Raw genomic sequence first — 144,179 nt, forward strand, 5'->3', positions numbered from 1 at the left:
GGCTGAGGCTTGGAGCATCTTCTTGATCAGGTGACCGACCAGTATCTGAGGACGTTGTTGGTAGCTGTGGAGAACTTCATGAGAGCTGTTCAGCTGGTCACCTTTCTGACGGTCCAATAGCGTCGCACACACCACGGCCCCTTCAGAGGGACACAGAGACAGAGGACAGAGATTGATTATTTACTAGTCCTGAGTGCCAGTCTGCTACAGTATCATGCCAACTCCTCAAACATGAGACAGGGAGTTGGCATGACAACACAACTATTTATTTACCAGCAACACAATAGTGAACTTTGATCCTACCAAAAGGTTCAACATTAGGACCTTCAAGTGAATGAATATGATGTAAAACACATATATTTAATACATCTATTCAAATACATATGCATTTTTATTACATCTTTAACGCATACAAAGTCAAAGGTTTTGTTTCTTTATTTAAAAAAGCTTTATGTCTGTGAATAACACTGTTAATATGGCTTGTACAGTCATCATGGATAGCTACAACTACACCAGTGGTGTACCTTTCAGACCGCTGAGTTGACACATGGCAGCAAACACAGAAGACTCCATCTCGATGTTACGAACCCCAGACTCATAGGCCTTGGTCAGGTAGTCCTGCTTATCCTTCTCTGTGTAGGAGCAGAAGGCCCCATCCAGGCGCGCTTGTCCTGGACACACAAAATACCAGCTAGCTACACACAGTAACTCTAGTAGGGCACATCAATATAACCTGAGTGACAGTCTGTTTGTGCCATCATGCCAACTCACTCATTGTCATGCCTAACATGTTGGGCTTTACAATGACAGCAATGGAGTTGACAGGAGCATAGATAGACCAGGTATCATGTTAACACAGCATTTTTTTTATTTTTAAAGACAGATTGGCAGACAACAAGCAGAAAAGTGAAGTAGCGTATAAAAACCGACACCTTCATAGAAATCCATTGTGCACATAGTGTTTCCGATGACCGTCTCAAATTGACCCAGGTCCTTGCTACACTGGAGCAGCTCTTCAGCCAGACCTTGGTGCAGGTCCGTGCTGCGCACCACAGTATTCCCCAGGATGACCTGCTCCAGCCTGGGCAGGAAGGTGGCGTCTACTGACTGCTTGGTGACAACAACCGTGCCAGGCTCGAGGCCTGGAGAGAGAAAGGGGAACAGAGTGGATGGACAATGTACAGCAAATATGGCTTGTTTTAGGCCTGTGTCCCAAATGGCACCCTATTCCCACTACTTTTGTGCCATATTTTTGGGTTCCCGAGTGGCGGAGCGGTCTAAGGAACTGCATCTCAATGCAAGAGGCATCACTGCAGTCCCTGGTTCGAATCCAGGCTGCATCATATCTGGCTGTGATTGGGAGTCCCATAGAGCCGGGGTAGGCCGTGATTGTGAATAAGAATTAGCTGACTTGCCTGGTTAAATAAATAAATAAATATATAGAGAATAGGGTGCCGTTTGGGATACATATTTAGATGAATCAAAGGACTTTAATTGATTGATTGATTTAAACACCCCATATTAGTGTTATTACTAGTTTGACTACAGTGGGATTCAGATGTGCTGTGGTTAATCAGAAAGGAATTCAATCATATCCAAAGCACTTGAGAAGTACAACCAGACAGAAAACGTCTAAATAAACTCTCTAGGCCTACCTAATCCACCGGAGGTCCCAATGCGAACGATGGTAACATCAGTGCAGCGAGCATGGTAGAGGAGCTTGATGAGCTCGTGTAACATGATGGCGATGGAGGGGATACCTATGCCATGCTGAAAAACAAAGAGAGAGAGACACGTGATGTCATAGATGTACCACATTACACCACCACAGTCTCACGTCAGACAGCGTGGCGACCTTGTCTGCACTAGTTCATGGCAACGCGGTTGCGTTAGAAGGACGACACTGATTAAGCCACTCAATTCAGACTGTTCAGCAGAACACACTGTTACACTAACATGTCCATTTATTTGACAAAGAAACCTTCTCTATTACTTTATATTACCTTTCAAACCCAGGACATCGATTACAATTCCACCCAAAGGTGCAACATCGTGAGTGCGTCCCAAATAGCAGCATATTACCTCGTGACGGCCTTTGTCCAGAGCCCTTGTCCAAAGTAGTGAGTACCATTTGAGACGCAATCCGTGTTAAACTTACTAACATCTAGTGACACTATAATAAACTACAAGTGATTGAAACCCGTGTTAAACCTACTAACATCTAGTGTCTCTATAATAAACTACAAGTGATTGAAACCCGTGTTAAACCTACTAACATCTAGTGACACTATAATAAACTACAAGTGATTGAAACCCGTGTTAAACCTACTAACATCTAGTGACACTATAATAAACTACAAGTGATTGAAACCCGTGTTAAACCTACTAACATCTAGTGACACTATAATAAACTACAAGTGATTGAAACCCGTGTTAAACCTACTAACATCTAGTGACTCTATAATAAACTACAAGTGATTGAAACCCGTGTTAAACCTACTAACATCTAGTGACACTATAATAAACTACAAGTGATTGAAACCCGTGTTAAACCTACTAACATCTAGTGACACTATAATAAACTACAAGTGGTTGAAACCTGTGTTAAACTTACTAACATCTAGTGACTCTATAATAAACTACAAGTGGTTGAAACCCGTGTTAAACCTACTAATATCTAGTGACACTATAATAAACTACAAGTGATTGAAACCCGTGTTAAACCTACTAACATCTAGTGACACTATAATTGTCACGTCCTGACCATAGTTCTTATGTGTTTTGCTTGTTTAGTGTTGGTCAGGACGTGAGCTGGGTGGGAATTCTATGTTGTGTGTCTAGTTTGTCTGTTTCTGTGTCCAGCCTAATATGGTTCTCAATCAGAGACAGCTGTCAATCGTTGTCCCTGATTGAGAATCATATATAGGTGGCTTGTTTTGTGTTGGGGATTGTGGGTGGTTGTTTCCTGTCTTTGTGTTTTGTCTGCACCAGCTAGGACTGTGACGGTTAGTTTGTTTGTTATTTTGTATAGTGTCTATGTCTAAGTTTAGTAGCTTGTGTATTGCACTTTTGTTTGTAGCTTCACGGTCGTTTGTTGTTTTGTATTAGTTTGTCAGTATCTTGTCTTTGTGTTAATTAAATTCATGGAAAATTACCATGCTGCACATTGGTCCTCCGATCCTTCTCTCCTCTCCTCGTCCGAGGAGGAGGAAGAGCTAGACTGCCGTTACAGAACCACCCACCAAACTCGGACCAAGCAGCGTGAGTACGAGCAGCAGCGGCCCACTACACAGGAATCCTGGACATGGGAGGAAATTCTGGAGGGTAAAGGACACTGGGCTCACATTGGAGAATATCGCCGCTCTCGGGAAGAGATGGAGGCAGCTAAAGCCCAGGAGCGGTGGTATGAGGAGGCAGCACGGAAGCGTGGCTGGAAGCCCGTGAAGAAACCCCAAACATTTCTTGGGGGGGGCTAAAGGGTAGTGTGGTGAAGGTAGGTAGGAAAGCTGCGCCCACTTCCCATGCTTACCGTGGAGAGCGGGAGTACGGGCAGACACCGTGTTATGCGGAAGAGCGCACGGTGTCTCCTGTACGTGTGCATAGCCCGGTGCGGGTTATTCCACCTCCCCGCACTGGCCGGGCTAGATTGAGCATTGAGCCAAGTGCCAGGAAGCCGGCTCTACATATCTGGCCTCCAGTACGTCTCCTCGGGCCGGTGTACATGGCACCAACCTTACGCATGGTGTCCCCGGTTCGCCAACACAGCCCAGTGCGGGTTATTCCACCTCCCCGCACTGGACGGGCTACGGGGAGCATTCAACCAGGTAAGGTTGGGCAGGCTCAGTGCTCAAGGGAGCCAGTACGCCTGCACGGTCCGGTATATCCGGCGCCACCTTCCCGCCCCAGCCCAGTACCTCCAGTTCCAGCACCCCGCACTCGCCTTATGGTGCGTGGCCCCAGCCCAGTACCACCAGTGCCTACTCCACGCACCAGGCTTCCAGTGCGTCTCCAGAGGCCTGTTCCTCCTCCACGCACTCTCCCTATGGTGCGTGTCTCCAGCCCAGTGCCTCCAGTTCCGGCACCACGCACCAAGCCTCCTGTGCGTCTCCAGAGCCCTGTACGCACTGTTCCTTCTCCCTGCACTCGCCCTGAGGTGCGTGCCCTCAGCCCGGTACCTCCAGTTCCGGTACCACGCACCAGGCCTATAGTGCGCCTCGAGAGTCCAGTGTGCCCTGTTCCTGTTCCCCGCACTAGCCTTGAGGTGCGTGTCTCCAGTCCGGTACCACCAGTTCCGGCACCACGCACCAGGCCTACTGTGCGCCTCAGCAGGTCAGAGTCGGCCGTCTGCCCAACGCCGCCTGCACTGCTCGTCTGCCCAGCGCCGTCTGAGCTGCCTGCCTGCCCAGCACCATCTGAGCCATCTGTCTGCCCAGCGCCATCTGAGCCATCCGTCTGCCCAAAGCCATCTGAGCCATCCGTCTGCCCAGCGCCATCTGAGCCATCCGTCTGCCCAGCGCCATCTGAGCCATCTGTCTGCCACGAGCCTTCAGAGCCGCCTGTCTGTCCCGAGCCATTAGAGCCGTCCGCCAGTCAGGAGCCGCTAGAGCCGTCCGTCAGTCAGGAGCCGCCAGAGCCGCCAGCCAGTCAGGAGCCGTCAGAGCCACCAGCCAGTCAGGAGCCGCCAGAGCCGCCAGCCAGTCAGGAGCCGCCAGAGCCGCCAGCCAGTCAGGAGCTGCCAGAGCCGCCAGCCAGTCAGGAGCTGCCAGAGCCGCCAGCCAGTCAGGAGCTGCCAGAGCCGCCAGCCAGTCAGGAGCTGCCAGAGCCGCCAGCCAGTCATGAGCTGCCCTCCAGTCATGAGCTGCCCTCCAGTCATGAGCTGCCCTACAGTCATGAGCTGCCCTACAGTCATGAGCTGCCCTCCACTCATGAGCTGCCTTCCAGTCATGAGCTGCCTTCCAGTCATGAGCTGCCTTCCAGTCATGAGCTGCCCTCCAGTCATGAGCTGCCCTCCAGTCATGAGCTGCCTTCCAGTCAGGAGCTGCCTTCCAGTCAGGAGCTGCCTTTCAGTCAGGAGCTGCCTTTCAGTCATGAGCTGCCTTTCAGTCATGAGCTGCCTTCCAGTCATGAGCTGCCTTCCAGTCATGAGCTGCATCTAGTCCGGAGCAACCATTCAGTCCAGAGCTGCCTCTCTGTCCGGAGCTGTCCTTCAGTCCGGAGTTGCCCCTCTGTCCTGAGCTACCTCTCTGTCCTGAGCTACCTCTCTGTCCTGAGCTACCTCTCTGTCCTGAGCTACCCCTCTGTCCTGAGCTACCTCTCTGTCCTGAGTTGTCTATATTTAGGAGGGGCCTTGGTGAAGGTTCCTGGACCATGGTCGGGGGCGAGGGTCGCCACTCAAAGGACGCTAAAGAGGGGAACAAAGACAGTGGTGGAGTGGTGTCCTCGTCCACCGCCGGAGCCGCCACCGCGGACAGATGCCCACCCAGACCCTCCCCTTGAGTTTTAGGGGTGCGTTCGGAGTCCGCACCTCAGGGGGGGGGGGGGGGGGGGGGGTGGTACTGTCACGTCCTGACCATAGTTCTTATGTGTTTTGCTTGTTTAGTGTTGGTCAGGACGTGAGCTGGGTGGGAATTCTATGTTGTGTGTCTAGTTTGTCTGTTTCTGTGTCCAGCCTAATATGGTTCTCAATCAGAGACAGCTGTCAATCGTTGTCCCTGATTGAGAATCATATATAGGTGGCTTGTTTTGTGTTGGGGATTGTGGGTGGTTGTTTCCTGTCTTTGTGTTTTGTCTGCACCAGCTAGGACTGTGACGGTTAGTTTGTTTGTTATTTTGTATAGTGTCTATGTCTAAGTTTAGTAGCTTGTGTATTGCACTTTTGTTTGTAGCTTCACGGTCGTTTGTTGTTTTGTATTAGTTTGTCAGTATCTTGTCTTTGTGTTAATTAAATTCATGGAAAATTACCATGCTGCACATTGGTCCTCCGATCCTTCTCTCCTCTCCTCGTCCGAGGAGGAGGAAGAGCTAGACTGCCGTTACAGAACCACCCACCAAACTCGGACCAAGCAGCGTGAGTACGAGCAGCAGCGGCCCACTACACAGGAATCCTGGACATGGGAGGAAATTCTGGAGGGTAAAGGACACTGGGCTCACATTGGAGAATATCGCCGCTCTCGGGAAGAGATGGAGGCAGCTAAAGCCCAGGAGCGGTGGTATGAGGAGGCAGCACGGAAGCGTGGCTGGAAGCCCGTGAAGAAACCCCAAAAATTTCTTGGGGGGGGGGGGGGGCTAAAGGGTAGTGTGGCGAAGGTAGGTAGGAAAGCTGCGCCCACTTCCCATGCTTACCGTGGAGAGCGGGAGTACGGGCAGACACCGTGTTATGCGGAAGAGCGCACGGTGTCTCCTGTACGTGTGCATAGCCCGGTGCGGGTTATTCCACCTCCCCGCACTGGCCGGGCTAGATTGAGCATTGAGCCAAGTGCCAGGAAGCCGGCTCTACATATCTGGCCTCCAGTACGTCTCCTCGGGCCGGTGTACATGGCACCAACCTTACGCATGGTGTCCCCGGTTCGCCAACACAGCCCAGTGCGGGTTATTCCACCTCCCCGCACTGGACGGGCTACGGGGAGCATTCAACCAGGTAAGGTTGGGCAGGCTCAGTGCTCAAGGGAGCCAGTACGCCTGCACGGTCCGGTATATCCGGCGCCACCTTCCCGCCCCAGCCCAGTACCTCCAGTTCCAGCACCCCGCACTCGCCTTATGGTGCGTGGCCCCAGCCCAGTACCACCAGTGCCTACTCCACGCACCAGGCTTCCAGTGCGTCTCCAGAGGCCTGTTCCTCCTCCACGCACTCTCCCTATGGTGCGTGTCTCCAGCCCAGTGCCTCCAGTTCCGGCACCACGCACCAAGCCTCCTGTGCGTCTCCAGAGCCCTGTACGCACTGTTCCTTCTCCCTGCACTCGCCCTGAGGTGCGTGCCCTCAGCCCGGTACCTCCAGTTCCGGTACCACGCACCAGGCCTATAGTGCGCCTCGAGAGTCCAGTGTGCCCTGTTCCTGTTCCCCGCACTAGCCTTGAGGTGCGTGTCTCCAGTCCGGTACCACCAGTTCCGGCACCACGCACCAGGCCTACTGTGCGCCTCAGCAGGTCAGAGTCGGCCGTCTGCCCAACGCCGCCTGCACTGCTCGTCTGCCCAGCGCCGTCTGAGCTGCCTGCCTGCCCAGCACCATCTGAGCCATCTGTCTGCCCAGCGCCATCTGAGCCATCCGTCTGCCCAAAGCCATCTGAGCCATCCGTCTGCCCAGCGCCATCTGAGCCATCCGTCTGCCCAGCGCCATCTGAGCCATCCGTCTGCCCAGCGCCATCTGAGCCATCCGTCTGCCCAGCACCATCTGAGCCATCCGTCTGCCCAGCGCCATCTGAGCCATCCGTCTGCCCAGCGCCATCTGAGCCATCCGTCTGCCCAGCGCCATCTGAGCCATCTGTCTGCCACGAGCCTTCAGAGCCGCCTGTCTGTCCCGAGCCATTAGAGCCGTCCGCCAGTCAGGAGCCGCTAGAGCCGTCCGTCAGTCAGGAGCCGCCAGAGCCGCCAGCCAGTCAGGAGCCGCCAGAGCCGCCAGCCAGTCAGGAGCCGCCAGAGCCACCAGCCAGTCAGGAGCCGCCAGAGCCGCCAGCCAGTCAGGAGCCGCCAGAGCCGCCAGCCAGTCAGGAGCCGCCAGAGCCGCCAGCCAGTCAGGAGCTGCCAGAGCCGCCAGCCAGTCAGGAGCTGCCAGAGCCGCCAGCCAGTCAGGAGCTGCCAGAGCCGCCAGCCAGTCAGGAGCTGCCAGAGCCGCCAGCCAGTCATGAGCTGCCCTCCAGTCATGAGCTGCCCTCCAGTCATGAGCTGCCCTACAGTCATGAGCTGCCCTACAGTCATGAGCTGCCCTCCACTCATGAGCTGCCTTCCAGTCATGAGCTGCCTTCCAGTCATGAGCTGCCTTCCAGTCATGAGCTGCCCTCCAGTCATGAGCTGCCCTCCAGTCATGAGCTGCCTTCCAGTCAGGAGCTGCCTTTCAGTCATGAGCTGCCTTTCAGTCATGAGCTGCCTTCCAGTCATGAGCTGCCTTCCAGTCATGAGCTGCATCTAGTCCGGAGCAACCATTCAGTCCAGAGCTGCCTCTCTGTCCGGAGCTGTCCTTCAGTCCGGAGTTGCCCCTCTGTCCTGAGCTACCCCTCTGTCCTGAGCTACCTCTCTGTCCTGAGCTACCTCTCTGTCCTGAGCTACCTCTCTGTCCTGAGCTACCCCTCTGTCCTGAGCTACCTCTCTGTCCTGAGTTGTCTATATTTAGGAGGGGCCTTGGTGAAGGTTCCTGGACCATGGTCGGGGGCGAGGGTCGCCACTCAAAGGACGCTAAGGAGGGGAACAAAGACAGTGGTGGAGTGGTGTCCTCGTCCACCGCCGGAGCCGCCACCGCGGACAGATGCCCACCCAGACCCTCCCCTTGAGTTTTAGGGGTGCGTTCGGAGTCCGCACCTCAGGGGGGGGGGGGGGGTACTGTCACGTCCTGACCATAGTTCTTATGTGTTTTGCTTGTTTAGTGTTGGTCAGGACGTGAGCTGGGTGGGAATTCTATGTTGTGTGTCTAGTTTGTCTGTTTCTGTGTCCAGCCTAATATGGTTCTCAATCAGAGACAGCTGTCAATCGTTGTCCCTGATTGAGAATCATATATAGGTGGCTTGTTTTGTGTTGGGGATTGTGGGTGGTTGTTTCCTGTCTTTGTGTTTTGTCTGCACCAGCTAGGACTGTGACGGTTAGTTTGTTTGTTATTTTGTATAGTGTCTATGTCTAAGTTTAGTAGCTTGTGTATTGCACTTTTGTTTGTAGCTTCACGGTCGTTTGTTGTTTTGTATTAGTTTGTCAGTATCTTGTCTTTGTGTTAATTAAATTCATGGAAAATTACCATGCTGCACATTGGTCCTCCGATCCTTCTCTCCTCTCCTCGTCCGAGGAGGAGGAAGAGCTAGACTGCCGTTACAGAACCACCCACCAAACTCGGACCAAGCAGCGTGAGTACGAGCAGCAGCGGCCCACTACACAGGAATCCTGGACATGGGAGGAATTTCTGGAGGGTAAAGGACACTGGGCTCACATTGGAGAATATCGCCGCTCTCGGGAAGAGATGGAGGCAGCTAAAGCCCAGGAGCGGTGGTATGAGGAGGCAGCACGGAAGCGTGGCTGGAAGCCCGTGAAGAAACCCAAAAAATTTCTTGGGGGGGGGGCTAAAGGGTAGTGTGGCGAAGGTAGGTAGGAAAGCTGCGCCCACTTCCCATGCTTACCGTGGAGAGCGGGAGTACGGGCAGACACCGTGTTATGCGGAAGAGCGCACGGTGTCTCCTGTACGTGTGCATAGCCCGGTGCGGGTTATTCCACCTCCCCGCACTGGCCGGGCTAGATTGAGCATTGAGCCAAGTGCCAGGAAGCCGGCTCTACATATCTGGCCTCCAGTACGTCTCCTCGGGCCGGTGTACATGGCACCAACCTTACGCATGGTGTCCCCGGTTCGCCAACACAGCCCAGTGCGGGTTATTCCACCTCCCCGCACTGGACGGGCTACGGGGAGCATTCAACCAGGTAAGGTTGGGCAGGCTCAGTGCTCAAGGGAGCCAGTACGCCTGCACGGTCCGGTATATCCGGCGCCACCTTCCCGCCCCAGCCCAGTACCTCCAGTTCCAGCACCCCGCACTCGCCTTATGGTGCGTGGCCCCAGCCCAGTACCACCAGTGCCTACTCCACGCACCAGGCTTCCAGTGCGTCTCCAGAGGCCTGTTCCTCCTCCACGCACTCTCCCTATGGTGCGTGTCTCCAGCCCAGTGCCTCCAGTTCCGGCACCACGCACCAAGCCTCCTGTGCGTCTCCAGAGCCCTGTACGCACTGTTCCTTCTCCCTGCACTCGCCCTGAGGTGCGTGCCCTCAGCCCGGTACCTCCAGTTCCGGTACCACGCACCAGGCCTATAGTGCGCCTCGAGAGTCCAGTGTGCCCTGTTCCTGTTCCCCGCACTAGCCTTGAGGTGCGTGTCTCCAGTCCGGTACCACCAGTTCCGGCACCACGCACCAGGCCTACTGTGCGCCTCAGCAGGTCAGAGTCGGCCGTCTGCCCAACGCCGCCTGCACTGCTCGTCTGCCCAGCACCGTCTGAGCTGCCTGCCTGCCCAGCACCATCTGAGCCATCTGTCTGCCCAGCGCCATCTGAGCCATCCGTCTGCCCAAAGCCATCTGAGCCATCCGTCTGCCCAGCGCCATCTGAGCCATCCGTCTGCCCAGCGCCATCTGAGCCATCCGTCTGCCCAGCGCCATCTGAGCCATCCGTCTGCCCAGCGCCATCTGAGCCATCCGTCTGCCCAGCGCCATCTGAGCCATCCGTCTGCCCAGCGCCATCTGAGCCATCCGTCTGCCCAGCGCCATCTGAGCCATCTGTCTGCCACGAGCCTTCAGAGCCGCCTGTCTGTCCCGAGCCATTAGAGCCGTCCGCCAGTCAGGAGCCGCTAGAGCCGTCCGTCAGTCAGGAGCCGCCAGAGCCGCCAGCCAGTCAGGAGCCGCCAGAGCCACCAGCCAGTCAGGAGCCGCCAGAGCCGCCAGCCAGTCAGGAGCCGCCAGAGCCGCCAGCCAGTCAGGAGCCGCCAGAGCCGCCAGCCAGTCAGGAGCTGCCAGAGCCGCCAGCCAGTCAGGAGCTGCCAGAGCCGCCAGCCAGTCAGGAGCTGCCAGAGCCGCCAGCCAGTCAGGAGCTGCCAGAGCCGCCAGCCAGTCATGAGCTGCCCTCCAGTCATGAGCTGCCCTCCAGTCATGAGCTGCCCTACAGTCATGAGCTGCCCTACAGTCATGAGCTGCCCTCCACTCATGAGCTGCCTTCCAGTCATGAGCTGCCTTCCAGTCATGAGCTGCCTTCCAGTCATGAGCTGCCTTCCAGTCATGAGCTGCCCTCCAGTCATGAGCTGCCCTCCAGTCATGAGCTGCCTTCCAGTCAGGAGCTGCCTTCCAGTCAGGAGCTGCCTTCCAGTCAGGAGCTGCCTTTCAGTCATGAGCTGCCTTTCAGTCATGAGCTGCCTTCCAGTCATGAGCTGCCTTCCAGTCATGAGCTGCATCTAGTCCGGAGCAACCATTCAGTCCAGAGCTGCCTCTCTGTCCGGAGCTGTCCTTCAGTCCGGAGTTGCCCCTCTGTCCTGAGCTACCTCTCTGTCCTGAGCTACCTCTCTGTCCTGAGCTACCTCTCTGTCCTGAGCTACCCCTCTGTCCTGAGCTACCTCTCTGTCCTGAGTTGTCTATATTTAGGAGGGGCCTTGGTGAAGGTTCCTGGACCATGGTCGGGGGCGAGGGTCGCCACTCAAAGGACGCTAAGGAGGGGAACAAAGACAGTGGTGGAGTGGTGTCCTCGTCCACCGCCGGAGCCGCCACCGCGGACAGATGCCCACCCAGACCCTCCCCTTGAGTTTTAGGGGTGCGTTCGGAGTCCGCACCTCAGGGGGGGGGGGGGGTACTGTCACGTCCTGACCATAGTTCTTATGTGTTTTGCTTGTTTAGTGTTGGTCAGGACGTGAGCTGGGTGGGAATTCTATGTTGTGTGTCTAGTTTGTCTGTTTCTGTGTCCAGCCTAATATGGTTCTCAATCAGAGACAGCTGTCAATCGTTGTCCCTGATTGAGAATCATATATAGGTGGCTTGTTTTGTGTTGGGGATTGTGGGTGGTTGTTTCCTGTCTTTGTGTTTTGTCTGCACCAGCTAGGACTGTGACGGTTAGTTTGTTTGTTATTTTGTATAGTGTCTATGTCTAAGTTTAGTAGCTTGTGTATTGCACTTTTGTTTGTAGCTTCACGGTCGTTTGTTGTTTTGTATTAGTTTGTCAGTATCTTGTCTTTGTGTTAATTAAATTCATGGAAAATTACCATGCTGCACATTGGTCCTCCGATCCTTCTCTCCTCTCCTCGTCCGAGGAGGAGGAAGAGCTAGACTGCCGTTACAGAACCACCCACCAAACTCGGACCAAGCAGCGTGAGTACGAGCAGCAGCGGCCCACTACACAGGAATCCTGGACATGGGAGGAATTTCTGGAGGGTAAAGGACACTGGGCTCACATTGGAGAATATCGCCGCTCTCGGGAAGAGATGGAGGCAGCTAAAGCCCAGGAGCGGTGGTATGAGGAGGCAGCACGGAAGCGTGGCTGGAAGCCCGTGAAGAAACCCCAAAAATTTCTTGGGGGGGGGGCTAAAGGGTAGTGTGGCGAAGGTAGGTAGGAAACCTGCGCCCACTTCCCATGCTTACCGTGGAGAGCGGGAGTACGGGCAGACACCGTGTTATGCGGAAGAGCGCACGGTGTCTCCTGTACGTGTGCATAGCCCGGTGCGGGTTATTCCACCTCCCCGCACTGGCCGGGCTAGATTGAGCATTGAGCCAAGTGCCAGGAAGCCGGCTCTACATATCTGGCCTCCAGTACGTCTCCTCGGGCCGGTGTACATGGCACCAACCTTACGCATGGTGTCCCCGGTTCGCCAACACAGCCCAGTGCGGGTTATTCCACCTCCCCGCACTGGACGGGCTACGGGGAGCATTCAACCAGGTAAGGTTGGGCAGGCTCAGTGCTCAAGGGAGCCAGTACGCCTGCACGGTCCGGTATATCCGGCGCCACCTTCCCGCCCCAGCCCAGTACCTCCAGTTCCAGCACCCCGCACTCGCCTTATGGTGCGTGGCCCCAGCCCAGTACCACCAGTGCCTACTCCACGCACCAGGCTTCCAGTGCGTCTCCAGAGGCCTGTTCCTCCTCCACGCACTCTCCCTATGGTGCGTGTCTCCAGCCCAGTGCCTCCAGTTCCGGCACCACGCACCAAGCCTCCTGTGCGTCTCCAGAGCCCTGTACGCACTGTTCCTTCTCCCTGCACTCGCCCTGAGGTGCGTGCCCTCAGCCCGGTACCTCCAGTTCCGGTACCACGCACCAGGCCTATAGTGCGCCTCGAGAGTCCAGTGTGCCCTGTTCCTGTTCCCCGCACTAGCCTTGAGGTGCGTGTCTCCAGTCCGGTACCACCAGTTCCGGCACCACGCACCAGGCCTACTGTGCGCCTCAGCAGGTCAGAGTCGGCCGTCTGCCCAACGCCGCCTGCACTGCTCGTCTGCCCAGCACCGTCTGAGCTGCCTGCCTGCCCAGCACCATCTGAGCCATCTGTCTGCCCAGCGCCATCTGAGCCATCCGTCTGCCCAAAGCCATCTGAGCCATCCGTCTGCCCAGCGCCATCTGAGCCATCCGTCTGCCCAGCGCCATCTGAGCCATCCGTCTGCCCAGCGCCATCTGAGCCATCCGTCTGCCCAGCGCCATCTGAGCCATCCGTCTGCCCAGCGCCATCTGAGCCATCCGTCTGCCCAGCGCCATCTGAGCCATCCGTCTGCCCAGCGCCATCTGAGCCATCTGTCTGCCACGAGCCTTCAGAGCCGCCTGTCTGTCCCGAGCCATTAGAGCCGTCCGCCAGTCAGGAGCCGCTAGAGCCGTCCGTCAGTCAGGAGCCGCCAGAGCCGCCAGCCAGTCAGGAGCCGCCAGAGCCACCAGCCAGTCAGGAGCCGCCAGAGCCGCCAGCCAGTCAGGAGCCGCCAGAGCCGCCAGCCAGTCAGGAGCCGCCAGAGCCGCCAGCCAGTCAGGAGCCGCCAGAGCCGCCAGCCAGTCAGGAGCTGCCAGAGCCGCCAGCCAGTCAGGAGCTGCCAGAGCCGCCAGCCAGTCAGGAGCTGCCAGAGCCGCCAGCCAGTCATGAGCTGCCCTCCAGTCATGAGCTGCCCTCCAGTCATGAGCTGCCCTCCAGTCATGAGCTGCCCTACAGTCATGAGCTGCCCTACAGTCATGAGCTGCCCTCCACTCATGAGCTGCCTTCCAGTCATGAGCTGCCTTCCAGTCATGAGCTGCCTTCCAGTCATGAGCTGCCTTCCAGTCATGAGCTGCCCTCCAGTCATGAGCTGCCCTCCAGTCATGAGCTGCCTTCCAGTCAGGAGCTGCCTTCCAGTCAGGAGCTGCCTTCCAGTCAGGAGCTGCCTTTCAGTCATGAGCTGCCTTCCAGTCATGAGCTGCCTTCCAGTCATGAGCTGCATCTAGTCCGGAGCAACCATTCAGTCCAGAGCTGCCTCTCTGTCCGGAGCTGTCCTTCAGTCCGGAGTTGCCCCTCTGTCCTGAGCTACCTCTCTGTCCTGAGCTACCTCTCTGTCCTGAGCTACCTCTCTGTCCTGAGCTACCCCTCTGTCCTGAGCTACCTCTCTGTCCTGAGTTGTCTATATTTAGGAGGGGCCTTGGTGAAGGTTCCTGGACCATGGTCGGGGGCGAGGGTCGCCACTCAAAGGACGCTAAGGAGGGGAACAAAGACAGTGGTGGAGTGGTGTCCTCGTCCACCGCCGGAGCCGCCACCGCGGACAGATGCCCACCCAGACCCTCCCCTTGAGTTTTAGGGGTGCGTTCGGAGTCCGCACCTCAGGGGGGGGGGGGTACTGTCACGTCCTGACCATAGTTCTTATGTGTTTTGCTTGTTTAGTGTTGGTCAGGACATGAGCTGGGTGGGAATTCTATGTTCTGTGTCTAGTTTGTCTGTTTCTGTGTCCAGCCTAATATGGTTCTCAATCAGAGACAGCTGTCAATCGTTGTCCCTGATTGAGAATCATATATAGGTGGCTTGTTTTGTGTTGGGGATTGTGGGTGGTTGTTTCCTGTCTTTGTGTTTTGTCTGCACCAGCTAGGACTGTGACGGTTAGTTTGTTTGTTATTTTGTATAGTGTCTATGTCTAAGTTTAGTAGCTTGTGTATTGCACTTTTGTTTGTAGCTTCACGGTCGTTTGTTGTTTTGTATTAGTTTGTCAGTATCTTGTCTTTGTGTTAATTAAATTCATGGAAAATTACCATGCTGCACATTGGTCCTCCGATCCTTCTCTCCTCTCCTCGTCCGAGGAGGAGGAAGAGCTAGACTGCCGTTACAATAATAAACTACAAGTGATTGAAACCTGTGTTAAACCTACTAACATCTAGTGACACTATAATAAACTACAAGTGGTTGAAACCTGTGTTAAACCTACTAACATCTAGTGACACTATAATAAACTACAAGTGATTGAAACCCGTGTTAAACTTACTAACATCTAGTGACACTATAGTAAACTACAAGTGATTGAAACCCGTGTTAAACCTACTAACATCTAGTGACACTATAATAAACTACAAGTGATTAAAACCTGTGTTAAACTTACTAACATCTAGTGACTCTAGTGACTCTATAATAAACTACAAGTGGTTGAAACCTGTGTTAAACCTACTAACATCTAGTGACACTATAATAAACTACAAGTGATTGAAACCCGTGTTAAACCTACTAACATCTAGTGACTCTATAATAAACTAAAAGTGATTGAAACCCGTGTTAAACCTACTAACATCTAGTGACTCTATAATAAACTACAAGTGATTGAAACCCGTGTTAAACCTACTAACATCTAGTGACTCTATAATAAACTACAAGTGATTGAAACCCGTGTTAAACCTACTAACATCTAGTGACACTATAATAAACTACAAGTGATTGAAACCCGTGTTAAACCTACTAACATCTAGTGACACTATAGTAAACTACAAGTGATTGAAACCTGTGTTAAACTTACTAACATCTAGTGACACTATAATAAACTACAAGTGATTGAAACCCGTGTTAAACCTACTAACATCTAGTGACTCCATAATAAACTACAAGTGGTTGAAACCCGTGTTAAACTTACTAACATCTAGTGACTCTAGTGACTCTATAATAAACTACAAGTGATTGAAACCCGTGTTAAACCTACTAACATCTAGTGACTCCATAATAAACTACAAGTGGTTGAAACCCGTGTTAAACTTACTAACATCTAGTGACTCTAGTGACTCTATAATAAACTACAAGTGATTGAAACCCGTGTTAAACTTACTAACATCTAGTGACTCCATAATAAACTACAAGTGGTTGAAACCCGTGTTAAACCTACTAACATCTAGTGACACTATAATAAACTACAAGTGATTGAAACCTGTGTTAAACCTACTAACATCTAGTGACTCTATAATAAACTACAAGTGATTGAAACCCGTGTTAAACCTACTAACATCTAGTGACTCTAATAAACTACAAGTGATTGAAACCTGTGTTAAACTTACTAACATCTAGTGACTCTATAATAAACTACAAGTGATTGAAACCCGTGTTAAACTTACTAACATCTAGTGACTCTATAATAAACTACAAGTGATTGAAACCTGTGTTAAACTTACTAACATCTAGTGACACTATAATAAACTACAAGTGATTGAAACCCGTGTTAAACTTACTAACATCTAGTGACTCTATAATAAACTACAAGTGATTGAAACCTGTGTTAAACTTACTAACATCTAGTGACTCTATAATAAACTACAAGTGGTTGAAACCCGTGTTAAACCTACTAACTTCTAGTGACTCTAGTGACTCTATTATAAACTACAAGTGATTGAAACCCGTGTTAAACCTACTAACATCTAGTGACACTATAATAAATCAGAAGTGATTGAAATGGTTAGTGGTATTATATTTCTTCACATAAGCTGACGGACAGCACGGGGCCAATCTTGTACATGGCATAGCGGTCAGTTCCTGCACAGATGTTGGGGTACTCAGCCTTGGGGTCCTCCAGACTCAGCTCTCCAGCAATGTACTCTATGAAGGACTTCATTCTCCAGGGACTGCCCCCAACACACACAAACTGAGACATGAACATAAGAACAGACCATGTAAATGTTAACGTCCTGGGAATGAATACAAAAAGTTAAAAGAAATACAGGGCTGCTTTCCTGAACCCAGATGCTTTCCTGAACCCAGCAACACAACATGACAACAACATGGTAGCAACATGATAGCAGCACAAAACATGGTACAAACAATTATTGGGCACAGACAACAGCACAAAGGGCAAGAAGGTAGAGACAACAATACTTTAAACCTAGTCCTGGATTAAAACACATGTTCTATGGTGAATGTCCATTGAAAGGTTTTTTTTTAGTCCAGGACTAGGCTTAATCTGTATCTGGGAAATAAGACCAATGTGTGATGAATACAGAAAAGCTGACCATATTGAATGCAGGAAATAAGATGTTATGAATGTCCATTTACTGATGCAATCTAGCTAGTAGCCTAATGAATCAATCAGTAATCTTACTTTGACATCCCCAAACATGGCAGGCAGGTTGTGTGTGGAGGTCCCCAGGTTAAAGTGGTAGAGAAAGTCATCTTTCATCCCATCCAGGTGTGGGTTATGTACATAGACAGTGCCATCACTAAGAAAATCAATCATACAAGAACATTTAGGGAAGACCAGTCTTTTATTTGACTACCTCCTAAACTTCTGGGCCCGTGTTCATAAAGCAGATTTGCTTTTGGTTCAACATGTCCTCACTGTCTTCGTATTACTGTATGTCAATAGAATATAATCGCCTGGTTGTGAGTCATTTCCCTTCATCCTTGTATGGTGTAATGTAATGCTCAATGATACGTGCTTCTGTGCAGGGAGTCAATTTCTCTGGATGACACATCTCTCTGTGTAACGGCTTTCGTTGGTGGAAAGAGAGGAGGACCAAAATGCAGCGTGGTAAGTGTTCGTCATAATTTTAATCAAAAAACAACAAGGAGAAAACGAAACAGTTCTGCAAGGTGAACAGACACTACACAGAAAATAAACACCCACAACCAACATGGGGAAAACAGGCTACCTAAGTATGATTCTCAATCAGAGACAACGAACGATACCTGTCTCTGATTGAGAACCATGCCAGGCCAAACACATAGAAATAAAACAACATAGAGAAAAGAACATAGACTACCCACCCCAACTCACGCCCTGACCAACCTAACACAAAGACATTAAAAAGGAACTAAGGTCAGAACGTGCCACTCTGCCATTTCCTGGTTTTATGAATAAACTCAAATATAGTCCACTGAGGGAGTGGTTAGCCCACTGTCAAAAGTCAATGTAAAATGTACAGTACAAAAGTCAAAGCTTTATTAGGGTGTTATTTCTCATGTTGACGTTGAATTAATTTAATTTTCAGATGACAACACTAATCAAATCACTTTGATGATATAGTTATAGACAATGACGTGTCCAACCATTACTTATTAGATGTTACTGTACCTCTCGCACAATGTATCATTCTTTTCATCACTGAAACCTGGTCCCGATGCCATATTCCTGAAAAAAGTAAGAAGCCCAACCACCGGAGCAAACACATGAAATTAACTACATTTCCAAATGTTGGATTAGTCAAATTCAGACATAGATATCTTCACTACTGGTCCAGTTAGCGATACGAACATCGGTTTCTGCGAGGATGTGATGTATCCCATATCCGTAGTCTGTAGGCTAACATCGACCACTACCAAAATATGCCGGCTGGTATATGTCAGAGAAACAGCGATTGAATATATGTAGATTACCTGTAGCAGGTAGATGATTCGCATATGCACGATGCTGCGTTAGATGCTCCCCGTTTCCTAAATATCTATCTGCAGTGTGTAAAGGGTTGCGTCAATCAAATCTGGTATCAGGATAAAATGTGATTCAGAGTCACCGAATATACTTTAAGAGTTTTTATTTAACATAAGCAATAAATGGTAAATGCAATTTTCGTATATACGGGTTCACTGTATCACCACGCAGGGTAAAGCAGAGAACTGACTGAAATAGTACAGACATCTTCTTTTATACTGTGACAGAGATAGTCCCAACTTTAGAGTTGGCCTGTAATTAGAGGCTTAGCGTGGTTTAAACTTGCTAGCCTATCGGTGGTGCCCAGACTGGTGCCAGCCCCACAGCACTCAGGATTCAGATGACCGGAATGGTGTTTGTGAAGATTGACCTGAGTTGTCGGTTTCTACACATTCCTCAGTTCCTGTTTTCTTGTTATTCAGAATTTCTCCTACACATTTCTCAACCTTGTGGTTTGCACAGTCGACACCCTAGATTAAATTAAGAACAGCTGTTCTGCAGTCACTCTATGTTTTGTGATTAACATGTCCTATTTCTATAAGGCATATATTTTTGTTAAAAAGAGAACAAAACCATCCTTCACAAATGTGGTAAATGTATAAGAGGCAGTAAATGAAAGCTGTGCTAAGGAACTTGTCACTGACGTTGGGTTGTCACTAGTTACCACAGCCACAAAGTCAAAATTGTGTACATCTTAAAAATTCATGAAAACTAAAATTAGTTTTTGGTCTTAATTTAAATGTTAGGCATTAAAAGGTTAGCAGTGGTGTTTAGATTTAACATCTGATTTTAAGAAGATAAATTGAAGAAATAGGCGGGGTTTAGCCATAACTATGACTTTGTGGCTGTGGCAACTAGTGATGACCCTGCCATTGTCTGTATATGAAGGTGTCACTAGTGAGTACGTTTACATGCGCACTAATAATTCGATATTAAACGGATTATGGCAGTTGGCCGAGTACGGCAATAGTCAAGTAAACACTTTAATCTGTTTCTCTTAATCGTCGTAAAGTCAAAATAGAAGCATACACCGATTAAACCCTGCTTTTTGTTTTTTTAGCAATCTTTCGAATTATCGTCACATCTGAACAGTTTAATCGGAGTATCTGGTCTGCGCATGTGCTAGCACCGGTGGCGCAACCCACTTCTTATGCGCGAGTGACTCTGGAATTATGCAATTTACAAATAGTTCACATACAAACTTTATGTCCCAACTCAGAGTCAAATAGACTTGGCAAAAATAACATGATCTCGGTGGTAGAACTTTTATTGGCAATTTTTGGAATTTATTGAAGTCCCATCAGGTAGCCTGATTTCAGATGCGTCCATGCAAACATGTTTAGGAAAATCGTTCTTGCAAAACATGTAAACGTTTTAAAACAAACTATTATATTAATCTGACTATTGTTGATGACACAAGTTTACTGGAGAACTGAGACGAAGTAGAGACTCTGGACAGGGTGGATATTCGTATAATAAAAAGCAGTTTTATTCAGAGGTAAAGATATCTGACACAAGCATGCTTGGACTCGTTCATTCAGCTCGTAAGGAACCTGCAGACAGAGCCCAGATAACAGAAATACATAGTCATTTTATACAGCACAGAAAGTAGGTAGAGTCTGGTAGATCTGGTTTTCTGGTTGGTCCTGATCAGGTTGTTGTCTTCTCAGATTGGTCCTGATGAGCTGTGCGTCATCCTTCTGAGTCCTGTAGCAAAAGTTCTTTGTTACCAAATGTTCAGCTAAAACAGGAGATTTAGGTGTGTGCGCAGATGTTCCTATTTAATCAGTGTTTATGAAAGGTTTATGTCAGCCCTCTGTCCTTGGTTATGTGTGTGTCTCATTATTTCGTGAAATGCAGACCCAAGCACTCTTTTCTTATCAGTGTTTATGGAAGGTCTGTGCCAGCCCTCTGTCCTTGGGTGTGTGTGGGTCTCAGGTTCTGCTTGTGAGAAACCCTGTTTTTTAGAAAGAAGTTAGTTATAACAATGTAATAGCAATATGCTTGTGTTATTTACAATGGTATTTCTTACAAATCCCCCTCTTCACGTCTCACAAGAGACGTGACAAAAGCTATAAATGGCAGAATAGGGCAAACTTTATCAGAAGATAAAGCTTTGATTCCCCCTCTTCACGTCTCACAAGAGACGTGACAAAAGCTATAAATGGCGTTGAATCAGTCATCAGTCAAATAGCCTGGCTCAGCATCCTCCAGGGCAAGCAGAGGAAACATCTGTCCCTTCTCTGTCTGGTTGGGATCAATAGCAGTAGTTATGATCCTAGTGGCCAGCGTTCGAATACATGGAATGCAACAGCATCCACAAAGCACCAGTATCGCAGCGAAGACAGATATAGATACCAGTATGGAAGAAACAAGCGTCTTATATTTACCAAACGCATCCATCCAAGAGTCCCACATTGAGGTATTCACTCCTGAGTGGCTCTTCATTTTCCCATTAAGAGTACGAAGACCTTCTAAAGCAACAGTAAGACTACCATCAGTTGCTGTGTTATTGGGAATGAAAGTACAACATTGCTCTCCGAACATGGCACAAACACCTCCGCGTTCAGCCAACAACATATCCACCGCGATTCTATTTTGGAAGGCCATCAGGGAAGTAGCTTCCAATTGGCCATGGACCGCCTCGAAGCCTTGTTGAGTCCAATTGCCTAGTTTCTGAACATTAAAATGAATGTAATTGATTCGGTCCACATTTTTATTAACTGTACACCACCAGCAAAATGATGATTCAAAACCCGCTGCAACCTGGTCTACTAGTTTATACTCATCTGGTACCCCCCTAGGGACTCCTATGGCGTCAATATAGGTGGGGTCTCCAGGATCCACTCCTGTTGATCTTTTGGACCGGGATAAATCCCCGTCCCTCTCTACACGGGCCATCAGGTCCTTTACTTCCATAGGATACACTGAAACAGGAAGAAGCAGAGAGACAAGAGCACAAAGACCAGTGGCATTCCCTGGCAGGCGGTCATATAGATGATTTCCTCCACACCACCACCAGACATCAGCTCTAGACACAGGTTGGAAAGGGGCATTAGGATTATGGGTGTTATTGCACCATTCATAAGGTAATGCTCCCAGCATTGGAGGGCCAAGGGACATATTTATACAAGTGAAATTAGCCCTGGCAACCCGAGAAGAAAACATCGGGGCCCTTTCTAGTACTTTTAACAATAGGGTAAAACTTGTCCCATACGGAGCAGTTGGCAGTTGGGCTGTCATGTTTCATAACAGGAAGAAGACATACGTCAGGTAGGGTAGCCGGTACAATGCGTAGGAGTGGACGGGCTCCCATACATACCACACAGCTCTGGTGGGTGGCCTTGCCCGCCTCCTCAGCCAATAATAGCCAATTATTCGTAAGTCCCGAGACCCCTGTAGCTGTAAGGATAGCATCGTCGAGAGTGGGCGGTGCTGCAAGTTTGCCCACGATAAGGATGAGCAAGGACCAAAAGGAGACCACTCCAAGAACTACTGAAAGGTTAAACCCTCAGGTCCATCCCTCTATACAACCTGTATCAGGTGGGCTCGTCGCCACCCGGGAACTTCAAACCTTCACAACAGGGAGGACAAACATCACTTTTTATTCATTCGACAACATCAACTACAGCAAACCAAGGGTCCTCCTCTTTCAGGCACACTCTCCTGCGAAAGCTTGATTCCGTATCAGCCTCTCCTACTGGAGCATCAAGCAGCGGCATCATACCAGAGGCCCTTGCCACATCTGTAACAGACTTCTTCAAACAAGGTATGATACAGGCAGCACAGAAATGAAAAACAACAACTAGTGTCAGAAATTCAGTAATCATCATTGCAGTGTACTTACCAAACCAACCACCCAGCCAAGGGACCAGTCCACTCTCCTCCACACCTGCAAGACATTTTACATACGCCTCCCTGGATGGCCAGAATCCTGTCCAGTGCTAGTCTATTTTGTCTACTGGTTTGAGAGGTAGCATCCAATTGTTCAGCCATTCCCGTAAGTGCTGTGTGGGTGTATTTAACAAATCATTATTAATTATAGTAGATATAATTGATCCAGGCATTATGCTTAGCATCAACAATAGCTGGGCCAATGATGGGCATCAGATGCCACAGGCCATCATTCCTGTTTAATGTCTGGAATTCGTGGGGGACCCCTATTGGGACCCCCAACAGGTTGGTGTGAATGTTATCTGTACCCTCGGACCAAGGAGCGTCACGTTTCTGCCGTCTCCTGGGTTGGTCCCAAGCCTCTGTCATGTGCAGCTCCCAAAAGTTGGTTAGCTGTAACCTCAATAATAGGCAATGGTGTTTATCAGACTGGCCAAAACACATGTTCCCTGATAATCTCCTTTCAAAATGGGGTCAACCGCCTGGCAGGTCCACACATCCACCATACATCAGCAACACCTCTATTTAATAGTGACATTAGTAATGCAGGCAGTAGCAGGGAACCTCCCATAGTCTATACCTCTACCTGTACCAGTGTTACAGCTGTAATATCCCCCATATGCCTTAACCCCCCATGGTGTCTTCTGGGGACGGACTTCTGGGAACACAAGACTCAGAGTTTTACACAGGGTTGAATTTGGCTTAAACTTTCCAATATGCACATCCAACCTTCCCCATTACTTAGGGCAAATGGGTGAGCAGCCAGAATAGGTCTGGCATGTCCACATACGACACAGTCCTTTCTATTAAGTGTTTTATAGGCCAACCACATATTCTCCCTTCCCTCATAACCAGAATCAGTCCCCAATTGGTCACTATCTGAGATGTCTTTTACATTTATTACCTATACCAGATTGTAGAGTTTAGGTGATGGCGTGGGACTTGGTCTTGAAGTGGTGGAGGAGGCCGGCTGAACCTGGTCTGTTGGAACTGGTGGTGGTTCTGGCAGTACTGTGATGGTAACATCCCCATCGTATCCTAAACAGACAACTCAGGACCACAAGCAGTCCTGTAAAGCCCCATCCTCTCCCAGAGAACACATCATCAGCCAGAGACCAAGCAACACTTTCACTTCTATGAACAAACACAGTGAGGAAAGGTCGGGGGCAGGGAATTCTTCATTAAGGAGTTGATCCCCGAACTCTATTAGCAACGGTTCTTCTCCTTAACTCTGTGATCATTCGACAGTGTCAGTGTGTCTCACCCTCCAAGTGCGATATGCCCCCAGATCTAGTGAATCACCTTCTCCTTTAATTCACCTGCAATGCATAAAATCTTGGACATACAGGTTTGTTTAACAAACAGTTTCTAATTTGTTCTATCTGATTATATATTTAACTTCTATGCCTATTTTTTAGCTAGAATTTTTAATTTTAAATTAGTTTATTATCCAATAGGCCCCATCCTATCCTAGACCACAATGTACCCCTCCCCCGTTTGATACCTGGCTCTGGCCAGGTATCAACCTTACCTATTATAAACTCTATTATATCAATTTACCTCAAAACTAGTATTCCCAAATGACCACAATTTCATTATTCTCACTACATCCCCCCGTGATTGATCCCCCCGTGATTGACAGGAAAATGCAACGAAAAGAGGTCAAAAAGGTTACACCTACATTCGTGTTCCATATCTAGACATACCAAAAGAACCCTTTATCTTAACAAAGTCCCTTGTCTAAATAAAACTCAGAAAGTAAAACACCTAATATTATCTTGTCTCTCGGAACACGGAAAACCCCTTAACCCAAAACGTTTACCACAAAAACAAAACCTAATAATTATGATAATACCCTTAAATCATTCGTTTTAAATTTCCCCGATGTTTCATGTACTAACCATACAACTGTGATAAACGTACACTGTCCCTTTAAAAACTCTCATGCCAGCCATACCAGGTTGCGAGTCGTTCTTTGTCCCCCATAATGAAAACAGATCACGTTTAGAATACGTTTACTTATTGTTCGAATTCTCTGGTGTTACCTAAACCAAAACCAATAACTTTCAGCAACTTTTGAAAAGTATCTCAAAGCTATAATGTACACATTTTCCCTCTAAATGACACAACCAATTTTCTCTAGCATAATTTAATACGGCCACACCCGGTAAATCATTATCAAATGTTAAATATACAGGTTTAGTACTTTTATCAAATAGATTAGTATAGTTCAAATAAAGATATGCGTTTACTAGCGCTCAACCTGTATTCAGAACGCAGCAACTAGCCAATATAATACCAAAAATGACTGTCTTATTCATGCCTCTAGGCAAAACATCTAGTTACTCCAACTAAGTTTAGCAGCAAAACTATCGTATAAGTAAAATCAACTTCTCAACTCTTTCCATTCCAAAGTGTAAACTTACCATATACTTCGCTAAATTTATATCGCATGTCAACCAATCCATAACAATAATATCATTAGTCTGTAAATTTAACCTAAATAAGTTATTAAATGTATTCTCTCTACTCCGAATTGGTTCTAAGTTTTTTCTGTCACCAGCATTCAAACAGGCTCTCCATTTTCTGGGAGACCGTTGAGTGCTGCAATACTGCCATCTTCTGTCCATTCTCTGTACAGCTCTAAGAGTTATGAGTGTTTTTTATTTATTTATTTATTTTATTTTACCGTTATTTTACCAGGTAAGTTGACTGAGAACACGTTCTCATTTGCAGCCTCTAACTGGGAGAGGTTCCTTCTTCAGGGGAGGCGAAGTTTGATGCCGCATCACCTGAATCAGGAGTGTCTTAATTTGGAATCGAATTTAGGCCGCTCAAATCGGCTCTGACTTCTGTAAGGAATTGGAGCTAGAGTACAATGTGTGAGGTGGTGCCAAGGTGCGCCTGATTTACCTTTGACCTGAACTGAGTGTGAAGTAACCTCCTTCACTTCGTACAGTTCAGTCCACCTGGGTTCCAGCCACTTTCTCTTGTGGACTTTTTAACCCCACCCAGTCACCATTTTACATTGTGGTGGCGTGCCTCCTGGCAGCTTCCCCTCTCGGACCTTGCGAACCTGGGTAGAGAGTGCTACAGAGAGTTCCGTCAGTTGTTTCACATAATTACATCAAGAGCGGGCATATGACCTCCCTCTCTTGGTGGACCAGTCATTATCTCATGAGGAGAGAGATGGGTGCCTGCCCCTGGAGAGGCTCTCATGGCCATCAACGCCAGAGGCAGGGCTTCAACCCATATCAACTTCGAACCTGCACATACCTTAGCTATCTTAGCCTTAAGGGTTTGATTGGCGCGTTACACGAGACCCTCTCTGTCTTATAAATTAAGTACTATGTGTGTGTAATCTATCCACTATCTTTGTATACTTAGCCCGTCTCTGAGTATAAAACCCGAGATGAATTCTCGGTGCAAGTGCAGACTTATCTCTTGCACTTCACCCTCGCACACAAAGAATTATTTACAGCAGTTATTACTGTTAATCAGTTTTTCGAGTTGTTGTATATTTTCCCAGAAGGTGTCGGAATCGCCCTTCCGGAACAATATACTACAAACCCAAGCGCTTCTGAACCAATTGTCAATTCAATTTTAAGAATTATTTTGCAATAGTTATTATCGCTTTTCAGTTTTTCGATCTGTTGAATATCTTCCCAGAAGGTGTCGGAATCGCCCTTCCGGAACAATACATCAACAAATCGAAGCGCTGCTGTACCAATTGTCAATTCAATTTTGAGAATTATTTTGCAATAGTTATTATCGCTTTTCAGTTTTTCGATCTGTTGAATATCTTCCCAGAAGGTGTCGGAATCGCCCTTCCGGAACAATACATTAACAAATCGAAGCGCTGCTGTACCAATTGTCAATTCAATTTTAGGAATTATGGAAACACCAACATCACAATAGAGGAAAAATACAAGTCAGTTTTCAGCTCGGCGGCTGTACCACGGGCCAAAAGAAGACTCAGCTGTCCTCCCGAAAGTTATCAACTTGTGAGTCTCGTGAAACGGCCAATCTTTCATAGCATTCAAATTAACATTTCCACATTTGTATTTTATTACATAACAACATTAATACATTGATCGCAAGTTAAGTTCTTCACAGTGCATCTAGTTAAGTGCCAAGTCAACCATTGCCCGCTATCTGAACTCGTATTTTTATTTTTATTTTGTTGATTCCCCCTAGGTAACTTCCAAGTGTTTTAACCAATCAAATGTTGTTAAGTCTGGGGAACCTTTTCTAGACTTGGATTCTCACGGAATTCTCACTCAACCCGACTATCTGAATCTTTTTATCAAGTCAGTTACAATTATACACAATTTCTTGGATTCTCACGGCTTCTACCCGACTATGTGAATCTTTTTACAACACAGTTACAATTATAACACAATTTCTTGGATTCTCACGGCTTCTACCCGACTATGTGAATCTTTTTACAACACACATTTACTTAGATTCTCACGGCTTCTACCCGACTATGTGAATCTCTTTTTAATTACTTTAGAGTCTCACGGCTTCTACCCGACTATGTGACTCTGAGTCTCACGGCTTCTACCCGACTATGTGACTCTCTATATCTCAGATATCTTTACATGTTTGCTTTTACATTTACAATAGACATTTATCATAAATTTAACAGTAATCCATACTCCACCTCAGTACTTCTGATCTTTAAATTTGGATTTTCCTATTATACAATATGCAGATTTTTGATTTAACAGGTACTGCTTACCTTCGTTTTGACGGCCGTCTAGATCAGTTTCCTGAGGCGAGCTGGATTCCCGGCTGCTCCGTCGGACCGGTCACCCTTCCTTTCTGATCCGTCTCTCACTTGTCTCTTTTCTCTGTCAACCTTTATGGATCGAATTCAGAGAAGAAAACCTTCCTCTGCTACCATTTTGTTGATGACACAAGTTTACTGGAGAACTGAGACGAAGTAGAGACTCTGGACAGGGTGGATATTCGTATAATAAAAAGCAGTTTTATTCAGAGGTAAAGATATCTGACACAAGCATGCTTGGACTCGTTCATTCAGCTCGTAAGGAACCTGCAGACAGAGCCCAGATAACAGAAATACATAGTCATTTTATACAGCACAGAAAGTAGGTAGAGTCTGGTAGATCTGGTTTTCTGGTTGGTCCTGATCAGGTTGTTGTCTTCTCAGATTGGTCCTGATGAGCTGTGCGTCATCCTTCTGAGTCTTGTAGCAAAAGTTCTTTGTTACCAAATGTTCAGCTAAAACAGGAGATTTAGGTGTGTGCGCAGATGTTCCTATTTAATCAGTGTTTATGAAAGGTTTATGTCAGCCCTCTGTCCTTGGTTATGTGTGTGTCTCATTATTTCGTGAAATGCAGACCCAAGCACTCTTTTCTTATCAGTGTTTATGGAAGGTCTGTGCCAGCCCTCTGTCCTTGGGTGTGTGTGGGTCTCAGGTTCTGCTTGTGAGAAACCCTGTTTTTTAGAAAGAAGTTAGTTATAACAATGTAATAGCAATATGCTTGTGTTATTTACAATGGTATTTCTTACAAATCCCCCTCTTCACGTCTCATAAGAGACGTGACAAAAGCTAGGACAAAAGCTATAAATGGCAAAATAGGGCAAACTTTATCAGAAGATAAAGCTTTGATTCCCCCTCTTCACGTCTCACAAGAGACGTGACAAAAGCTATAAATGGCAGAATAGGGCAAACTTTATCAGAAGATAAAGCTTTGATTCCCCCTCTTCACGTCTCACAAGAGACGTGACAAAAGCTATAAATGGCGTTGAATCAGTCATCAGTCAAATAGCCTGGCTCAGCATCCTCCAGGGCAAGCAGAGGAAACATCTGTCCCTTCTCTGTCTGGTTGGGATCAATAGCAGTAGTTATGATCCTAGTGGCCAGCGTTCGAATACATGGAATGCAACAGCATCCACAAAGCACCAGTATCGCAGCGAAGACAGATATAGATACCAGTATGGAAGAAACAAGCGTCTTATATTTACCAAACGCATCCATCCAAGAGTCCCACATTGAGGTATTCACTCCTGAGTGGCTCTTCATTTTCCCATTAAGAGTACGAAGACCTTCTAAAGCAACAGTAAGACTACCATCAGTTGCTGTGTTATTGGGAATGAAAGTACAACATTGCTCTCCGAACATGGCACAAACACCTCCGCGTTCAGCCAACAACATATCCACCGCGATTCTATTTTGGAAGGCCATCAGGGAAGTAGCTTCCAATTGGCCATGGACCGCCTCGAAGCCTTGTTGAGTCCAATTGCCTAGTTTCTGAACATTAAAATGAATGTAATTGATTCGGTCCACATTTTTATTAACTGTACACCACCAGCAAAATGATGATTCAAAACCCGCTGCAACCTGGTCTACTAGTTTATACTCATCTGGTACCCCCCTAGGGACTCCTATGGCGTCAATATAGGTGGGGTCTCCAGGATCCACTCCTGTTGATCTTTTGGACCGGGATAAATCCCCGTCCCTCTCTACACGGGCCATCAGGTCCTTTACTTCCATAGGATACACTGAAACAGGAAGAAGCAGAGAGACAAGAGCACAAAGACCAGTGGCATTCCCTGGCAGGCGGTCATATAGATGATTTCCTCCACACCACCACCAGACATCAGCTCTAGACACAGGTTGGAAAGGGGCATTAGGATTATGGGTGTTATTGCACCATTCATAAGGTAATGCTCCCAGCATTGGAGGGCCAAGGGACATATTTATACAAGTGAAATTAGCCCTGGCAACCCGAGAAGAAAACATCGGGGCCCTTTCTAGTACTTTTAACAATAGGGTAAAACTTGTCCCATACGGAGCAGTTGGCAGTTGGGCTGTCATGTTTCATAACAGGAAGAAGACATACGTCAGGTAGGGTAGCCGGTACAATGCGTAGGAGTGGACGGGCTCCCATACATACCACACAGCTCTGGTGGGTGGCCTTGCCCGCCTCCTCAGCCAATAATAGCCAATTATTCGTAAGTCCCGAGACCCCTGTAGCTGTAAGGATAGCATCGTCGAGAGTGGGCGGTGCTGCAAGTTTGCCCACGATAAGGATGAGCAAGGACCAAAAGGAGACCACTCCAAGAACTACTGAAAGGTTAAACCCTCAGGTCCATCCCTCTATACAACCTGTATCAGGTGGGCTCGTCGCCACCCGGGAACTTCAAACCTTCACAACAGGGAGGACAAACATCACTTTTTATTCATTCGACAACATCAACTACAGCAAACCAAGGGTCCTCCTCTTTCAGGCACACTCTCCTGCGAAAGCTTGATTCCGTATCAGCCTCTCCTACTGGAGCATCAAGCAGCGGCATCATACCAGAGGCCCTTGCCACATCTGTAACAGACTTCTTCAAACAAGGTATGATACAGGCAGCACAGAAATGAAAAACAACAACTAGTGTCAGAAATTCAGTAATCATCATTGCAGTGTACTTACCAAACCAACCACCCAGCCAAGGGACCAGTCCACTCTCCTCCACACCTGCAAGACATTTTACATACGCCTCCCTGGATGGCCAGAATCCTGTCCAGTGCTAGTCTATTTTGTCTACTGGTTTGAGAGGTAGCATCCAATTGTTCAGCCATTCCCGTAAGTGCTGTGTGGGTGTATTTAACAAATCATTATTAATTATAGTAGATATAATTGATCCAGGCATTATGCTTAGCATCAACAATAGCTGGGCCAATGATGGGCATCAGATGCCACAGGCCATCATTCCTGTTTAATGTCTGGAATTCGTGGGGGACCCCTATTGGGACCCCCAACAGGTTGGTGTGAATGTTATCTGTACCCTCGGACCAAGGAGCGTCACGTTTCTGCCGTCTCCTGGGTTGGTCCCAAGCCTCTGTCATGTGCAGCTCCCAAAAGTTGGTTAGCTGTAACCTCAATAATAGGCAATGGTGTTTATCAGACTGGCCAAAACACATGTTCCCTGATAATCTCCTTTCAAAATGGGGTCAACCGCCTGGCAGGTCCACACATCCACCATACATCAGCAACACCTCTATTTAATAGTGACATTAGTAATGCAGGCAGTAGCAGGGAACCTCCCATAGTCTATACCTCTACCTGTACCAGTGTTACAGCTGTAATATCCCCCATATGCCTTAACCCCCCATGGTGTCTTCTGGGGACGGACTTCTGGGAACACAAGACTCAGAGTTTTACACAGGGTTGAATTTGGCTTAAACTTTCCAATATGCACATCCAACCTTCCCCATTACTTAGGGCAAATGGGTGAGCAGCCAGAATAGGTCTGGCATGTCCACATACGACACAGTCCTTTCTATTAAGTGTTTTATAGGCCAACCACATATTCTCCCTTCCCTCATAACCAGAATCAGTCCCCAATTGGTCACTATCTGAGATGTCTTTTACATTTATTACCTATACCAGATTGTAGAGTTTAGGTGATGGCGTGGGACTTGGTCTTGAAGTGGTGGAGGAGGCTGGCTGAACCTGGTCTGTTGGAACTGGTGGTGGTTCTGGCAGTACTGTGATGGTAACATCCCCATCGTATCCTAAACAGACAACTCAGGACCACAAGCAGTCCTGTAAAGCCCCATCCTCTCCCAGAGAACACATCATCAGCCAGAGACCAAGCAACACTTTCACTTCTATGAACAAACACAGTGAGGAAAGGTCGGGGGCAGGGAATTCTTCATTAAGGAGTTGATCCCCGAACTCTATTAGCAACGGTTCTTCTCCTTAACTCTGTGATCATTCGACAGTGTCAGTGTGTCTCACCCTCCAAGTGCGATATGCCCCCAGATCTAGTGAATCACCTTCTCCTTTAATTCACCTGCAATGCATAAAATCTTGGACATACAGGTTTGTTTAACAAACAGTTTCTAATTTGTTCTATCTGATTATATATTTAACTTCTATGCCTATTTTTTAGCTAGAATTTTTAATTTTAAATTAGTTTATTATCCAATAGGCCCCATCCTATCCTAGACCACAATGTACCCCTCCCCCGTTTGATACCTGGCTCTGGCCAGGTATCAACCTTACCTATTATAAACTCTATTATATCAATTTACCTCAAAACTAGTATTCCCAAATGACCACAATTTCATTATTCTCACTACATCCCCCCGTGATTGATCCCCCCGTGATTGACAGGAAAATGCAACGAAAAGAGGTCAAAAAGGTTACACCTACATTCGTGTTCCATATCTAGACATACCAAAAGAACCCTTTATCTTAACAAAGTCCCTTGTCTAAATAAAACTCAGAAAGTAAAACACCTAATATTATCTTGTCTCTCGGAACACGGAAAACCCCTTAACCCAAAACGTTTACCACAAAAACAAAACCTAATAATTATGATAATACCCTTAAATCATTCGTTTTAAATTTCCCCGATGTTTCATGTACTAACCATACAACTGTGATAAACGTACACTGTCCCTTTAAAAACTCTCATGCCAGCCATACCAGGTTGCGAGTCATTCTTTGTCCCCCATAATGAAAACAGATCACGTTTAGAATACGTTTACTTATTGTTCGAATTCTCTGGTGTTACCTAAACCAAAACCAATAACTTTCAGCAACTTTTGAAAAGTATCTCAAAGCTATAATGTACACATTTTCCCTCTAAATGACACAACCAATTTTCTCTAGCATAATTTAATACGGCCACACCCGGTAAATCATTATCAAATGTTAAATATACAGGTTTAGTACTTTTATCAAATAGATTAGTATAGTTCAAATAAAGATATGCGTTTACTAGCGCTCAACCTGTATTCAGAACGCAGCAACTAGCCAATATAATACCAAAAATGACTGTCTTATTCATGCCTCTAGGCAAAACATCTAGTTACTCCAACTAAGTTTAGCAGCAAAACTATCGTATAAGTAAAATCAACTTCTCAACTCTTTCCATTCCAAAGTGTAAACTTACCATATACTTCGCTAAATTTATATCGCATGTCAACCAATCCATAACAATAATATCATTAGTCTGTAAATTTAACCTAAATAAGTTATTAAATGTATTCTCTCTACTCCGAATTGGTTCTAAGTTTTTTCTGTCACCAGCATTCAAACAGGCTCTCCATTTTCTGGGAGACCGTTGAGTGCTGCAATACTGCCATCTTCTGTCCATTCTCTGTACAGCTCTAAGAGTTATGAGTGTTTTTTATTTATTTATTTATTTTATTTTACCGTTATTTTACCAGGTAAGTTGACTGAGAACACGTTCTCATTTGCAGCCTCTAACTGGGAGAGGTTCCTTCTTCAGGGGAGGCGAAGTTTGATGCCGCATCACCTGAATCAGGAGTGTCTTAATTTGGAATCGAATTTAGGCCGCTCAAATCGGCTCTGACTTCTGTAAGGAATTGGAGCTAGAGTACAATGTGTGAGGTGGTGCCAAGGTGCGCCTGATTTACCTTTGACCTGAACTGAGTGTGAAGTAACCTCCTTCACTTCGTACAGTTCAGTCCACCTGGGTTCCAGCCACTTTCTCTTGTGGACTTTTTAACCCCACCCAGTCACCATTTTACATTGTGGTGGCGTGCCTCCTGGCAGCTTCCCCTCTCGGACCTTGCGAACCTGGGTAGAGAGTGCTACAGAGAGTTCCGTCAGTTGTTTCACATAATTACATCAAGAGCGGGCATATGACCTCCCTCTCTTGGTGGACCAGTCATTATCTCATGAGGAGAGAGATGGGTGCCTGCCCCTGGAGAGGCTCTCATGGCCATCAACGCCAGAGGCAGGGCTTCAACCCATATCAACTTCGAACCTGCACATACCTTAGCTATCTTAGCCTTAAGGGTTTGATTGGCGCGTTACACGAGACCCTCTCTGTCTTATAAATTAAGTACTATGTGTGTGTAATCTATCCACTATCTTTGTATACTTAGCCCGTCTCTGAGTATAAAACCCGAGATGAATTCTCGGTGCAAGTGCAGACTTATCTCTTGCACTTCACCCTCGCACACAAAGAATTATTTACAGCAGTTATTACTGTTAATCAGTTTTTCGAGTTGTTGTATATTTTCCCAGAAGGTGTCGGAATCGCCCTTCCGGAACAATATACTACAAACCCAAGCGCTTCTGAACCAATTGTCAATTCAATTTTAAGAATTATTTTGCAATAGTTATTATCGCTTTTCAGTTTTTCGATCTGTTGAATATCTTCCCAGAAGGTGTCGGAATCGCCCTTCCGGAACAATACATCAACAAATCGAAGCGCTGCTGTACCAATTGTCAATTCAATTTTGAGAATTATTTTGCAATAGTTATTATCGCTTTTCAGTTTTTCGATCTGTTGAATATCTTCCCAGAAGGTGTCGGAATCGCCCTTCCGGAACAATACATTAACAAATCGAAGCGCTGCTGTACCAATTGTCAATTCAATTTTAGGAATTATGGAAACACCAACATCACAATAGAGGAAAAATACAAGTCAGTTTTCAGCTCGGCGGCTGTACCACGGGCCAAAAGAAGACTCAGCTGTCTTCCCGAAAGTTATCAACTTGTGAGTCTCGTGAAACGGCCAATCTTTCATAGCATTCAAATTAACATTTCCACATTTGTATTTTATTACATAACAACATTAATACATTGATCGCAAGTTAAGTTCTTCACAGTGCATCTAGTTAAGTGCCAAGTCAACCATTGCCCGCTATCTGAACTCGTATTTTTATTTTTATTTTGTTGATTCCCCCTAGGTAACTTCCAAGTGTTTTAACCAATCAAATGTTGTTAAGTCTGGGGAACCTTTTCTAGACTTGGATTCTCACGGAATTCTCACTCAACCCGACTATCTGAATCTTTTTATCAAGTCAGTTACAATTATACACAATTTCTTGGATTCTCACGGCTTCTACCCGACTATGTGAATCTTTTTACAACACAGTTACAATTATAACACAATTTCTTGGATTCTCACGGCTTCTACCCGACTATGTGAATCTTTTTACAACACACATTTACTTAGATTCTCACGGCTTCTACCCGACTATGTGAATCTGAGTCTCACGGCTTCTACCCGACTATGTGACCCTCTATAAGTTATTTGGATTCTCACGGCTTCTACCCGACTATGTGAATCTCTTTTTAATTACTTTAGAGTCTCACGGCTTCTACCCGACTATGTGACTCTGAGTCTCACGGCTTCTACCCGACTATGTGACTCTCTATATCTCAGATATCTTTACATGTTTGCTTTTACATTTACAATAGACATTTATCATAAATTTAACAGTAATCCATACTCCACCTCAGTACTTCTGATCTTTAAATTTGGATTTTCCTATTATACAATATGCAGATTTTTGATTTAACAGGTACTGCTTACCTTCGTTTTGACGGCCGTCTAGATCAGTTTCCTGAGGCGAGCTGGATTCCCGGCTGCTCCGTCGGACCGGTCACCCTTCCTTTCTGATCCGTCTCTCACTTGTCTCTTTTCTCTGTCAACCTTTATGGATCGAATTCAGAGAAGAAAACCTTCCTCTGCTACCATTTTGTTGATGACACAAGTTTACTGGAGAACTGAGACGAAGTAGAGACTCTGGACAGGGTGGATATTCGTATAATAAAAAGCAGTTTTATTCAGAGGTAAAGATATCTGACACAAGCATGCTTGGACTCGTTCATTCAGCTCGTAAGGAACCTGCAGACAGAGCCCAGATAACAGAAATACATAGTCATTTTATACAGCACAGAAAGTAGGTAGAGTCTGGTAGATCTGGTTTTCTGGTTGGTCCTGATCAGGTTGTTGTCTTCTCAGATTGGTCCTGATGAGCTGTGCGTCATCCTTCTGAGTCTTGTAGCAAAAGTTCTTTGTTACCAAATGTTCAGCTAAAACAGGAGATTTAGGTGTGTGCGCAGATGTTCCTATTTAATCAGTGTTTATGAAAGGTTTATGTCAGCCCTCTGTCCTTGGTTATGTGTGTGTCTCATTATTTCGTGAAATGCAGACCCAAGCACTCTTTTCTTATCAGTGTTTATGGAAGGTCTGTGCCAGCCCTCTGTCCTTGGGTGTGTGTGGGTCTCAGGTTCTGCTTGTGAGAAACCCTGTTTTTTAGAAAGAAGTTAGTTATAACAATGTAATAGCAATATGCTTGTGTTATTTACAATGGTATTTCTTACACTATACACAATAATCGTATTGTGTGTATGTAACTGGACTCACTGTAGACGTAACTCATGAACATCAAAACGCCAGTAGGGAAGATGTTACACAGGATCTGTGCGCACCACTGGCGCAGTTTTCACACTAGTGAATGACCACTTGAATGGTTATTGTCTCTGGTTTCTCGTTTACGCAGTGTGACTCAAATTGCTGTTTTATTCTTACATGTAAACTGGATTACATGGTGAGGTTTCATTTTTACAGATTTTGATAATGCAAGGTTCGAATTTGAGGTATAGTCAGCATTTGAGCTGCTTTTGGTGTAAAATGACACTTCACAAGACAACATTTGTCATCCAAATATATATTTTTTTGTATAAGAGCAGAGAAATGTACAGGGCTATTAGGGCAGATCCCAGATCAGCTCATACGTCTTGGAGCAAGGAGAGGATGTGCACCATAGTACACTAAATTAAATAGGCTATCTTCACAATGTGCAACTTGAAAGTCAAAATCAATGGGGGGGGGGGGGGGGGCACTTATTTAACCTACTGCATCTCTGAAAATACATGGTTACACTTTGGCAGTCCCTTACGTTAGCATAGGAAAGTCCTCTCAGCCTTGTATCAACAAACAGCCAACATCTTGGAATGAAGCCCGCCATCATGACTAAGCCTCGATAGGCAAATAGCTTATAACAAAATAAGGATAACTCAAATAAATACACTTCAAAAATAAACAGCCACTCAATTTTCCCATTCCACACTACAACCACAACAGTCTCCGAACACAAGTTGCATAATAAAGTACCCCTTATGTGCACAGGCAAGTCAAGGCGGCGGGTTTCGCTAACTTTGTGCTAATTTAGACTGCCGTTATTCACGTTCATTAACTACTATAGAATAAACTGAGAAAATGTGCCCTACAGGGACGGCTTCTGTATCTGTATTTATTAAGGATCCCCACTAGCTGCTTCCTAATGTTGATGACATAAACCCATTTTAATCACACTGAAATATTTACAGTATTTGTGGTTTTATTACTCATTAGGTGACATTAAAAGCACTCAGTTACATATTTTCTCAGTAACAGGACAACACGCTGAATGTATGATGATGGTTTCAGAGCAACATTTGATAGTACAGTACAATGCAGTGTTCAAAGTAGCTAAAGATGTGCAGAGAAGTCTTATCTTTAATATTCATAACTTGCTCGTTACCATAGCTACAGCATATAAAACTAAAATATACATACTGGTGAATTCAAACAAAACATTTCATCTTAAAGGCTTGGGGTTAAAAAAAGATCAAGGAGTTTAAAAAACAAACTGTGTATAATATATTTTCTAATGTTTCTACACAAAGCAACAACTTATGGAACAAGTTACTTTACTTCACCCAGCATTGGTTTATTTGGTATAAAAACAGAGGTCGTGTCAAGTAAGAGGTGTGTTTGATGTTTCTCATGATTACTATACTAATTTGGTTACACTTAGCTACAATCCAGAAACAATAGACACGGTAGATATATATTGTCTTCTATATGGTCAATGATTGCTATTGAGAATGATTGCTATTGAGAATGATTGCTATTGAGAATGATTGCTATTGAGAATGATTGCGAAAATACATAGTGAAAGCAGCCAGGCTATATGGAATGAAGGACAGTGCTGCCCTCGACTACACTTACACCGAGTGTACAAAACATTAAGAACACCTGCTCTTTCCATGACAGACTGACCAGGTGAATCCAGGTGAAAGCTATGATCCCTTATTGATGTCACATGTTAAATCCACTTCAATCAGTGTAGATGAAGTGGAGGAGACGGGTTAAAGAAGGATTTTTAAACATTAAGACAATTGAGACATGGATTGTCTATGTGTGCCATTCAGATGGTGAATGGGCAAGACAAACGCGCCTTTGAACGGGTCATGGTAGTAGGTGCCTGGAGCACCGTTGTTTGTCAAGAACTGCAAAGTTGTGGGGGGGGTAACTCAATATTAGGAAAGTGATCTTCATGTTTTGTATACTCTGTGTACAAGAGGCCTTTCATAAGTCACATAACATCAGAATGCTAAAATGCAAGAGCCTAGCTTCTGCTAGAGGCTGAGGCTTGGAGCATCTTCTTGATCAGGTGACCGACCAGTATCTGAGGACGTTGTTGGTAGCTGTGGAGAACTTCATGAGAGCTGTTCAGCTGGTCACCTTTCTGACGGTCCAATAGCGTCACACACACCACGGCCGCTTCAGAGGGACACAGAGACAGAGGATAGAGATTGATTATTTACTAGTCCTGAGTGCCAGTCTGCTACAGTATCATGCCAACTCCTCAAACATGAGACAGGGAGTTGGCATGACAACACAACTATTTATTTACCAGCAACACAATACTGAACTTTGATCCTACCAAAAGGTTCAACATTAGGACCTTCAAGTGAATGAATATGATGTAAAACACATATATTTAATACATCTATTCAAATACATATGCATTTTTATTACATCTTTAACGCATACAAAGTCAAAGGTTTTGTTTCTTTATTTAAAAAAGCTTTATGTCTGTGAATAACACTCTTAATATGGCTTGTACAGTCATCATGGATAGCTACAACTACACCAGTGGTGTACCTTTCAGACCGCTGAGTTGACACATGGCAGCAAACACAGAAGACTCCATCTCGATGTTACGAACCCCAGACTCATAGGCCTTGGTCAGGTAGTCCTGCTTCTCCTTCTCTGTGTAGGAGCAGAAGGCCCCATCCAGACGCGCTTGTCCTGGACACACAAAATACCAGCTAGCTACACACAGTAACTCTAGTAGGGCACATCAATATAACCTGAGTGACAGTCTGTTTGTGCCATCATGCCAACTCACTCATTGTCATGCCTAACATGTTGGGCTTTACAATGACAGCAATGGAGTTGACAGGAGCACAGATAGACCAGGTATCATGTTAACACAGCATAATATTTTTTTTTTAAAGACAGATTGGCAGACAACAAGCAGAAAAGTGAAGCAGCGTATAAAAACCGACACCTTCATAGAAATCCATTGTACACATAGTGTTTCCGATGACCGTCTCAAATTGACCCAGGTCCTTGCTACACTGGAGCAGCTCTTCAGCCAGACCTTGGTGCAGGTCCGTGCTGCGCACCACAGTATTCCCCAGGATGACCTGCTCCAGCCTGGGCAGGAAGGTGGCGTCTACTGACTGCTTGGTGACAACAACCGTGCCAGGCTCGAGGCCTGGAGAGAGAAAGGGGAACAGAGTGGATGGACAATGTACGGCAAATATGGCTTGTTTTAGGCCTGTGTCCCAAATGGCACCCTATTCCCTATAAAGTACACTACTTTTTTTTCCCCGAGTGGTGCAGCGGTCTAAGGCACTGCATCTCAGTGCAAGAGGCATCACTGCAGTCCCTGGTTCGAATCCAGGCTGCATCATATCTGGCTGTGATTGGGAGTCCCATAGAGCCGGGGTAGGCCGTGATTGTAAATAAGAATTAGCTGACTTGCCTGGTTAAATGAAGGTCAAATAAATAAATAAATATATAGGGAATAGGGTGCCGTTTGGGACACATATTTAGATGAATCAAAGGACTTTAATTGATTGATTGATTTAAACACCCCATATTAGTGTTATTACTAGTTTGACTACAGTGGGATTCAGATGTGCTGTGGTTAATCAGAAAGGAATTCAATCATATCCAAAGCACTTGAGAAGTACAACCAGACAGAAAACGTCTAAATAAACTCTCTAGGCCTACCTAATCCACCGGAGGTCCCAATGCGAACGATGGTAACATCAGTGCAGCGAGCATGGTAGAGGAGCTTGATGAGCTCGTGTAACATGATAGCGATGGAGGGGATACCCATGCCATGCTGAAAAACAAAGAGAGAGACACGTGATGTCATAGATGTACCACATTACACCACCACAGTCTCACGTCAGATAGCGTGGCGACCTTGTCTGCACTAGTTCATGGCAACGCGGTTGCGTTAGAAGGACGACACTGATTAATCCACTCAATTCAGACTGTTCGGCAGAACACAGTGCTACACTAACACGTCCATTTATTTGACAAAGAAACCTTCTCTATTACTTTATATTACCTTTCAAACCCAGGACATCGATTACAATTCCACCCAAAGGTGCAACATCGTGAGTGCGTCCCAAATAGCAGCATATTACCTCGTGACGGCCTTTGTCCAGAGCCCTTGTCCAAAGTAGTGCAATATAGAGTACCATTTGAGACGCAACCCGTGTTAAACTTACTAACATCTAGTGACTCTATAATAAACTACAAGTGATTGAAACCCGTGTTAAACTTACTAACATCTAGTGACACTATAATAAACTACAAGCGATTGAAACCTGTGTTAAACCTACTAACATCTAGTGACTCTATAATAAACTACAAGTGATTGAAACCCGTGTTAAACTTACTAACATCTAGTGACACTATAATAAACTACAAGCGATTGAAACCTGTGTTAAACCTACTAACATCTAGTGACTCTATAATAAACTACAAGTGATTGAAACCCGTGTTAAACCTACTAACATCTAGTGACTCTAATAAACTACAAGTGATTGAAACCCGTGTTAAACTTACTAACATCTAGTGACTCTAGTGACACTATAATAAACTACAAGTGGTTGAAACCCGTGTTAAACCTACTAACATCTAGTGACTCTAATAAACTACAAGTGATTGAAACCCGTGTTAAACCTACTAACATCTAGTGACACTATAATAAACTACAAGTGGTTGAAACCCGTGTTAAACCTACTAACATCTAGTGACTCTATAATAAACTACAAGTGATTGAAACCCGTGTTAAACTTACTAACATCTAGTGACTCTAATAAACTACAAGTGATTGAAACCCGTGTTAAACCTACTAACATCTAGTGACTCTAGTGACACTATAATAAACTACAAGTGGTTGAAACCCGTGTTAAACTTACTACCATCTAGTGACTCTAATAAACTACAAGTGATTGAAACCTGTGTTAAACCTACTAACATCTAGTGACTCTAGTGACACTATAATAAACTACAAGTGGTTGAAACCCGTGTTAAACCTACTAACATCTAGTGACTCTAATAAACTACAAGTGATTGAAACCCGTGTTAAACCTACTAACATCTAGTGACACTATAATAAACTACAAGTGGTTGAAACCCGTGTTAAACTTACTAACATCTAGTGACTCTAATAAACTACAAGTGATTGAAACCTGTGTTAAACCTACTAACATCTAGTGACTCTAGTGACACTATAATAAACTACAAGTGGTTGAAACCCGTGTTAAACTTACTACCATCTAGTGACTCTATAATAAACTACAAGTGATTGAAACCCGTGTTAAACCTACTAACATCTAGTGACACTATAATAAAGCAGAAGTGATTGAAATGGCGAGTGGTATTTTATTTCTTCACGTACGCTGACGGACAGCACGGGGCCAATCTTGTACATGGCATAGCGGTCAGTTCCTGCACAGATGTTGGGGTACTCAGCCTTGGGGTCCTCCAGACTCAGCTCTCCAGCAATGTACTCTATGAAGGACTTCATTCTCCAGGGACTGCCCCCAACACACACAAACTGAGACATGAACATAAGAACAGACCATGTAAATGTTAACGTCCTTGGAATGAATACAAAAAGTCAAAAGAAATACAGGGCTGCTTTCCTGAACCCATATTAAACTTACTTTATTTTTTATTTTATTTAACCGTTATTTAACTAGGCAGGTCAGTTAAGAACAAATTCTTATTTAGAATGACGGCCTACCAAAAGGCAAAAGGCCTCCTGCGGGAAATGGGGCTGGGATTAAAAACAAAAATATAGGACAAAACACACATCACGACAAGAGAGACACTACAACACTACATAAAGAGAGACCTAAGACAACAACATAGCATGGCAGCAACACATGACAACACAGCATGGTAGCAACACAACATGACAACAACATGGAAGCAACACAACATGACAACAACATGGTAGCAACATGATAGCAGCACAAAACATGGTACAAACAATTATTGGGCACAGACAACAGCACAAAGGGCAAGAAGGTAGAGACAACAATACTTTAAACCTAGTCCTGGATTAAAACACATGTTCTATGGTGAATGTCCACTGAAAGGTTTTTTTTTAGTCCAGGACTAGGCTTAATCTGTATCTGGGAAATCAGCCCAATGTGTGATGCATACAGAAAAACTGACCATATTGAATGCAGGAAATAGGATGTTATGAATGTCCATTTACTGATGCAATCTAGCTAGTAGCCTAATGAATCAATCAGTAATCTTACTTTGACATCCCCAAACATGGCAGGCAGGTTGTGTGTGGAGGTCCCCAGGTTAAAGTGGTAGAGAAAGTCATCTTTCATCCCATCCAGGTGTGGGTTATGTACATAGACAGTGCTTTCACTAAGAAAATTAATCATACAAGAACATTTAGGGAAGACCAGTATTTTATTTGACTACCTCCTAAACTTCTGGGCCCGTGTTCATAAAGCAGATTTGCTTTTGGTTCAACATGTCCTCACTGTCTTCGTATTACTGTATGTCAATAGAATATAATCGCCTGGTTGGGAGTCATTTTCCTGTATCCTTGTATGGTGTAATGTAATGCTCAATGATACGTTCTTCTGTGCAGGAAGTCAATTTCTCTGGATGACACACCTCCCTGCCGTTTCCTGGTTTTACGAATGAACTCAAATATAGTGCACTGAGGGAGTGGTTAGCCCACTGTCAAAAGTCAATGTACAGTACAAAAGTCAAAGCTTTATTAGGGTGTTATTTCTCATGTTGACGTTGAATTAATTTAATTTTCAGACGACAACACTAATCAAATCACTTTGATGATATAGTTATAGACAATGACGTGTCCAACCATTACTTATAAGAAGTTACTGTACCTCTCGCACAATGTCTCATTCTTTTCATCACTGAAACCTGGTCCCGATGCCATATTCCTGAAAAAAGTAAGAAGCCCAACCACCGGAGCAAACACATGAAATTAACTACATTTCCAAATGTTGGATTTGTCAAATTCAGACAGATATCTTCACTACTGGTCCAGTTAGTGATACGAACATCGGTTTCTGCGAGGATGTGATGTATCCCATATCCGTAGTCTGTAGGCTAACATCGACTACTACCAAAAATATGCCGGCTGGTATATGTCAGAGAAACAGCGATTGAATATATGTAGATTACCTGTAGCAGGTAGATGATTCGCATATGCACGATGCTGCGTTAGATATTTAGGAAACGGGGCGCATCTATCTGCAATGTGGTAAATGTATAAGAGGCAGTAATTGAAAGCTGTGCTATGGAACTTGTCACTGACATTGGGTTGTCACTAGTTACCACAGCCACAAAGTCAAAATTGTGTACATCATAAAAATTCATGAAAACTAAAATTTGTTTTTGGTCTTAATTTGTTAGACATTAAAGGTTAGCAGTGGTGTTTAGGTTTAACATCTGATTTTAAGAAGATAAATTGAAGAAATAGTCGGGGTTTAGCCATAACTATGACTTTGTGACAACTAGTGATGACCCTGCCATTGTCTGTATATGAAGGTGTCACTAGTGAGTACGTTTACATGCGCACTAATAATTCGATATTAAACGGATTATGGCAGTTGACCGAGTACGGCAATAGTCAAGTAAACACTTTAATCTGTTTATCTTAATCGTCGTAAAGTCAAAATAGAAGCATACACCGATTAAACCCTGCTTTTTTGTTTTGTTGTTGCAATCTTTCGAAGTATCATCACATCTAACCAGTTTAATCGGAGTATCTGGTCTGCGCATGTGCTAGCACCGGTGGCGCAACCCACCTCTTTCTTATGCGCGAGTGACTCTGAAATTATGCAATTTACAAAGTATGCAATTTACAAATAGTTCACATACAAACTTTATGTCCCAACTCAGAATCAAATAGACTTGGCAAAAATAACATGATCTCGGTGGTAGAACTTTTATTGACAATTTTTGGAATTTATTGAAGTCCCATCAGGTAGCCTGATTTCAGATGCGTCCATGCAAACATGTTTAGGAAAATCGTTCTTGCAAAACATGTACACGTTTTAAAACGAACTATTATATTAATCTGACTATACACAATAATCGTATTGTGTGCATGTAACTGGACTCACTGTAGACGTAACTCATGAACATCAAAACGCCAGTAGGGAAGATGTTACACAGGATCTGTGCGCACCACTGGCGCAGTTTTCACACTAGTGAATGACCACTTGAATGGTTATTGTCTCTGGTTTCTCGTTTACGCAGTGTGACTAAAATTGCTGTTTTATTCTTACATGTAAACTGGATTACATGGCGAGGTTTCATTTTTACAAGATTTTGATAATGCAAGGTTCGAATTTGAGGTATAGTCAGCATTTTAAGCTGCTTTTGGTGTAAAATGACACTTCACAAGACAACATTTGTCATCCAAATATATATTTTTTGTATAAGAGCAGAGAAATGTACAGGGCTATTAGGGCAGATCCCTGATCAGCTCATACGTCTTGGAGCAAGGAGAGGATGTGCACCATAGTACACTAAATTAAATAGGCTATCTTCACAATGTGCAACTTGAAAGTCAAAATCAATGGGGGGGCACTTATTTAACCTACTGCATCTCTGAAAATACATGGTTACACTTTGGCAGTCCCTTTACATTAGCATAGGAAAGTCCTCTCAGCCTTGTATCAACAAACAGCCAACATCTTGGAATGAAGCCCGCCATCATGACTAAGCCTCGATAGGCAAATAGCTTATAACAAAATAAGGATAACTCAAATAAATACACTTCAAAAATAAACAGCCACTCAATTTTCCCATTCCACACTACAACCACAACAGTCTCCGAACACAAGTTGCATAATAAAGTACCCCTTATGTGCACAGGCAAGTCAAGGCGGCGGGTTTCGCTAACTTTGTGCTAATTTAGACTGCCGTTATTCACGTTCATCAACTACTATAGAATAAACTGAGAAAATGTGCAGTAGGGGAGAGATGTACTATTTGATGTGACTACAGGACTGACCCTCAGAAGGATAGTGTGCAAAGGCGGGCTTAGAAGCCTAATCATTTCAAGCAACAGTTTTCAATGGGGGAATACAGACAAGTTATGCAGCAGGCAGTAGCCTATACTTCAACATTCAATTCGTTGATATACGTCAATAATCAAGCTTCAGTGACAATATCAAAGCTAAAACACCCATACTCCAACATATCAAAAAGTGAAAGGGTTAAATGAATGTATTGTTTGTCTTGGAGGTCGTTGTAAGGTTATTCAGAGTCAATGGCCTCCACTGAGGCATTATTAGTATTATGCCATATGTAAACATCACACAGTGAAAGGGGCATTTGTTAGCATCAAGGCACATCATTCAACCATGCATTATTATTTTAGACTGAAGCACACAATTTAAAACGTAGGCTATGGTATATTTTCAGGTTTGTGTCCACCAAAGGAACCAACATTTGTCAAAGGAACTAAAAAATAATAATTATACCCCTCGCTTACAACTCTCATGGTCATGGCTGTTTATGATCTGAACCCTATCGGCCCTGGTCAAAAGTAGTGCACTAATTAGGACATAGGGCGCTATTTGGGACGCAACCCATGCCTGTGGTATTCTGGGCTCAACTGGGAATTTTTTGTTGTTGTTGTTGGAATATCACTCAATGGCAGAGCAAGTTGTAGTGGTGTGTGGGTTGAAAAGCAGCAGCAGCAGCAGCAGCAACCAGACTTCCTGGCTCCATGTTAGCCTAGGCAAGCCTAAACAAGAACATATTCACACAAACATGTAGGATTAATAAGTCATTCATGATTTCTAAAATTGTGTTAAAATAGATATTGCACCAAAAAAAAGCTTTATGACCTCTACAGAAGCTGTGGTAAAGGAAAACATTTTGGTCCAATTTCACAGAATCTCCAAAATCTTCATCTAATACTGAAGATATTCTTTACAAATGCATCTTCGCACCAGGCAAGATCATTGACACACTTGTATTTTTACTTACATTTCATTGTTTTCATCAAACCTCTTCTCCAACCTTGGCACACCAGGTTCTCTCTGTGGAAATGAATGAACATTGAATATCAGGAATTTGCAATAAGACATGTTAAGCTATGGCACTGAGAACAGGTTAAAGGTAAAAATACAGAGCAGGTTGGCAAGTGATTCGAAAGGTAAATCAAAAGGAGAGGCTTCTGAATTTACTCTGATTCAATAAAGGAACTACTAAACAAGCCATAATTGAGTATGAGACAAATGACAAGCTTACAGCCTTTTCCAAAACAACAGGATGTTCTGGTAAGAAGTCCGGTTTTCTTTTGGCAATGGGGGAATTGGCCAGTTGAATCAGGAAGTCTCTAGTGTAAGATATCCTCACTAGGAGAGAGAATCACTTGAATCAGTCAACATCCACACACGATAACATGTGGGTTGTATCCCAAATGGCACCCTATTCCCTATATAGTGCACTTCCTTTGAGCCTTGGTCAACAGTAGTGCACTATAGGGAACAGAGTGCCATTTGGGACACAACTATGGACTAAAGTAATTCAAACATTGCAACTCACACTTCTATAGATAGCTAGCTAGCTTACCTTTAGTTGGGGTGGAGTCTTTTTGTGGAGTCTGAGTTTGGAGATGGAGGATTTGAAAAAACTGTTCCACTCCAATACTGTTAATCTTTCCACAGGATAAAAACATGGTCAATGCAAGAAATAGATTAATCTTATAGACTAACTGCAGACTTACTACTTATCTGAGCAAGTAATTGTCAGTTCTCTGGGTAAAACTATGCATCACTCACTGTTTTTTCTCCTGCTTGTCCACACGCAGATGGCTCAGCATTTCTAAAGCAGGGGTCTGTATAAAGAGAAAGTGAGACACTAGCTGCAGTCTGATTCTTTACCCTTCTCTTTGAAGTGTGCACTCACTCACTCACTTCCCCTCAAGGACTAAAAATGAATTGACTTGAGTAAGAAATATCGTAGAAACTGACCTTTGCCTACACCAATCCTATGCTTTTAAATATAACAGGGAGGGAGCAAGAACACACTTTGGGTAAAAGGGTAGGTAGGGAATCGGATCTTGAATACTGCCCGTTAGCCGACACATTCATTAATTTTGTTCTTAGTCCACGACTGTTTGTGAGGATCACACTCCATAAAATTGGGTCAAGGAAGACTTAAAAAATAGCAAGATGTGTAGGTTGACAGTTGAACATGAGAGAGAGTGAACTAGTCCAGTTAGTTTACCCTGGTCAGTACTGCAGCGCCGCAGTGGTCTGGCTGGCTGCAGGTGCTTCTGTAAGATCCGCCTCCTTGACACCTCCATCCTGTAACAGCAAAGTGTTATGAAGCCATCTAACTTAGGATGTCATGGTCAAGTCTATTTAAAGTTAGTCTGGTCCCAGATCTGTTTGTGCTCTTGCCTGCTCTGATTGTCAAGCTACAATGAGAAACAATTGTATGATATGACAGCACAGATTGTCACTCTAGCTAATTCAAAGTGCTGCCTGTCACCCACCATATGTAATAAAAACACGACCTCAGGTCTTTCATCACTCACTCATCAGCACTGCAATAGCAAAAGCTCAAATGTTGACTTGATTGATTCGTTTTGCCTCCATAAAAAGGTGATAGAAGTTTATTATTCTAGGAAGTTTGATGTTTTGACCTGGGCTAGTTACATAAGATGTGAATGTTGTCTTTAATAAACCAGCAACAAATAATTTGACAGATTGAGATAAACTAGCCTAAAAACTCTCCCAGTCAGCTGATTTTGCCTAGCTAGCTAGCACCGGCAAACCCCTTAGAAATCCAACGGATAACGTTAGAAAAACTAGCTATGCTTTATCAACTTTGATTTATGGGTTTTATCCATTGAACTTAGCTAAGTTAGTTATTAAGTTGTGACAGTCATTTCGCGTGAAATAGCTACTAAATGGATGCAGTATCTCGGTGAAAACTTTTAGCACTAGTATCCCCATCACCGCTAGGCGGCTGGCTAAATAGCCATGGCTGCCACCTAACGTTAGCTAGCTAAGTTATCTCGTTGGCCATTTTTCGAATAATGCTGACCGTAACTTATTTATCATGGCAAAAAAAGTTACTCAAGTTCTGTTTACTATGAAAACCCTAGCAGTCTACCATTATTGTGTCTAGGTCATATTTACCTGACCCTGTATGTTCGGCGACACAGGAGTGCCTTCCCTTCCGAGAGATGCCACACTGATGAGGTGCTGCTTCTGCTGTGGTTACCCCCACAAAAGTTCAACACCAAACGCGCAGCAAAGTAATGTTTTCAACGAAATACACGAGAGCGGGGTACGGACGCAATCTTTCCCTATTGAAATCCGTGCAGAACAAATTCTTAGAATATCATACTGATATGAAACGGATGCTTTATCATCCAAGTATCGATATGTTCACGTTACAATACTTGTTTGATAAAATAACTTAAAAGTTCTGCTGCACATTTTCAAAGGCAAATCTGTCTGTTCAGTTATCTGGCCTTATTGCTTAAATATACATTTGTGTTACAGAAATATGATAATTGACAATAATTATTTCAATAAATGTAATTGGCGTGTCAGTATGTGTAAAGTTCATTTTTATGCCACAAGAGCGCGCTATGGTACAACTCCATGGGCCATTAGACTGGAAAGATGAAATGTACCTATCGATTAATTTGATAATAAATATATATAACATTTTTAAATATTGTCACATATACCGGATAGCTGCAGTGAAATGTGTTGTATTAGAGGGTCAGCCATAGTAGTACGGCGCCCTTGGAGCAAAAAAAAAAAAAATAATAATCAGGTAATGTGCAGGGGTACGAGGTAGTTGAGGTAATTTGTACATGTAGGTAGGGTAAAATAGAATGAATCAGGATAAAATAACAACAGCATGTGATGTGTGAGAAAGTGTCCGTATGAGTTTCTCAGCTGCCTTATGGCTTGGGGGTAGAAGCGGTTAAGGAGCCTTTTGGTTCCCGACCTGGCGTTTCCGGTAGAGCTTTTTATTATTTTTTATTTAACCTGGCAAGTCAGTTAAGAACAAATTCTTATTTACAATGACGGCCTACACCAGCCCTACCCGGACGATGCTGGGCCAATTGTGCGCTGCCCTATGGGACTCCAATCATGGCTGGGTGTGATACAGCCTGGATTCGAACCAGGGTGCCTGTAGTGACGCCTCAAGCACTGAGATATTGTGCCTTAGACCGCTGCACCACTCGGGAGGCCGAGATTGCTGTGCGGTAGCAGAATGAACAGTCTGTGACTTGGGTGGGCGGAGTTCTTGACAATTCTTAGGGACCTTCTCCAAGGTATTCGAAACAGTGAGCTTTTGATTACTGGCCCAATGCTCTAACCGCTAGGCTACCGGCCACCCAGTTATTACTTCAAGGTTGAAAGTGGAAAACCATAACTTCTGTGAGAATAGTGAACAACATTCTGTCCTTTGGTCACCGTAGTCCAACTCTAGGTTACTTCTGGAAATAATGTAGGTGCAATTCACGGATTCTCAGTAAAGCGTGAAAGTCTCCTGCATTCTAAACTCACGTTCTATTCTCACTGCTCCTGATGAACGAAATATATGCATCTGCATCAGAATATAAAGGGAGTTAATGCAGACAGTTGCGCCCTTTGCTTGTGTTAAATCTTGTATAACTTGGCGTATGATTTGGGGAATACCTAACGTATATAGATACTTAACCATGTCTACCCCAGCTAAAGTAAAATAACATTGCATTCATGGTCATTCTGAGTCCAAAGACCACCAGATTGACCACAGGAAAAAAATAGGACCATGGGCAATGCAGTATTTATCATACAACAAAACATCTTAGACAATCTTGGAAGACGACAACAGGAGAACATTATCAATTTTAATCAAAGAATTTCCACTAAGTTTAAATTGACAACTTTTACACTACATAATGCAATAAACATTTAAACACATAGGTGCAAAATTAAGTTCTACCTTCACCCAGCTGTTAAAGAAAATACAATTTCAGGCAAATTTCATAAAAGAAAAAGCTTCAGAAACAGGCTACATGGCAAGCAAGCGATGGGCAAAATACAAATAAATCATTTTGTTATTCTTTAAGGGGGGGGGGGGGGACTATGATGGACAAAAGGTTTGTCCGTTACACATTGAGTAGAAGGCTATATACACACACACAGTATTTTTTAAATCTAAAATTGTTCAGTCACCATCTGTTGGAATCCACCAAACTAACAAAATACTGTCTGAGTTGTTCTTCCTAAAACATCAAATTTTAAAGCCCAAAAAGGTTCTTTCATGTTCTATACAGAGGACAAATTTCACACAAAAACTAGTTTTACTTTTCTGTTGCCTATTGGTCTTTCACTCAATTCCTCAACTGCCGTTAACGCCTCCAAGCGAGATCCAAAAACAACTGTTGCTGAGCCTTTGGGAATCCCTTTGTTGTCATACTGCAATGAGACCGATCCAGGAATTACACTATATCCATAGCAAAAGTCATAGATTTCGTCAATTCTGATAGTCGAAGGCAGATTAACCAGTTTCAGGCATGTTGGACCATCAAACTGCTGCGGTGCAGAAGGTCCATAGCCTCCATGTCTATGAGCAGAGCCATTGCCCCAGTTGTCAAGCAGAACAGGGCTTTCCATCATTTGAGAATCGAGACGCAGACCGCTGCCTCCAGGAATATGAGCCTGCAGGTCGTTCATAGGAAGATGGCCTATATCAGGGTTGACCCTGTAATCAGTGTACAGATGGGACATCGCCTCACTGTTCCTGGCCAAGTACCTCTCTGAGCTTCTCTCCATCTTTTGCTCTTTCACTGCAGGTTCACCAACACCAAATTCATGCATCTGAGCCAGAGAAATGCATTTCAGGATGAGATTTGTTCCAAGAAACCCTTGCCCATTCAGAGACTGTGCCCTCATAGCCTCCTCCTCAGTCTGAAAGATCACCAAAGCCTCTCCAAGCCCATTGCCCCTATGGTCAAGCAGCAAAACAACAGCCTCCTCTGAGATCCTGAAGCCTAGGAAGAAGTCCACAATCTCAACTTTGCGCACGTCGAAAGGCAGGTTTCGCACATACAGGCAAATCTTCTCAGATTCATACACATCCTTCTCAGTCTCTCTTGGAAGCCTTTCCTGAGATCTGCTGTAAGACCTTTTAGAGGGTGGTGTGCCATCCACTGGATTTCCCCCAGATTCTAGCATGGCGACCATTTTCTCTTTCGAGATAGGAGAGATGTACACACATCGTTTGAAAAATGTCTTCTTGTGAAGAGTCAAGGCAGCACCGTAGTCCCTCAGGCTATTGAACAGCACAAATACGGACCTTGTCTCTGACCCATACTTGTCAAGAAGGTGAAGGATCTGATCATACTTGAGGTCTGCATGTTGGAAGATCTCCCTTATGTCCTTCTTCTCCACTAAGTAGGGAAGGTTTTCCACCAAGACACAGAACTCATCATTGGGAGGAGAAGAGGACTTTGTAGACCCGTAGGCCACTGGTGAGAAAGACCTAGCACGGCCTGGAGGAGACCTCTCAGTGTGAGCTGAGGAAGGCCCTCTTCTAAACTTACCACTGCTGTCTCTACCAGGTGCACGGTCTGGAGTAGACCTCTCAGTGTGAGCTGAGGAAGGCCCTCTTCTAAACTTACCACTGCTGTCTCTACCAGGTGCACGGTCTGGAGTAGATCTCTTAGTGTGAGCCGAGGAAGGCCCTCTTCTAAACGTACCACTGCTGTCTCTACCAGGTGTACGGCCTGGAGGAGACCTCTCAGTGTGAGCCGAGGAAGGCCCTCTTCTAAACTTACCACTGCTGTCTCTACCAGGTGCACGGCCAGGAGGAGACCTCTCACTGTGAGCCGAGGAAGGCCCTCTTCTAAACGTACCACTGCTGTCTTTACCAGGTTCCCTACCACCACCAGCCTTAAACCACTGCTCTTCTGAGCATGCATCGAGTTCCGCAAACATAGTTCCAAAGTAATCCCGATTTCTTTTCAGACCCTCTCTAGCATCCAGTCTGGATCCGAACTTGACAATTCCTTTCACATTTGGTTGGCCGCGGTCATTTCTCATCATAATAATGTCCTCCACCAATAATCCGTGAAAGAAATCTCTCACATTCTCTTCGGTCGTAGTAAAAGGCATGCCTTGCATAAGCAAATACAAGGCATCTTGTCTGCTTGGCTTCGAGGAAGGCTTTCGGGCCTGACTACGTACGTTACTGTAAGACACTGATCTACTGCCCATCTTCACAAGCTCTTTTCTCCCAGGTTCCTCATTCCTGCCTTCTCTTTCCGGTCTTCTGAAACCTTCCTTATATGGCCTCTTTTTGGTCACCTCAGGTTTTATACTTTGCTTGAGAACAGCCTGCATTTCTGACTTGCTGCTCAGCCGTAAGCGAACCGGAGAACCTTTGATGGATCCCTCCGAACGTGTCATCGCCCGCCTCGCGTCTTCATCGGAAGCAAAGATTATGAAAGCCTCCTCACGCTCCCCACCAATAATGTGCACCCCACCATCTGGGATTTTGAGGCCAGTGAAGAAATCGCGAACGTCATCAGAACCTGCAGTGATTCTAAGCCCCTGTAAATGGATGACCACCGCCATGCCGACAACAGCACAAACAACAGCACCTGTAGACAGAGGGGTACATAATAGCATTATTGCAGAACAGTCGTGTCCAGCTCACCAATGCTCTCCAGACCATTCCACTATAACATCCCCAAAACAGGTAACACCTTGAGAATGAAAACAGCAACTGAAAACGTTCTGAAAGGACTACGCTGTGCACAAACCTGAAGGTCCCAATACGACACTTACGCCACTACAAAATGGAAACACCATAAAAAAATGTACACGCAACAACAGTAGGTCGGAGATTCTAACATCTGAAAGATTAGTATGTTGTCTCCAGGAGTGACAAAGTTCAACCATTAAACTGGATGTCCCCTTCACAAATGGTTCCATCTCAATTCAGCTGTGCATACATTAAATGCATCACCACTTGTCCCTCACCATAGTATAATGACAGGCTTCCAATCTACAATTCCAGGCGTCACTTTACAACTATTCAATTCGATCAAGTGTTAAAAGGTTCACAAGTTTCATACAATATTCTCCTTCGTTAAGTCACATATACACTACATGACCAAAAGTATGTGGACACCTGCCCGTCGAACATGTCATTCCAAAACCACAGGCATTAATATGGAGTTGGTCCCCCCCTTTGCCGATATAACAGCCTCCACTCTTCTGGGAAGGATTTCCACTAGATGTTGGAACATTTCTGCGGGGACTTGCTTGCATTCAGCCACAAGAGCATTGGTGAGGTCGGGCAATTCGGGCAGTCTGCGTTTCAATTTATCCCAAAGGTGTTAAACGGTGTTGAGATCAGGGCTCTGTGCAGACCAGTCAAGTTCTTCCACACGACAAACCATTTCTGTTTGCACCTCACTTTGTGCACGGGGTCATTTTCATGCTGAAACAGGAAAGGGCCCTCCCCAAATTGTTTCCGCAAAGTTGGAAACACAGAATCATCTAGAATGAAATTGTATGCTATAGTGTTAAGATTTCCCTTCACTGGAACCAAGGGGCCTAGCCCGAACCATGAAAAACAGCCCCAGACCATTATTCCTCCTCCCCCAAACTTTACAGTTGGCACTATGCAATGAGGCAGGTAGGGTTCACGAGGCATCCGCCAAACCCAGATTTGTCCGTCGGACCGCCAGATGGTGAACCGCGATTCATCACGCCAGAGAACGCATTTCCACTGCTACAGAGTCCAATGACGGCGAGCTTTACACCACTCGAGCCGACACTTTGAATTGTGCATGGTGATCTTAGGTTCGTGTGCGGCTGCTCGGCCATGTGCTCAATTTTATACACCTGTCTGCAACGGGTGTGGCTGAAATGACAAAATCCACTAATTTGAAGGTGTGTCCACATACTTGTGTATATAGTGTATTTCTTCTCTGCGTCGCTGGCATGAAATCGTGTATTTGCCACAAACTCTCCAATCTATATGAGAAACAGACATTTATTCAGACTATCAGAATACCCAAACCACAAAAAACCGAAAGGCACAATTTCTGTAGATACTTAATATCTAGCAATAACCCATCAATCATTAGGCCTACATCTCGACATACCATACACCATAATTGATAAAGAGGGGAATGAAATTAGCCATGGACATAGTTAAGCACATTTCGGACAGCGGAATATCGCCTAGTACCCCTCGGAGTACACCACTTGTCCCTCAAATCAAAGCGACTAGTGTCTCCGGCAGCTGTTCCAAAGTCTGTGACCATAGCAACGAAATAAACAGTATCGACGTACGAACGAAGAAACGCTATAACGCCATAAGCATTCATAAAAAAGTATTTACACGTAACAGAAATGATAAATCCAAAAATGGATTAGGGTGGAACAAATGATATTGTTAAACGTGACTCTAAACTGACAAGTGTTTGCCAGCGGGCAAGTTAGCTGATCCTGCTGTTGGACGTAAGTGTTGATATATCACCACGCAGGCTACATGTTCTACTGTGATTGGTCAACAAATGCACCCCTTGAAAAAGAAGAGCAGAATCCTATTTTCTCTGGCTGATGGGCTTCCATGTGCACGAGAACCACCGACCGCTCCGCCTGGATAGAATTGTGCCACCCCGTGCTTTCTGTCCGTGCCTTTAATCCTTTCTTTGATATGTATCAATCCACAGAGTCAGATATGGGCTTTTCCAATACGGCAGTGTTGTTACTCCAGTCCATACACCCTGGTGTATTACTAATAAGGAAAGTGTTTCCATCACTACGGCTAAGGACTTGGAACAGTTGCTTTGTGAGGTGTGTTAACCATGCCCAGAAAAAAATAAGTCTTCCCAGGTCTGGCACCAAGTCTGAGTAGGGTCACGGCCCAAGACCTTTCAATTTTTTTGGGCCAGGCCTCAGAGGTGGAAAAAACAAGTCTTATGACTTCAGTCCAAACACCAGGGTAAAATCTATTGGAAATGCACCATGGGCATAAGAGTAATAACTGGCATACTTGAGCATGCTTGGTTGTTTTGCTGCACAAATCAAAAAGAAGCAGCCCACACCCAGCAGAGCTATAAATAAAAAAAGTACCCTACTGTGACTGCTACTAGTCAAAACGTCATTCCACATTTCATGTAGAGCACACACACGCCATTGGTCAATTTAACGCCAACATATACTGACAACTTTAAAAAATATAATTTGTATAAACTAGATAGATTACTTTTTACGGCACGCGAGATACAAAAATCTCCAGTCCAACTCGCACACTGTGATTCAGGGTTTCATAATCATCGTCCATGAACATAATTGGAGGCGACATTTAATTTAAACCAAGTTAAATGCGAGAGAAGAGAAGAAAACCGGCACAAAGCAACCGTATCCGGATTTGTTCTAGCCAGATGAAACTAGCTAGAAAAACCAAAAACTATGCCATCACTTGAGGAAGTTAGCACACTGTTCCTAGGCCGTATTTGAAAATAAGAATTTGTTCTTAATTAACTGACTTACCCAGTTAAATAAAAGGTAAAATAAAAAATAAACAGCCCACCATAGCACGGTTCCTAACGTTACCTAGCTAGCCACTGTGTATGCTAGCCGGTTAGTTCACAGTTGAACAGCCACATTGTCAGCGTTTTAGTCACCTAAGAAAATGCACAAGCAAAATACACCATACAACACTAAAAACTGAAGTAGTATAAAAACGTCGCAATTTAACGTTAGCTAGTTAAATATCAGCTAACGTAGCTAACGCTAGTTAGCAGGGCCTTGCAGCCTGGCTACTCGTAAAATAACGCTACGCTAGAATGATAATTCCATCCCAAGAGTCACACCGAAGAGAGAACTTACACAGGCAGCGAGAGAAAAAGTTATTTCTTAGAAAATTTGACAAAAATCAAAAGGATGGCTGGAAACAATAGATTTGGCCCTTCTCGAGTATAGAACACGTTTGGAAATACGGAAACCTGGAGGGAGAAGTTAGACGATCTCGCAATGTCAGTGTTCCCAACTCCTCAGTAAGGAACGTAGCTATTGGCTGTCCTAAAAGTCGCGAGAAGTCTATAAATGACGTCATATCTAATTTGCATAATTGGCGATGTGCATGTACGCTGTAGGAGAGAGGAATAACGTCGTGATAGAGACAAAACATGAGGGAAAAACACCATAAATATGTTTAGAACTACAAATGAACGTTCTTCTGTCGATTCTTGTTTTTTTTAATGTCACAATTCCAACCCTCCTCCTTTATCTGGGCTTGGGACCGGCAAAAGTGACCCAAAAGAGACACTCTGGCGGAGTTACTTAGTTTTCACATTTTTTATTTATTTTTATATATTTTTTTATTTTAGTTTTCTAAAATTGGTTTGGTTTTTAACCTTATGGTCCACTTAGGAGCCTACAACAAGTCAACATTTTTAACCATAACATTTTTTTGTATACAATCTACATTAACAATCTAAATGGACCAAAAAGAGACAATAGAAAAAACTGTCAATGGCAATGTGAGAAAATTATGTTAACTAGTCTGGCCCTAATTCAGGTACATTTTTATTTTTTATGTAAACCAGGGCGGAATCCGCCAGATGCGGCTTCCCGCATGCGCGATTCATTTGCAGTCTGGACGCGAAGGGGTGAACATCTCCTGTTCTGACTGCAGCTGGGAGGGACTGCTGCGTGAGGACTGAGCACTGTGAGTGCTTTGGGACGGGGGTGGGGCCAAGAGCAGCATCCGCTGCTCGTTGAGAAGAGTAAGAACGATAAGTGCTTTCACGTCAGAGTCTCCAAAAGTCTCCAATAACACCAGAAAAAGTCGCTAGTCGCTTTTTGAAAATGTGTCGCTAGAGGGGTTGGCAACACTGTCTCGCATGTCATTTCTTCTTGGGCATCATGGCGTTCACACATTTTGCTTGTGCATGCCGCCACCTACTTTGTGGTAGTGTGTGTTAAATCACGTTACATTTTGTGATACAAAAAAAATATATATATATACACTGCTCAAAAAAATAAAGGGAACACTTAAACAACACAATGTAACTCCAAGTCAATCACACTTCTGTGAAATCAAACTGTCCACTTAGGAAGCAACACTGATTGACAATACATTTCACATGCTGTTGTGCAAATGGAATAGACAAAAGGTGGAAATTATAGGCAATTAGCAAGACACCCCCAATAAAGGAGTGGTTCTGCAGGTGGTGACCACAGACCACTTCTCAGTTCCTATGCTTCCTGGCTGATGTTTTGGTCACTTTTGAATGCTGGCGGTGCTTTCACTCTAGTGGTAGCATGAGATAGAGTCTACAACCCACACAAGTGGCTCAGGTAGTGCAGCTCATCCAGGATGGCACATCAATGCGAGCTGTGGCAAGAAGGTTTGATGTGTCTGTCAGCGTAGTGTCCAGAGCATGGAGGCGCTACCAGGAGACAGGCCAGTACATCAGGAGACGTGGAGGAGGCTGTAGGAGGGCAACAACCCAGCAGCAGGACCGCTACCTCCGCCTTTGTGCAAGGAGGAGCACTGCCAGAGCCCTGCAAAATGACCTCCAGCAGGCCACAAATGTGCATGTGTCAGCATATGGTCTCACAAGGGGTCTGATCCCGCCCTGGTTTACATAAAAAATAAAAATGGGAATATTTGACTGTACAATGACCATTGAAGCAAAGCCATAACCTACTTCTATGGCTCTGAATTGAAGTCCATAGTGGTTCATCATGTCCACTTCACACAAGTGTTAAGTTGACCTTATGACTGTTTTCCATTCCAACACTGCCATCATTTTTTCAGACTTTTTATTAGCAGCCCTAACAGGATGCCACTGAGTGTCATATTCCTGCATGACAGCTGAGCATGCGTCCTGCTCCTCCACACCATAGTGCTGGTACCAGTGCAGGCAGGCCCTTGCTTACAGCATCTCCCCAGCACGCTGCACAACGTGGCCGAGCAGGCAGGAAACACTGCTGTGATTGGAGCAGACAGTGAGGAGGCGAGAAGAAGGGGTGTCTCCCACCTTGATCAAAGGGTCTGGAATCAAACACGGGAGAAAAAAAACCTCACTAATTGATTGGGGTTAAAACAGACAACTATTTTGGGATATACATTTTTAGTTAATTAAATACATTTCTTCTCTCAATTAATTAAATCAAAGGCTCATATTATCCAGAACTTTCTATTTTGATACAATAACCCCAAGGGATACCTAGTCAGTTGTACAACTGAATGCATTCAACTGAGGGGGGTGTTTGAATGTTAAATGTCGAGACAGAGACATTCATGCGAGTAACCAGCCTTGTTCTGTACATCACAACACATCCGGGTATCTCAAGCACCCCGGTATAAATACATGAGTTGCAGTAATGAACATTTACCAACAGATGGCATCACTGTGCCATCTTACACCCATAACATCTTCCCTTTAATAAAATAGGACAGGAGGTGTCAATTCACTAACAAAACAAACCTAATAATAATTTCCAACATGAACAGTTTAGTATTTTTATTTTTTTCCAGGTAACAACTTAACACATTTTGATAGTCTCTTTACTTTTTTATCTCTGTCTGTCAACAATCCCTGATGGGAAACCTACAGATTAAGTATTTTTTGTGGCTGAGACAAACGCCCGTAGCGTGAAAAGACAGGGGGCTTGTCTGCGAGGACTGCGGGTTCCCGCACAGGCATGTCACCTGACTGTCTAAGGGGAGTATTGATGGGCGAAGGAGCAGCCGACCTGTGATCACCTGGCTCTTCGCCCAGTGCCTCAGGCCCCATGTGACTTGACCTGTGATCACCTGGCTCTTCGCCCAGTGCCTCAGGCCCCATGTGACTTGACCTGTGATCACCTGGCTCTTCGCCCAGTGCCTCAGGCCCCATGTGACTTGCTGGGGTTCCGTCTTTTGTCATGCGACCCCTTTGACCATCAGGGTTCTGAGTAGGTGCTGGCTCAGCAATCCGAAGGTCAACCCTGTTGCGACGGTACAGTGATCCATTCACTTCGACCAAGTAGGAGCGTGGTGCCACTTTCTGTACACAGGATCCGAGTCTCCAGAGGCCCGGCCGGTCCCCTGGTAGTGGCTTCATTCGCACCGTTTCACCCACCCTGAGCTCAGGTAAGTATTTTGCTGATTTGTCGTAGATGAACTTGGAGACCTGTCTTCTGTGACGTAGTTTCACCAGCACGTCTGTCACCACACATGGCTCCAGGAGAGTGCTGGCTACTGGCAGAGCTGCTTTTAAGCGCCGTGCCATGAGGCGCTGGGCCGGGCTGCTATCCATGCCTATCCATGCCCATGCATTAGCTTTTGGGTGTCGTGGTGATGAAGTGATGTGCTAGAATTCCCATCCTGCAGCAAATTTTCGGAACTCAACTCTGGAGAATTGGGGTCCATTGTCTGAAATTACCCTATCTGGCTGGCCATAAGCGGGCAAACTGAGCCTTGCAGCGTTTGATCGTTGTCTCTGCTGAGAGGTCGGGGAGGAGGTCAATCTCCCAAAAGTCTGAGTAATGATCGACTACCAGCAGAAAGTCTTTGCCACTGTGCTGGAAGAGATCTAGACTTACTATCTGCCAGGGGCGCATCGGTAGCTAGTGGGACATCATCGTCTCTCTCTGTTGCTCAATGGCATATTCATTGCAGATTGTGCATTTACTGACATAGTCTTTGATTTCACTCTGCATTCCTGGCCAATACAGTGTGTCACGTGCTTGTCTGTAACAGGCCTCACCTCCTATGTGACTTGAGTGCACACGCGTCAACATCTCATGGCGCAGAGACCGGGGAATAACGACTCTGACACTTGAATATTACTCCGTTTTGAACACTGAGCTCCTCTTTGACTGGCCAATATTCTCTGACGGCTAAAGCAGTTTCTTCCTTGCAGTCGGGCCAGCCCATCATAATCACAGACCTCAATGCCTGGAGTTGTCTGTCCCTGTCTGTGTGCTGTCTGATTTGTATAAGGCGCTGGTCCGTAACATTGAGGTAGTCAGCCTGGTTGATGTGTTCAACATCCACTTGCTCTGTTTGTAAGCTGCACACTGCGTGTTGTTCATGCATGGAGCGTGTGTAAATGCCTGATGCAGTAGCCCTGCTGAGCGTGTCACTCGCATACATCTCTGGCCCTGGCTTATACACCACCTTGAGGTTGTAGTTTTGTAGGGCCAGTAGCATGCTCTGCAGTCGTTTTGGGGCATTCAGAAGAGGCTTGCTGAATATAGCAATAAGGGGCTTGTGATCTGTCTCTGCGGTAATATTGTCGCGCCCGTACAGGTAGTGGTGGAAGCGTTGGCATGCAAACACAATGCTGAGGCACTCCTTCTCTATCTGGGCATAGTTCTGCTCTGTTAGGGTGAGTGCCCTAGAGGCGAATGCCACAGGCTGGCCCTCCTGCATGAGGCAACAGCCAAGTCCATACTGGCTTGAGTCACTCTGAATCGTGACAGGTTTTGACACATTGTAGTATCGCAGTACAGGTGTCTGGGTGACCAGTTTTTTTATTTCCCTCACCGCTGCGTCATGTTTTGGGAGCCAATGCCAGATGGCGTCCTTGTCCATGAGCCTCCTTAGTGGCTCACACACTTCAGAGAGCCGTGGTAGGAATTTGGCCAGGTAAGTGACGAATCCGACGAAGCGCTGCACTCCCTTCATGTCAGATGGTTGGGGCATTTCCAAGACAGCCTTCACTTTTTCAGGATCCGCCTTCAATCCGGTGGAGGACAAGATGTGCCCATGAAAGCGGACCTCTGGCACTTTAAACTGAAGTTTTTTATGCTTAGCCTTAGCTTGACCTGTCTGCATCTGACCATCAGGGCCAGCAGCTTCATGGTCACATTCTGCCTCCTCATCACTGTCCCCACAGCCCCCTACGAGGATGTCATCTGCTATAGGTTCCACGCCAGTGAGTCCCATCAACAGCTCGTGCTGTTTCCGACGATACACCTCTGGAGCCACGGAGACACCAAACGGAAGCTTCAACCACCTCTTCCTGCCCCAGGGTGTCCAAAAGGTGGTCATATAGCTGCTGGGCTCGTCGAGCTTGCACTGCAGGAAGGCATCTCTGGCGTCCACGAGCGTGAAGACTCTGGCCTTTGGGAGCTTGTAAAGAACATCCTCCAACGTGGGCATAATGTAATGTGAACGTCGCAGAGCCCGGTTGAGGTGTTTAGGATCAATGCATATCCGTAGCTTGTCTGGTTTCTTGATGATAACCATATTACTTATCCAGTCTGTGGGCTCAGTGACGGATCTCATGTGGCCATCTGCTTCGTATTTGTCAAGCTGAGCCTTCGTAGCTGCTTTCATGGCCACTGGTACATTGCGGGGTGCACACTGGACAGGCTGGATTGCTGTGTCCAACTCAAAGTGGACTTCCCCAGGAACTGACTCAACCGGTGCGTTGAAGACATCATGGTATTTGCTTAGGAGTGTCTCCTTGCTCAGGGGCCCAGCCTTGACTTTGTCTATAATGTTAAGATCAGCTGGGATGGTGAAGTTAATAAGCCCAAGGCGCTCGCATGTAGAACCTGACAGTAATGGCTGTTGACTAGCCTCAACTATTTCAAACTCAAGGGTGTGTTTCTGGCCACGTAAAACACACTCTGTCACAAACAGGCCTAAAGAGGTCATGAACTGGCCTGAATACAGTTTCAGCTTGGTGCTACTCTGTGTGAGATTGTCTCTGGGCGCGAGCCTCCTTTTATCTTTAAGGCTCATAACGTTGCATGTGGCCCCTGAATCTATCTGGCATTGCTGTGGTTTATTATTAAGTAGCAGAGTGACAAACAACTTTTTTCCTTTTGCCTTCACTTCCCCTATGCACTCGCTAGCATATACATCCTCTGTGCTGTTGTTCCCTTCATCTGTGTTTGTTTCAATGGAGTGCACCTTACCCTCCTTTCTCTTGCTTTCCATGCAGACCCTTGCAAAGTGATTAGCTGTACCACAGGATTTGCATATTTTTCCATAGGCCGGGCAGTGTTCTTTTCCTCGTCCATGAGAAATGCCACAATATCGGCATGTATTGGGGTTGTCTACTGCAGAGTTGGCTGTAGTATTAGCATTAGCTGTGGCAAAGGGGAATTTCTTTACTGGCTGCCTGAATGTAGCATTGGCATTGTCCATATGTTGCCTTTCTAGCTCCATGGACCTTATCCGTATATCAGTAAGCTCTGCTGCACGGCATGTCTCCACTGCCAAGACGTAAACGTATCCCAGTTCGTGCTCCAATCCCCGCTGAGCTTCATAACGGCGGGAGGGGGAATGTTCGCTGCCATGTCTAACCGGTGCTAACAACACTGAAGCTAACTAGCAAACTCACTCTAGCTAAGGCCAATTCCGGCGAAATTTTACTCAAATAAGCATTTGTTTGGTAAACCAGAACAGGTTACTCTAATTTGCGGAAAGCATGGTTAGTGATCCCTCTTCTGACACCATGTTTGAATGTTAAATGACGAGACAGAGACATTCACGCGAGTAACCAGCCTTGTTCTGTACATCACAACACATCCGGGTATCTCAAGCACCCCGGTATAAATACATGAGTTGCAGCAATGAACATTTACCAACAGATGGCATCACTGTGCCATCTTACACCCATAACAGGGGGTGCCTTAAATCATCATCCACGTCATAAAAAAAGACTGATGTTATCATGGCTCATGTGTCATCTCAAATCTAGGGTACTTCTTTATGTTACATAGCATCTTCCAATCATATATCTCATTTGTATCATATGACAGACATATTGCTCACCAGTCCAGTGGTCAAGGGGAAATGGGTTCCAAGAGAAACATCGCTGCCCTTTTTTCCAACTTCTGAAGTGCATTGGACATGAGGAAAGAGCCATCCTTGTTGCCTCTGGCCACAGCCAACACTGCCAGGCTACTATACTGAGAGCACAGTTAAGGGAAATAAAGATGGGATAAGATATCTAATCCATTTATTATTTTACATGCTCTGTAGACAACAGGTGTAGACTAACAGTAAAATGCTTACGTGTCCTTTTCCAACAATGCAGAGTTAAAAGATAAAAACAAATCAAAAATAAATATAAATAGTGACACGAGGATTAAATAAATACACAGTGGAAATAACATGGCTATATACAGGAAGTAGAAAATAACATGGCTATAGACAGGAAGTAGAAAATAACATGGCTATAGACAGGAAGTAGAAAATAACATGGCTATAGACAGGAAGTAGAAAATAACATGGCTATAGACAGGAAGTAGAAAATAACATGGCTATAGACAGGAAGTAGAAAATAACATGGCTATAGACAGGAAGTAGAAAATAACATGGCTATATACAGGAAGTAGAAAATAACATGGCTATATACAAGGAGTACCAGTACTGAGTTGATGTGCAGGGGTACGAGGTAGCTATGTACATATAGGTTTGGGTCACGTTACTAGGCAACAGGATAGATAAGACAGTAGCAACAGCATATGTGGTGTGTGTGTGTGTGTGTGTGTGTGTGTGTGTGTGTGTTGGGGTGTCAGTGTAAGTATGTGTGAGTGTGTGGGTAGAGTCCAGTATGTGGTGTGTGTGTGTGTGTGTGTGTGTGTTGGGGTGTCAGTGTAAGTATGTGTGAGTGTGTGGGTAGAGTCCAGTATGTGGTGTGTGTGTGTGTGTTGGGGTGTCAGTGTAAGTATGTGTGGGTAGAGTCCAGAATGTGTGAGTGTGTGGGTAGAGTCCAGTATGTGGTGTGTGTGTGTGTGTTGGGGTGTCAGTGTAAGTATGTGTGGGTAGAGTCCAGTATGTGTGAGCGTGTGGGTAGAGTCCAGTATGTGTGAGCGTGTGGGTAGAGTCCAGTATGTGTGAGTGTGTGGGTAGAGTCCAGTATGTGTGAGTGTGTGGGTAGAGTCCAGTATGTATGTATAGAGTCAGTGCAAGAGTTTGTGCAAAATAGGGTCAATGCAGGGAGCCATTTGATTAGCTATTTAGCAGTCTTATGGCTTGCGGGTTGAAGCTGTTCAGGGTGCTGTTGGTTCCAGACTTGGTGCATTGGTACCACTTGCCGTGTGGTAGCAGAGAGAACAGTCTATGACTTGGGTGTGAGAGATTTCCAAACACAGGCCTATTGATTTCAGTGCAAATTTGCCATAAAAAAATATCATCATTGTTCTTAAAAACGGCCATTGGAGTTGAATCTGGACAATAGTTTGACAAAGGATACAGATTTCCCTGTGGGGGAAAGCTGTGGAACAGGCTGGAGGGTGCAGCTGGCCAAGGATTCCCAGCGAGTCTTCTCACTGAAGTGGGGGAGGCATCACAATACATACAGGATAAGTCCCAAATGGCACCCTACTCCCTGTGTAGTGCATTACTTTTGACCAGAGACCTGTGGGGACCCTAGACAAAAGTAGTCCACTATAAATAGAAGGGTGCCATTCGGACACAAACAAACACTTTCGCTGAGAGGACAGCAATTCCCGGTGTATTAAATAATTCAACTGATCCATCCAAACACTGTACTTACACATGTAATTACAATGTAATAAAGACATGCGATTTTACAATAAGTCTATCAGATCGACATCATACAAGCATTTGTAATGGCACATCTGGAACAAGGACTGAGGGGTGTAGGAGATTGGCTGCAGGTAAAGGGCACACAGACCTAAACTCAGGCCACTGGAGAAACCACCAACATCAGCAATTTACACTGAGGGACAATTGAATTGACATGTATTTAATACAAGGCATTAGTAACAAAATGCTATGGTCAGCAGAGTAGAACGTATTGCCCTTCTATCACAATGTAGTCATTGTCCTTGGTGTACATCCCAAATGGAACCCTATTCCCTACATAGTGCACTACTTTTGACAAGGGATATGGTCAAAAGTAGTGCACTATATAGGGAATAGGGTGCCATTTGGGATATAGTTCTAGTGTCTGACTATGGGTACCTACCTGACTGTGGTGAGGCTGTGGACAGGCAGCAGTAGTCCAGCCATGCGTGAGGTGATGTGTGAATTCATCACAGAGAGGGATTCTGCTGCTGGTGGAACAACAGAGAGAGAGAGGATGATGTGCTCATGAGCGCCCTCTGTGGGCCTGGGCTCAGGGTCAGGGCCTGGTCATTATGAAACAGGAGCACACTGTCAGCAGACCTGAAGGCAGGCGAGGACCAGGGCCCGTATTCATAAAACTTCTCAGAGTGCTGATCTAGGATCAGTTTTGCCTTTTAGATCATAGTCACTATTCTATCCTACGTATTCTAGATATACTACATATTCTATCCATAATGTCTTTATAGCTAGATATTACTGAACTGTTGTGAGCTGGGAGCTGGGAACACAAGCATTTACCTACACCCGCAATAACATCTACTAAATATGTGTATGCGACCAATAAAATATAATTTGATGTTGAACCAGATTATTATGGACAGGGAGGACCTAATCCTAGATCAGCAGTCCTACTAAAGCTTTATGAATACAGGTCCAGGGCTGACTCAAAACTAGATATTTGGTATTCCTTCTGTGTTTACTATTATTGGGCAACGAAGGCTACTTTTGACTCAAAGAAGACAAACACATACCTTTGCAGTGAGGCTAAACTCAGCAGAGTGCTGTAGTGTTGAACGGGATTCTCTGCACTTTGGTGCAGCGCCACTGATACAGTCAAAATGTGACCGAAACGTGTCACGGATCTCCTCACACAGCTTGGAACTGAGCCCTGGAACAATGACAGCACAAACAGTCAGCAAACTCATCATCGCCAATTATGTTATGCTGCCTAGATGACTAGACGTTTCCTATCAGCATAAAGGACCTTTCTGTGAAGATCGCGACGACACACCATCAGGGCCAGTTTCCCAGACCCAGATAATACGTTCAGTCCTGGACTACAAAGCTATTTCAATGGAGATTCTCCATTGTGTTGTTTAGTCCAGGACTAGGCTTAATCTGTGTCTGGGAAACTGGCCCTTATTACAGTTCACTGACCTCTGACCTCTATTCCTTCCAAATTATGCTTGAGCCCACCTCTGACCTCTATTCCTTCCAAATTATGCTTGAGCCCATGTCTGCATCGCAAATTACACATTTTTCCCTATAAAGTGCACTACTTTTGAGTAGAGCCCCATATCCCTATGGGCACTGGTCAAAGGTAGGGCACTACATAGAGAACAGGGTGCCATTTGGGACAGGTCCCATGTTTACCCACCAGATCCTGTGCCCCCCACTCAGGCTGTGAAGTAGCACCCCTCCAATGTAGTAATCTATTCTCTCCACCTCCATAGTCTGCTGGACTAAACTATTACTCTCCTCGCCCCAATGTTCATTGTAACCTAGTGGGTTTAAATAGCGTATCATAACAACTCAGACCATTCTGTAAAAGGTATCCAGGGCTCTACAGTGCGAGTATTCCACTCGCATTTGCCCCTAAAAATTGATTTGTGCGAACCGGGAAAATGATTTACGAGCACAGTGTGCGAGTAAAGATTACCGTAGGTTGTAATATATCATTTTTTTCCGACAAGCGGCATGCGCCAACCCCAGTAGGGTTTTCAGTGATGACGCAGTCCAGTCAGAGTGAGAGGAAGGTGAACACTGGAAAAAAGTATCGGTATAGGCTGTAAGTTAACGTGCAGACATCGCAAAACATGAAGCCCATTCAATTTTATTTTAAGCGAATAAGAGACGAGGAGAAAGAGTAATCAGGCGAGGGGGATTCACAAGGTTCAACTAATGAAGCCTCTTCACAAGGTTCACCTGAGGCGTCTAATGTTAGCGAAGCTATCGTGACCCCCGCTGTCACTTCAACGTCCACTGTAGCCGGCGGAGGGAGAACATATAGTTTCATTGCGAATTGGCTCAAAATGTTCCCATGGCTAGAGATAGAAAACAATGTAATGTTCTGCAAATATTGTAGACGCATCTGAAAAGAGATATAGCGCAGCGAAACATAACATCTCGCGGCGGCATATCCAGTGCAGAGATCTGTACCCGTTGAGACAGGAGACACCATAAAGCACGTGTCAGCAGCCTTGAGGAGGCAAGTGCTGCTGTCTGAGGAGAAGAGGAGACAGCTGAAAATAAAGATAAACATACCATACTAAATTGCGAAAGAACCTTTAGTCAAATTTGGTCGGACAACAGACTTCGGAACACTCCCATGCCATTGGCCTCCCGGGTGGCGCAGTGGTCTAGGGCACTGCATCGCAGTGCTAGCTGCGCCACCAGAGTCTCTGGGTTCACGCCCAAGCCCAGGCTCTGTCGCAGCCGGCCGCAACCGGGAGGTCCGTGGGGCGACGCACAATTGGCATAGCGTCGTCCGGGTTAGGGAGGGTTTGGCCGGTAGGGATATCCTTGTCTCAGTATGTAAATGTAATAAAATGTATGCACTCTACTGTAAGTCGCTCTGGATAAGAGCGTCTGCTAAATGACTAAAATGTAAATTGGTAAATTGTTTCTCTTTATAGGCTTTATTTTTGTTTAAAGTTTAATCATTATTCGTAATGGAGATAGAATTTATTTTGAAAGAAATACTTTTGTATAATTGTTTTTTTGTGTTGTCCATTCGAGGTGTTTTGGATGCCACCAAGGCCGCATTTCGTGCTGTTTGCCCAGAGGAATCCTGGATGAAGAAGTGCGTCTCCTTCGGGGCAGATGGTGCCACCGTGGGGGAGTGATTGACCAACTGCAGAGAGAGGCAGGGGGGCATATAATCCCAATCCACTGTATGCCACATATATTTGTAACTAATAAATTATCTGATTTAGTTTTATTTGCTAGCAGAGAATGTTAAACAATACTGTGTGTGTCTGTGTGCGCTAAGTGTTGGAATGGTAAATAACACAGAATTATTGTTTTCTGTTGGCACAAGAGATGGGGGGGTGAATTGTTTGGAAGATTCTGTTCTGACTTTCACAGGCTAGAGCTGGCAATACTGACCATTCAGAAGAAAGAGCCAAATGTGTCTGTTGTGTACGATCTTCTGTATCTGATATGGAAGATGTATCACTTCAGCGGAAAATCCAAACGAGAGAGCTCTATGTTCTCGGGCAAGAGCTCAGTGTGGATATTTGCACACCGTCTAGCGTCAAGGGAACTCGCTGGATCCCCCATGTCCACAGAGCCCTCAAAGTGTTCCTGCGGCATGGACAAGACAAGGACCTTGCCGCTGACGAAGGCCAGTACTCTGTTTTTCTGCAACACATCAACAACAGCGGAAGTTCAAGGGCGGGCAAAGAAGGTCAGTTTTACAGAGGAAATGTAATACAACACTAGTTTTTTTTTTAAATAGGTCCAAGACTCAAATGAACTTTCAGAATCAAGTAATTTACAGGTGATAGTTTATTTACTCACTACTTAACAGATAAAGTGGGAAATGGAGAAAGAGAAAATGGCAGAATACACATGTGCAGACATGTTTGAGGAGCTATCCTCACTTAGCCTCACCCTGCAAAGAAATGACCTGATCCTCCCCCAAACCACATCAGAGTTGAGGAAGACAGTGACCAGACTGGAAGCACTAAAGCTTAGGGCAAAGGCAGGAGGCATGCTGGAGAAGATCCAGACCATGCTTGCTCAGCAGCAGGGTGATGAGAGGAGATTCCAGGTGTGTTAGGATGAGAGCTTGTTAGGATGTAAGAGAAAACAATTATTAAAATCGATGATTAAGACAGATTCTCAGTGTGGGAATCAATGTATTTGTTGCCCAATAGAACAATTTGAGGGTAAGGAGGGAAATGAAGTGGAGAAGTCTTTAAAATATGTTTATGGGAGACAGACAAATGGGCAGACATTTCATTGTGTGTGTGTTATTTCTGTTAAAGGGTATAACACTGAAGGGGAATCAGAAAGGCTTCACGGACCTCACCAATCCCTAGCTGAAGCAGCACATGGAGGCGGCCATCAACATCGGCGTGGTGGATGATCTCAAAGCCAGGTTTGGTGGTTTGCTGAAGGATGAGGGTGTCCAGACCCCAGTGGAGTCTTTCAGAGTACTAAACCCTGACACATGGCCAGAAGACCAGGCCAGCCTTCTCACCTTTGGCAATGATGGTGTGGCAGACCTGATGAGGCATTTCAAGGAGCCTCTAGAGAGATAAGAATTTATTTGACACTGCATTGCCATATGAGACAATTATGTTGGCATATTTGCAAACTCACTTGCTCTGTTAAATCCTACAGATCAGGGTGCAACATGGCTGTAATCCAGGATGAGTGGCAGGGGCTGAACATCCTGGTCAGACAATTTCAAGGACAAGTCTTACAGTGGCATGTGGGAGACCATGTTGACAAAGGACCCCTACAGGCACGATTACAAGGTAGACTAACAGTCAAGAGTGGTTATGTATGGTATCCTTCTATGGTTGGTTTTGATAAGTTAATGGTAAGATTTAAATTAAATTTAAAAGATATCATCTTTTCCCTAGAACATACTGGAGTTGGTGCAGCTTATGCTGGTGCTGCCCATTTCAGCCGCCCAGTGTGAGTGAGGCTTCTCTGCGCAGAACCGGATTAAGAATTCGACAAGAAGCTGCCTTGGGGTCTCTACCACCGAAGACCTGATGACGATCAGCCTGGAGGGGCCTCCTGTCGAGGAGTTCGATCCCACTCCTGCCGTGGACCGCTGGCTGACCTCTAAGCGTGCCAGACGGCCAACATACAAAAGCAGCTGGACAACTGATATCCTTTGCGTCTAGTAGCCATGGGTCAATGTGTGATTTTGGTGGTATGTGCTGTTGCACAGATGTGTGTCCCTTAGTACACGCACGCAGTATAAATATGTATGTAATAAAATGTTTGTTAATAAACTCTGTGTTACTTGAACATTTTTCATTGTGCTCCTAAATTTGTGCTTCTACATTTTTTATTTAGAAGCACATGTACTCCTTGGGGAAAAAGTTAGCGTATAGCCCTGGTATCACTCACAAGCTATTTAGGGATTGTTCAAGTACCTTGTTCAAGTCACAGTCACTATGGTACTGTGAACTATGGACATGCAATGATACTTTTTTTCCAAATTGATCACCTGTCATTCTGCTTGCTCTGGCCTGCACCACTCTTGGTAATGAGTCTCCATTCCAAGCCCAGCTGGTTTCCACAATGGCCAACACTGGCACAACTGCAGACATCAATCAGTATGGTCTTGCTGTGATCCAGCTAGCACAACTGTGCTCTGATAAACAGAACAAAACCCCAGCTAGTCAAATCACGAGGAACATCCTTTTTTTTTCTTCTACATAAACATTGAGCTTGTATGGTAACTAGCTATGTCAAGTAACTAACTGAATATCTATCACATTAGACTTATCACACATAGCTAGCTAAACATGAACGTAGGCTACCTACAAACAGTGGGGTGTTTGTTACAAATAATCCGAGCGCCAGGTGATAAACGTTAGCTTCGTTCCACAAGCAGAACTTCCAGACACTTGGACGTTGCCAGTCTGCACGTAATTAGCTAGCTATATAGTTGGTGGGAAAGCTAAAAATATATATATTTTAAAGTATATTTATCGTCATGATGGAATGTCGAGAGGGGAGGAGTCGCCGTTGTAGTACGGCATTTCTAGCCATTTAGCCATTGTCAAAAGAAAATATAACGTTAGCCAACAAAATTGTGCAACCCAGCTAGAAATTACATGTTTAATTAGCTGGCTCTTTATTTTTAGAATACCTCACCAAATTGAGTAGTAATCATAACTTTGCACCCCTTTTCTGATTAATAGGCTAGGTACTTACAGTTAGCTAGCTAGGTACAATTTCGAACCCGAACACCCCGTGTGGATTTGACGTCCGCAGTGCTTGATGTTTTTCAGCCAAGACGGGAGCCGGAGCTGTTTGTTGTCGGCGTAAGGTTAACGTTAGAAGATGGGGGACCTTTATGGCCCAGAGCACCCGAAAGAGTGAGTATTTGGCTGGCTTATTTTCGGTATTTTTTTTGTTGATGATTGATTGGGCTTGCCATAATACACACAACTTCCAAAGTGTCATTAGTTACAAGCTAGCTAGCTACCAGCTAACGTTAGCTTAACCGTTTCCATGCACGCTACGCTAGTTAGCTTTCCAGTCTAGTTTCCTACACAAACTAGTGTTGGAGTACCTTTGTGGCCACATAGCTATGTTTCATGATATATGGCTAACTATGGTAAAGTGGCATGTTGTATTTAGTTAATGCGACATGATCTCAACTCTCCTATGTACACCGGCAGCTAGCCTTCAATTTAGTTAACACAACCAGATCTTTCACACAACCAAGTATAGTTAGCCACCAATGTTGCCAGCTAGCTAACTAACGTTGCTGGATGTATTTAATAATGGACAATGCATTGGTTGCAAGCTAACTAGTTAGCTAGATGTTGTGCACATTACTTTTGGGAACAGACAGTTAAGTTTACAACACAAACATTACTCGGTTATTAACTAGGTTGTGCTAACTTGGATATTTAGTTAACTAACGTTAGCCAATTCGGTCACCCCCCCTCCACAACAGGCCTCACTTGCAGGCCTCGACTCCTCGTTGTAGAATGTTAGACCCGGTCTTATGGAGTAGAATTATAGAAACTCCATGCCATTCAAGTGTATTCATTGTTGTGTTCGTATTTAACGTTAACCAGTTCACAGAAGAGGCCGTTGGCTCTGTTGTTGAGCTCATCTGTGTAACGTTAACGTTACATATTAAACTAATCGGTTACCCCACATTTGCAAGCTGTGTGATGAAAATATTGTCATGTCGCCTTGTCTTCTCGCTGTTGGTGTAGCTAGCCAGCCTAGATAACCTTGCTATATGTGATTTAGTGGAAGCGTCAGAACATTTCTGAATAATGTTTTTGAATGGTGTTCTTTTCTCTACGGTGTTATATCGCAAGACAGCTACTCGGCTCCTCTATCATGAGCTAATCACTTGCTTTCAATCCACTGACTACTATGAATGTCAATGCGAGGAATGGCTTCCTCTTTCTGCCAAATTGAAAGGACAGCTAATGCAGTTAAACAGACATGTCGTTTCTGACCAACGGTCAGAGGAAACGGGTCTATGTGATACATACTCTTATTTAATGGCATTTAGTAAGAATTGTAGCTAGAACCACCATGTAAACATTTGGTGGATTTAGACATAATTTATACATCTACATTTGGCATAGGCACCATTCTTCTATTTTACTCCTGTTGTAAGTGTTGTGGCATGCCGCTGGGCCCTTCGGGCAGAAAATAATCATCTGCAGAGATGACATATACACAGTTTATTCATAGGCATTAGCTACTGGCTGTAGTTTGTGTTCAACGTTTAAACTGATGTGTTCATTTGCACAGAAAACAGTTTGCACATTTTCTAGTCAAAGCTTTGTTACAAGCAACCTCCAGTGTTGAACATGTGGTGGTCATAAGGTAAACAAAGGCAGCCAGATGTTCTTTGATTTGAACGTATGTTTTTAAAGATAACAGAGATGGTTGCAGCTCAACCCCTAATTGTCTACCCAATTTGAGTTGGGGGATCAGCTTAAATTCTTTTGAGACTGCGTATTGTATGTTTATTGTTGGTGTGTAACCCAATGTATTTGTTTTAATATTTTGTTAGGTGTGACATCACGTTGGCGAGCTCACTGCTCTGAACTGGTTTATTCTTGGCCAGCAGCTTCTACTGGGCTACAAACGCCAGAACCACTGTGTAATGGATGCTCTGGTGAACTCAGAGATCAGGTACTACCAATAAACACACACACACACACACACAGGGATCTTTTTTTCCTTTTGACGGAGTGTCAGAGTGGCACTATAGACTGTCTGTAATCGATGCCCTTTGCTAGCTAACTGAAGTGACACTAGGGCCTAGGACAGTGTTTCTCAACTCCAGTCCTTTAGTACTACCAACTGTACACATGTTTGTTGTAGCCCCGGACAAACACACCCGATTCAACTAATCATCAAGCCCTTAATGAGTTGAATTAGGTGCATTTGTCAGGGGCTACAACAAAAATGTGTGCTGTTTGGGGTAATCAAGGACTGGTGTTGGGAAACACGGGACTTGGAGATTGTCACCCTCAATGGTGGGCATTGGAATGTATCTATGCATGCAAAGTAGACTACACCCCTAAACAACTTAATTTGGATCTAAAAAGACACCCACCTCCCCTCCTATTGGTCATTTGGTCCATTGGTGTATCCAATGAATAGCCATGACATCATTCATGGTGTGTTGAATTCTGGAATGTTGATCTCGTCCCAGTGTTCCAGTTCTAAAGACTATCAGTGCTGCTTTAGGGAAAGGCGTCTGTTTGAAAAGCACCTGCCTCGTGTAGGTTGATGTAGTTGTTTACTCTATACTTTGACCCCATTCTGTCAGTGCTTTGTGCCCATCATAACTTTCTTATTTGAGAAAAGTTGCTGAATTTCATTACTCAATGTGAGCACGGTCAAAGCAGTCGTAATTGGACCCTAATAAAAAACGATGATACTCACCTGGAGAATGTGTTCTATCAACCTAGCTTGTAAAAGGGCTAGCTAGATAATATCTATATTTTTTATAAGTGGCTGCAGATCTGACTTTTCGGCACCCCTCTTCCCGGGGGTTATTCTCTCTGCATACAATGGGAGGTTACATCAGATATCGGCTAGTATGTCAAGTGCCCCTGTCCTATAGATGTTAGTGTGTACTCAAGCTTCAGCCTCTGTCTGCCGAGTTTGTTTGCTCAACCGACCTGGTGTGGACTCAGAAGTCTTGGTCACCATGGCAGCAGTCAACCTCACAGAATATTAACAGACAAAAGGTGCACAACCTGAGTGCAAAGATTCCATGACTCTTTATCTTTTGTCCTTGAGAGACGATGACAGGGTTCACTTGATGCGTTAAGATTGCTCTTGTCTTTGTCCTGAGCGACTAGTGCTTTTTTGAGGTCGTTTCGATAATAAAAAAATAATCATGTTTTTAAAAATATTTTTTTATATGCATTATGAAATAATGAGCTTTTCAATCAAAATTCCTTTGGAATGGAAATAGTGAATATTCAATTGCCAAAGCATTGAACATTTTCCATTGTCTCTGTCAGGTCCACATTGGGTAGACATCAGAAGAAAAACATGAAATTGCTATGAAATAATATAATATTTCAGTTGTGTATATTACTTAGTTTTTATTTTATAATTTTCATTCCTTAGTCATCAGCTCTGCTCAGGTAGTAGCAGCCAGCCAGGCCATCTAACGTTATCTCTGTGCTCCCTGTAATGTACTGTCTTTAGTCATCTTATTTAGCTAGCCTGCCTAAGTATGCTGCAAAGCTCTCTGACAATCCTTCTACTAGTTCTTCAAAGTAGATAAGGCAAACTTTCACAAACTGTCTCTATCCCTTGTCGTTGTGTACGTTCCTCTCTCATGCTGTCTGTATATCTAACCTAAAGTAGCAGGCATAAGTGTATCCGTCTCTGTCTGAGCCAGAAAGAACAGCCACAATAGATTATGGTCATTGTAGTTAATTACCACGTTTCTGCGCTTAACTAGGTTGAATATTTCCCTAATGAAAACTACAACTCCCTTCACCCAGCGTCCCACATAGTTCTTGACTTGATTTCTCTTGTGAATGATTTTGATTTCTCTTGAGAAACGGGGCATTTGGCTCACACAAAAAACTACATTGTATTCAAGTAATTGAACCGACGTCAGTCAATTAGTTGTTTAATAATAACAAAAAAAGTGACATTTTGATTCATGGCTCAGCACTATTTTTGTCAGATAGCTTATTTCTCAAGTAACATTCTGCCACCCTTACACATTGTCTACCTCAATGTTTAAAAAAAAAAAAAAAAAAAAATACTATTCAAACCTGACTCTAAAAATATTTTTTATATTTGTAAATACAGCTAATTCAATATGTTTATAATGATGTATTGCAGATAGGCCTATTTCAGGAGGATGAGCGGGGTTTGTGATTGGTGTAGCCTAAACCTAAATTCAAATGAATGAAACCACAATCCTGTTTTATAATTAGTTAAAATAACAGGAACTGACACTAAAGTGGACATGAAAAGGCTCCTCCCATGTTGGTAACGGTCATTTTAAAATGGTCTGACTTTTGAAGGTCACAGAGGAAAAAGAGAACATCAAATCCTAAAGGAATACGTTACCCAGTTTGTTGCCTAGCAGCTTATTGTACCGTCAAGAAAACCATGACAATATTGAGTCCTCCTAGTAGAACAAAAGAGTTGATTACTTTCTCATAAATGTGAATTAGGCCTTTTTTTACACTACGATGACATGTAGTTTCTATGATGAGATCCCCTGCGTTAAACATGACATTTTTCACCAACCGCCAGGCTATCCCTCAAGCGGCCGTGTGTTCTACATCTTTGCATGAAATTGTTTTTATTTGTATGTTTTACCGTTGCCTTATTGGACATCGATTTACATGACATTTCATAATACATTTTGTGTGATTGCTAAAGCGTCGAAGGGATTTTCAGATGTTGCAACATACGTCTATGAATAGTTTACATTGATTTGTTTTTTTGTTTTCCCCCCCCATGCTCTCCTAATGTTACCTCAGGGAAGAGGGAGGAGATACCTCGGTAAGTCAATTATTAAAAGTGTTTTGTATTGGACAAATAGCTGGTGTAGTTGTTGTGGATCTTTTTCAGTTTGACCATTTCAATAACATAGAAATCACCTTTGGGAAAATGAATGATCGGTCATATGATTTGGTTTACTGTAATAGTTTCTCCTCAAATTATAGTCATGGTAACATCTACTTATTTTGTTCCCTGTACAGGTCAAGGTTGAGGGCCTCACCAAGGCAGCTTTACTCAAAGGCCTCTCGCCTCGAGTGATGTTGTCCAGTCATCTCCTGCCTAAAGGAACCAAGAGGAAGGTGAACCTGGACGATCAGGGTCGCCAGAAAGTGTCTTTCAGCTTCTCTCTGACAAAGAAACCGCTGCAGAACTTATTCCTGGCCCCTCCCAGTCAGGAAAAATCTCTTGCTGAACTCCCCTCTGTCCTGTCACCTACAACCTCACTCCCTCAGGACAGAGCAGGGCAGCATACGGAAAGCAAAAATGAGCAAATGCAGCCACCCTTGTTGGTGCCCACACCAGTAGCAGAGATCCTTGCACCTCAGACGGCAGTCTCCTCAGTCCCCAAACCTAAAGTGGACTTGGGAAAGATGCACTTCAAGAAACAGATTCTCAGTGCATCTGTTATTGAAGATAGTCCCATAACCAGTGTTGTCTTACAGGATCCACCCCCTTCCGAGCAACAGGTTTTAATGGAATCTTCAGGTAAAATTGAAACTGTCACCCCAACACGAACGCCCCAGTCTCAGAACATGGACAATGACGGCCCCTCTGAGAATGCTCTCACTCGTGTATCTGATGTGAAGCTGGACCTCAGTCTCAAGGAACCGACTGATTCCTCCCACAAAGGGAAAGTGGATGTAAACACTTCCAGTATAACAGAGACGCAAGACACCTCAGAAAACATACAAATCCGTTCCCGGTCGGACAGCACACTCCCTGGCTCAGAATCTGATGCTGATTCAGTGCAGACGTCTTCTAGCTACAAGTCAGGTGAACCCAAGGCCACAGCAAAGTTGGAGAGTAGAAGTAAGGATACAAAAGATATGTCCTCTTCTCGCTCCAAATTAGAGGAAACAGAAAAAAGTTCTAACCATTCACGTTCTGAGAAGGACGAAAGAACCTCTAGTTACTCAAAATCTGACCGAGATTCCAAGTCTGACCGAGAATTAAGGTCAACCTCTGACCGAGAATCAAAGCGCACACCTTCGCGGTCATCCCGCTCTGACAAAGGCCGCAGAAGGACTAAGAGTCGGTCGAGGTCCAGATCAAGAGGTCCCCGGACGAGTTCCAGATCTGAGACACGCTCCAGATCTGAGAGATCTAGAAGCGAGAGAGGGTCAGGATCACGGTCTGATCGGTCATATTACGACTCTGAGCGGAGGTCAGGAGGTCACAGAAGTTCTCCGTACAGAGAGAGGAGAGGCAGCTCTCGCTCTCGGACCGATAGCAGCAGAGTCCGCGGCGACAGCTCTGACTCTGAAGATGACCACAGAAGAACTCGGACTAGAACAAGTGATTCCAGCAGGTCATCCACCCATTCTAGCTTGCAGAGAGATTCAAAGTCATACTCATCTCACTCGAAATCTGAACGAGATTCAGAGATAGATAAAATAACACAATCTTCTAAGTCTGAGAGGGCCTCAAAGAGAACTGTTGACTCCAGTTCCCTCCAAAAGTGCTCTACTGATGTAGAACCTAATCACAGGAAATCCAACACCCACTACAAGCCGGACATCAGTGTTCGATCCAATCATTCCAGTCCACATGCCCTCTCTCAAACATCGGACAAAAGGCTCCAGAAAAGCAGCTATAGTGAATCTGAGGTAGCTCACAAAGGGAAGTCTCAGTCACAGGGCTCTGACCGCTCTTCTGGCTCTGAAGGGGCATGGACATCTTCCACCAATAAATCAGACTCTAAGCAAATGTCTGCCTCCATGTCATCAGTGAAAACTAATAGACAATCAAAGGACACATTTCACAGTCCCAATAAGATACAAACCCCTTCTGATGCTCACCCTCAGAGCAAAAATGACAAAGCAGGAGCAGATTCCCATCTAGCAGATACTTGCCAAAGGGAGGATGTTGGCAACATGAATGACATCACATCCCAAGATAAAGGCTTACAAAAACCAACTCTGTCGTTACCTTCAAATTGTGATCCAACTGACAGATTGCAAGAACCAGCGTTGGATCTAGTTAATGAGAAGATCCATCATTGCATTGAGGTTCAGAATGACTCGGCAGCAACTTTACCGAACAACTCTAGTGGAGACCAATTATGTGAAAAATTTGCCTTAGGGGACATTGACAATGTTAATAAAAGCCTTTGCTCTGAACAAACAAAAGATGCACAGCATGTAGACCCCCAAATAGAATCCACTGAGAAGTGGGTTGATGTAAGCAACTCTAGCTTTTCCTGCAGTAATGACAGAGTAATACCCAGCCAGGATAAGACTGTTTTTCAAGGTTCCGTTGGGTCAAAGTCATTACCATCTACAGTAGACGTATCTGTCAGAGACCACCCTAAGCAGAACACTAAACCAGAAAATACTGTGTGTTCTAGTAGAAATGTGAATATCAACATGCAGTCTTGCAAAAACGTCCCTCTCAAATCTGAACCCTCTAGTCCCGAACCTCAGTTTCCCAACCAGACTGAACAACAGAACTCTAGTTTAAGGAAAAACAGAGGTAAAACAAAACAATCGCGTTGGGATATTGTTGGACAAGACACCTCAGACAGTGATAATCCTCAGAAATTGCCTTCCCAAGAAAGTAAACCTGCTGTGAAAAAGGTCATCTCCGTCAAGAGAATTGAGTTTTCTAAAGACGTCAGCCAGGAAGAGCCGTCTCTGAAGGGTCAACTGAAATGGGAAGCTGAGTTGCATTCCAAGACGATTAAGCAAGAAATTATTATCACACAAGAACACAGCTCAGCACCAATAACTTTTGGGAACGACCAATCAGAGTCCACAAACCCAACTGCACAACCAGGCACCTGTGAAACCAGCAGTGACCATTTAGACACCAAACCCCACGTCAGCCAAATGGATGACGATCCCTCACTTTTAAATAATACCTCACATGTAGACAGAGCTAGAAGGGAGCAGTGTAGGAATGACGATGGTAATGAAGAGAAACCTAAAGATGGCCCTCACAAGAGCAAACTGCTGAAGACACTAGTGTCGAGCCAGGACGGTGTAGGCCAAAGCGAGGACAGTGACACTGATGATTCAGAGTCGGACTCAGACTGCGGTGTTGCCGGGAAACGGATGCACTCTGTGGTGGTTGTACCAAAGAATTCCACCCTGACTCACTCGGACACAACAGACAAGCTTGCGTCTCCCTGCACTCCAAGCACTAGCCCAGGATGTCAACAACACGCTAACAGGGCCAGTGGCCAAGAGGGTGACCTGAACAGGAAGGAGATCCCAAGCAGGGTAAGCCCTCAGCAGAGACATAGAGGCTTTCCCGCCATGTGTGAGAGCACTAGGCAGGCCAGTAATCCTTGTGTTGATGGAAGTCTCTCTGCACATGACATCATGGTATATCAATCACAGAGCAACATGGTCGATAGCACCAGCCAGCTCGAGGGCTCCAACGCCACCGATGCCCAGCCTTCTAAGGATCCTTATAGCAGTGCCCGTGAGAGACCAAAGATTGGTGACGCAACAGTGAGCCAGATTGCTGCCCACAGCCTTGAGAACTCCTTCAGGCAGTCTGACACAGGGCATCCACAGCATAATGGCAGTGGCAGGGGTGGCGGGATGCTTTCCCGTTACCAACATGGAGACTTTGCTAGCTCTGATGACTTCAACAGCAGTCTGGGCTGGGACTTCACACAGTCGGAGCAGCCCAGCAGTACGTACCAGCAGCCTGACAGCAGCTATGGGGCATCCCAACAGCATCCTAACACACAACAGCCAGGGAACTCTTCTTTGGGGCAGGTGTACAGGACAAACAATGGGGCCTACTGGACCCAACTACCAACTACGACTCAACCCACCTGCAGACCGGTCTACCTCCATGTGCCTGCAACACATTATCAGGAGCCTGTTGGTCAAGTCCATCCTGACTCCTTGACTAATGACTGTGATGAGGACAGTGAGGGGAAACCAGCAGGCATTAGTAGACTAGCAGTTGAATGCAATGGTCCCAAGCTTCCAGGCTCGCTAGCCTTCGTACAAGCCCATGAAATAAGCAGCAACTGCAGAGGCTCTGTCAACGCCACTCCAGAGAATATTTCCATAGTTGAACCCCCCAGAGACAAGGACAACTCAAGGCCCCACAGAGGCAGGGGTCCTCCCAAGAAAAGGCGGCCAGAAATGGAGTCAGATTCGGACAGCGAGGCAGAACCTGTGCTGGCTAGCAAAAGGGAGCGACTGGCAGAAAGGGAGCTCCCCAAGGTCTCCAAAGAATCCAGGGAGATTCCAGGTCAGGCTGAGGTGCAACGCCCTTTGCTCAGTCTGAGGGACTTCCGGGACGGCAGCAACTGGAGGGAGATGGCAAGGTCTAAGAAGATGCCACCGTACTTTGACCTGATTGAGGAAAACCTGTATCTGACTGAACGGTGAGATTTTGTTGCACTTTAGTTTTTTTTGCAATAGTTGGCATGCAAAGTCATCGAAACAATGTTTTATTTTATAAATTAGTTGTACAGAATTTAAAAGCGATTATCATCATATGACTTCAGCATAAGTATCTGGCCAGGTCGCAGTTGTAAATGAGAACTTGTTCTCAACTTGCCTACCTGGTTAAATAAAAGGTGAAGTAAATCTGACTAGAGAAACGACCACTGAGGAATTTCTGTTGATCTGTACAGGAAGAAGAACAAGTCTCATCGAGACATCAAGAGAATGCAGTGTGAGTGCTCTATGCTGTCGAGGGAGGAGCGGTCTCGTGGAATGATGGCTTGTGGGGAGGACTGCCTTAACCGTCTGCTGATGATCGAGTGGTGAGTTCTTCTCCTTTGCATCACCCTGGTAATACCAAACTGTAAAGCAGATCAAATACAGTGTCTACAGAAAGTATTCACACCCCTTGACTTTTTCCACATTTTGTTGTGTTTAAAATGTATTTAGATTTTGTGTCACTGGCCTACACACAATACCCCAGAATGTCAAAGTGGAATTATGTTTTTCAAAATGTTTACAACTGAATAATAAATGAAAAGCTGAAATGTTTTGACTCGATACGTATTCAACCCCTTTGTTATGGCAAGCCTAAATAAATTCAGGAATAAAAATGTGCTTAACAAGTCACATAATAAATTGCATGGACTCATTCTGTGCGCAATAATGGTGTTTAACATGATTTTTGAATTACTACCTCCTCTGTACCCCACACATAGAATTATCTGTAAGATCCCTCAGTCGAGCAGTGAATTTTAAACACCGATTCAACCACAAAGACCAGGGAGGTTTTCCAATGCCTTGCAAAGAAGAGCACCTATTGGTAGATGGTTACAAATAAAATAAAAAAAACATTGAATATCCCTTTGAGCATGGTGAAGTTATTAATTACACGCTGTACGGTGTATCAATACACCCAGTCACTATGAAGATTCAGGCATCCTTTCTAACAGTTGCCAGAGAGGAAGGAAACCGGTCAGGGATTTCACCATGAGGCCAATGGTGACTTTAAAACAGTTACAGAGTTTAATGGCCGTGATAGGAGATAACTGAGGATGGATCAACAACATTGTAGTTACTCCACAATACTAACCTAAATGGCAGAGTGATAAGGAAGCCTGCACAGAATAAAAATAACGCAAAACATGCATCCTGTTTGCAATAAGGTGCTAGAAGTTAACCTGTAAAAAAGGTGGCAAAGAAATCATTTTGGTCCTGAATAATGCGTTATGTTTGGGGCAAATCCAGCACATCCCTGAGTATCACTATACATATTTGCAAGCATGGTGGTGGCTGCAACATGTTATGAGTATGCTTGTCATTGGCAAGGACTAGGGGGCTTTTAGGATAAAAAATCCTAGAGGAAAACCTGCTTTCCAACAGACACTGGGAGACAAATTCACATTTCAGCAGGACAATAACCTAAAACACTATGCCAAATATACACTGGAGTTGCTTACCATGACGACATTGAATGTTCCTGAGTGGCAGAGTTACAGTTTTGACTTAAAACGGCGTGAAAATCTATGACAAGACTTGAAAGTGGCTGTCTAGCAATGATCAACAACCAACTTGACAGAGCTTGAAGAATTTTTAAAAGAATAATGTGCAAATATTTTACTGTCCAGGTGAGAAAAGCACCTAGACTTACCCCGAAAGACTCACAACTGGAATTGCTGATTCTAACATGCATCACTCACTCAGGGGTGAGAATAAATTTGATATTTCTGTATTTCATTTTCACAAATTTGCAAGAATTTCTAAAAACACGTTTTCACTTTGTCATTTATAGGGTATTGTGGGTAGATTGGTGAGAGGGAGAAAAAATCTATTTGAATCCATTTTGAAATCAGGCTGTAACACCACAATGTGGAATACAGCGCATTCGGAAAGTATTCAGACCCCTTCCCTTTTTCTACATTTTGTTACGTTACAGCCTTATTCTAAAATGGGTTAAATAAAACAATTTCCTCATCAATCTACACCCAATTCCCCATAATGACAAAGCAAACTTTCTATTAAAATGTTGGTGTGCAAATGTATTAAAAATAAAAAAACGTACACTACCATTCAAAACACGAACTACCGTAAATATTTTGTCCATTTAAAATAACATCAAATTGATCAGAAATACAGTGTAGACATTGTTAATGTTGTAAACGGCAGATAAAAATGAATATCTACATAGGTGTACAGAGGCACATTATCAGCAACCATCACTTCTGTGTTCCAATGGCACGTTGTGTTAGCTAATCCAAGTTTATCATTTTAAAAGGCTAATTGATCATTAGAAAACCCTTTTGCAATTATGTTAGCACAGCTGAAAACAACTGGCCACCTTTTTAAACTAGTTAAGTATCTGGATCATATATTTATATTTAATATTTAAGTCATTTAGCAGACGCTCTTATCCAGAGCGACTTACATCAGCATTTATGGGCTCAAAATGGCCAGAAACAAAGACCTTTCTCCTGAAACTCGTCAGTCTATTCTTGTTCTGAGAAATGAAGGCTATTCCATGTGAGAAATTGCCAAGAAACAACTGTACAACTCCCTTCCCAGAATAGCGCAAACTGGCTCTAACCAGAATAGAGAGAGTAGTGGGAGTGCAGAACTGAGCAAGAGGACAAGTACATTAGAGTGTGTTGTTTGAGAAACAGACCCCTCACAAGTCCTCAACTGGCAGCTTCATTAAATAGTACCCGGAAAACACCAGTCTCAACGTCAGCAGTGAAGAGGCGACTCCGGGAAGTTGCAAAGAAAAAGCCATATCTCAGAATGGCCAATAAAAAGAAAAGATTACGATGGGCAGAGAAAAGACACTGGACAGAGGAATATTGGAAAAAGGTGTTCTGGACAGACATATCTAAGTTTGAGGTGTTTGGATCACAAAGAAGAACATTCGTGAGACTCAGAAAACATGAAAAGTTGCTAGAGGAGTGATTGACGCCATCTGTCAAGCATTGTGGAGGCAATGTGATGGTCTGGGGGTGCTTTGGTGATGGTAAAGTGGGAGATTTGTACAGGGTAAAAGGGATCTTGAAGAAGGAAGGCTATCACTCCATTTTGCAACGCCATGCCATACCCTGTGGACGGTGCTTAATTGGAGCCAATTTCCTCCTACAACAGGACAATGACCCAAAGCACAGCTCCAAACTATGCAATAACTATTTAGGGAAGAAGCAGTCAGCTGGTGTTCTGTCTATAATGGAATGGCCAGCACAGTCACCGGATCTCAACCCTTTTGAGCTGTTGTGGGAGCAGCTTGACCGTATGGTACATAAGAAGTGCCCATCAAGTCAATCCAGCTTGTGGGAGGTGCTTCAGGAAGCATGGGGGGAAATCACTTCAGATTACTGGAATGCCAAAGGTCTGGAAGGCTGTAATTGCTGCAAATGGAGTATTCTTTGATGAAGCACATTTTTGAAGGACTCAATTATTTAAATATAAAATCATTATTTATAACCTTATCAACGTCTTGACTATTTCCTATTCATTTTGCAACTCATTTCATGTATGTTTTCATGGGAAACAAGTCCAGCTGTGGTAAATTCAATTGATTGGACATGATTTGGAAAGGAACATACCTGTCTATTTAAAAAAATATTTTTTTTTTTTTACTTTTCTTTAACTAGGCAAGTCAGTTAAGACCAAATTCTTATTTTCAATGACGGCCTAGGAACAGTGGGTTAACTGCCTTGTTCAGGGGCAGAACGACAGATTTGTGCCTTGTCAGCTCGGGGATTCGATCTCAAATCAAATCAAATTGTATTTGTCACATACACATGGTTAGCAGATGTTAATGTGATTGTAGCGAAATGCTTGTGCTTCTAGTTCCGACAATGCAGTAATAACCAACAAGTAATCTAACGTAACAATTCCACAACTACTACCTTATACACACAAGTGTAAAGGGATAAAGAATATGTACATAAAGATATATGAATGAGTGATGGTACAGAACGGCATCTTGCAACCTTTCGGTTACTAGTCCAACGCTCTAACCACTAGGCTACCTGCCGCCCCGGTATAAGGTCCCACAGTTGACAGTGCATGTCAGAGCAAAAACCAAGCCATGAGGTCGAAGGAATTCCCCGTAGAGCTCCGAGACAGCATTGTGTCGAAGCACAGATCTGCAGAAGGGTACCAAAAAATGTCTGCAGCATTGAAGATCCCCAAGAACACATCATTCTTAAATGGAAGAAGTTTAGAACCACCAAGACTCTTCCTAGAGCTGACCACCTGGCCAAACTGAGCAATTGGGTGAGACGGGCCTTGGTCAGGGAGGTGACCAAGAACCCGATGGTCACTCTGATAGAGCTCCAGAGTTCCTCTGTGGAGATGGGAGAACCTTCCAGAAGGACAACCATCTCTGCAGCACTCCACCAATCAGGTATTTTATGGCAGACTGGCCAGAAGGAAGACACTCCTCAGTAAAAGGCACACGACAGCCCGCTTGGAGTTTGCCAAAAGGCACCTAAAGGACTCTCAGACCATGAGATACAAGATTCTCTGGTATGATGAAACCAAGATTGAAGTCTTTGGTCTGAATGCCAAGCGTTACGTCTGGAGGTGGCAGCATCATGCTTTGGGGACGTTTTCAGCGGCAGGGACTGGGAGACAAGTCAGGATCGAGGGAAAGATGAATGGAGCAAAGTACAGAGATCCTTGATGAAAACCTGCTCGGGACCTCCGACTGGTGTGACGTTTCACCTTCCAACAGGACAACGACCCTAAGCACACAGCCAAGACAACGCAGGAGTACCTTCGGGACAAGTCTCTGAATGTCCTTGAGTGGCTCGGCCAGAGCCCGGACTTGAACCCGATCGAACATCTCTGGAGAGACCAATCCAACCTGACAGAGCTTGAGAGGATCTGCAGAGAAGAATGGGAGAAACTCCCCAAATACAGGTATGCCAAGCTTGTAGCGTCATACCCAAGAAGACTCAAGGCTGTAATCGCTGCCAAAGATGCTTCAACAAAGTACTGCTTAAAGGGTCTGATTTACTTATGTGGTATTTCAGTTTTGTTTTTAATAAAATTGTAAAATATTTTAACCTGTTTTTTGTTTTGTCATTATGGGGTATTGTGTGTAGATGGATGAGGGGGGAAAAACATTTAATCCATTTTAGAATAAGGCTGTAATGTAACAATGTAGAAAAAGTCAAGGGGTCTGAATACTTCCCGAATGCACTATAGTATAGTTTTACATCATTTGTCCTTTACCAGTTCATCTTCAAACAGGATTTGCAATGATTTGCAATGACTTATGTGGTTGCCTTATTTAACCTAGTCGAATGCACTAAGTTGCTCTGTAGAAGAGCGTCTGCTAAATGGCCAAAATGAAAACAAATGTAATGTCCTTGTCTTTTGCAGCTCATCACGCTGCCTGAATGAAGGCTACTGCTCCAACCGGCGCTTCCAGATGAAACAGCATGCAGACTTTGAGGTCATCCTGACTGAAGATAAGGGCTGGGGACTGAGGGCGGCCAGGGACCTGATATCGTAAGGCTCTTAGATTTTATTTTTAAATATAACCTTTTATTTAACTAGGCAAGTCAGTTAAGAACAAATTCTTACTTACAATGATGGCTTACCCCGGCCAAACCTGGACGAAGCTGGGCCAATTGTGTGCTGCCCTATTGGACTCCCAATGTGATACAGCCTGGATTTGAACCAGTGACTGTAGTTACACCTCTTGCACTGAGATACAGTGCCTTAGACCGCTGCGCTACTCAGGAGCCCTGTACTCCTTGATTCATAATAAATAAATCAAATGTTATAACTAGCACCCAGGGCTCGTTCTCAATAGATCTTAACCTTGATTCCTCGCATCCTATCTCCTCGCCTCCTTAACACAGATTGGAGAGGAAGGTCTAAGAGAAACCCCTTGGACCTTCTCCAATACGGTTGAGAAGGAGGCGTGGCGATAGGATGCGAGGAATTGCGTAAAGACAAAATGAGATGGAACCCTGGCCATTGCCCTAAAAGCTGTACACAAAGGAGTCATGCTAATTGTTTTCCACCATTTTGATAACATTTCAGAAACACTTTTGTGCTGGAGTACTGCGGAGAGGTGTTGGACCACAAGGAGTTCAAGACGCGGGTGAAAAAATACGCTAGCATGAAGAACATCCACTACTATTTCATGGCCTTGAAGAATAACGAGGTGAGACCACTGGAACATTGACATGTAGTCCACTGAACTCCTGAAACGGGAACAAGTATAGGCTTTGTCCAACATGACTCCCTATTCCCTATAAAGTGCACTGCCAGACCAGACCCCAACAAGTTTTAGGTGTGCATTCCAAATGACACCCTGATTTGGCTCTGGTCAAAAGTAGTAGCTTGTCTAGGGTGCCATTTTGGGATGCACCCAGAGTGTTGTATTGTTTTCAACTGACAGGTAATGTGGAAGGTTATCTGAAACTCCTTTCCTCTGTGTCTTCTCAGATCATAGACGCCACACTGAAGGGGAACTGCTCTCGCTTCATGAACCACAGCTGTGAGCCCAACTGTGAGACCCAGAAGGTATGTGGCCCAGAGGCCCCTTTCAGTATTTATTTCACCTTTATTTAACCAGGCAAGTCAGTTCAGAACAAATTCTTATTTACAATGACGGCCTACCGGTTAACTGCCTTCAGGGGCAGAACGACAGATTTTTACCTTGTCAGCTCGGGGATTCGATCTAGCAACCTTTCGGTTACTGGCCCAATGCTCTAACCACTAGGCTACCTGCCGCCCCTACACTCTAACCACTAGGCTACCTGCCGCCCCTACACTCTAACCACTAGGCTACCTGCCGCTCCTACACTCTAACCACTAGGCTACCTGCCGCCCCTACACTCTAACCACTAGTCTACCTGCCTGCCCCTACACTCTAACCACTAGTCTACCTGCCTGCCCCTACACTCTAACCACTAGGCTACCTGGTATCTGTCCAGTGTTTCCAGATTTCTATGAAATCTATCATTCGTTATAATATGAGTGAAATAGTTTATTACCATTTTTTGGAAGAAAAACTATGTTAAAAAGCCGCTGTTATATGTTTTTAATGGTGTGGGCTTACCCCAACAACAGGATGGTGTGGGCGTATACCGGTCATTAATATTTTTATAGACAAGTAAACGGCTGACTGTTAGCCGTCTCGGCTAAAAACATGACCTTATCCTCTATGAGGAAATAGCAAGCATTTTTGAAACGGTCTGTTTGATTTATACGTTTGAGGTGGGGTTTATTTCTCTCTAATTGATGCTTTGGCCACATGCAAGTCATCAACATTTATTTGCGTACGAGTTAACAGATTATGAGCATTTAAAAGTGAGATTTTCACTGGACAGTTCATTTTAAAATGTAAATACATTTCATTCACTTGTCTTGGTTCAGAACCATATTTGCCTGTACTTCGCTCTACTTTTAGGCTGGTGTGTGTGTGTGTGTGTGTGTGTGTGTGTGTGTGTGTGTGTGTGTGTGTGTGTGTTCTCTTGCCAGCTCCATTGCTGCCGTTGTCAAGCCAAACATGACAATGAGCGACATGAAGTTTGCATTCTAGCACAAACAGACTGGCACTGAGGCTACTTTATCAGTGAGCTGCATCTCAGGCTGTGATTTCATTTGACATTTTAGTCATTTATCAGACGTTCTTATCCAGAGCGATTTACAATTAGTGCATTCATCTTAAGATGGCTCGGTGAGACAACGCATCACGGTCATGACAAGTACACTTTCCCTCAAAGTATTTATCAGCAAAGTCAAAAAGCAAGTTTGTTTTATCCTGACCTCGCTAATGTTTCTTTCTTGGTTCCTGTATTTCAGTGGACTGTGAACGGCCAGCTGAGAGTTGGGTTCTTCACCTCCAGGACCGTCACAGCTGGTACAGAGCTTACCTTCGATTACCAGTTCCAGAGATATGGGTTAGTATCTCTCTCCCTTTGATTACCAGTTCCAGAGGTATGGGTTAGTGTCTCTCTACCTTCGATTACCAGTTCCAGAGGTATGGGTTAGTGTCTCTCTACCTTCGATTACCAGTTCCAGAGGTATGGGTTAGTGTCTCTCTACCTTTGATTACCAGTTCCAGAGGTATGGGTTAGTGTCTCTCTACCTTTGATTACCAGTTCCAGAGGTATGGGTTAGTGTCTCTCTACCTTTGATTACCAGTTCCAGAGGTATGGGTTAGTGTCTCTCTACTTTCGATTACCAGTTCCAGAGGTATGGGTTAGTGTCTCTCTACCTTCGATTACCAGTTCCAGAGGTATGGGTTAGTGTCTCTCTGCCTTTGATTACCAGTTCCAGAGGTATGGGTTAGTATCTCTCTCCCTTTGATTACCAGTTCCAGAGGTATGGGTTAGTATCTCTCTCCCTTTGATTACCAGTTCCAGAGGTATGGGTTAGTGTCTCTCTACCTTTGATTACCAGTTCCAGAGGTATGGGTTAGTGTCTCTCTGCCTTTGATTACCAGTTCCAGAGGTATGGGTTAGTGTCTCTCTACCTTTGATTACCAGTTCCAGAGGTATGGGTTAGTGTCTCTCTACCTTCGATTACCAGTTCCAGAGGTATGGGTTAGTGTCTCTCTACCTTCGATTACCAGTTCCAGAGGTATGGGTTAGTGTCTCTCTGCCTTTGATTACCAGTTCCAGAGGTACGGGTTAGTGTCTCTCTGCCTTTGATTACCAGTTCCAGAGGTATGGGTTAGTGTCTCTCTACCTTCGATTACCAGTTCCAGAGATATGGGTTAGTATCTCTCTACCTTCGATTGCCAGTTCCAGAGATATGGGTTAGTGTCTCTCTGCCTTCGATTACCAGTTCCAGAGGTATGGGTTAGTGTCTCTCTACCTTCGATTACCAGTTCCAGAGGTATGGGTTAGTGTCTCTCTACCTTCGATTACCAGTTCCAGAGGTATGGGTTAGTGTCTTTCTACCTTTGTCCCAAATGGCACCCTATTCCCTTTTTAGTGCACTATTTTTGACCAAGGCCCATAGGATGCCATTTAGAACGCAGCTTCTCTCTTTGGATTTGAAATGTCTGTTGTAACATATCAATGTTTGACTGTCTGTTCTAATACGTCACCCTGCTGTTGTAGTCATTGAAAACATAACAATACATTATTAAGCCCCTGTTGCTCTCTTGACCGACCGTATAGCTATGGTGTAGTGTTTTACTCCTTCTCCTCTGTACACGCCAGGAAAGAGGCCCAGAAGTGCTTCTGTGGGGCTCCCAGCTGCCGAGGCTTCCTGGGCGGGGAGAACAGGGTCAGTGTAAGAGCAGCGGCAGGGAAGATGAAGAAAGAGCGCCCTCGCAAGAAGGACACCTCTGTGAGCAATGCACTCACTACGGTGAGTGTGTAGGTTTGGTAAAGGCACTCCCCCAAGAGTCCCAGGTTTTCCATAAATGCTGTTTTGGAAGATTCCTGGAATAAGTAGGACATCTGGGGAATCTTCAATACAGAGAAGTGATCGCCATTTTTCAAACCTAGGACTGGCTGTGTCTGAACAGCCGTCACTTGAAAAGGTGTTGGGGGAGTGACCTGTTGTGGAGTTCATGTCACTATCAACCATAGTGAATATTTAAAAGTCCGATGCAGCTGTTCTTATCTCAATATCAAATCATTTCTGAGGTAACAATTAAATACATTACTGTGATTGTTTTCAGTGAAAATGGTCAAAAACAAACAATAGCTTCTTAGCGAAGAGCAATTACTCCAGCGAGAATTTAGCTAGGACTGTTTTCTTTGGGAGTGGACTGAGAGGAGAGAAGTTTTGAGCTCTTTCTTATTTGTCAGTTAACTAATTTACCGCCTGGTGTAGTGTCACCAGGGAGGACAAAACATTATCCCACCAAGCTGGGCTGAAATTTCAACCTTTTCAAACCGCGATTACACTAAAATGGCATTATCATTTTCACAGTATTATTCCAACCTCATAGTGTGGAAATATAGAATTAAACTCATTTGAAATACAACTGTAGAAGCTACAATCTGTTCTCTTCCCCCTGCGATGTAGGTTTATGTTTCACTCTGGTAGTTAGGATTCCACACATTTTAGCTGTTGACCCATAATAGTCCAATTTGTAACTGGTAGATTGACTCAGCACAGTCTGATGACGTGCCATTGAGTTCATCTTTAAACTCAGCCATTTAAATGCAAATGTTCTGGCCAATAGATGAACTACAGTGGCATGTAGCTATGTCATAACTCTGATTGGATGATCTGCTGAAACCCCCAGCAGTGATGGTCTGTGTCCCAAATGGCACCCTTTTGACCAGAGCTCTGGTCAAAAGTAGTGCACTATATAGGGAACAAAGTGCCATTTGAGATGCTGACATGGTCTAGAGAGGCAGATATGGGTCAGGTTTGTACTAGCTTTAGGATAATTGTTCTGAGAGCTCCAGCGTCTTCTCCTTTCCATAAATAACACTGTTACTGAACACGAAAGGACCGGTTATTTTAGCCCCCCCCCCCCTATCCACGTCACCATGAAAGCTGCTTGTCTCAGTTTTGCAGAGAAGAAGTAGTTTTGTCACAGTTCTGGGGTCTGTGTTTAGTCCGTTGAATGGATTATCTGTGGTCTTTATAGAGCTACACTAACTTCTGCAGAGCGTGAGGCTCTCCCATTCATGTTCAATGAAACCTTGACATAGGAGGCTCAAGCGGCTCATCGGAAAAATTCGCTACGCTGTCCTATTTTCAAGAATTTGGCGCGATTCAGGCCAGAGAACACTTGATAAAGTGGCTCACGCTGGCAAAAGCTACAAGTGTAGTAGCTAAAAAACTGTTTGTTACTGCTGATGCTGAGTGTAAATGCTGGTCTGTTACTGCTGAATGTTAATGCTGGTCTGTTACTGGTCAGTGTGTGAATGCTGGCCTGTTACTGGTCAGTGTGTGAATGCTGGCCTGTTACTGGTCAGTGTGTGAATGCTGGCCTGTTACTGGTCAGTGTGTGAATGCTGGTTTGCTGTGTCTCCAGGTGGACGAGGAACTAGAGGCTCTGCTGGAGAACGGGGAGGGTTTGTACGATGAGAAGGAGGTGGTGTCTCTCTGCAGGCTGATGGTCAGAGTGGAGACCATGGAGCAGAAACTCATCTGCCTCAAACTTATCCAAGTAAGCACACCTGACCCACACCAATGAACACCGGCTGTCTGGGATGGCACCCTATTTCATTTATAGTGCACTATATATATATATATATATATATATATACCCTGGTCATTTGTAGTGCACTATATTTATAGGCCCTGGTCATTTATAGATATACAGTGAGGGAAAAAAGTATTTGATCCCCTGCTGATTTTGTACGTTTACCCACTGACAAAGAAATGATCAGTCTATAATTTTAATGGTAGGTTTATTTGAACAGTGAGAGACAGAATAACTACAAAAAAATACAGAAAAACGCATGTCAAAAATGTCATAAATTGATTTGCATTTTAATGAGGGAAATAAGAATTTGACCCCTCTGCAAAACATGACTTAGTACTTGGTGGCAATCACAGAGGTCAGACGTTTCTTGTAGTTGGCCACCAGGTTTGCACACATCTCAGGAGGGATTTTGTCCCACTCCTCTTTGCAGATCTTCTCCAAGTCATTAAGGTTTCGAGGCTGACGTTTGGCAACTCGAACCTTCAGCTCCCTCCACAGATTGTCTATGGGATTAAGGTCTGGAGACTGGCTAGGCCACTCAGGACCTTAATGTGCTTCTTCTTGAGCCACTCCTTTGTTGCCTTGGCCGTGTGTTTTGGGTCATTGTCATGCTGGAATACCCATCCACGACCCATTTTCAATGCCCTGGCTCAGAGAAGGAGGTTCTCACCCAAGATTTCACAGTACATGGCCCCGTCCATCGTCCCTTTGATGCGGTGAAGTTGTCCCGTCCCCTTAGCAGAAAACACCCCCGAAGCATAATGTTTCCACCTCTGTTTGACGGTGGGGATGGTGTTCTTGGGGTCATAGGCAGCATTCCTCCTCCTCCAAACACAGCGAGTTGAGTTGATGCCAAAGAGCTCCATTTTGGTCTCATCTGACCACAACACTTTCACCCAGTTGTCCTCTGAATCATTCAGATGTTCGTTGGCAAACTTCAGACAGGCATGTATATGAGCTTTCTGAGCAGGGGGACCTTGCGGGCACTGCAGGATTTCAGTCCTTCACGGCGTAGTGTGTTACCAATTGTTTTCTTGGTGACTATGGTCCCAGCTGCCTTGATCATTGACAAGATCCTCCTGTGTAGTTCTGGGCTGATTCCTCACCGTTCTTATGATCATTGCAACTCCACGAGGTGAGATCTTGCATGGAGCCCCAGGCCGAGGGAGATTGACAGTTCTTTTGTGTTTCTTCCATTTGCGAATAATCGCACCAACTGTTGTCACCTTCTCACCAAGCTGCTTGGCGATGGTCTTGTAGCCCATTCCAGCCTTGTGTAGGTCTACAATCTTGTCCCTGACATCCTTGGAGAGCTCTTTGGTCTTGGACATGGTGGAGAGTTTGGAATCTGATTGATTGATTGCTTCTGTGGACAGGTGTCTTTTATACAGGTAACGAGCTGAGATTAGGAGCACTCCCTTTAAGAGTGTGCTCCTACTCTCAGCTCGTTACCTGTATAAAAGACACCTGGGAGCCAGAAATCTTTCTGATTGAGAGGGGGTCAAATACTTATTTCCCTCATTAAAATGCAAATCAATTTATAACATTTTTGACATGTGTTTTTCTGGATTTTTTTGTTATTCTGTCTCTCACTGTTCAAATAAACCTACCATTAAAATTATAGACTGATCATTTCTTTGTCAGTGGGCAAACGTACAAAATCAGCAGGGGATCAAATACTTTTTTCCCTCACTGTATATATTTATAGGCCCTGGTCATTTGTAGTGCACTATATTTATATTTATAGGCCCTGGTCATTTGTAGTGCACTATATTTATAGGCCCTGGTTATTTGGGACGCACATTTTATTTCAGTTAAAGGTATTCAGTTGCTTGTTTTATTTTTGTATCCCTCTGAATCAGTCAAGAACCAGTTTGTCACACGTGTATGTGACAAATAAAATGTGATTTGATAAGTTGTTATATTATGTGGAGGGTGTATTGTATTGGGGATGTCTGTGTACTGTGTTATTGTGTGGAGGGTGTATTGTATTGGGGGTGTCTGTGTACTGTGTTATTGTGTGGAGGGTGTATTGTATTGGGGATGTCTGTGTACTGTGTTATTGTGTGGAGGGTGTATTGTATTGGGGATGTCTGTGTACTGTGTTATTATGTGGAGGGTGTATTGTATTGGGGATGTCTGTGTACTGTGTTATTGTGTGGAGGGTGTATTGTATTGGGGGTGTCTGTGTACTGTGTTATTGTGTGGAGGGTGTATTGTATTGGGGATGTCTGTGTACTGTGTTATTGTGTGGAGGGTGTATTGTATTGGGGATGTCTGTGTACTGTGTTATTGTGTGGAGGGTGTATTGTATTGGGGGTGTCTGTGTACTGTGTTATTGTGTGGAGGGTGTATTGTATTGGGGATGTCTGTGTACTGGGTTATTGTGTGGAGGGTGTTAGGATTATTGTTTGTCTCAGGAGAAGGGTTTCTCGACCAGGAGAAGTGGTTTCTCTACCATAATGTTGACCTGGTGGTTTTGTATGAACAGGATACCCAGAGCCCATCCTGTCTGAAGCAGTTCCTGGACCATCACGGTCTGTCTCTACTGTGGATCTTCATGGTGGAGCTCTCTGAAGCCAAGGGCAACAGTGTCAACAACATCAAACTGCAGTTTCAGGTGACAATTAAATCCGTTCGGGGTCAAAAATATATATATTTAACGTCGGTTGCTCATCCCTCACACTTGTGATCATGACAAATATGATCACTGAATCTATATGAGAATGCACTTTAGAATAAACCAATTCAGATTGAATTAAAACAAAGGTCCTAGGAATATCGACACAAGGTGTGTGTGTGTTGCAACCAACTGACTATTCCCTGTGTCTCCAGATCATGAAGACCCTGTCAGTGCTACCTATCTCCACTAAGAACATGTTGGAGGAGAGTCATGTCCTGAGCCTCATCCAGCGCTGGGCCCAAACGCATACACACTCCCTCCCCCAACCCCCCGGGGCCGAACAGGACGGCTACTTCAGTGAGAACACGTCCCTCCCCCAGGCCCCCGGGGCCGAACAGGACGGCTACTCCAGTGAGAACACGCCCCTCCCCCAGCCCCCCGGGGCCGAACAGGACGGCTACTCCAGTGAGAACACGCCCCTCCCCCAGCCCCCCGGGGCCGAACAGGACGGCTACTCCAGTGAGAACATGTCCCGCGCCCAGACCCCTCTCAACACTCCCGACGGCTCCTCTGCCTCCGTCGCCAAACTGGGCACTGAGTTGGACAGCGACACTCCCAAACGGGCCGTTTACCGTCGCCTCAAGATCAGCGAGAACAGCCTGGACAGCGCCATGTCGGACGCCAGCAAGGCCTCGGACGGTAAGGAGGAGGATGAGGAGATGGAGGACGAGGAGGTCTCAAGATCTGAGCCTCCAGTGGAGAGCAGCAAACAGTCCAAGACAGAGCTGGTGGTTGAGGCCCAGGCACAGTCTCCCACAAAGGAGGAGCCGACAGAAGAGCCAGTCACAGAGCTGGTGGTTGAGGCCCAGGCTCAGACTCCCACAACGGAGGAGCCGACAGAAGAGCCAGTCACAGAGCTGGTGGTTGAGGCCCAGGCTCAGACTCCCACAACGGAGGAGCCGACAGAAGAGCCAGTCACAGAGCTGGTGGTTGAGGCCCAGGCTCAGACTCCCACAACGGAGGAGCCGACAGAAGAGCCAGTCACAGAGCTGGTGGTTGAGGCCCAGGCTCAGACTCCCACAACGGAGGAGCCGACAGAAGAGCCAGTCACAGAGCTGGTGGTTGAGGCCCAGGCTCAGACTCCCACAACGGAGGAGCCGACAGAAGAGCCAGTCACAGAGCTGGTGGTTGAGGCCCAGGCTCAGACTCCCACAACGGAGGAGCCGACAGAAGAGCCAGTCACAGAGCTGAAGGAAACACCAGAGGAGGTGGTGGAGACCATGGAGATCACAGAACCCGAAGCTGAGAGCCAGCTCTGTCTTAAAGATCAGGAGGAGGTGAATGAGAAGGGCGGTGACGAGGAGGTGAAAGACGAGTGGAGTGAGGGACAGAAGGAGCAGCAGCAGGCAAGTCAGTCAGTGGAGGAGAGGGAGGTTGTGGCAGGAGAGCAGGACAACGTGGAGGTCCAGGAATCATCACATATTCAGCCAGTTCGGACGGAAGTTACTGAGACCCCTTCAGAGGAGCAGCCTGCTGAGGAGAAGGAAGAGGAGACCACCACAGCAGAGACTGGGACTGAAGATACAGAAAAGGCTCCAGGCAGCCAGGAACATCCAGGCCAGGTGGCCCCTGAGGGTCCCCCGGAGGTGGCCCCTGGCACTGAGGACGCTGCCCAGGTAGTGACCCCTGCCTCGGAGGCCCCTCCACCTCCCTCTCCGGTGGTCCCCGTGGAGCCTGCGGCGGTGGGGACGCCCTCGCAGGATGAGGAGGAGGGTGTGTCTGATGTAGAGAGCGAGAGGAGCCAGGAAGCCCTGCTCAGTGCTGTGGATATAGGAGACATGGCTGCTAGGCTGCTGGACAGCTGGAAGGACCTGAAGGCAAGGACACACACAAACACTGATTTAAAACACACTGATAAATAAATAAACACACACACTGAGTTTATTGTTATTTACATGTGTGGTGTGTGACTCATCCTTCAGGAGGTGTACAGGATCCCCAAGAAGAGCCAGGTGGAGAAGGAGATACACGGTAGGTCTCTGTCTCTGCCCCTCTCTCCTGCTCTTTCTCTCACTAGGTCTGTGTCCACACCTGTTACAGTGTAACGTTTTATTTTCAACAGTGCTGACAGCCTACCGTTGGTGGGGCTTTAACCTGTTTGATTGTTCCATGTATACAGATCGTAGTCGAGACCGAGACGCTGCCCCGGCTCGCACCCCCTCCGGCAGCCGAGAACGGGAACGGGAACGTGAGAGGGAGCGGGACAAGGAGAGGGACAGGGAACGAGATCGAGAAAGAGAACGGGACAGGGAGCGTGACCGGGAGCGTGACAGAGAAAGGGACAGGGATTGGGAGAGAGACCGGGATAGAGAGAGAGATAGAGAGAGAGACTGGGACAGAGACTCTGAGAAGACACCCCGCAGCACAGAGAGACGGAGGAGACGTGCCTCCACCTCCCCACCGCCCTCCGCATACGAGAGGAGCAGCAGGCGACATGTGGACCGGTAGGACTGGCTGGAACACCAACATGCTCATATACACTGACTAGCTATGGATGATCACATGTTCTTTGACTGTATGACTGAATGACTTTCTGAATCATTCCAGAATACTTCAACGGTTTTAGAAACAAAACTCTTGATGACTTTAGGCTCCTTTTTTAAATTGCACCCTTTTCCCAAAAGTAGTGTACTGAATAGGGTTCCATAGGGCCATGGGTAAAAGTAGTGTACTGACTAGGGTTCCATAGGGCTCTGGGTAAAAGTAGTGTACTGACTAGGGTTCCATATGGCTCTGGGTAAAAGTAGTGTACTGAATAGGGTTCCACAGGGCTCTGGGTAAAAGTTGTGTACTTAATAGGGTTCCATAGGGCTCTGGTTAAAAGTAGTGTACTGAATAGGGTTCCATAGGGCTCTGGTTAAAAGTAGTGTACTGAATAGGGTTCCATAGGGCTCTGGTTAAAAGTAGTGTACTGAATAGGGTTCCATGGGGCTCTGGGTAAAAGTAGTGTACTATATAGGGAATAGGGTTCCACAGGGCTCTGGTTAAAAGTAGTGTACTATATAGGGAATAGGGTTCCATAGGGCTCTGGGTAAAAGTAGTGTACTGACTAGGGTTCCATAGGGCTCTGGTTAAAAGTAGTGTTCTGACTAGGGTTCCATAGGGCTCTGGGTAAAAGTAGTGTACTATATAGGGAATAGGGTTCCATAGGGCTCTGGTTAAAAGTAGTGTACTTAATAGGGTTCCATAGGGCTCTGGGTAAAAGTAGTGTACTGAATAGGGTTCCATAGGGCTCTGGTTAAAAGTAGTGTACTGAATAGGGTTCCATAGGGCTCTGGTTAAAAGTAGTGTACTATATAGGAAATAGGGTTCCATAGGGCTCTGGTTAAAAGTAGTGTACTGAATAGGGTTCCATAGGGCTATGGTTAAAAGTAGTGTACTATATAGGGTTCCATAGGGCTCTGGTTAAAAGTAGTGTACTGAATAGGGTTCCATAGGGCTCTGGGTAAAAGTAGTGTACTATATAGGGAATAGGGAGCCATTTGGGATGCATACCAAAACTGTTGTTGACTTGTAGAAATGTCTGTTGTGTTGATCTCTGTAAACAGTAGTATTGACTGTGTGTTTCTAGGGTTGACCTGTTGATCTCTGTAGACAGTAGTATTGACTGTGTGTTTCTAGGTTTGACCTGTTGATCTCTGTAGACGGTAGTATTGACTGTGTGTTTCTAGGTTTGACCTGTTGATCTCTGTAGACGGTAGTATTGACTGTGTGTTTCTAGGTTTGACCTGTTGATCTCTGTAGACGGTAGTATTGACTGTGTGTTTCTAGGTTTGACCTGTTGATCTCTGTAAACGGTAGTATTGACTGTGTGTTTCTAGGGTTGACCTGTTGATCTCTGTAGACGGTAGTATTGACTGTGTGTTTCTAGGTTTGACCTGTTGATCTCTGTAGACGGTAGTATTGACTGTGTGTTTCTAGGTTTGACCTGTTGATCTCTGTAAACAGTAGTATTGACTGTGTGTTTCTAGGTTTGACCTGTTGATCTCTGTAGACAGTAGTATTGACTGTGTGTTTCTAGGTTTGACCTGTTGATCTCTGTAAACAGTAGTATTGACTGTGTGTTTCTAGGTTTGACCTGTTGATCTCTGTAGACGGTAGTATTGACTGTGTGTTTCTAGGTTTGACCTGTTGATCTCTGTAAACAGTAGTATTGACTGTGTGTTTCTAGGGTTGACCTGTTGATCTCTGTAGACAGTAGTATTGACTGTGTGTTTCTAGGTTTGACCTGTTGATCTCTGTAAACAGTAGTATTGACTGTGTGTTTCTAGGGTTGACCTGTTGATCTCTGTAGACAGTAGTATTGACTGTGTGTTTCTAGGTTTGACCTGTTGATCTCTGTAGACAGTAGTATTGACTGTGTGTTTCTAGGTTTGACCTGTTGATCTCTGTAGACAGTAGTATTGACTGTGTGTTTCTAGGTTTGACCTGTTGATCTCTGTAGACGGTAGTATTGACCGTGTGTTTCTAGGTTTGACCTGTTGATCTCTGTAGACAGTAGTATTGACTGTGTGTTTCTAGGTTTGACCTGGCTAACAGCAGTAAGAAGACCCGTTCCATCACCAAGGAACGCACCAAGCTGTCCACAGAGGAGCGCAGGAAGCTGTTTGAACAGGAGGTGGCCCAGCGCGAGGTCAAGAAACAACAACAACAGTTACAACAACAACATCAACAACAGTTACAACAACATCAACAACAGTTACAACAACATCAACAACAACAGCGGCAGCAGCAGCTCCAGACTCTAGCCTACGATGCAGCCCTGACCTACACTACCAGCCCAGCTGGCTTCATCCACTACCCCCCTGGCTACCCCCTCCAGACCTACGTGGACCCCGTCAACCCCAACGCAGGCAAGGTGCTGCTGCCAACCCCTCCCGTGGAGCCCCTGGTCCCAGCCACCCTGGTCTTGGAGCAGACCCCTCCCCAGGCTCTGATCACCGAGCTGGGCATGACCTCTCCCTCCTCTACCTCCCAGCCCCCTCCAGTCTCCAACCTCTCCAGCATCTCCCAACACATCCACCAACCCACTATTCCTCTGGAGCTCCACCCCGGCACCGCCCAGCAGTATGCCCAGCAGCCCAGCGGGGCAGGCCAGGACCCGGGGGTAGGCGTCCTGTCAGTGCCTGCTGTATCAGCGCCCCCTCAGGTGCTCTACTTTTATATTTCTGATTTAATGGGGTTTTATTTTATTGTAAAGTGACTTTCGATGTTTTGAAAAGCGCTCTAAATACCATTCATTATTATTCAGGGCTCCAGAGTGCTACCATTCGGTCTCATTTTACAACCCTTTGACTTGGCTGTGCGAGTAAACATTTTTAATTGGCCGCATCAGTGCAAGTTGCAAATTCCATCTGGTCCCCTAACTCCACACTTCCTTTTTTTTCTAATTATTGTTGTAGGTGTCGACGGGCCAGGGGAGTTACACCACGCTGTGGGACCCTACCACCCAGCAGGCTGTGACAGTACAGACCCAGGTAGCACCACAGTACCAGGTTGTCCCAGCACCACCTCCCACCCAGACAGCCATCTACTACCAGGGCCAGCCCTGTCAGACCATCTACAGTATCCCCACTGCCTATCCACAGGCTAACACACCTGTCCTGCAGGTAGGCACACACACTGCACAGTGTACTGAACAGTCAACACATATCGCCCTTCGTTGATAGAGGCTTTCAAGCAACGCATGAAAAAAAAGCCCTGTTTCATGACCAGATCAGAAGGTTTCTCTCTGAGTATCTGTGTGATCTCTGTGTGTCTGTCAACCCTGTTCTGGCCAGACCTACGCTGATCCGGCTGCCAACTACCTCCGTGGTCAGCCGGTGTACACGGGTCACCAGCAAGGAGTGGTGGTTCAGCAGGGGGGTACGGTCACTACCATCGTCACCTCACAGACTGTCCAGCAGGTAAGGCCTCCAGCCAGACCCAGGCGCATGAACACTGATGAAATATATGTATTAATCGTTGTCTGTATTTGTCTGTTAAAACTTTACACAAAGTCAATGACTTTCAGACTAGTTGCAGACTCACAAAGGTCGACATGTTGCGCATCCTCTCAGTTGTCCATCATCCGTCAGCGGTTGAAAAACCCCCACCTCATACACCAAATATGTCTGGCTGTACCCTTCCCCAAGCTACCACCAGGGGGAGGCAAAGTGTATCAACGTGATAGTAGTCTTGATTCTTGTCCAGCAGTTTCATACTGTTTTCTATCATGATGAAGGCCTCATAAACAGTTGTTTTCTAACCACTAGAGGAGACTTCCTGTCTTTTCACCTGCCTCTTTTCCTCTGTCCAGGAGATGCCCAACACTCTGTTAGTCCCCAACAGTATGATAGACCTGCCCCCTCCCTCTCCTCCCAAACCCAAAACCATCGTCCTGCCCCCCAGCTGGAAGGTAGCACGGGACGGAGAGGGAAAGATCTACTATTATCACGTCATCACCAGGTAGGCTGCCAGTCTCTGCCTGTCTCTGCCGGTCTCTCTCTGTCTGCCTTCCTGTGTCTTTATCTCGTACTGTCTGCTTTTGTGACTGTGTGTGTATCTGTCAGCTTGTCGGTCTGACTGCACATGTCTGACTAACTCTGTGTGTATGGCTGCGTTTGTCTGCCTGGAATGTGTGTCTTACTGTGTATCTAACCCCACCCTCCTATAGACAGACTCAGTGGGATCCTCCAAGCAGCTGGGACGGGGCCAGTGAAGACTCTCACAGCTTAGACCACGAGGCTGAGATGGACCTGGGGACGCCCACCTACGACGAGAACCCCTCCAAGGTGACCTTTAACCCTGAAAACACACAGGCCAAGGCCTTTCAAATGCATCCTTCCTTGATTTAATCACTAGCTAGGTTTCCATCCAATTGGTGAGGAATATTCTAAACTCTGCATAAAAAACATTTCGTGTATTTTCCCTCCAGAGATGTTTCCATCCAATGGACTTGTTGCAGATGAAAGGCTGTGTGTGATGACCACGTAGTGCACATGAAATACTTTTTGCGGTTTAAATTCAAGTTAAATGGGTTTCCGTCGCATTTTCAACTCTGAGGGTTTTCTCTGGATGTTTATTGGAAAGGAGCATCATGCTCATCACCTTGTTCTTTCAGCACCCTGTGAACCTCATCATTTATTTCATCTGTAGCCTAATAAACTGCAGGCTTTCCTGACCAGTCGCAGTGGGACGACCACACAACACGTCATCGCGTGACTCCAAGTTTACTTCCATATGATGGTTCTTTTATCAATATTTGAGCATAAAAGCGTTTCTGACGACATTTCTCGCATAATTCGTTTTACAGACACAAAAAGATCTCACCTTGTCTAGAGTATTTTGTTTTGTCGACACGTTTACCGTGTTCTGTTTCCATCAGGCCTGTCATGACGACAAAATAAATGATCCGACAAGTACTTTACTCGTGTAAGAAGGTTGGATGGAAACGTGGGCACTGATCTGTATGTTAGTTGATAGATGAAAACATGGCTTCCTTCCATCTCATTACTTTCACCAATCTGACTGGTAGGTCAGTGATTTCCTCAAGGAAGGAAGGAAGGTCTCCGGAAGGCTTTTTAAGGTATTTGAATAGTGCCCAAATCTCATGACTCATGGTTGAATCAGATTCACACAGGACTCTAGTCAAATGTAGTGCACTGTCCAGGGACTAGGGTGTCATTTGTCCACAGGACTATGATCATACATGGTCAGCAGAGTTCCATACAGTCTTTAGGTCCGAGCCCCTAGTGGTGTGAGTCTAGGAGTAGAAACCCTGCTATAATATCCATTATATTGCCTTGTGGTTTTTGGACTGGAGTTTTTCTAAAAGATGATGGCGTGAAACAAGATCTCTAAGTCATCTGTGAGAAAGCAAAATATTTTAGCTTCGTTTGCTTCCCGGAATGTTTGTGCTTGCGTGCAAAATGATGATAGTGTTCCTCCCATCGGTTAATTGAAGATGTTGCAAAAGGGATTATTTTCAGCTGTGGTTCCTTTCCTGGGAGAGAGAAAATCACCCCCCTGAAGGGCCTCTAGTCTAGAGTGGCAGACAGAGGCTACATCCTCAAATGGCACCCTATTCCCTACATAGTGCACCACTACCCGATGCATGCTGGTCTAAAGTAGTGCACTACATAGGGGCGAGGGTTCCATTTGGGATGCAGACAGACACTATAACGCTAGCTGTAGATACAGTGGATCACATCTTAAGAGCTTCTTCAACATCTGAAGGTAAAGGGTGAGCTAGGTTTAGGAGCTACAAGATCCCACCCACACATCTTCATCAACATCTGAAGGTAAGGGTGAGCTAGGTTTATGAGCTACAGGATCTAACCCACACATCTTCATCAACATCTGAAGGTAAGGGTGAGCTAGGTTTAGGAGCTACAAGATCCAACCCACACATCTTCATCAACATCTGAAGGTAAAGGGTGAGCTAGGTTTAGGAGCTACAAGATCCAACCCACACATCTTCATCAACATCTGAAGGTAAGGGTGAGCTAGGTTTAGGAGCTACAAGATCCAACACACACATCTTCATCAACATCTGAAGGTAAGGGTGAGCTAGGTTTAGGAGCTACAAGATCCAACCCACACATCTTCATCAACATCTGAAGGTAAGGGTGAGCTAGGTTTAGGAGCTACAAGATCCAACACACACATCTTCATCAACATCTGAAGGTAAGGGTGAGCTAGGTTTAGGAGCTACAAGATCCAACCCACACATCTTCATCAACATCTGAAGGTAAGGGTGAGCTAGGTTTAGGAGCTACAAGATCCAACACACACATCTTCATCAACATCTGAAGGTAAGGGTGAGCTAGGTTTAGGAGCTACAAGATCCAACCCACATATCAACATCTGAAGGTAAGGGTGAGCTAGGTTTAGGAGCTACAAGATCCAACCCACACATCTTCATCAACATCTGAAGGTAAGGGTGAGCTAGGTTTAGGAGCTACAAGATCCAACCCACATATCATTCCTGCTCTGCATGCATTATTTGGTGTTTTACGTTGTACACAGAAGATATTTTTCCAGAATTCTGCATGTGGAGTCTCAATTTGGTATTCGTCCCATTTTGTGAATTCTTGGCTAGTGAGCGGACCCCAGACCTCACAACCATAAAGAGCAATGGTTTGATTCAAGTATATATTTTTTTAGCCAGATCCTAATTGGTAGGTCAAATTTTGTTCCTTTTGATTACATCGAAGGCCCTTCTTGCCTTGTCTCAGCTCGTTCACAGCTGTTACCTGTGGCGCTGATGTTTAGGCCGAGGTATGTCAGGGCCCAGGTCTGGCAGAATCTGTGCAGAAGATCTAGGTGCTGCTGTAGGCCCTCCTTGGTTGGTGACAGAAGCACCAGATCATCAAACAGTAGACGTTTGACTTCAGATTCTAGTTGCAGACTGTTCTAGTGCCCACGCCATTCGTTGATGTATATGTTGAAGAGGGTGGGGCTTAAGCTGCATCCCTGTCTCAGCCCATGGCCCTGTGGAAAGAAATGTGTGTGTTGCCAATTTTATCACACTTGTTGTTTTGTGTACATGGATTTTATAATGTCGTATGTTTTTTCCCCCCAACACCACTTTCCATCAATTTGTATTGCAGACCCTCATGCCAAATTGAGTGGAAGGCTTTTTTGAAATCAACAAAGCATGAGAAGACGGCCTTTGTTTTGGTTTGTTTGTCAAGTAGGGTGTGCAGGATGAATACGTGGTCTGTCGTACGGTCATTTGGTAAAAAGCCAATATGACATTTCCTCACTACATGAGGAAATGTACAAGTCTGCTGTTAATGATAATGCAGACGATTTCCCCAAGGTTATTGTTGATGCATATCAATTGGAATTTGTGGTCTGTATATTTAATCATTTCATTTAGGATACTGTCAACATCACAGGCCTTTTTGGGTTGGAGGGTTTGTATTTTGTCCTGTAGTTCATTCAATGTAATTGGAGAATCCAGTGGGTTCTGGTAGTCTTTTAATAGTTGATTCTAAGATTTGTATTTGATCATGTATATGTTTTTGCTGTTCTTTGTTATAGAGACAAAAAAATTGGAGAAGTGGTTTATCCACACATCTCCGTTTTTGGATAGATAGCTCTTCGTGTTGTTTCTTTAGTGTTTTCCAATTTTCCCAGAAGTGGTTAGATTCTATGGATTCTTCAATTACATTGAGCTGATTTCTGACGTGCTGTTCCTTCTTTTTCCATAGTGTATTGTTTTAGTGATTCACCATAGTGAAGGCTCAGGTTTTCTGGGTCTCTATGTTTTTGGTTGGATAGGTTTCTCAATTTCTTTCTTTTGTTTTTTTGCTTTCTTCATCAAACCATTTGTCATTGTTGCTAATTTTCTTAGGTTATCTTGCCATTTTTGATTTGATAGGGAAGCTGATATATACTGTTTATGTTTTCTACTGCCAAGTTTACATCTTCACTCTTACATTTTGGCCAGGCAGTTGTCTAACAGGGATTGAATTTGCCTAATTGTTTTTTGGTTAGGTTTCCACACTACATTCCTTCCATCTGTAGCATTTCTTAATATTATTTGGTTCCTTTGGCTTTGATGCTTCATGATTTGAGTGTTGCTCTGTTCAAGTAGACTGTGATTTTGCTGCGATCTGATAGGGGTGTCAGTGGGCTGACTGTGAACGCTCTGAGAGAATGTGGGTTGAGTCCCCTCGACGCCTACCATTGACTATGTGTATATACCCAGCGTGTGACAGAGCTGCAGGAGTTGACCCGTTTTTGTTGGTTATATTGTCGTAGTTGTGCCTAGGGGGTTCTATGGATGGGGGAGGGAATGCTGTCCCTTCCAGGTAGGCGTTTGTTGCCACAAATGTCCCCGGGCCTGGAAATGATTGATTTCCCCCTCCAGGATGGAGAAGCTGTCTTTATTAAAGTATGGGTATTCTAGTGGGGCGGTATAGGTAGCACACAGTAGGAAATTTTTCTCTGTTTAGTTAATTTCCTTTTTGAATTTCTAGCCGAACGTAAAATGTTCCTGTTTTAATTAATTTAATAGAGTGAGTTAGGTCTGCTCTATACCAAATTAGCATAGCCCCTGAGACCCTCCCCTGTTTCACACCTGGTAGTTTGGTGGATGGGACTACCAGCTCTCTGTAACCTAGAGGGTAACCACTGGGTCCATCTCTATACCGTGTTTCACACCTGGTAGTTTGGTGGATGGGACTACCAGCTCTCTGTAACCTAGAGGGTAACCACTGGGTCCATCTCTATACCGTGTTTCACACCTGGTAGTTTGGTGGATGGGACTACCAGCTCTCTGTAACCTAGAGGGTAACCACTGGGTCCATCTCTATACCGTGTTTCACACCTGGTAGTTTGGTGGATGGGACTACCAGCTCTCTGTAACCTAGAGGGTAACCACTGGGTCCATCTCCTCTATACCACCCACCTGGTAGTTTGGTGGATGGGACTACCAGCTCTCTGTAACCTAGAGGGTAACCACTGGGTCCATCTCTATACCGTGTTTCACACCTGGTAGTTTGGTGGATGGGACTACCAGCTCTCTGTAACCTAGAGGGTAACCACTGGGTCCATCTCCTCTATACCACCCACCTGGTAGTTTGGTGGATGGGACTACCAGCTCTCTGTAACCTAGAGGGTAACCACTGGGTCCATCTCTATACCGTGTTTCACACCTGGTAGTTTGGTGGATGGGACTACCAGCTCTCTGTAACCTAGAGGGTAACCACTGGGTCCATCTCCTCTATACCACCCACCTGGTAGTTTGGTGGATGGGACTACCAGCTCTCTGTAACCTAGAGGGTAACCACTGGGTCCATCTCTATACCGTGTTTCTTGTACGATGACAATGTCTGTATTTCTTTAGGGAAGTCTGGGTTCCTGCTCTTTAGGCCAAAGGCAGATGACTTCAGGCCTTGGATATTCCAGGATGAGATAATGAAGGCTTTGTGTACCATAAAGTGTCCAATGTTGTTAGTCGTGTGGTTTGGCCTCAGGCCAGTAAGTGTGAGCAGAGCCTGCTGAGCATCTGGTACATGCCATTGGCTTGGGCTAGTGTAAGAGTGGGGGTTGGGCCTGTTAGCCTGGGTGTATGTGTGACTTTCATGTTGAGGCCCTCTTTGTGGGGGGCATGGGGTGGGCAGGAGGGTCATAGGTCTGATCTGAGGGTGCCTATATGGGTTGTAGGCATGGTTATTATGTATTTCTCTCTCTCCTTTCTCTCTCCTCTCTCTCCTTTCTCTCTTTCTCTCTCCTTTCTCTCTCTCTCTGTCGTTTGTTTTCCCTCTTCTTTGATCGTAATGGAAACCAGGTTTGTGGTTTCTTAGTTTAGCGTCTACGCACTGGGCCCTTTTGTCTCTGAGCTGAAATGTTTTCAGATGTGTCTCTCCAGAGAGGGAGAGACCCGTTCTTTGAACGATGGGATGTCTCCGTCTCTCTCTTTCTTTACGATGGGATGTCTCCATCTCTCTCTTTCTTTACGATGGGATGTCTCCATCTCTCTCTTTCTTTACGATGGGATGTCTCCATCTCTCTCTTTCTTTACGATGGGATGTCTCCATCTCTCTCTTTCTTTACGATGGGATGTCTCTTTCTCTTCCTTTTTTTATGATGGGATGTCGTTGGCCAATAAAATCAATGAGCTCAAGGACCGTTTCCAACATGTCTTGATAGTGGTGTCTGTGTCTCTCTCTGTCTGTCTCTCTGTGTCTCTCTCTGTCTGTCTCTCTGTCTCTACTGACCAGGACCTGAAATGATAACCACTGAGTTTCTGACACCACTTAAATGTTATTTTCCCTGTTGACCCCTGATGATAATTTAGCGTTTTGGTTAGAGGGCTTTGCATCCCACCTGGGAAATAATCTATGTTAAACACTGGCTCATAAAGTGTTCTCTTGTCAGTCTGAATGCTTCTCCCTGGTACGCTCCGTGGGCACACCACCCATCAGGAAGCACGGAGCAGAGCTGTGTGTGAATCCATTGTGGTTCTCTTTGATCTTCACCACCTTGGTTTGGGGCGGGGGGGGGGGGGGTGCGGCATCAACTGTCTACTGCCTGTCTCTGGGGGAGGGAGGGCATCAACTGTCTACTGCCTGTCTCTGGGGGAGGGAGGGCATCAACTGTCTACTGCCTGTCTCTGGGGGAGGGAGGGCATAAACTGTCTACTGCCTGTCTCTGGGGGAGGGAGGGCATCAACTGTCTACTGCCTGTCTCTGGGGGAGGGAGGGCATCAACTGTCTACTGCCTGTCTCCGGGGCTGGGGGAGGGCATCAACTGTCTACTGCCTGTCTCCGGGGCTGGGGGAGGGTGGGTACTGTTAGCCGGAGAGGGAGCCCAGCCTTCATCCTGGCAGGATATCCCTGCTTTGTGTGGCTCCCTCCTTTCCAGTTGGAGGGGGCTGGTGACCAGGCGTGGCCTGCCTGCCTGCCTTCCCCACTGGCCTTGAAGTCCAGGGCCTCAGCCCAACACCTGCCATGTTTCATCCATGGCCTCCATGGTGTGGCTGACACAGCCTCACTTCCTTTGATCTGGGCCTTTTAGCTCCAAGAAATGGCTGCCACCTGCTGCTGTCTGCCACAGCTGAGAAAATGACAGTAGCTATGACCCAGACAGACTGCTAGGCGACCGTTTAGAGGAATCCACGGCCGAACCAAGCTAGTCAAACGAAACGTGACTGTTCTATAGACTGACATGTTCCCTGACCTCTCTCGTGTGTGTGTGTGTGTGTGTGTGTGTGTGTGTGTGTGTGTGTGTGTGTGTGTGTGTGTGTGTGTGTGTGTGTGTGTGTGTGTGTGTGTGTGTGTGTGTGTGTGTGTGTGTGTGTGTGGTGTGTGTGTGTGTGTTTCCACAGTTCTCTACTAAGACAGCAGAGGCAGACACATCCAGTGAACTGGCCAAGAGGAGCAAGGAGACGTTCCGGAAAGAGGTGAGTCAACTTCCATATCTCAGTCTTCCTGTGATTCCTCCTCTCATCTCGCCTCCTCATCAACTACACATGGCCAACAGTATGTGGATATCTTGCTCATCGAACATCTCATTCCAAAATCATGGGCATTAATATGGAGTTGGTCCCCCCCTTTGCTGCTATATCAGGCCTGCTGGAGGTCATTTTGCAGGGCTCTGGCAGTGCTCCTCCTTGCACAAAGGCGGAGGTAGCGGTCCTGCTGCTGGGTTGTTGCCCTCCTACGGCCTCCTCCACGTCTCTTGATGTACTGGCCTGTCTCCTGGTAGCGCCTCCATGCTCTGGACATTACGCTGACAGACACAGCAAACCTTCTTGCCACAGCTCGCATTGATGTGCCATCCTGGATGAGCTGCACTACCTGAGCCACTTGTGTGGGTTGTAGACTCCGTCTCATGCTACCACTAGAGTGAAAGCACCGCCAGCATTCAAAAGTGACCAAAACATCAGCCAGGAAGCATAGGAACTGAGAAGTGGTCTGTGGTCACCACCTGCAGAACCACTCCTTTATTGGGGGTGTCTTGCTAATGCCTATAATTTCCACCTTTTGTCTATTGCACAACAGCATGTGAAATTTATTGTCAATCAGTGTTGCTTCCTAAGTGGACAGTTTGATTTCACAGAAGTGTGATTGACTTGGAGTTACATTGTGTTGTTTAAGTGTTCCCTTTATTTTTTTGAGCAGTGTATTTTGATTTGTTTAACGCTTTTTTTTTTTTGGTTACTACATGATTCCATATGTGTTATTTAATAGTTTTGATGTCTTCACTATTATTCTACAATGTAGAAAATAGTAAAAATAAAGAAAAACCCTAGAATGAGTAGGTGTGTCCAAACTTTTGACTGGTACTGTACATGCATGCATTTGGAAAGTATTCAGACTCCTTTTTCCACATTTTTGTTAGGTTACAGCCTACAGACATTTTGTTAGGTTACAGCCTACAGACATTTTGTTAGGTTACAGCCTACAGCCATTTTGTTAGGTTACAGCCTACAGCCATTCTGTTAGGTTACAGCCATTCTGTTAGGTTACAGCCTACAGCCATTTTGTTAGGTTACAGCCTACAGCCATTTTGTTAGGTTACAGCCTACAGCCATTTTGTTAGGTTACAGCCTACAGACATTTTGTTAGGTTACAGCCTACAGCCATTCTGTTAGGTTACAACCTACAGCCATTTTGTTAGGTTACAGCCTACAGACATTTTGTTAGGTTACAGCCTACAGCCATTCTGTTAGGTTACAACCTACAGACATTTTGTTAGGTTACAGCCTACAGACATTTTGTTAGGTTACAGCCTACAGACATTTTGTTAGGTTACAGCCTACAGACATTTTGTTAGGTTACAGCCTACAGACATTTTGTTAGGTTACAGCCTACAGACATTTTGTTAGGTTACAGCCTACAGACATTTTGTTAGGTTACAGCCTACAGACATTTTGTTAGGTTACAGCCTACAGACATTTTGTTAGGTTACAGCCTACAGACATTTTGTTAGGTTACAGCCTACAGACATTTTGTTAGGTTACAGCCTACAGACATTTTGTTAGGTTACAGCCTACAGACATTTTGTTAGGTTACAGCCTACAGACATTTTGTTAGGTTACAGCCTACAGACATTTTGTTAGGTTACAGCCTACAGACATTTTGTTAGGTTACAGCCTACAGACATTTTGTTAGGTTACAGCCTACAGACATTTTGTTTAAATGGCCTTTCTTTCATTAACACTTGCACTAGTCTTACTAGCTCGCTCTGACTTTGAGAAAAACATTTACTCACCAGGACATTAACGGTTGTCCACTTGCCCCGGGGCAAGTAAAGAACAAAGTTGGACAAGCGGATTATACACTGAGTGTACAAAACATTAGGAACCCGCTGCTCTTTCCATCAAGGTTCCTGTGTGTATCAAGAACGTTCCACCAACCAAAGGACATCCAGCCAACTTGACCCAACTGTGGGAAGCATTGGAGTCAACATGGGCCAGCATCCCTGTGGAACGCTTTCCACACCTTTTAAGTCGTCTGAATGGACAAGTTTAAAAAAGAACAATCTCAAACAATTAGGCTACACCGATCAGAAAGGGATGGAAAGTGTCCTCGGGATGCGATGTTTTACTCTCTGTCCTACCGGTCTCTGCAGAGCTTATCAGAGTATAATTATAGTAGGCCTGCGCTGACAGGCACGAGCGGTTTTTCAATTATGTATTTGCGAGATTATTTTTTATTTTTTATAGATCAAAGCCGCGTTTGCACATTTGACAAATGGCTAAAAAAGTTACAAGTTAATGTCAAGCCCATCTTACTATGACTGAGATATGTGGTTGTCCCACCTAGCTATGTTAAGATGAATGCACTTGTAAGTGGCTCTGGATAAGAGTGTCTGCTAAATGACTGAAATGTAATGAATGACATCTCTACATGATCGATTTGACCTCCTATTTCCTGTGTTTAGATGTCCCAGTTCATTGTGACCTGCTTGAATCCCTTCCGGAAACCAGACTGCAAACTGGGACGCATTGTCAACACTGAGGATTTCAAACACCTTGCCAGAAAGGTAGGGGGGTGTGTGTGGAAAGCAATCATTTGGGAATTTGTATTTTATTGTCTCAAACCATCCAAAACATGAACCTCTCCCAACAGTCGGAGTATTAATTTTAAGTCATGGATAGCAATTAACTTCAAAGGATAAAGGTATTCCCCTTCACATCTCACTAAAGCTCTTCCCCTTCACATCTCACTAAAGCTCTTCCCCTTCACATCTCACTAAAGCTCTTCCCCTTCACATCTCACTAAAGCTCTTGCCCTTCACATCTCACTAAAGCTCTTGCCCTTCACATCTCACTAAAGCTCTTGCCCTTCACATCTCACTAAAGCTCTTGCCCTTCACATCTCACTAAAGCTCTTGCCCTTCACATCTCACTAAAGCTCTTGCCCTTCACATCTCACTAAAGCTCTTGCCCTTCACATCTCACTAAAGCTCTTGCCCTTCACATCTCACTAAAGCTCTTGCCCTTCACATCTCACTAAAGCTCTTCCCCTTCACATCTCACTAAAGCTCTTCCCCTTCACATCTCACTAAAGCTCTTCCCCTTCACATCTCACTAAAGCTCTTCCCCCAGACCAGAACTAAACGCCTGAACCTTCAGCTCCCACTGCTTCTGGGTGTATCCCAAATGGCACCCTATTCCTTCTGGTTGTATCCCAAATGGCACCCTATTCCTTCTGGTTGTATCCCAAATGGCACCCTATTCCTTCTGGTTATATCCCAAATGGCACCCTATTCCTTCTGGTTGTATCCCAAATGGCACCCTATTCCTTCTGAGTGTATCCCAAATGGCACCCTATTCAAAAGTAGTGCACTATGTATTGGAAATGGTGCCATTTGGGAGATTCTCTCTTTCACTCAATGTTCAGCCAGCATTCTTTTTTTCAAAGGGCAGAAAGCTCTGTTTTTTCCCCTCAAGTAGTTTTGAGTGTTTCTCTGGGTTGACAACCACAACTCGGTGGGGACTTGTTTAAATGGAGTGCCATTTGGACACACCACTACTCTTGAGCACATGGTCACAATAAACAAAGAGAGGCCAAGTAAACTGGCATGTTCACATGTTTATTTAATACCGTGCAGAACAATCCCTTAAAGCAGAACCTCTTAAACTAGAGCGCCAGCTAACGTTTTGGATTGACTCGTTTTATACAGAGAGCTGAGATTTTTGGGACGCAGCCCTGACATTTGACCCTCTACATTTTAGGAGGAGAACAAAGCTCATGAAATGGATCAGTCAGAATGAAAGCCTCATCTCTTCACAGTGTGACCTAACCTTCCTTTTGATGGAGATAGTTTCACTTTTGTTGTTGCAGGGTTGTAAAATTCCCATAACTTTCCAGGTTTTCCAGAAATCATGTTTGGAAGATTCACGGAATCAGGACGGAATTAGCAGAAGATCCTGAATCCTCAAACCAGGATTCTAGAAAACTTGGGATTTTGCAATGCGATGTTGTTGTCAGGAGAAACATCTAACTTCCTTTTCTTCTGTCCTTTTCTCCCCCTTTCTATTCCTCCAGCTAACTCACGGCGTCATGAACAAGGAGCTGAAGTCCTGCAAGAACCCAGAGGACCTGGAGTGCAACGAAAACGTCAAGCACAAGACCAAGGAGTACATCAAGAAATACATGCAGAAGTTTGGCAACATCTACCGGCCCAAAGAGGACACTGAGCTGGACTAACACTGCGTCTGACTGGAGGAACAGAACAGGGATCAAGACTTGAAAATATGATTAGGCTACGGTTGTTTGGGGCCCACAAACGGTGAAAGGAGACACACTGAAACCCAGATTAAAGTCAAGTCACGCTGGGAAACTGAACTGTGGAGGTGGGATCGCTCCAGACACATATTTATGAGGAGGACATGTTTATGTTGACTAAGACTGTGTCTTAAACTGATGCCTTGAAGGCTTGCCGCCGGGCCCACTGACTAATGGGAGGGGACTAGTGGGAGGGGGGTGAGAATCATGACGAGGAGGGAGGTGTCTCCCAAGGGGCAGAGGCTCCAGGTGAAGTGTCCACAGAGAAGTGTGCGACACCTAGGCTGCGTCTCAACTAGCACCCTATTCTCTGTGTCCTATGTAGGGAATAGGGTGCTGTTTGGCACTCAGACCCAGAGAGGGGTGCTACATTAACCTATAGTGTCACTATCGTGTTAGCTTTCTACATTTTTTTCTTACCTAACTAACAATGTTTTCAAATCTTATTTACATATTCTCTCTAGAACTCTTCCTCCCCTGTCTGAAAAGGATTCATGAAAGAGTCGGACATACCATCATTTTAAATTGCTCTTCAATGTTTTTCCACTGTTGGGATGTTGCTGTATGAAGTCCGGCAGTGGTAATTAACTGGTCTAAATGGATCAGTGTAAAGAAAGAGAATCTCTGTTTGTCCATATGACTGGCTTTCCTCTGGTGCGCCCGCACGCCACACCCCCCAAGCCAGCCATTGACTTGACTAGGGTATCTGGTGCTGCTTTTGGCTGGGCTGTGATAGTCCAAGCTTTCTACTCTCCAAGCCCTCCCTGCCTTCAGACCACAATCCTCCGGAGCCTCTGTTATATGGAGGCTGGGTTCGGTTCGGATGGAGGCTAGGTTCGGATGGAGGCTGGGTTCGGTTCGGATGGAGGCTGGGTTCGGTTCGGATGGAGGCTGGGTTCGGTTCGGATGGAGGCTGGGTTCGGTTCGGATGGAGGCTGGGTTCGGTTCGGGTGGAGGCTGGGTTCGGTTCGGATGGAGGCTGGGTTCGGTTCGGATGGAGGCTGGGTTCGGTTCGGATGGAGGCTGGGTTCGGTTCGGATGGAGGCTGGGTTCGGTTCGGATGGAGGCTGGGTTCGGTTCGGATGGAGGCTGGGTTCGGTTCGGATGGAGGCTGGGTTCGGTTCGGATGGAGGCTGGGTTCGGTTCGGATGGAGGCTGGGTTCGGTTCGGATGGAGGCTGGGTTCGGTTCGGGTGGAGGCTGGGTTCGGGTGGAGGCTGGGTTTGGTTCGGGTGGAGGCTGGGTTCGGTTCTATCGTTCTGACTGGTGTCCTTATGGGAATTCCTCCATGGCTGCTTACCAAATAGCACCCTATTTCCTATATAGAGCACTACTTTAGACCAGGGCCCATAGGGGAATCCCAGAGTGCACTACTTTAGACGAGAGCTCTATATAGGGAATAGTGTTCATTTGGGACATAGTCCATGTTCCAATGCTCCCTCCCTGAGTAAATATTTTTTATTTTTTACAAAAATGTAAGAATGAACTTTATTATGGAGCTTGTTCTCTTCAGTCCGCCTACTCAGACAGACGGACGGACAGACTTCAAGAGGACTTAGTGGTGAATAAGGAACAGCAGGGGACGGGGTTACTGATCAATGTTTTTGTCTTTAATTAACTTGTACTATGAAGTGAACAGGATTTGGATGCTATCAGACACATGATGCGTATGTGTCAGTCAGTCTGTCCCTCGTTCTGTTTCAACTACCCCCCCTCCTCCACAATGGGGTGTAGCGTTGTAATTTTAACTCTATTTCACATTGTTTTACTATTATAATTCCTTTAGACGGGCATCACAGAGGCGCCTGTGCTGTCGTCTTGTTGCTACACAAGCTGTTTTACTCCTTAGTCTCCGGGGTAACAAGGTTTGTGTCCTGTCGTCAGGGTTACCGGTTCATAGGCTTGGGGGTCGTTGATCATTTAGGTAACTCTCACACCACCATTTAAATTGCATTAAAACCATGTTCAAACACACACATGTATTATAGTGCTTTATATGTGAATATATTGAGAAATAGTTTGAGAATGTTTAGGTAAGCAGAGTCTTTGTAAAAGGATGGACTGTTGGTCCACTTGGCTATTGACAGGTTATAAGTATACCAAACACAGGTGAATGAAGGGGGGGAGTGTTGAAGTGAGTTCCCCTGTCTGCTCCAGCAGCTCAACTCAACACCCCCTTCCTCTGTAAACTAAAGCCAGGATTCCACCCATTCACAGACTCTTGTTTGAATATTTTTTATTTTGGTGGTGGGGGTTGCAGCGTTTTTCTGTTTTGTTTGTTTTGAGACAGATTTTTTTTTTTTGGTATGTACAAAATGAGTTTCACCCCAACTCTACTGTAAGTACTGTGCAAGCACATTGTCATACTGAGTGTACAAACATTTTAAAAGAAAAATAAAGTTTTTGTAAAAATGTGTATTCCATTTTCACCTTGCACACTATTGAAACATTTCTAGAGTGTTTACCCAGAACCAAATGAGAAGTACCTCCACTACATGGTTAGACACCCGGTAGTGCACTGCATGCCACCCAATCCCCGTTTCCACTGTTTATGTACTTACCCCTTCAATACAGGATGCATATGGAGGGATAGATAGGCTGACTACATCCCAAATGGCACCCTGTTGCCTATTTAGTGCACTACTTTTGACAAGATGTAGATGCCCTGTTTACTGATTTGAAATATGTACGCTGAACAAAAATATAAATGCAACATGCAACAATTTCAAATATTTTACTTATTTACAGTTCATATAATGAAATCAGTCAATTGAAATAAATTCATTAGGTGCTAATCTACAGCTTTCACATGACTGGGAATACAGATCTGCATCTGTTACAGTGGCGGTCAGTGCCTCTGAGGGAGCACTTTTCTTTTTCAAGAGCCTGGCCTTATTTCTATTACAGCATGTTGGATGACTGTCATTCATAATCCATTTCAATGTAACATCAATAGGTTTAGGCTACTACATGATAGTCAAATGTTCCCTATACCCATCATGAGGTTGCTACAACCTAGCCAATGAATGAAAGTTTCCAAGTAGGTGCACACAGGTTGAGATAAAAATGTAAGATGACAGTGACACATTCAATACAGCCTTGGACACTCTTGCCTGCATCTAGCTGACCTATGGTGTAATCATTAGTCCAACAGTTGCAAACGAGAGTTTCTATTGGACAAATGCATGGAATATATATCCCTGTTTCGTTTGCTTTCGTTTAAGAAACGTTTTTCAACAGAAGAGGCGGAATGAATACACCACTGATCACGCATAAACACAGTTCAGTGTCAGAGCAGCCACGTAGTCCCTCTCAACCTTTTCCCTTCGTTTGTGTGACCAGACGAAAAAACCTTTCTAAGCCAAACCATGTCATAACCGCCACACAGCGTACATCGTTGTCCCCGTATTAGCTAAAGTGAATGTCCTAGTCAACAGCTAATATAACTAATGTGTTAGTAAACCCGCTACAATCATGTAACGTTAGGGTGTCAGTAAGTCAGTAAGCAGTTACACCGGTGGTCCAGTGGCAATAACTTAATCAAACTAAAAGCTTACCTTGACTTGGAAGAGATCCAGTGTTGTGTTGGGTAGTCATAGCCAGCTAGTTAACATAGCATCCCTCTGTTTGAGCAGGGTGTTTGAATAGGCTAAACTAGCCAGCTGCATTTGCTAGCTAAGTAAGTGAAACTGAAAGTGAAAAAGAATGACACTCGCTCTCTTGCTTCTCCTTCATTTTTGAAATAATTAATTTGTTGACAACTGTTCAACTATTTTCTTTCTCTCTTTGTCAACTACTCACCACATTTTATGCACTGCAGTGCTAGCTAGCTCTAGATTAATTCTCTGATCCTTTGATTTGGTGGACATGTCAGTTCATGCTGCAAGATCTGTGTTTCAATCAATTATTTGGTGAAGTTAATATATTTAGTGTAGTTTTATCTAAAAAGGTCAACTTTTTCAATGTCTTAACATTTTTAGGAAATTTACTGAGGATGGTCCTCCCCTTCCTCCTCTGAGGAGCCTCCACTGATCTGTTGGTCCCAGATACCATTTAAATAAAAGATAGGGGTGTGGATCAGAAAACCAGTCAGTATCTGGTGTGACCACCATTTGCCTCATGCAGCACGACACATCTCCTTCGCATAGTGTATCAGACTGTTGATTGTGGCCTGGGGAATGTTGTCCCACTCCTCTTCAATGGCTGTGCAAAGTTGCTGGATGTTGGCAGGAACTGGAACATGTTGTCGTACACATTGATCCAGAGCATCCAAAACATGCTCAATGGGTGACATGTCTGGTGAGTATATAGAAATGTTCAGCTTCCAGGAATGGTGTACAGATCCTTGCGACATGGGTTATCATACCGAAACATGGCACGACAATGGGCGTCATGATCTCGTCACCGTATCTCTGTGCATTCAAATTGCCATCAATAAAATGCAATTGTGTTCGTTGTCCGTAGCTTATGCCTGCCCGTACTATAACCCCACCACCACCATGGGGCACTCTGTTCACAACAGCAAACCGCTCGCCTACACAATGCATAGACATGTAGTCTGCGGTTGTTCTCTTAAACCACGTTGGAGGCAGTTTATGGTAGAGAAATTAACATTCTATTCTCTGGCAACAGCTCTGGTGGACATTCCTGCAGTCAGCTTGCCAATTGCACGCTCTTTCAAAACTTGAGACATCTGTGACATTGTGTTGTGTGACAAAACAGAACATTTTAGAGTGGCCTTTTATTGTCCCCAGCACAAGGTGCACCTGTGTAATGATCATGCTGTTAAATCAGCTTCTTGATATTCCACACTTGTCAGGTGGATGGATTATCTTGGCAAAGAGGAAGTGCTTACTAACAGGGATGTAAACAAATTTGTGCTAAAACATTTAGAGAAATTAGCTTTTTGTGCGTATGGAACATTTCTGGCAGAGAGCCTCTGCCCTGCATCCCAAATGGCACCCTAAATGGCAAATGGGACCCATAGGGATCTGGACAAAAGAAGTGCACTATATAGGGTATCGGGTCCCTCCCTCACCTCCACCCTCACCCCACTCTGAGTTCATGTGCATTCCGCAGCCCCATGCCTGTGTGCTCCAGACCGCAGTTAAGCTGGAGTGTCTGGTGTCCATGACGGCATGGAACGCTGCCTGCCCCGGGCCCTGCTAGAGAGAGACGCAGGCCTGCTCCCACTTAGAGCACGGAGTAAAGACAGAGAGAGAAATCATGGAACACTGCCTGCCCCGGGCCCTGCTAGAGAGAGACGCAGGCCTGCTCCCACTTAGAGCACGGAGTAAAGACAGAGAGAGAAATCATGAACAGATTTCAGCTGAGAACAGAGTGAGTAGAAGTCGTGGAGGAGGGGAGGGAGGGACTGGAGGGAGGGAGCAGGAATCTCAAGGAAAGGGAAAGCATATCTTAAAAAATAGTTTGGGTGAAGACTTTTATCTAATACTGTCTCTGTCCCAACCCCTTTAAATACCCTCCTAATACTGTCTCTGTCCCAACCCGTTTAAATATCCTCCTAATACTGTCTCTGCCCCAAACCCTTTAAATACCCTCCTAATACTGTCTCTGTCCCAACCCCTTTAAATATCCTCCTAATACTGTCTCTGTCCCAAACCCTTTAAATACCCTACTAATACTGTCTCTGTCCCAAACCCTCTAAATACCCTCCTAATACTGTCTCTGTCCCAAACCCTTTAAATATCATCCTAATACTGTCTCTGTCCCAAACCCTTTAAATACCCTCCTAATACTGTCTCTGTCCCAACCCCTTTAAATACCCTACTAATACTGTCTCTGACCCAAACCCTTTAAATACCCTCCTAATACTGTCTCTGTCCCAAACCCTCTAAATACCCTCCTAATACTGTCTCTGTCCCAAACCCTTTAAATACCCTCCTAATACTGTCTCTGTCCCAAACCCTTTAAATACCCTCCTAATACTGTCTCTGTCCCAAACCCTTTAAATACCCTCCTAATACTGTCTCTGACCCAAACCCTTTAAATACCCTCCTAATACTGTCTCTGACCCAAACCATTTAAATACCCTCCTAATACTGTCTCTGTCCCAAACCCTTTAAATACCCTCCTAATGCTGTCTCTGTCCCAACCCCTTTAAATATCCTCCTAATACTGTCTCTGACCCAAACCCTTTAAATACCCTCCTAATACTGTCTCTGTCCCAAACCCTTTAAATACCCTCCTAATACTGTCTCTGTCCCAAACCCTTTAAATACCCTCCTAATACTGTCTCTGACCCAACCCCTTTAAATACCCTACTAATACTGTCTCTGACCCAAACCCTCTAAATACCCTCCTAATACTGTCTCTGTCCCAAACCCTTTAAATACCCTCCTAATACTGTCTCTGTCCCAACCCCTTTAAATACCCTCCTAATACTGTCTCTGACCCAACCCCTTTAAATACCCTACTAATACTGTCTCTGACCCAAACCCTCTAAATACCCTCCTAATACTGTCTCTGTCCCAAACCCTTTAAATACCCTCCTAATACTGTCTCTGTCCCAACCCCTTTAAATACCCTCCTAATACTGTCTCTGTCCCAAACCCTTTAAATACCCTCCTAATACTGTCTCTGTCCCAAACCATTTAAATACCCTCCTAATACTGTCTCTGTCCCAACCCCTTTAAATACCCTCCTAATACTGTCTCTGTCCCAAACCCTTTAAATACCCTCCTAATACTGTCTCTGTCCCAAACCCTTTAAATACCCTCCTAATACTGTCTCTGTCCCAACCCGTTTAAATATCCTCCTAATACTGTCTCTGTCCCAACCCCTTTAAATACCCTCCTAATACTGTCTCTGTCCCAAACCCTCTAAATACCCTCCTAATACTGTCTCTGTCCCAAACCCTTTAAATACCCTCCTAATACTGTCTCTGTCCCAAACCCTTTAAATACCCTCCTAATACTGTCTCTGTCCCAAACCCTTTAAATACCCTCCTAATACTGTCTCTGTCCCAAACCCTTTAAATACCCTCCTAATACTGTCTCTGTCCCAACCCCTTTAAATACCCTCCTAATACTGTCTCTGTCCCAACCCCTTTAAATACCCTCCTAATACTGTCTCTGTCCCAACCCCTTTAAATACCCTACTAATACTGTCTCTGTCCCAAACCCTTTAAATACCCTCCTAATACTGTCTCTGTCCCAACCCCTTTAAATACCCTCCTAATACTGTCTCTGTCCCAACCCCTTTAAATACCCTCCTAATACTGTCTCTGTCCCAAACCCTTTAAATACCCTCCTAATACTGTCTCTGCCCCAAACCCTTTAAATACCCTCCTAATACTGTCTCTGTCCCAAACCCTTTAAATACCCTCCTAATGCTGTCTCTGTCCCAACCCCTTTAAATACCCTCCTAATACTGTCTCTGCCCCAAACCCTTTAAATACCCTCCTAATACTGTCTCTGTCCCAACCCCTTTAAATACCCTCCTAATACTGTCTCTGTCCCAAACCCTTTAAATACCCTCCTAATACTGTCTCTGTCCCAAACCCTCTAAATACCCTCCTAATACTGTCTCTGTCCCAAACCCTTTAAATACCCTCCTAATACTGTCTCTGTCCCAACCCCTTTAAATACCCTCCTAATACTGTCTCTGTCCCAAACCCTTTAAATACCCTCCTAATACTGTCTCTGTCCCAAACCCTTTAAATACCCTCCTAATACTGTCTCTGCCCCAAACCCTTTAAATACCCTCCTAATACTGTCTCTGTCCCAAACCCTTTAAATACCCTCCTAATACTGTCTCTGTCCCAAACCCTTTAAATACCCTCCTAATACTGTCTCTGTCCCAAACCCTTTAAATACCCTCCTAATACTGTCTCTGTCCCAACCCCTTTAAATACCCTCCTAATACTGTCTCTGTCCCAACCCCTTTAAATACCCTCCTAATACTGTCTCTGCCCCAAACCCTTTAAATACCCTCCTAATACTGTCTCTGTCCCAAATCCTTTAAATACCCTCCTAATACTGTCTCTGTCCCAACCCCTTTAAATACCCTCCTAATACTGTCTCTGTCCCAACCCCTTTAAATACCCTCCTAATACTGTCTCTGTCCCAAACCCTTTAAATACCCTCCTAATACTGTCTCTGACCCAAACCCTCTAAATACCCTCCTAATACTGTCTCTGTCCCAACCCCTTTAAATACCCTCCTAATACTGTCTCTGTCCCAAACCCTTTAAATACCCTCCTAATACTGTCTCTGTCCCAAACCCTTTAAATACCCTCCTAATACTCTCTGACCCAAACCCTCTAAATACCCTCCTAATACTGTCTCTGTCCCAAACCCTTTAAATATCCTCCTAATACTGTCTCTGCCCCAAACCCTTTAAATATCCTCCTAATACTGTCTCTGTCCCAAACCCTTTAAATACCCTCCTAATACTGTCTCTGTCCCAACCCGTTTAAATATCCTCCTAATACTGTCTCTGTCCCAACCCCTTTAAATACCCTCCTAATACTGTCTCTGTCCCAAACCCTCTAAATACCCTCCTAATACTGTCTCTGTCCCAAACCCTTTAAATACCCTCCTAATACTGTCTCTGTCCCAAACCCTTTAAATACCCTCCTAATACTGTCTCTGTCCCAAACCCTTTAAATACCCTCCTAATACTGTCTCTGACCCAAACCCTTTAAATACCCTCCTAATACTGTCTCTGTCCCAACCCCTTTAAATACCCTCCTAATACTGTCTCTGTCCCAACCCCTTTAAATACCCTCCTAATACTGTCTCTGTCCCAACCCTTTAAATATCCTCCTAATACTGTCTCTGACCCAAACCCTTTAAATACCCTCCTAATACTGTCTCTGTCCCAACCCCTTTAAATATCCTCCTAATACTGTCTCTGACCCAAACCCTTTAAATACCCTCCTAATACTGTCTCTGTCCCAACCCCTTTAAATATCCTCCTAATACTGTCTCTGTCCCAACCCCTTTAAATACCCTCCTAATACTGTCTCTGACCCAAACCCTTTAAATACCCTCCTAATACTGTCTCTGTCCCAACCCCTTTAAATATCCTCCTAATACTGTCTCTGCCCCAAACCCTTTAAATACCCTCCTAATACTGTCTCAAACCCTTTAAATACCCTCCTAATACTGTCTCTGCCCCAAACCCTCTAAATACCCTCCTAATACTGTCTCTGTCCCAAACCCTTTAAATATCCTCCTAATACTGTCTCTGTCCCAAACCCTTTAAATATCCTCCTAATACTGTCTCTGTCCCAAACCCTTTAAATACCCTCCTAATACTGTCTCTGTCCCAACCCCTTTAAATACCCTCCTAATACTGTCTCTGTCCCAACCCCTTTAAATACCCTCCTAATACTGTCTCTGTCCCAACCCTTTAAATACCCTCCTAATACTGTCTCTGCCCCATACCCTTTAAATACCCTCCTAATACGGTCTCTGTCACAACCCCTTTAAATACCCTCCTAATACTGTCTCTGCCCCATACCCTTTAAATACCCTCCTAATACTGTCTCTGTCCCAAACCCTTTAAATACCCTCCTAATACTGTCTCTGTCCCAAACCCTTTAAATACCCTCCTAATACTGTCTCTGTCCCAAACCCTTTAAATACCCTCCTAATACTGTCTCTGCCCCAAACCCTTTAAATACCCTCCTAATACTGTCTCTGTCCCAACCCCTTTAAATACCCTCCTAAATCCAAACCTCTTAACTGTGTGACCCATCAAGTGGTTTTATTGAGTATTTAATAAAACTGTTATAAAGTTGTGTTATGATTCATTCAAGACCAACATGTAATAACTGTAAATTATGACATCTCCATATGTGCCCTTTGATCATTCTGTGGAAAAACGAATTAACTTATTCCTAGTATAAAATTATATTCCTCAGATTCAGTACTAATGGGGAGAGTTAAATGGAAGTCTCCTCAGATTCAGTACTAATAGGGAGAGTTAAATGGAAGTGTCCTCAGATTCAGTACTAATGGGGAGAGTTAAATGGAAGTCTCCTCAGATTCAGTACTAATGGGGAGAGTTAAATGGAAGTCTCCTCAGATTCAGTACTAATGGCGAGAGTTACAATTGAAGTCGGAAGTTTACATACACCTTAGCCAAATACATTTAAACTCAGTTTTTCACAATTCTTGACATTTAATCTGAGTAAAAATCCCATGTCTTAAGGTCAGTTAGGATCACCACTTTATTTTAAGAATGTGAAATGTCAGAATAATAGTAGAGAGAACGATTTATTTCAGCTTTTATTTCTTTCATCACATTCCCAGTGGGTCAGAAGTTTACATACACTCAATTAGTATTTGGTAGCATTGCCTTTAAATTGTTTAACTTGAGTCAAATGTTTTTGGTAGCCTTTCACGTGCTTCCCACAATAAGTTGGGTAAATTTTGGCCCATTCCTCCTGACAGAGCTGGTGTAACTGAGTCAGGTTTGTAGGCCGCCTTGCTCGCTTTTTCAGTTCTGCCCACAAATTTTCTATGTAATTGAGGTCAGGGCTTTGTGTTGGCCACTCCAAGACCTTGACTTTGTTGTCCTTAAGCCATTTTGCCACCACTTTGGAAGTATGCTTAGGGTCATTGTCCATTTGGAAGACCCATTTGCGACCAAGCTTTAACTTCCTGACTGATGTCTTGAGATGTTGCTTCAATATATCCACATAATTTTCATGCCTCATGATGCCATCTATTTTGTGAAGTGCACCAGTCACTCCTACAGCAAAGCACCCCCACAACATGATGCTGCCACCCCCGTGCGTCACAGTTGGGATGGTGTTCTTCAGCTTGCAAGCTTCCCCATTTGTCCTCCAAACATAACGATGGTCATTATGGCCAACCACACTATTTCTGTTTCATCAGACCAGAGGACATTTCTCCAAAAAGTATGATCTTTGTCCCCATGTGCAGTTGCAAACCGTAGTCTGTTTTTTTTATGGCGTTTTTGGAGCAGTGGCTTCTTCCTTGCTGAGCAGCCTTTCAGGTTATGTCGATATAAGACTCGTTTTACTGTGGATATAGATACTTTTGCACCCGTTTCCTCCAGCATCTTCACAAGGTCCTTTGCTGTTGTTCTGGGATTGATTTGCACTTTTCGCACCAAAGTACGTTCATCTCTAGGAGACAGAACGCATCTCCTTCCTGAGCGGTATGACGGCTGCGTGGTCCCATGGTGTTTATACTTGCATACTATTCTTTGTACAGATGAACGTGGTACCTTCAGGCGTTTGGAAATTGCTCCCAAGGATGAACCAGACTTGTGGAGTTCTACAATTCTTTTTCTGAGGTCTTGGCTGATTTCTTTTGATTTTCCCATGATGTCAAGCAGAGGCACTGAGTTTGAAGGTAGGCCTTGAAATACATCCACAGGTACACCTCCAATTGACTCAAATGATGTCAGTTATCCTATCAGAAGCTTCTAAAGCCATGACATAATTTTCTGGAATTTTCCAGCTGTTTAAAGGCACAGTCAACTTAGTGTATGTAAACTTCTGACCCACTGGAATTGTGATACAGTGAATTATAAGTGAAATAATCTGTTTGTAAACAATTGTTGGAAACATTACTTGTGTGTCATGCACAAAGTAGATGTCCTTACCGACTTGCCAAAACTATAGTTTGTTAACAAGAAATTTGTGGAGTGGTTGAAAAATTTGTTTTAATGACTCCAACCTAAGTTTATGTAAACTTCCGACTTCAGCTGTACATGGAAGTCCTCCATACTTTCCTCTGACATGACCACATACTTATTTCATTGATGTTACAAGTCACAGCCCTGCTCAGTTAGGTTACTGAGACAAACAAAGACAGTGATTGATTATCTTCAGAATAAACTACCACAGAGCAGGTAGCTGCTTGCTTCTACGTTCCGGTAGGACCGAAACCACTGTACTTGTCAGAGCACGTAACACAACAAGCTCAGAGAGCACCGTTTGACTCTCACTCACTCACACCTTCAAAAGCATTTATTATATGAAACGACATCTTAGAAAAACACACACCATGACATTAGAATATAGACAAGAATAAGTGATTGACTGTTACATAACGATAATGTTCTGGATAGCCAGCCACACCAGAAAGCATGATAGGAGAGAGGCAGTGATTAGCAACGGTGATAGTACATCACTGGCTTGAGGCCTCCCAATGTCTTTAAGATGGAGTGGCTGAGAGAGAGACAGAGTGTCATCATGCACCCTCAGTCCAAGATGTTTGCGATTGCCCCTTCATGCTTGAAAACCTTTCTAACACTATATTACAATGAATCTATGATCACATATTTACAATGGTCTTAAAATTCACGATTTGATTGTTAATATGAACAGAATGCCTTTATTGCATAGTTGTAAAGAATGTTCTACAGAGTATCTCATTCCCATGCCCGTTCAGTTAGTTACAGGCAGCTGTTGTGCATCCTCCTCACATTGCTGCAAAACAAATCAGGAAAGAGAGTGGATCCTTCTGACATTGCTGCAAATAAATACCCATTCCTAGAACGCTTGGGCAGATTATACACAAGTATGGTAACAAATATATATATATATACTGGAAGAATGGTGGATATACTGTACATTTCCAATAGAGGATGAACCAGCTCAACGAGCCAGCAACAACACTTCCACTGTCCTCTTCAGTTCAAATGTCTGAGGCATTATGGGGCAGTCAAGAGTACCTCCCTTGGCATGCCATCCCACTGGGAGAGAAGGAGGGCTGTTTGCCCCATCCATCCTCTCCTAAGTCCACAAGGGTCGTATTCATTAGTACACACCGCAGCAGTATGCTTCGCAACGGAAAACAAACATTTCTTATTGGTTCAAGTTCAGGTCGCCACTCCCTGATTCAGTCCGTTTTCTTCCGTTTGGTTCCTAATGAATGCGACCCAGTCTTATCAGGCTCATGAGGAAGGCTCTGTGGCACCCTACATAGTGCACTACTTTTGACCATTAGCTTACTAGTAGTGCACTATATAGGGAATAGGGTGCCATTTGGGACCAAACATGGCTCCTTCTTCAGACCACAGACACCCCCTGGGCAGGGCAGGTGAGAGCGGCGGCCACGTCGGGCCTCTCGATGCGGGCCAGCGCCGAGCACAGAAGTCCCAGAGTGGAGCCCTCCTGCTGGGCCCAGTTGGAAAGGAGGGTGTGTACAGGGGCCTCGCCGTGCCCAAACAGGTCCATCTGCTCGGGCTCGTAGCCCAGCGCGGCCCCCAGGGTCCTCCAGGAGCCTCTGCGGCCCCCGCTCCCCTCCTGGAGCAGACGCTCCACCTCCTCCTGTCTGTGGGGGGGCAGGTTGATGTACAGACGGCTGTCCTGCTTACTGTCCCTCTTACTACCTGGGGGTAGAATACACAACAGACACAGATAGTCACAAGTCCATTCAACAGTTATAATAGATGAGAAAAGACATCTGTAAGTTGTTCTAGATAAGTGTCTGATAAATGCTAAATGTGCTCTACATTGAGAGAGATTAGAACGTGTATTTAATTTGGGCTTCTGTTCTCACTCAAGTAAAGTATAGTGCAGTGAAGTCGATTCTGGTGTAGTCCTGAGATGGCTGTTTGTTGTTACCTTTACTTGGTTGGCTATCCTGCAGGCTGTGTGAGTCCAGGAACACGCCGCTGTCACTGTGGAGTTTCTCTCCTTCAGGACACGTCCCCAGCTCTGCAGCGCGGGCTTTACTCAACGCCTGCTTCTGCTTATACGACGTCCAGCTGACGAGAGGTGGGAGGAAACACTTTTACACTCTTTACTAAACATAACAACAGGATCATTTTTTATCACAACCTAGAACAGAAATACATGACGGCAATCGAAAGGTTTGCAAACAATTCTCCACCCCGTCATGCATTTAACAATTTAACAACTCCCTCCAGCCAATGCAATGCTTCAAGTGTGGAGAATCAGGATGCAGCCAATGAGACGGCAGCGTGTCTCCTGTCAACTCACCACTTGTAGGCGACGTAGAGCAGCAGGCCCAGCACCACAGCAGCCAAAACAGATACGTAGACCAGGATGTGGTTGCTGCTCCCATCATCCTGAGGGGTGAACCCGGGGGCACTGGGGGCCGCTCCTCCTCCAGGGGCAGGGCTGGCCTCCTCTCCATCATTCACCAACCCTAACCCAGGCAGGCGAGGAGCGGCCAGAGGGCCGTCAGACTCAGGGGGACGAGACAGGATGTGGAGCTTCTTATCTGTTGGTTGGAGAGAGATGAGAGACTGTTGATTAGAGAACCACTGAACCATGAAGGAAACACTAAAGATAGAAGGGGCCCACTTTACATATCTGCCCTGTCCTTATCCCTGTCTCAACATATCTTCCCTGTCCTTATCCCTGTCTCAACATATCAGCCCTGTCCTTATCCCTGTCTCAACATATCTGCCCTGTCCTTATCCCTGTCTCAACATATCTGCCCTGTCCTTATCCCTGTCTCAACATATCTGCCCTGTCCTTATCCCTGTCTCAACATATCTGCCCTGTCCTTATCCCTGTCTCAACATCAAATCAAGGGCCTTGACACATCTACCATTGGCACAATGTTTTTTTTGTAATAAGTCAATGACTGTGTATAAAATGTGAGGGCTTTCATACCTACAGATGATGCAAACACACAGTCACACAGACACACAGTCACACAGACACACAGTCACACAGACACACAGTCACACAGACACACAGTCACACAGACACACAGTCACACAGACACACAGTCACAAACAGTGAACATATTTGGTTAGCTACCAGCTCCCCCTGATCCAGTCATCTACCAGCCCCCCCTGACCCAGTCATCTACCAGCTCCCCCGACCCAGTCATCTACCAGCCCCCCCCGACCCAGTCATCTACCAGCTCCCCCGACCCAGTCATCTACCAGCTCCCCCGACCCAGTCAGCTACCAGCTCCCCCTGACCCAGTCATCTACCAGCTCCCCCGACCCAGTCATCTACCAGCTCCCCCTGACCCAGTCATCTACCAGCCCCCCCTTGACCCAGTCATCTACCAGCCCCCCCTGACCCAGTCATCTACCAGCCCCCCCTGACCCAGTCATCTACCAGCTCCCCCGATCCAGTCATCTACCAGCCCCCCCTGACCCAGTCATCTACCAGCTCCCCCTGACCCAGTCATCTACCAGCCCCCCCTGACCCAGTCATCTACCAGCCCCCCCCGACCCAGTCATCTACCAGCTCCCCCGACCCAGTCATCTACCAGCTCCCCCGACCCAGTCATCTACCAGCTCCCCCGACCCAGTCATCTACCAGCTCCCCCGATCCAGTCATCTACCAGCTCCCCCGATCCAGTCATCTACCAGCTCCCCCGACCCAGTCATCTACCAGCTCCCCCGACCCAGTCATCTACCAGCTCCCCTGACCCAGTCATCTACCAGCTCCCCCGACCCAGTCATCTACCAGCTCCCCCGACCCAGTCATCTACCAGCTCCCCCGATCCAGTCAGCTACCAGACCCCCCTGATCCAGTCAGCTACCAGCCCCCCCCGGACCAGTCATCTACCAGCCCCCCCCCCGACCCAGTCAGCTACCAGACCCCCCTGACCCAGTCAGCTACCAGACCCCCCTGACCCAGTCAGCTACCAGCCCCCCCCTGCCCCAGTCAGCTACCAGACCCCCCTGACCCAGTCAGCTACCAGCCCCCCCCTGCCCCAGTCAGCTACCAGCCCCCCCCCCCCCCCCCCTGACCCAGTCAGCTAACAGCCCCCCTAACCCAGTCAGCTACCAGCCCCTGACTCAGTCAACCCCCCCTCCTCTTTACCCCTTTCTACAGCCCCTGACTCAGTCACCCCACCCCCCAAACCCCTCCTTACTCCTTCTACAGCCGGCCTATTTTAGGATCAAACACGACTGGGGACTCCCCTGACCTCTATCTACAGTGTCAGATGGGGTGACCTGTGTGTGTTCAGATGACCAGACTCCTGGGGAGATCCAGGCCACTAGGCCAAGGCTTGGTCATTTGGAGCCAGTGAGGGGTTACCATGTTGGGGTCACCAATGTGCCAAGGCCCTGGGGTCTGGTGTGGGGGTAGTTAGATTGTCAGGCCCTTTTTAAGAGCTGTCGGCTCCGAGCCATTTGACTGCAGCACTTAAGAGTGTTTTCTCTCTGTTGGACTGTGCTCATGTTTCCTCAAGAGTGTTGCTAAGTGTTCAGATTAGGTGTGGGTACAGGTGTTGGCCACATGTCTCCTCTCTCCCCCCCTCTCTCCCCCTCCCTCTCCCTCTCTCTCAAAGGGATTTTTATTGACATGGGAAACATACTTTTGTATATATAGTGTATGTGGACACCCCTTCAAATGAGTGGATTCAGCTATTTCAGCCACACCCGTTGCTGACAACTGTATAAAATCGAGCACACAGCAATGCAATCTCCATAGGCAAAAATTGGCAGTAAAATGGCCTTAGTGAAGAACTCAGTGACTATCAACGTGGCACCGTCATAGGATTCCATCTTTCCAATAAGTCAGTTTGTCAAATGTCTGCCCTGCTAGAGCTGCCCTGCTAGAGCTGCCCTGCTAGAGCTGCCCCGGTCAACTTTAAGTCCATACACACACCATACACACAGAGACGCACCCATGCAGAGGGTGTCAGAGTTGAGCTGGCAGGCTCTGATCTCCACCTCAGTGTCAGAGCACTGAGAGCAGGCCTGGCAGGGCTTGATATCACTCTTCTCCTCTGAGAAGGTTCCTGGGCGACATGGTTGGCACTGGGTGTTCCCCTGGGCTCCACACAGCCTCACCACCCCCTCGCCACGTCCACACACGGTGCAGGCGGCACACAGCCCTGCCACACTCTTCCCATCCCGCCACAGGTAGAAGTGCTGGTCACAGTCACAGTGGGTATCCTGGGTGGCGCTGCAGGAGGTCAGCTCTGGGATGCCAGCCGGGCAGCGGGCACAGGGGAGGCACGGGGAGAGACCGTCTGATGGGGAGAATGTTCCTAGAACATAGAAGGTATAGGTGATTTGAATGTATCTCACAGTATTATCAATATGTACGTACTATAGTTGTATGTCTACTGGGGGAATGGCATAAGCAACAGCATCTAAACCCTGTTGCCTCCATGACTCACCCTCAGGGCAAGGCTGGCACTTGGTGTCCTCCATCCCACACTCTACCTCCACCCCATGGCCTGGAGGACACGGGCTACAGCACTCCCCTGACTGGCTGAACTGCCCACTGACGCAGGCATCTCCCAGGGCAACCTGGAAGGAGAAACACAACAGTTAGCTTAGCATCAATTATCAGATAGATAGATAGATAGTGATTTATTTATCGGTGCTGCAGATGCCAGTGATGAGGGAACTCTTTTATAGATCAAACTGATGAGTGGTAAGTGGTTGACAAGCCAACACCTAGATATGCTCAAGACTAGGATGGAAACTATGGTGACAAGCCAACACCTAGATATGCTCAATACTAGGATGGAAACTATGGTGACAAGCCAACACCTAGATATGCTCAATACTAGGATGGAAACTATGGTGACAAGCCAACACCTAGATATGCTCAATACTAGGATGGAAACTATGGTGACAAGCCAACACCTAGATATGCTCAAGACTAGGATGGAAACTATGGTGACAAGCCAACACCTAGATATGCTCAATACTAGGATGGAAACTATGGTGACAAGCCAACACCTAGATATGCTCAATACTAGGATGGAAACTATGGTAACAAGCCAACACCTAGATATGCTCAAGACTAGGATGGAAACTATGGTGACAAGCCAACACCTAGATATGTTCAATACTAGGATGGAAACTATGGTGACAAGCCAACACCTAGATATGTTCAAGACTTGGATGGAAACTATGGTGACAAGCCAACACCTAGATATGTTCAATACTTGGATGGAAACTATGGTGACAAGCCAACACCTAGATATGTTCAATACTAGGATGGAAACTATGGTAACAAGCCAACACCTATATATGTTCAAGACTAGGATGGAAACTATGGTGACAAGCCAACACCTAGATATGCTCAATACTAGGATGGAAACTATGGTAACAAGCCAACAGATAGATATGTTCAAGACTAGGAGGGAAACTATGGTGACAAGCCAACACCTAGATATGCTCAATACTAGGATGGAAACTATGGTGACAAGCCAACACATAGATATGTTCAAGACTAGGAGGGAAACTATGGTGACAAGCCAACACCTAGATATGTTCAATACTAGGATGGAAACTATGGTGACAAGCTAACACATATATATGTTCAAGACTTGGATGGAAACTATGGTGACACGCCAACACCTAGATATGCTCAATACTAGGATGGAAACTATGGTGACAAGCCAACACATATATATGTTCAAGACTGGGATGGAAACTATGGTGACAAGCCAACACCTAGATATGCTCAAGACTAGGATGGAAACTATGGTGACAAGCCAACACCTAGATATGCTTAATACTAGGATGGAAACTATGGTGACAAGCCAACACCTAGATATGCTCAATACTAGGATGGAAACTATGGTGACAAGCCAACACCTAGATATGCTCAATACTAGGATGGAAACTATGGTGACAAGCCAACACCTAGATATGCTCAAGACTAGGATGGAAACTATGGTGACAAGCCAACACCTAGATATGCTCAATACTAGGATGGAAACTATGGTGACAAGCCAACACCTAGATATGCTCAATACTAGGATGGAAACTATGGTAACAAGCCAACACCTAGATATGCTCAAGACTAGGATGGAAACTATGGTGACAAGCCAACACCTAGATATGTTCAATACTAGGATGGAAACTATGGTGACAAGCCAACACCTAGATATGTTCAAGACTTGGATGGAAACTATGGTGACAAGCCAACACCTAGATATGTTCAATACTTGGATGGAAACTATGGTGACAAGCCAACACCTAGATATGTTCAATACTAGGATGGAAACTATGGTAACAAGCCAACACCTATATATGTTCAAGACTAGGATGGAAACTATGGTGACAAGCCAACACCTAGATATGCTCAATACTAGGATGGAAACTATGGTAACAAGCCAACAGATAGATATGTTCAAGACTAGGAGGGAAACTATGGTGACAAGCCAACACCTAGATATGCTCAATACTAGGATGGAAACTATGGTGACAAGCCAACACATAGATATGTTCAAGACTAGGAGGGAAACTATGGTGACAAGCCAACACCTAGATATGTTCAATACTAGGATGGAAACTATGGTGACAAGCTAACACATATATATGTTCAAGACTTGGATGGAAACTATGGTGACACGCCAACACCTAGATATGCTCAATACTAGGATGGAAACTATGGTGACAAGCCAACACATATATATGTTCAAGACTGGGATGGAAACTATGGTGACAAGCCAACACCTAGATATGCTCAATACTAGGATGGAAACTATGGTAACAAGCCAACACATAGATATGTTCAATACTAGGATGGAAACTATGGTGACAAGCCAACACCTAGATATGCTCAATACTAGGATGGAAACTATGGTAACAAGCTATGTTTGGAGGAGTAAGAGCGCAAGCGTCTCTCTCGGCTGGTCTCAGTCAAGGCCAGTCCAGTTCCACCAACCAAAGACTCAAAAATAAGACCTCAATGTTCGTGTAGAAATCAGGAAATCAATTACACACACACCCCTTTGCCTGCCTCGCCATCGGACGGAAAGAATGGGGAGAAGGTGCGGAGAAGGTGGGCCAATTGAAAATAGTCTTTTTTTATATTTTGATCTGGCTCTGTTTTCAGAGTGCTGAGCGCTTATCTGCCGGGTAATGGAGGGGCCAGACTGAGGCCCAGATGGCACCCTATTCCCTATATGGGGCTCTACATTGGACCAGGGTCTATAGCGCTCGCCGGGCTCTGCTCAAAAGTAGTGCACTCTATAGAGAATAGGGTGCCGTTGGGAAGGCAGCCCCAGTGTGTGTTAAACATAAGGGATACATCAGACATTCCTAAGGGCTTATAGAGCCCAGTGCAGCCTAGCAGGAGGGACTGGCTTTAATCAGACTGGCTTTAATCAGACTGGCTTTAATCAGACTGGCTTTAAATCAGACTGGCTTTAAATCAGACTGGCTTTAAATCAGACTGGCTTTAATCAGACTGGCTTTAAATCAGATTGGCTTTAATCTGACTGGCTTTAATCTGACTGGCTTTAATCAGACTGGCTTTAATCAGACTGGCTTTAAATCAGACTGGCTTTAATCAGACTGGCTTTAATCAGACGGGCTTTAATCAGACTGGCTTTAAATCAGACTGGCTTTAATCTGACTGGCTTTAATCTGACTGGCTTTAATCAGACTGGCTTTAATCAGACTGGCTTTAATCAGACTGGCTTTAAATCAGACTGGCTTTAAATCAGACTGGCTTTAATCTGACTGGCTTTAATCTGACTGGCTTTAATCAGACTGGCTTTAATCAGACTGGCTTTAATCAGACTGGCTTTAATCAGACTGGCTTTTAATCAGACTGGCTTTTAATCAGACTGGCTTTTAATTAGACTGGCTTTTAATCAGACTGGCTTTAATCAGACTGGCTTTAATCAGACTGGCTTTAATCTGACTGGCTTTAATCTGACTGGCTTTAATCTGACTGGCTTTAATCTGACTGGCTTTAATCTGACTGGCTTTAATCAGACTGGCTTTAAATCAGACTGGCTTTAAATCAGACTGGCTTTAAATCAGACTGGCTTTAATCAGACTGGCTTTAATCAGACTGGCTTTAATCAGACTGGCTTTAATCAGACTGGCTTTAATCAGACTGGCTTTAATCAGACTGGCTTTAATCTGACTGGCTTTAATCTGACTGGCTTTAATCAGACTGGCTTTAATCAGACTGGCTTTAATCAGACTGGCTTTAATCAGACTGGCTTTAAATCAGACTGGCTTTAATCAGACTGGCTTTAATCTGACTGGCTTTAATCAGACTGGCTTTAATCAGACTGGCTTTAATCAGACTGGCTTTAATCAGACTGGCTTTAATCAGACTGGCTTTAATCAGACTGGCTTTAATCAGACTGGCTTTTAATCAGACTGGCTTTTAATCAGACTGGCTTTAATCAGACTGGCTTTAATCAGACTGGCTTTAATCAGACTGCCTTTAAATCAGACTGGCTTTAAATCAGACTGGCTTTAATCAGACTGGCTTTTAATCAGACTGGCTTTAATCAGACTGGCTTTAATCAGACTGGCTTTAATCAGACTGGCTTTAATCAGACTGGCTTTTAATCAGACTGGCTTTAATCAGACTGGCTTTAATCTGACTGGCTTTAATCAGACTGCCTTTAAATCAGACTGCCTTTAAATCAGACTGGCTTTAATCAGACTGGCTTTAATCAGACTGGCTTTAGACCCATGGAAAGAATAAAACAAAGGAGAAGGAAAACACTGAGACAGGAAGAAGGAAGGAGTAGAAAGGGCTTCCTCCCTCCCACATTGACACATTCCACATGGGTGTGAATGACATTATAGTCACAATGTGTGTGTGTGTCTCTTGTCCTCAGACACAGTGAGGGGTGGGAGGAAGGGAGGGAGGGTGAGGAGGAGGGGAGACCGTTGTAGCCCCAGGCGGGTGTGTCAGTTAGCCACTGCAGCCCAGCATGTGTCTGTTTTGAGGGGGCCTTTGATGTCCCCCCCCCCCAGCTCTGCAGGTGTGTGTGTGTGTGTGTGTCTCTCCCTCCCGCCCGCCCGCCCCTCACTCTGTCTAAGAACAAGAGATTTACACACACACTCCCCCCCCCCCCCCCATCAAGGCCCTCTAAAGCAGTCTGCATCTGAAACATGCCCATGTTGAGGGCTGATTGACCCACTAGCCATTATCCCTGGAGCCTGAGGGAAGACAGGAACTAACAGATGTCTAACAACTAACCTCCTGCTAACAGCTAAACAACCCTCTGATTTCTCCCCGACTCACTCCCAAATGGCACCCTATTCCCTTTATAGTACACTACTTTTAACCAGGGCCAATAGGGCTCTGGTCAAAAGTAGTGCACTACGTAGGGAATAGGGTGCCATTTGGGAGAAACCGCTGTCTCCGATGTCTGCTCCAAGAAGCAGCTTGTGTCAACATGTGGAGCTTCCAACGAGCCCAACATACACAGGAACCAACGCACACACACACAAACATAAACGGTGTCACACACATGCACGCACACAAACGGGAATGCACACATGAACGCACGCAAACACACACACCATGCCAGTGGTCAGATGATGCGGATGCTACGCTACAGGACTGTTTTGCTAGCACAGACTGGAATATGTTCCACGATTCATCCAATGGCATTGAGGAGTATACCACCTCAGTTACCAGCTTCATTAATAAGTGCATCTGCGACGTCGTCCCCACAATGACCGTACGTATATATCCCAATCAGAAGCCATGGATTACAGGCAACATCCGCACCTAGCTAAAGGCTAAAGCTGCCACTTTCAAGAAGCAGGACACTAATCCGGACGCTTATAAAAACTGCGCTATTCCCTCAGACGAATCATCAAACAGGCAAAGTGTCAATACAGGACAAAGATTGAATACTACACTGGCTCTGGTGCTCGTCGGATGTGGCAGGGCATACAAACTATTACGGACTACAAAGGGAAACCCAGTCACGAGCTGCCCAGTGATGCGAGCCTACCAGATGAGCTAAATGCCTTTTATGCTCGCTTCGAGGCAAGCAACACTTAAGCATGCATGAGAGCACCAGCTGTTCCGGACGACTGTGTGATCACGTTCTCCGTAGTCGATGTGAGCAAGAACTTTAAACAGATCAACATTCACAAGGCCGCGGGACCAGAAAGATTACCAGGATGTGTACTCAGAGCATGTGCGGACCAAATGGCAAATGTCTTCACTGACATTTTCAAGCTCCCCCTGACCGAATGTGTAATACCTACATGTTTCAAACAGACCACCATAGTCCCTGTGCCCATGAAAGCGAAAGGTAACCTGCCTAAATGACTACTGCCCCGTAGCGCTCACGTCGGTAGCCATGAAGTGGTTTGAAAGGCTGGTCATGGCGCACATCAAAATCTTCATCCCAGAAACCCTAGACCCACTCCAATTCGCATACCGCCCCAACAGATCCACAGATGACACAATCTCAATTGCACTCCACACTGCCCTTTCACACCTGGACAAAAACAACATTTATGTGAGAATGCTGTTCATTGACTACAGCTCAGCGTTCAACACCATAGTGCCCACAAAGCTCATCACTAAGCTAAAGACCCTGGGAGTAAACACCTCCCTCTGCAACTGGATCCTGGACTTCCTGACAGGCCGCCTTTAAGGTGGTAAGGGTAGGCAACAACACATCTGCCACGCCGATCCTCAACACGGGGGCCCCTTAGTCGTGCTTGCTTAGTCCCCTCGTGTTAACCCATGACTGTGTCACCAAGAACGACTCCAACACCATCATTAAGTTTGCTGACGACACGACAGTGGTAGGCCTGATCGCAGACAACGATGAGACAGCCTATAGGGAGGTGGTCAGAGACAAAAACCTCTCCCTCAACATGAGCAAGACAAAAGGAGATGATTGTGAACTACAGGAAAAGGAGGGCCGAACATGGCCCCATTCACATTGACAGGCTGTAGTGGAGCGGATCGAGAGTTTCAAGTTCCTTGGTGTCCACATCACCAACAAACTATCATGGTCCAAACACACCAAGACAGTTGTGAAGAGGGCACGACAACACATTTTCCCCCTGACCGGTTGAATCACCGCCTGGTATGGCAACTGCTCGGCATCCGACCGTAAGGCGCTACAAAGGGTAGTGCGTATGACCCAGTACATCACTGGGGCCAAGCTTACTGCCATCCAGTACCTATATGCTAGATGGTGTCAGAGGAAGGCCCAAAAAGTTGTCAAAAACTCCAGTCACACAATTCATAGACTGGTGTCTCTGCTACCGCACAGAAAGCTGTACCGGAGTGCCAAGTCTAGGTCCAAAAGGCTCCTTAATAGCTTCTACCCACAAGCCATAAGACTGCTGAACAATTAATCAAATGGCCACCCGGACTATTACATTGATCCATTTATTTTGTTCACTGCTGCTACTCGCTGTTTATTATCTATGCATAGTCACTTTTACCCCTACCTACATGTACAAATTACCTCGACTAACTTGAACCCCTGCACATTGACTCCCTGTATATAGCCTCGTTATTGTTATTTTATTGTGTTACTTTTAATTTAATAAAACATTTTTACTTTAGTTTATTTAGTAAATATAACACTATTTTTTGAACTGCATTGTTGGTTAAGGGCTTGTAAGTAAGAATTTCACTGTAAGGTCAACATCTGTTGTACTCGGCCAATATGACAAATAACATTTGATTTGATTTGATCATTCCAGTCACAAAACTGCACTGAAACAATTCCACCACCACTAGAAAGAGAACATCTTCGAAGGGAAAGGAGGGTACGTTTCATTCCAAGAACAACAGCACAGCTTTGAAGGGAAGGAGGGCACATTTCATGCCAAGACAAACAGCACAGAGGTCTTATTGCACCACTATTTGAGGAGCCAGACAACATGTGAACCTCAGCACAGATCTGCAGTATCAGGGTGATGGGAGCTCAGTTTCAACAGGTATTCATCTCAGCCATCACATGAGCTTCTACAGTGAGCTGTGGTTGTCTTATCACTGTGATATGTGGTTGTTCTACCTACCTTAGTTGAATGCACTGTCTGTAAATCCCTCTGGATAAGAGTGTCTGCTAAATGACTACTGACTGTAAATCCCTCTGGATAAGAGTGTCTGCTAAATAACTACTGATTGTAAATCCCTCTGGATAAGAGTGTCTGCTAAATAACTACTGATTGTAAATCCCTCTGGATAAGAGTGTCTGCTAAATGACTACTTACTGTAAATCCCTCTGGATAAGAGTGTCTGCTAAATGACAGAAAATGTAAATGTGAGAATGGCCCATCACAGTGAGAAGAGCTTGGCTAATGGCTTGTAGTCTCTTTCAATGGCCGTGTATTTAGCCTGTGTCCCAAATGACACCCTATTCCCTACGTAGTGCACTTGTTTTGATCAGAGTCCTATAGGGTTCCATTTGGAATGCACAGGCCTCCCTAAAACGGGAAGCCTGGGGAAGTTCCATGGCAGAAATCAGCTAAAGAGGGGTCGGAACCCGGAATCAGTGACACCTCACCTCACCTCACATGTCAAACCAATCCAATGCCTTGCTTGGGCGGAGCTCCAAAAGGTGCTCACCAGATTAGTGCCGTAGGAGCAACAGTGAGGTCAACAACATTTCAACAAAACAAGCACCGGTGACAAAACATTTTAGAATGTTTACAGCACGCTGGTTTTCACAGCATTTTAGAATGTTTACAGCGCGTTGGTTTTCACAGCATTTTAGAATGTTTACAACACGCTGGTTTTCACAGCATTTTAGAATGTTTACAACACGCTGGTTTTCACGGCATTTTAGAATGTTTACAGCACGCTGGTTTTCACAGCATTTTAGAATGTTTACAGCGCGCTGGTTTTCACAGCATTTTAGAATGTTTACAGCACGCTGGTTTTCACAGCATTTTAGAATTTTTACAGCACGCTGGTTTTCACAGCATTTTAGAATGTTTACAGCACGCTGGTTTTCACAACATTTTAGAATGTTTACAGCACGCTGGTTTTCACAGCATTTTAGAATGTTTACAGCACACTGGTTTTCACAGCATTTTAGAATGTTTACAGCACGCTGGTTTTCACAGCATTTTAGAATGTTTACATCACGCTGGTTTTCACAGCATTTTAGAATGTTTACAGCACGCTGGTTTTCACAGCATTTTAGAATGTTTACAGCACGCTGGTTTTCACAGCATTTTAGAATGTTTACAGCACGCTGGTTTTCACTGCATTTTAGAATGTTTACAGCACACTGGTTTTCACAGCATTTTAGAATGTTTACAGCACGCTGGTTTTCACTGCATTTTAGAATGTTTACAGCGCGCTGGTTTTCACTGCATTTTAGAATGTTTACAGCACGCTGGTTTTCACTGTATTTTAGAATGTTTACAGCACGCTGGTTTTCACTGCATTTTAGAATGATTACAGCACGCTGGTTTTCACGGCATTTTAGAATGTTTACAGCACGCTGGTTTTCACGGCATTTTAGAATGTTTACAGCACGCTGGTTTTCACTGCATTTTAGAATGTTTACAGCACGCTGGTTTTCACTGCATTTTAGAATGTTTACAGCACACTAGTTTTCACAGCATTTTAGAATGTTTACAGCACGCTGGTTTTCACTGCATTTTAGAATGTTTACAGCGCGCTGGTTTTCACTGCATTTTAGAATGTTTACAGCACGCTGGTTTTCACAGCATTTTAGAATGTTTACAGCGCGCTGGTTTTCACTGCATTTTAGAATGTTTACAGCACGCTAGTTTTCACAGCATTTTAGAATGTTTACAGCACGCTGGTTTTCACTGCATTTTAGAATGTTTACAGCACGCTGGTTTTCACAGCATTTTAGAATGTTTACAGCGCGCTGGTTTTCACTGCATTTTAGAATGTTTACAGCGCGCTGGTTTTCACTGCATTTTAGAATGTTTACAGCACACTGGTTTTCACTGCATTTTAGAATGTTTACAGCACGCTGGTTTTCACAGCATTTTAGAATGTTTACAGCGCGCTGGTTTTCACTGCATTTTAGAATGTTTACAGCACGCTGGTTTTCACTGCATTTTAGAATGTTTACAGCACGCTGGTTTTCACTGCATTTTAGAATGTTTACAGCGCGCTGGTTTTCACTGCATTTTAGAATGTTTACAGCACGCTGGTTTTCACTGCATTTTAGAATGTTTACAGCACGCTGGTTTTCACAGCATTTTAGAATGTTTACAGCACGCTAGTTTTCACAGCATTTCTCTGTTGTTTCGAGATGAGCTAAAGCTGCAGTAAGAGGGGAGAAATGGTCTATAATGCTGGCCATATCAATATTTTTATGTTGTAAGTTTCTGAAGGGATATTTGGCTATAAAAGCTAGCACAAGAGACAAGAAGTAGCTAGCCATAGCTGAGAAAAGTCAGCTAAGCTACCTAGGTATGACTAACTACCTAGCTACTAGCTACAAAAATTTCTCTCACAATTATAAAGCCAACAAAATTTTTATAAAAACAGCATATTATTGACTTAAAATGCTAGCTGTGTTAGCCAAGTTGCTAGCTTAGCGAAAGTCAGTGATACATTGAGCAACCATGTACTGTCTATCTATGGGAACAACTGCAATAATTTTGCAAGCAACATTCCTAAAATGAATTAAATAAATTAACCTAGCCTCCCGGGTGGCGCAGTGGTCTAGGGCACTGCATCGCAGTGCTAACTGCGCCACCAGAGTCTCTGGGTTCGCGCCCAGGCTCTGTCGCAGCCGGCCGCGACCGGGAGGTCCGTGGGGCGACGCACAATTGGCATAGCGTCGTCCGGGTTAGGGAGGGTTTGGCCGGTAGGGATATCCTTGTCTCATCGCGCTCCAGCGACTCCTGTGGCGGGCCGGGCGCAGTGCGTGCTAACCAAGGGGGCCAGGTACACGGTGTTTCCTCCGACACATTGGTGCGGCTGGCTTCCGGGTTGGAGGCGCGCTGTGTTAAGAAGCAGTGCGGCTTGGTTGGGTTGTGCTTCGGAGGACGCATGGCTTTCAACCTTCGTCTCTCCCGAGCCCGTACGGGAGTTGTAGCGATGAGACAAGATAGTAATTACTAGCGATTGGATACCACGAAAATTGGGGAGAAAATGGGATAAAAATTAAAAAAAATAATAATAATAATAATAAAAAAATAAATTAACCTCATAAAATGTTACCTGTAATGCTCACCTCCTGTAGCCTAACAGTCATCTATAATTTTTTTTTAAAAAGGTCATACTGTACCTAAATTACAAGGGTTGGATTTGCACTAAACTATTTTATATTTCAGCACTTAAAAGGCATGTACAAAATCTGGTGTACATTGTCTACTGGTATCATTTTAAACTGGGAACGTACAGCGCCTTCATAAAGTGTTCACACCCCATGACTTTCCCCACATTTTGTTGTTTTACAGCCTGAATTTAAAACGGATTAAATTCAGATTTTGTGTAACTCGCCTAAACAAAATACCCCATAATGTCTTGAGTCAATAAGTATTCAACCCCTTTGTTATGGCACGCCTAAATACGTTCAGTAGTAAACATTTGCTTAACAAGTCACATAATAAGTCGAATGGACTCACTCTGTGTGCAATAATAGTGTTTAACATGATTTTTGAATGACTACCTCATCTCTGTACACCACACACACACAATTACCCTTCACTGAAATATAAATATTTTGTGGCAGCGATGCTGTCTGGTAACGTCTCCAACTGCTGCTTCATCATGCTATAGACCAGAAACTGGCAACAGCACACACACACACACACACACACACACACACACACACAGGAGAGAAAGTCCAGACAGGGTCCACTCCAGCTCTACTTCGCTCTGCAGAGCCAGACCCATTGGCATTTCCTCTTGTGCTGACCAAATATAGAGTTTAATATTCCCCTCCGTGCACCAGTTCAAGGGGTGGAGTGTTTGTGTGTGTGTGTGTGTGTGTGTGTGTGTGTGTGTGTGTGTGTGTGTGTGTGTGTGTGTGTGTGTGTGTGTGTGTGTGTGTGTGTGTGTGTGTGTATAAACATCCACACTGCCCGGGGCTTAATGACCACAGTAATCAGGACTGGGACTAACAGAGCTCCGATTTATGGACCTCAGAGGGAATATGTGACCTGTGTAAAATCTCTCCGTACTCGCCTACTGAACAGGAATAGGCAGTTGAGAAAGTCAACATGAAAAGTGAGCCGATTTGCATATGACATCAGAGTGGAATCTTGTTCCAAAAAAGTGCTGACTTGTTAGAATTTTGATGCACTGTATTAGAATCATTGTGTACTGTTCTGTTATATGCTAGCTTATATAAACTAATTTCAGACTGTTATGTGGTAGCTCAGGACTTGCTTATATACAGAGCCAAGCAGCCTACACAGTCGACACCTCCTTGGCTCAAGGATGAGCCAGCATGAGAAAAGAGAACACACAGACCTGATCTGCCTGATCTGTCAGGGCCACTGGAGAGAGTTGAGGGGCTGCAGGTGCTCTCTCCACTTCAGTAGTAGAGGACTTGATTCCCTGGTGAGAGGAGACCACCATGGAGCCCTATCTGCTTTCAAAAGGGGCTATGAACTCCACGGCTGTCACAGTCACTCCGTCAACACACACACATAAGCAACACACACACACACACACGCAACACACACACACACAAAAGTGTGCGTACACACAGTGGTGCACGTACACTCATAAGCGTGCAGTCACCCACGCGTGAGCACGCATGCACACACACTCCCTAAAGCCGCGCTTGGGCCTTTTTGCAGTGCGATCCCATTTGACATGTTTGACTCCTTGGGCCTTTTTGCAGTGCGATCCCATTTGACATGTTTGACTCCTTGGGCCTTTTTGCAGTGCGATCCCATTTGACATGTTTGACTCCTTGGGCCTTTTTGCAGTGCGATCCCATTTGACATGTTTGACTCCTTGGGCCTTTTTGCAGTGCGATCCCATTTGACATGTTTGACTCCTTGGGCCTTTTTGCAGTGCGATCCCATTTGACATGTTTGACTCCTTGGGCCTTTTTGCAGTGCGATCCCATTTGACATGTTTGACTCCTTGGGCCTTTTTGCAGTGCGATCCCATTTGACATGTCTGACTCCTTGGGCCTTTTTGCAGTGCGATCCCATTTGACATGTTTGACTCCTTGGGCCTTTTTGCAGTGCGATCCCATTTGACATGTTTGACTCCTTGGGCCTTTTTGCAGTGCGATCCCATTTGACATGTTTGACTCCTTGGGCCTTTTTGCAGTGCGATCCCATTTGACATGTCTGACTCCTTGGGCCTTTTTGCAGTGCGATCCCATTTGACATGTTTGACTCCTTGGGCCTTTTTGCAGTGCGATCCCATTTGACATGTTTGACTCCTTGGGCCTTTTTGCAGTGCGATCCCATTTGACATGTTTGACTCCTTGGCTGCAGCAGCCTGGAGTTTCTACGGTGATGAGCACATGACAGGGTGGGGAGCCCCAGGAGGCAGGGCTCTCCCTCTGCACTGACCCTCACACCCTGGGGACAGCAGCATGGTGTCACCACCTCCACCCTGAGGACAGCAGCATGGTGTCACCACCTCCACCCTGGGGACAGCAGCATGGTGTCACCACCTCCACCCTGGGGACAGCAGCATGGTGTCACCACCTCCACCCTGGGGACAGCAGCATGGTGTCACCACCTCCACCCTGGGGACAGCAGCATGGTGTCACCACCTCCACCCTGGGGACAGCAGCATGGTGTCACCACCTCCACCCTGGGGACAGCAGCATGGTGTCACCACCTCCACCCTGGGGACAGCAGCATGGTGTCACCACCTCCACCTTGGGGACAGCAGCATGGTGTCACCACCTCCACCCTGGGGACAGCAGCATGGTGTCACCACCTCCACCCTGGGGACAGCAGCATGGTGTCACCACCTCCACCCTGGGGACAGCAGCATGGTGTCACCACCTCCACCCTGAGGACAGCAGCATGGCGTCACCACCTCCACCCTGGGGACAGCAGCATGGTGTCACCACCTCCACCCTGAGGACAGCAGCATGGTGTCACCACCTCCACCCTGAGGACAGCAGCATGGCGTCACCACCTCCACCCTGGGGACAGCAGCATGGTGTCACCACCTCCACCCTGAGGACAGCAGCATGGTGTCACCACCTCCACCCTGAGGACAGCAGCATGGTGTCACCACCTCCACCCTGGGGACAGCAGCATGGTGTCACCACCTCCACCCTGAGGACAGCAGCATGGTGTCACCACCTCCACCCTGAGGACAGCAGCATGGTGTCACCACCTCCACCCTGGGGACAGCAGCATGGTGTCACCACCTCCACCCTGAGGACAGCAGCATGGTGTCACCACCTCCACCCTGAGGACAGCAGCATGGTGTCACCACCTCCACCCTGGGGACAGCAGCATGGCGTCACCACCTTCACACGGACACCTCCAGCAGACAGAAGAACAGGAGATGTAGATAGAGGTCCTGTAGTGCACTATATAGGGAATAGGGTGTCATTTGGGATGCACATAATTGCCTCCATGACTCATTATCTGGGCAAATCTGGTCAAAACGTGGACCTATCGGCCCCGGTCAAAAATAGTGCACTATATAGGGAATAGGGTGCCACTTGGGAGGCAGTGCACTATATACGCAATAGGGTGCCATTTTGGGACGTACACACTAAGGCAGAGGGATGGGTAGGGAGGGTGGAGCTAGAGCTGCTTGCCTGTCTGATTGGTCCATGATTTTAATATGAACACTGATTACTGTCATCAGCAGTAGCAGGTCATCTTTAAAAAGTCAACGTTTGGAATCTGGAACTTTTTTTCTTTTGTTAACCATGTTTTGTTCCAGTCAGAGAATATGCTGAGGTTTCCATCTCCTCCTAACAGCATGACAAACTACTGGATACCAATAGCCATGCCACTGTAAGCCTGCTTGTCTGTCTGCAATTTATTATTAAAGTTCTCAAAATGCTGACTGACTCTCTCAAAGATGTCGCTGTGGGAAAGCAAAGCGGTGGTCGGGAGTTCAAGTGATAACCAATCAGAAAACTGCTTAGCGTCTAAATGGAAATTACATTTACTGTTCTGCTACAAACAGGGTCGCCCTTCTCTCGCCACAGACTGAGAGAAATGATCATTTCTTTGCTCCGGATATCCAGACCGCAGCAATAGTTTGACTCATGACGCATTTTTACCAGGAATTGCCGCAAGGAAGGACTATGGTACTATCTATGAATTGTAATACAGTTTGGTAATGTAACCTTGGACAATCAAACCACTAACATTAGTGGGCCGGTGGGATTCAACGACAAGTATAATGATCTTTAAAACATTGAGATTTGAAAAAACATTCATGTTAAGCAAAGAAAACTAATTGGAGAAGTTCACCAAAAGAAAATGTGTTTTTTTTAATTTTCAAACAAACCTCTGTGATAGAAACAAAGGTGTGTTTTGGGGAACCCAAACTTTGTTTTCCATTTAAACTGAACGTTTGTTGATATTATCCCCTCATTAAACAGATAAATATCTTTCCCGGGTCACATGAATGCAGAGAGTATCTGATGGAGTTTAATCTCCAGTGCTTTGATCTTGAAGAAAGGGTTAGGCCCTGGGAACATGACCAGACATGAGCTGCTGCCTCTCCTCTACAGGCCCTCAGGTCTGTTGGACTTGAAAGGAGATGGAGTGTCAAATTGTCCTCTTCTCCAGCTGTGG

At 45.3% G+C, this 144,179-nt stretch overlaps 5 protein-coding genes and 1 long non-coding RNA gene across 9 annotated transcripts in view; 2 read left to right on the forward strand and 4 right to left on the reverse strand.

Annotated features, from left to right (window-relative positions):
- Window positions 1-492: 492 nt before the first annotated feature.
- Window positions 493-17,337, reverse strand: LOC120030975 (uridine phosphorylase 1-like). The gene is made up of 5 exons (XM_038976479.1): window positions 17,203-17,337; window positions 16,591-16,749; window positions 1,656-1,770; window positions 933-1,142; window positions 493-671 (listed from the first exon to the last, which is right to left on the reverse strand). The coding sequence occupies exons 1-5, from the start codon at window positions 17,335-17,337 to the stop codon at window positions 508-510; spliced, it is 783 nt and encodes a 260-aa protein (XP_038832407.1). The 3' UTR covers window positions 493-507.
- Window positions 17,338-37,455: 20,118 nt separating this feature from the next.
- On the reverse strand, window positions 37,456-43,308 carry LOC120031215 (uridine phosphorylase 1-like). Its single transcript, XM_038976863.1, has 8 exons — window positions 42,763-43,308; window positions 42,462-42,518; window positions 41,853-41,970; window positions 40,979-41,137; window positions 39,292-39,406; window positions 38,561-38,770; window positions 38,152-38,298; window positions 37,456-37,767 (listed from the first exon to the last, which is right to left on the reverse strand). The coding sequence occupies exons 2-8, from the start codon at window positions 42,512-42,514 to the stop codon at window positions 37,613-37,615; spliced, it is 957 nt and encodes a 318-aa protein (XP_038832791.1). The 5' UTR covers window positions 42,515-42,518; window positions 42,763-43,308; the 3' UTR covers window positions 37,456-37,612.
- Window positions 43,309-43,525: 217 nt separating this feature from the next.
- On the reverse strand, window positions 43,526-55,630 carry gra (granulito). Of its 4 annotated transcripts, none has more exons than XM_038976860.1 (7): window positions 55,476-55,630; window positions 46,831-46,910; window positions 46,383-46,438; window positions 46,174-46,258; window positions 45,850-45,956; window positions 45,586-45,638; window positions 43,526-45,340 (listed from the first exon to the last, which is right to left on the reverse strand). In XM_038976860.1, exons 2-7 carry the CDS (start codon window positions 46,907-46,909, stop codon window positions 45,331-45,333), a joined length of 390 nt encoding a protein of 129 aa, XP_038832788.1. In that variant the 5' UTR covers window position 46,910; window positions 55,476-55,630; the 3' UTR covers window positions 43,526-45,330. The 4 variants fall into 4 exon arrangements, with proteins under 4 accessions (XP_038832788.1, XP_038832789.1, XP_038832786.1 ...); XM_038976861.1 differs by lacking the exon at window positions 55,476-55,630 and adding an exon at window positions 47,751-48,349; XM_038976858.1 differs by lacking the exons at window positions 43,526-45,340; window positions 45,586-45,638; window positions 45,850-45,956; ... (1 more) ...; window positions 46,383-46,438; window positions 46,831-46,910 and adding an exon at window positions 49,450-52,225 and having other exon boundaries at window positions 55,476-55,623.
- An 11,533-nt stretch (window positions 55,631-67,163) lies between these two features.
- Window positions 67,164-68,186, forward strand: LOC120031690. Its single transcript, XR_005473747.1, has 3 exons — window positions 67,164-67,310; window positions 67,504-67,825; window positions 67,949-68,186. It is a non-coding gene; the product is annotated as an uncharacterized LOC120031690 (long non-coding RNA).
- Window positions 68,187-75,383: 7,197 nt separating this feature from the next.
- On the forward strand, window positions 75,384-114,242 carry setd2 (SET domain containing 2, histone lysine methyltransferase). The gene is made up of 20 exons (XM_038977081.1): window positions 75,384-79,711; window positions 79,964-80,095; window positions 85,149-85,277; window positions 85,818-85,941; window positions 86,226-86,303; window positions 87,588-87,685; window positions 88,955-89,105; window positions 90,736-90,870; window positions 93,401-93,529; window positions 93,745-95,409; window positions 95,515-95,563; window positions 95,712-96,036; window positions 98,114-98,741; window positions 98,995-99,201; window positions 99,373-99,498; window positions 99,891-100,039; window positions 100,248-100,365; window positions 107,415-107,489; window positions 109,976-110,077; window positions 111,586-114,242. The coding sequence occupies exons 1-20, from the start codon at window positions 75,399-75,401 to the stop codon at window positions 111,745-111,747; spliced, it is 8,895 nt and encodes a 2,964-aa protein (XP_038833009.1). The 5' UTR covers window positions 75,384-75,398; the 3' UTR covers window positions 111,748-114,242.
- A 9,541-nt stretch (window positions 114,243-123,783) lies between these two features.
- The window catches only part of nradd (neurotrophin receptor associated death domain), a 21,520-nt gene continuing 1,124 nt past the window's right edge, over window positions 123,784-144,179 (reverse strand). Inside the window, exons 2-6 of the mRNA XM_038977028.1 lie at window positions 128,903-129,035; window positions 128,405-128,770; window positions 125,779-126,022; window positions 125,401-125,543; window positions 123,784-125,165 (exon numbers count right to left, since the gene is read on the reverse strand). Coding sequence (XP_038832956.1) covers window positions 124,843-125,165; window positions 125,401-125,543; window positions 125,779-126,022; window positions 128,405-128,770; window positions 128,903-129,035 — 1,209 coding nt within the window. The 3' untranslated portion in view covers window positions 123,784-124,842. The remainder of the gene's footprint in view (window positions 125,166-125,400; window positions 125,544-125,778; window positions 126,023-128,404; window positions 128,771-128,902; window positions 129,036-144,179) is intronic.

The sequence above is a fragment of the Salvelinus namaycush genome, chromosome 37, assembly GCF_016432855.1.
Source record: "Salvelinus namaycush isolate Seneca chromosome 37, SaNama_1.0, whole genome shotgun sequence".
Lineage (NCBI taxonomy): Eukaryota > Metazoa > Chordata > Actinopteri > Salmoniformes > Salmonidae > Salvelinus > Salvelinus namaycush.

Excerpts from the sequence above, each read along its gene's own strand:
- LOC120030975 (XM_038976479.1), bottom strand. The coding sequence starts at position 17,337 with ATGATTGATTTTCTTAGTGATGGCACTGTCTATGTACATAACCCACAC. Across the intron at positions 16,750-17,202 it reads CCATGTTTGGGGATGTCAAA|TTTGTGTGTGTTGGGGGCAG; the intron begins GTAAGATTACTG and ends TTCATGTCTCAG. Across the intron at positions 1,771-16,590 it reads GCCCCGTGCTGTCCGTCAGC|CATGGCATAGGTATCCCCTC; the intron begins TTATGTGAAGAA and ends TTTGTTTTTCAG.
- LOC120031215 (XM_038976863.1), bottom strand. The coding sequence starts at position 42,514 with ATGGCATCGGGACCAGGTTTCAGTGATGAAAAGAATGAGACATTGTGC. Across the intron at positions 41,971-42,461 it reads AATGAGACATTGTGCGAGAG|TGAAAGCACTGTCTATGTAC; the intron begins GTACAGTAACTT and ends TAATTTTCTTAG. Across the intron at positions 37,768-38,151 it reads TCAACTCAGCGGTCTGAAAG|CGGCCGTGGTGTGTGTGACG; the intron begins GTACACCACTGG and ends GTCCCTCTGAAG.
- gra (XM_038976858.1), bottom strand. The coding sequence starts at position 52,199 with ATGGCGGTGGTCATCCATTTACAGGGGCTTAGAATCACTGCAGGTTCT.
- setd2 (XM_038977081.1), top strand. The coding sequence starts at position 75,399 with ATGTTGTCCAGTCATCTCCTGCCTAAAGGAACCAAGAGGAAGGTGAAC. Across the intron at positions 89,106-90,735 it reads TGAGCAATGCACTCACTACG|GTGGACGAGGAACTAGAGGC; the intron begins GTGAGTGTGTAG and ends CTGTGTCTCCAG. Across the intron at positions 95,564-95,711 it reads GGTGGAGAAGGAGATACACG|ATCGTAGTCGAGACCGAGAC; the intron begins GTAGGTCTCTGT and ends CCATGTATACAG.